The 144179-nt window shown below is 42.0% G+C and overlaps 3 protein-coding genes, 1 long non-coding RNA gene and 1 other non-coding gene across 6 annotated transcripts; 1 reads left to right on the top strand and 4 right to left on the bottom strand.

Moving 5' to 3' along the window:
* Positions 1-7765: 7765 nt before the first annotated feature.
* On the bottom strand, positions 7766-16598 carry LOC148185230 (uncharacterized). The gene is made up of 3 exons (XR_015773474.1): positions 16463-16598; positions 13805-13972; positions 7766-10934 (listed from the first exon to the last, which is right to left on the bottom strand). It is a non-coding gene; the product is annotated as an uncharacterized LOC148185230 (long non-coding RNA).
* Positions 16599-30586: 13988 nt separating this feature from the next.
* On the bottom strand, positions 30587-64456 carry SPAG6 (sperm associated antigen 6). Its single transcript, XM_005518741.3, has 11 exons — positions 64372-64456; positions 64179-64274; positions 54375-54541; positions 50774-50957; positions 44122-44327; positions 43090-43263; positions 40575-40727; positions 38058-38249; positions 36757-36873; positions 33884-34029; positions 30587-31690 (listed from the first exon to the last, which is right to left on the bottom strand). The coding sequence occupies exons 1-11, from the start codon at positions 64394-64396 to the stop codon at positions 31624-31626; spliced, it is 1527 nt and encodes a 508-aa protein (XP_005518798.1). The 5' UTR covers positions 64397-64456; the 3' UTR covers positions 30587-31623.
* Positions 64457-74555: 10099 nt separating this feature from the next.
* BMI1 (BMI1 proto-oncogene, polycomb ring finger) lies at positions 74556-85191 on the bottom strand. The gene is made up of 10 exons (XM_088058629.1): positions 84732-85191; positions 79597-79730; positions 79087-79183; positions 78316-78371; positions 78143-78193; positions 77779-77887; positions 77643-77688; positions 77004-77102; positions 76582-76662; positions 74556-76497 (listed from the first exon to the last, which is right to left on the bottom strand). Exons 2-10 carry the CDS (start codon positions 79706-79708, stop codon positions 76168-76170), a joined length of 981 nt encoding a protein of 326 aa, XP_087914755.1. The 5' UTR covers positions 79709-79730; positions 84732-85191; the 3' UTR covers positions 74556-76167.
* Positions 85192-86677: 1486 nt separating this feature from the next.
* On the bottom strand, positions 86678-90233 carry COMMD3 (COMM domain containing 3). 2 transcript variants are annotated; one of them, XM_088058635.1, is made up of 8 exons: positions 90082-90233; positions 89044-89155; positions 88876-88939; positions 88752-88786; positions 88393-88471; positions 88251-88307; positions 88091-88150; positions 86678-87042 (listed from the first exon to the last, which is right to left on the bottom strand). In XM_088058635.1, exons 1-8 carry the CDS (start codon positions 90212-90214, stop codon positions 86983-86985), a joined length of 600 nt encoding a protein of 199 aa, XP_087914761.1. In that variant the 5' UTR covers positions 90215-90233; the 3' UTR covers positions 86678-86982. The 2 variants fall into 2 exon arrangements, with proteins under 2 accessions (XP_087914761.1, XP_087914765.1); XM_088058639.1 differs by having other exon boundaries at positions 88393-88453.
* Positions 90234-119186: 28953 nt separating this feature from the next.
* Positions 119187-119260, top strand: TRNAN-GUU (transfer RNA asparagine (anticodon GUU)). Its single transcript has one exon. It is a non-coding gene; the product is annotated as a tRNA-Asn (tRNA).
* Positions 119261-144179: the final 24919 nt, after the last annotated feature.

Below are 144179 nucleotides of genomic sequence, written 5' to 3'. Positions count from 1 at the left end.
TTTCCACATTTTTAAACACTCCAGTCCAAAGGACTAACAAGAAACCTTTGCAGCTTTTAAGCCTGAGATTCTGTGGAATTTAAGTGATTCAGTGACTTTGTACCTGTCTTTCTATACAGAATTTAGGATGAATTTTATCCATGGCTAATCCCATTGACTTCAAAGGGAATGCCTGCATAAGTGAAGTGGTTGATATTTATTTGAGATCTAAATATGTTTTAAAAAATGCAACAGCTTCGCCATTTAGTTTCTGAAGTTACTGCTGCTTTGATTCTCTTTCTCAGAAAGTTCAGTTTTTAATTTCTCTGTAACTGAGTACTTCTCAGCAAGTCCTCAATTTTTTGTGCAAGCAGTAAGGCTTGATATTGCTCAGAATCCAGTAAAAAGTGATATATGGTATAATCTAATCCAAGCCGGACTCAATCAGAGAGACCCATGGACAAAACATATGTTGTTTTGGCTTTTAAAAGCACAAGTTAAATGTGCAAGAAAACAGCATGATGAGGTTTTAATCAGTGCAATAATGTTTGAAATCACAGAAAGAGAAGATGTATAAACCTGTTCTTGTCTGGTTTTCCTTTTCACTTTTAATTTCAGGGAAATCTCTAATTGTAACTTAATCCTCAGCTTATCCAAATGCTCCTCAAGACAATTTCTTTTACAGTAATTCAGATTCCCACTCCTGGTAGCTGGAAAAAAATCAAGTCTTCGATGTCTTTTCTGTTCTGAGAAGTTCAAAGTTTCCTGGTTTTCCAAGATCCTCACATGTTAGTTTATTTGTTTATTATTGGTGTTTCATTGCAGTGTCATTCTCATCACCCCCAGTCAGCACCTTTTTCCAAAATAGCTACGAATTTCAAAATGTTAAACCTGTCACCTTGTTGAAACCAAATAGCAACCAAGTCAGTGACCAAGAGGGCTGTCCACTGAGTAAAATAGTCTCCAGGCTTGCCCATAGGTAAATAGATTGTGAAGGGATGTAACATCCTTTGGAATAACATCCTGGAAACTCTGAAGATTCCTAAGTGCAAGAGACAAAAAGCTGGTGCCATTACTTTAAAATGTAAGTAAAATGCACAGATCTACAGGTTAAAAAAAACCCCAAAAAATCAAAAAACCACTACCAAACCTCTTTTCCTCCAGACAGGAACATCTTTCCCATCTATGGATTGCCACTTTTTTAAGACAAGTGGACAAAAAGATAAATCAAGCTGCAGCATTTATCTGATGAATGCTGTCTTCATATGAGGACCTGTTTGGTCTTTATCTTTTAAGCAGAGAGTGACTTCAATTGCAGTTAATATAAAGATTTATTAACTTGAGAAGTAAATATTGACCAAGGTGAAGCCAAGGTCAATGTTTACCTAGAGGACTAATAAATCTTTGCATTAACTTAAATATGGAAGCTGATGGGCCATACTTTGCTCTCAAATCAGTATCTACCCTAAATTACCCCTACTAAGATACCTTTGTATTTGCACAAAATGTGTTGGGTTTACAAACTGTTGTAAAATACATTGTGTGAACTTATCAGAAATAGGAAAACTAGACTTTTCTTACAGGATAGCTGACTATTTCTTCACATCTGAAAATATGACAAATATGTAACAGTAGACAGCCAGAATTATTTCTTCTTTGAGGGTGAACATTCATTTAAGTGAATATAGAGCAGGTGAGGGTTTTGTTTTATTTTACACTCTGGTAAATATAATAAATTATCATGGAGATAAAAAGACACTGATTTGACATGACCAGCTCCAAGAAATCACACCTTTTAATCTTCTAATTTATATCAATACTAGTGTATTATTTAAGGACCCTTATTTAAGATGCGAGAGGTGCCTGTTCTGGGTAAAATAACTAAAATATTTGTCAAATCTGCCAGCCTGCCTTTCTACAGAGCCTCTTGAAATAACTTCAGTATTACAGAGGTTGAGTGCTTTTGTCTTTATGACATTTAATTTTTAAGCCACACAGCTGTGCTGTTTTATTGACCCTCGCAAATGTATCATTTTAGCTTACTTCATAGGCATTACTGGGCCTTTAACTGGTAAAGAAATCACCTATCCTTTGGAGCTACCACAAATATTCTACTATAGCTGTCTCTATGTGCCTTAGAAAAATATCACCTTTATCAACCTCTCAGGATGCTTCATGAGTTTTGACAGAATTAGTGTAAGTGCTTTTCTCCTTTGTTATCTCTTTAATAGATTTTTTTTTCCTGGGTTCTCTGTCTCAGTTGTCTGGTGGAAATGTCGCTTTCTCTGTTCTCCGGAACAAAGAAATAGCTCCTGTTTAACTTAATCAAATACTCTGGTCTCTTTCTGATAGGAAGAATAGTGGCCAATTTACCTCTAGCACTATTAAGTCCCCAACAGTTTTCCTGTGTTTGATTTCTGTATGTGCCTTCAGTACAGCCTTTTTTTCCCCTACCCATTTTCCTTTGTTTCCCTCTCTTTAGGAAGACTGACACAAAAGAATAGCTTACCATAACATATTCTCTTAGCAAAATCTAGTATTATTTCATTAATTTATTTCTTGACATTTATTTGCAATTAAATTAATTCTACCTTCTGCACACATGAGGTTTTAGTAAATGAAAGTATTACTGCTCCAAGCACCAGATCTTTCTGTCTTTGCATTGCTTAGCCTTTGTGCAGCAGAAATTCTGTTGGCTGTAATGGAAAAGCGAAGTATTACTGACTTTAACAGTCCTGCCTGTGTGAGAAATGAGTCTTGAGTTTTGTCTGTTAGTAAATGTGTTCTGGATCATATTTCACAATCAGACTTTCATACGCTCACTGCTAACATTAGATTTCTAGGCTCAATTTTTTATTTGCACTTCCCATTCATCACACAGAATAACTGATCCTATAAAATGAATCTGTGTTGGATGAAACAATAAAAGGAGCATCCAGTCTCTGCTGCTCACTTTTCTCATGCAAGTGGACCCCTTGAAATCAATAGAATCATTCAGGGGAGTCAGACAAGCAAAGAGCTAACTCAAAACAGGTACTCCATGCTGCCCAGAAACAAACTGCTTCTGTCCTCTCTGCCTCTATGAAATAAAGGTGCCTCAGGTTGTACCAAAAATATGAAAGGAAAGTAATTTTTAGAAGAATTGTAAGGGGAAGCCTATTTAAACTCTGATGGCTGGCTTTTGCATGCAAAGGGCACAGTTTAGGAGATGAGTAAAAATGCTATATCAGGAAATGTTAAATTACTATATTTTTAAAGGAATTGTACAACTGTAAGTAATGCACAGTCAAAGCTTTTCTCACCTGTTTGGAACAGCAAATGCAACCTCTAAATTGTTCTTTTGTTAAATGGTGAGTGGTAAGGCAGAAGGCTGAGAATGCCTTAGAATGTAACTACAAAACAGTTCTGCTGTTTAATTAATTTGTTTTCAGTTTGTTTACATTCCTTTTGTATCCAGTGTTTTCAAATGTGCTTCACAGGGACAAAATACTGTCCAGTTTTGGTGAGACTGTCACTGATACAGTAATTTTTAACCAAAAGTGAGAAAATCTTCACAGAAAGGGAATCTGGAATTTACTGTGGCACATAGTGGAAATACAGATTTCCAGGGCTGTGTTTCATGGCAAGAAACATTCCTCAAGGTTCAGTCAAAATACCTCAGATGTCTACATGCTTCTCAAAAACTCATGAAGATTTACACTAAGATTTACTTGCTTATATATTTTAAGATAACAAATATAATCAGATATCTCAATATGCATTAGTGCTTGAAATTCAAACAGCAGAAGACATAAATTTTGTTTATATAATTGATGGAATACAAATTATATTAGTGGGATTGGTGGAATACAAGTTGTACTACACACCAGATTTCTGTGGAAATGAAAATCTGGTCAGACTGTTGGTGTTTTATCTCTTAAGACCTGAATCTGCATTTATTTGTTGGTATATTTTTAAGCACAGACTGCTCCCCTAAGTAAAGCTATATACATGTTCAGCGGCTCTAGTTTTACTGTATTAATCACGTTGATCTAAACATTTACAAATTACCTTCTAATTTCTACTACATCATGATAATTAGAATCTTTACAAATACTACTCTAAAGTCAAAAGCCTGGCTAAAACATCAATTAAAACCTTAAGTTATGTTACTGCCAATAAGTGGTCATTAAGGGCATGTGAGGGCAACCAGCGTTGTTGTAGAATCACATTCTTAGGGGTTGGTCTCTAAAGCAGATATTTTTCATTTTTATTTCTTTTTTTAATTACTTATGAAATTGTAAGACAACTGTAAGGATAGTGAAGTCTGTTTGTTTGCTTTTTTCATCAATGATTTATTATAAATGCAGAAATAAGATTTTAAATATGGAACTTTATTACAGATGAGAGAGAAATAGTCCCTGATCTGTGGAGAGAGAAGCACTGCAATAATATTGATGGTTTAGGAGAATGCTCACTACATTTTAATGGAGAGAAGAGGAATTAGTGGCTTTCTCTAGTGTGACAATTTTCTAGCAACCTGAGAAAGGAATTTCTTCAAATATAATAAAAGAGCAGAATACCATTTCTTCATACATTACAATTCTTCCTACACACTGGGAGGATACTACTAACTTTCAGTACATGCTATGAAAAGGTAGATTTAAAATCTGTTCAACAGGATTTTTTTCTTTTAGTATGTCATGCATAGTCAAAATGGAAGTACTGATCAGCTTCTGATGAGCCTGTGTTTTCCTGCATGACCTGTGAAGCGTACTATTTGCCCAAAAAGAAGTATTACTGCTAAAATATAGTCCCAGACCACCACTTCCAAATTAAAATAGTTAATTAAATAAATCTCAGAGTAGGTGAAAACTGTTAATTTCACTCACCTCCTTATTCCCATATCACATTGCCATCCTAATCAATTTAATCTTCACAGAAAATGAAGTATAAACTCTTGTTTGGGAAGTAATAATCACAGCATGTAACAGGCTGAAATACCGTTCTTAGTCAACACCAGCTGTTTGGCTTGAGGTAGTTTGTGGTGTTGAAAAAGCATTTAAATTATACAGCAGCAGTGGACTTTTAATGGAATATCTGTTTCCACTAAGTAGAAACCTCTCTGTTGAATCTAAACACGAAACAGAAAAAGACTCATTGTCACCTCTTTTTAATTTTTTTTGGTCAAATTTCATCATGAAGTAGATCAAAGTATAGGGGATAAATCCCAATAATGTAAGGAAAAAAATAATGCCCCTCTTGCACATGCGATAAACAGGATTCTGAACACAATTACTTTGTAAGGTAAGCCACATAATAAAAAGAAGTTAGCAGCAGGCTAGTGCCCAACAAAGTAACAGGGCAATTTAACATGCCTTGTGATATCCTCAGTGTACAGCAGAGAATATTTCCTTTCTCCAGCTATTTTCATCTCAACTCAAAAAGTGCGGAGTTAATGGAACGGAAAATTCAGGCAACCTCACGCTCCTGATTTATGCATGACGAGAGAAACACTTCCCGTACGTTTCTATGATAAAACACTCCTTTTATTACAACCAAGTTCTTTGCAGTCTGTTTGCTTTTCTTGGGCACGGATGTTACCCGTCACAAGTTAGACGGGACACAAGTACTTTTGAGATACTCCAGAGTTCTGCTGGCATAGGCATGTAGGTCATGGTGGCTAATCCCCTAACATAAATGCAGTTTTTCTAGCCTAATTTTGCTTTTTTTTTTGGTCACAGTACCTAATCCCCTAACATAGATTCAATTTTACTAATTTTGGGGGGGTTTAACCTCTAAATTCTGTGGAATGCAATGCTGTGGTTGTATGGTGGGCATTCACAGCTGTAGGACTGTATGGGTACGGCACACCACTCTCCCTTTTTTGGTAGCATCTTCCTAGTATAGTCATGACAAAAATATCTACCCTAGCACTGCCCACGCAAGTGCAAGCAGCTCAAGTATAAGTCAGGTATCATGTGGAACTATTTGTACATGCAAACCCTGACCCACAGTATTATTTGCAGCCCTCCACCAGATATCTACATTTGACCCCTCAATGTCAACAGAAATGTCTGACTAACAGAACCTGGTTGTCATCTCCTTTCATTATCACAGGATTTTCTTGGGCCTTTTTTCTTTTCTTCATATTCACAAGGCTAAGCTTCCATATTAATTAAATGTCAACATTCACTAGTCTGAGACTATGTTATCCAATAAATACCTGCCTGAAGCCAACTACAGGAAGGGTGGAACTCGCACGATTTTTAATACAAATTATTTGTTCACAATGTTTGATCAAATTAATCAGTAGCAGAATAAATGGGGGCTGCAACCATGTCTGAAAAGGATGTCCGAAACAGTATTAATGCTGCTGTTGTAGCTCATCTCTCCACTTTACCTCCATTAGCTCCCATTTTGGGGACCTTCACCTTCCTCTGGGCCAGAGCTGCATTGTTGTCGGTATGCACAACAGAATAGTTAGAGATAGGAAGCCTCACACAAACTGAGCCTTATTTAGATTCCATATGGTTCTTTTTTTTTTTCCAGGTGTCTTATTTTAAATTCACGTAGGCTTTTTACAAATAAAAGGGGGGGTGGGGGAAATCTAGATGAGAAGCCTTACAAGGCGCAGCCCTTTCCTCTCAGTTGGTTTGACAATTTTAGCCACTGGCTGTAAGAAGCTCCCACGGGCAGATATTACTACCCAGATTCCCGAGGTGAGGAAGCTGAGCCAGGGGAGGGGAGGGGCTGCAGGGGAGCGCCGCGCTGGGGCTGCCCTTAATCTGCAGAGATAAGCAGCGCTTTGGGGCAGGGCAGAAATAGGGCCTGGTGACCCAGGGCTGCCCGGAGCCCCGGGCCGCTCTCCGCAGCATCTCTTCCAGGCAAAGGCTTGGACTGTGCCCCATGCCGGAGCGCTCTCCCGCTGCTGGGAATTAATGGCTTCCGCGCAGGAGGAATGATACTTTCCTCATCAGTGCTGCAGATGGAGCTCCAAGCAACAGCCAAGGCAGGGGACTTCCACCTCCTCTAACCGGAGGCAGATGAAGCGGGTGCCCTGCGCACAGAGGGTTCGGCAGCGATTTCCCCAGCCCCTGCGCCATCCGGCCGTGCCGCCAGCTCCCGGCAATGTCAGCAGCCATCCAGCTGGTGAGAGCAATGGTGAGCCCAGGCTGTGCTGCAGGGCTGGAGGTCCTTGTCAGGCTCTTTGGGAATTCCCGCCCTCCACACGCTGGATACCTTCCTTTGGATGGGCTTTGCTGGGATTCCTGGGAGAAGCAGCCTCAAGGAGCGCCTGCTGCCCCTGCAGCCCCCCAAAGCACGAGGTGAGCGGCTTCTGCCACGGCGGGACCTTGCAGCCCTGAGCCTCCGCCGCATCCCAGCTGGGAGAAACTCATCTAATTGTTTGTTGTTGCCTTTCCTTCAGGGGAAGACAAGGCAGCTCCGAGGCAGAGTCGTGTGTGTGAACGCAGTGCTGTCCGTGAGTCTGGCTGGCACCTCCCTTGTCCCCTGCACCATCCCCACCCTGCCTCAGCTGTGGCAGAGCTGAAAGCAGGGGGTGGCAGCGTCTCACACACGGTGCTCCAAAAACCCTCGGAAAGGACCCGGCATTTCAAAACAAAATGCTACCACATCATTCTCATTACGGTTCCACGATATCTGTATCACAAAACCTGGCAATTTTAATGACAAAGTACTTCGATGCCACCAAGTATTTTTTTAGAACTATTAAAACCTCTGCAGAATATTTCCCTGAAATGTATTAGGATCCAATTTCTGCATTCATTAGTAATATCAACTAGAATGTGGTGAATGGTTATTTGGAAAAAATGCATTCGATGTAAATTGATTTTGTATTATCAGGAATAATGTGGAGAGAGGCTTTTCCAGCTTCTTGAAGCTTCAGCCATTCCACTGCTTGCTGCAGTTTATGCCCTAATCTTGTGCGATTTACATAGCATTTTAATTTTCAGTCTTGCCTGCATTTTTCAGCTGAGGGATTTTTATTATACTTTAAATTAATTCCAAATTCACACCGCAACAATAGCACAAAAATTGAGCTCTGGCAAAGCAAGAGGCCAAACATGACTCAATTAAAATAATATGTATCACTATTAATCACCTCTGCCTGTCCGTCTACATTCCCGTGGTGGTGCCTCCCTCTGCAGCAGCAGCATCTGCGAGTAAAGCCAGCTCTCATCCATCCCTCTGCTCCTCCCTCCTCCCGCCGCCTTCCTGAGGGATGACGAGAGCCCGGGAGAGTGGGAAGGAGCACAGGGGGCAGTGCTGGGAGAAGCCCGGGCTGAAGAGCAGCCAGGCCAGTGCTGAGCCCTGTGCCGAGCCCCGTGCCGGGCTGCCCTCCCCGCCTTCCCTGCTGCCTTGGCAGGACCTTGTCCGGTGCTGCCGGTGGCCAAACCGAGCGCTCCGTGTGTCCGGCCGGCCGCCGTGGCAGCCAGCAGCCTTGTGCCAGGGCCGCGTTGTCCTCGGATTTGTGCAGAGCTCAGCTGGTTGCCAAAGCTTAACGCTTCACATTATTATTAACAGTTAATGCACATAAAAATAAGGCAGTACTGATGACAAAGAACAAAAGCAGAGCAGTAATAACCACGCTCTGCAAAACAAACCCTCCCGGCTAAGCAAGCCCAGGAGGGCAGGGCTCCTGCACAATTTGCCACCAGCCAGCCATCAGGTTAATCTGAGACCAGGCAGGGCCTGGCAGTGACAAAGGGGACACTGGAGACTGAGGCGGGAGGCCTGACCCTGGCTGCCACCTCCTCAGTCAGTCCCTGCCATGGTCCACGGTACAGCAAGTGAGCTGGGGTGCAGGAACAGGGTGAGCTCTGGGGTAAGGGGCCCCCAGAGCCTCGGCCCAGGGCAGCTGCTAGCAGCTGGAAAACAGGGTGATGAGCTGGGGGTGTTCCCCTTGGAAGCAGCCAACAGACTGTTGAGCCCCAAATCTGCTCAGTGCAAAGCACCACCCCACCTGGCTGTGATGGTCTTGGAGGCCAGCTTTCACACAGACCACTTGGACCAGGCTCTCCCTTTTCTGTGCTTTATGCAGTCACTGGCATTTGCTCCAGATGGGAACATACTCTGCTGGCTCCAGCCAACAGAGCCCTGTGCCTACACGGGCGGTGGGAGCCCTGCTGCAAGGGACAGCCCAAGCACAGCAATGGAGAGCAGGGCCAGGGTGTCTCTATGTGACAGAAAAACAGAGCCCCACACACTGCAGACTTGCACTAATGTGATTTTGAAAGGCATGATATGAGGCTGGTATTGGAATGCCTGTCCATGAAATTATGGGATTTTAGAAGAATAATCTTATTGCTCTCCTGTATCTGTCTAGCCAACAGCTAGACAGGTTCTCTTTTGGTTCTCTTGCCCCCAAAATCATTTAAATGTGACCCAGGAAGCTTCTGTTGAGAAGAGCTTTGGTGAGGTCTCAACCTTTGATAGAAATGGCCAGGACTGTGGGCACAGGAAGTTCTCCCCTGTCTTGTTCTCCCCCCTCTTTTTTCCAGAAAAGTCCTCTGTGTGTCAGCATTAGCCAGAGCCTATAGCACAGAGACAGCAGCCACCAGAAACCACAGCCAGCTTGGTTCAAAGGACAGCAAGGAAAACCACGCACCAGTTTTACAGCAAGCATACGTGTTTGATCTGGCTGTGCTAGCTGCTCACAAAGCGCCCAGCCCAGTGCGTATGGGCTTCATTTCATTTGAATAAAAACACTTTGGGTAGCCATGGAGGAAAAGAAACAACTTGCAAGAAGCGCTTGCTAGTTTCACAAGAGTAATCACTCATCTGAAACTGGTAACAAAAAAATGGCCCTGTAGCCAAGCACATCAAACTTCAGCTTGACTAATTTGTGACTGGTTATCTCTTTGTGAACGGTATGTTGAATCTAATCTGGGGAAAAGTGGGTAATTAATGAATCAGTCAATGACACCAGCTCAGTTAGGGACAAAGCTCAGTATCTCTTCTAGCTTGGGACTGTCATTTGTTGCAAATGATCGAACACCTAAAGAAAGAACATATTTGCTGAAAAATGTACTGAGCCAGGCAGATCCAGAAGCATTTGCAACACAGCTGGGCTTGGCTGCTTCCCTGGGTTACTGCTATACCACAGCTTTCCTCTACTGAAACAGCAACACAAGATGATGCATCAGGCAGGTTAGTACTAAAAGAAATTATTTTTCTCTCCATTCTCATTGCTGAAACTGCTGGGAGAGGCATTTCCGATTTCCTTCTGCAGTAGCAACTCTGGCCATCATGTAGTTTATCTGACCTTTGGCTACGCCACACCATGAAATCAGACACCACTAGGAGGGGGGCCAGAACAAAGCCTGGAGAGATTAATAAGAGCGTTATTTGCAATGTGGCACAGGGCCATGAGTCACCGTGCAGCCAGGCTGCTGCACCTTCTGGCTACAGGAACAGCCCAAGATCTGCATCAAGCTTTCTGCTTACAAAAAAAACAAACAAAAAAACCCCAACCCCAACCCCCCACCAAAACAACCTCACAACAAACAAACAAACAAAAAAACCCCCACCAACTTTACTTCAGTTCTTTTACACAAAAAACCCGGTCAAATGAATTAATGGGAAAAGGAAAAAAAAAAACAAACAACAACAAACCTTCAGCTGGTGTGGGAGAAAACATAAAACGTAAAGTTAATGTGTGACTTTCATTCAAAAGAGTCTATTCTTTTAGTGATTGTTTGGGGCTTTGGGGTATTAACTAATAAAGAAAAAAATTCTGCTTGTTCAGCCTGATGTTAATGTTGGTGCAGTACTTTGATTAGCACAAAGATTTGCTCACATGGTGCTCTAATACCTTCCACCTTCACAGCTGTAGCATTCTAGGGTGCAAATGCAGCTCTCTGTGGCAAACAGAACTTCATCTTCTGATGTCATCATGTGCAGATGGCTTGACTTGGAGAACACTAAATTCTGTGCAGGTCAGGTTCAAAGAGCTTGAGGATAAAGAAATATATGTAATTATTATTATTACAGTTATATACCAAGCCCAGATAATAAGAAAAGGAATTAGATTTCTTATCTTTGACTGCATTTGACTGTAAGGTTAGAGATCAATGACATCTTGATTAGGAAACAAAAATTATATTAATCAAGAGATTCAAAATTAATCAAGAAGATGTGAATCACAGTGAATCAAAAATGAACAAAATGAGTTGTGCTCTGTGTTAAGGAGCTCCCTGACTGTACCAAGCTCCAGCAGGAAAGCTGAGACTGGAAGGAACCTCTGGGTGAAGTGCAGAGGGGACAGACCTGCTGGAAACAGGGCAGCTTCTCACAGTGTGTCAAACCAGCCTCTGAACAGGGCTTCCTACTGAAAACCAGCAAAAGTGTCCTAGTCTCTGATTCTACAGAGCATTTCAAACCAGGCATCTGCTGGAAGGGTAACACAGCAATGACCAGGCAATCAGAAGCTCCTTATATGGCACAAGTGATAATTCCATCATGTGAATGCTGGAGGGGACAGCTAGGGATTACACTCGACTTCCAGTGGTGAACATGGTCACAGTATCAGCCTGGATTTATCTTCTGTAACTGTTATTAAATTCAGGATCCAGAAAAAGGCTGGGAAGGTAAGCTACAGAATAATTACTCTGGATTTCAGAATAAGAAACTTCAATTTACTCACAGAGTTGCTAAATAAAATCCCTTGAGACGCAACCATGGAGTGAAAATTTGCCCAGAAGTTCTGAATGATTTTTAAAGACAACTTACTGAGTAGCTCAGCAAAAAATTATCCAGTTGTTCAGAAAGAAGCAATTTCAGCAGAATATTTAATTGTCTACAGAAGCATCTTCTTGATGAAACCAGATGCAAAAAGGGAACATACAAGAGATGGACATGAGGTACAGTACCCATTTCTTGAAAGAACTGGTCAGTGGGATTGTAACACAGCTGTTTGTGACAGCTGTCTAGACTGGGGAAGTCCCCAATGTCTGGAAAAAGTCTAACACCTCATCTACCTTTAGAAAGGCAAGAAAGGAAACTGGGAACTGATCTGCTGATCACCATCATCTTGCTCACTATAAGATGAGGGAGTGTGTCCCTCTTGGGATCTACTTCTAAGGCCACAAAGGACAAAAACTTATTTGGGAACAAATAGCATGGACTTACTGATGGCAAACCAAATTTGACTGACCATCCTGCTTTCTAAGATGAAATTACTGAATGTGTGAAGATGAAAGTGCTGGCTGTAATGTGCTCTGTAAGGTTTTGACACCATTCCACACAGTATCATTTGGAAGCTTAGAGAACATGGGCTTAAAAACAGGTGGAAAGAGGGACTGAAAACTGTCTGGTCGTGTCTGACAGGTCACCAGCAAACAGAGGTGCACCCAAGGGGTCAGTACCAAAATCCACACTGGTCAGTACCTTCATCAGATACATTGATGGTAACACAGTCAGATTTGTTGATGACAAGCTGTCTGCACTGACAAAGAGCAAAGCTTCCATGCAGAGGCTCCTTTATACACTTGAGATCCAGGCCAATAGCCACCTCATGATGTTCAACAAGGAAATGTGATCTGTTCCAGGCTGGGAAGCACCTCGCTGAGGAGCCATCCTGGTTAAAAGGAGTTGGGGATTTTAGAGGGCATGAGGCCAAATGTGTCAATTTGGAAAGGGTCCAGTAAAGCGCTGCTGAGATCATCAGAGGCCTGGAGAAACATGAGAGGGGCTGAGGGAACTGAGCCTGTTTAATCTGATCAGGGGAAGACTAAGGGCTGCTGGAACAGGGTGGCTATACAGAAGAAATTCAAACTTGTCTTCTTAGTGCTAAAGACTGTAGGAGTGGGCATGTGCTGAGGTCTGGACAGGACATGTTCTCTGGGAGGGCAGGGTAACCCTGAAACAGATGGCCCAGAGAGGCTGTGGAACTTTTGCTCCTGAAGGTGTTTCAAGATTTAGTTGTAGCGTGGCTGACCTCATCCACTATTGGTCACAGCCCCACTTCAAGCAGGATGCTGACCTGGATGAACTCATTGATTCTAGAAGTAACTAAATAAAATCATAATGGTATGAAATGATAGAAAAATATTATTATTAAACAAGATTAAGTGAATTCATTTTTAATTTGCAAGAAGGTTGCTGAATATGCATGATTTTATATTTTTGCATTGCACAAAATATGTGATCCCTGAGTAATGTTTTTAAAAACTCCAAAATCTGTGCAAAAGGATGCAACAAGGAGGAAAGATTGTAACCCAAGAAGTCAACTTGATCGTTTGCATGGGCACACTGAAACCATAAACTTTCCAATGCAGCCAAAAGAGACCTCAGACATGGAAGGATGAAAGACACACAGCAGAAGAGAGCCCATGCTGATGAGCAGAGGTTAGGGAAAAGACATGGATATAGGCCAAGTATGATGCAGCAAGTTATGTCACCTCCAGCATCGGCCTTCATGGGCTGTTCTGTTCAAGTCACACCCTGAGTGGGACACAAATGAACAGGAGAGAGTCCTAGAGGCTACAAAACATCTTACAGTGAGAGATGGAAACATTTCAGTATGGTATCTTCACAAAGGTGAACACAGAGGAGATTGCTGCACTGGTCTGAAGAGACAATCCCACATTTCTCAACAACACAGGGGCAAAACTGAGTTTTGCTGCTTCTAAGTTGAAAAGAGCTTTTATGGGCACTTTGATGTGTTTTCCTCCATCTCCTACACAAAGGCAGAGCCCTGCAGGCCCATGTCAAGCCCACCAAGCCTGTGCCAAGCCCTGCAAACCCCTCCTCATGCCTCTGCCCCAGCACTGGGTAGCAAACTCAGTGACTGTGGGCACAAGCAGCAGGGACATAGTTTTACCTCTGCAGAACTCTTTTCCTTCCATTCCTTCCAGGAATTTGCTTCCCTGGGGCATCTGCCTGTTCTACCCTCATCCAACACAGTTTGGTCTCCACATATTTAGACAAGGAACACAGACTCAGTATCTCTTAAAGCTTCCCCAAAGGCTGGAAGTTGAAACTAGATCAGCTGGAAGAGGAAACAAGCCACAGTTATGTACACAACATATATACCAAATAAATAATGGTAGTTAACTATTGAATCAGTGGTGATTGGTGACTAAATGCTATTAAACTGAGTGTGTTTGTCCCAAAAGCTGATGTTTTCTGCAGCTATTAGGCTTGAAACATGACTTAACCTCTGGGTTGGCTAGGTGGGAGGTTAGCTGCATGAGCACTCTGGGTCTTTCCAGCCTCATATTCTGTGGCTCTGTGGAAATTCTGTGTCAGAGGGTTTTTCGCATCGTAGCCAGACTGAGAGCTTGAAATCCACATGGTTACTGACAACTCCCAACTGTCAGTAAAGCTGTTTTACAGAAAGTGTTACATGACTGATGTCTCTACAACTGCACTTTTCCAAACAGATGGGGGGGAAAAAAAAGGCACCGGTCTCAAATCAAATTAGTCTTGATGCATTACGCAAAAAAAACTTAACACATGCTCCACATTTTGAGAAACTTCTAAATATAACATCTCCATTGAAAACACAGTATATGACAGTGCTAAAAATACATAAATACACATCTATAAAACTATTTTCACATTACAGAATGAGGACCACTACAAGGGGCTAGAAAAATTACATTTTCTTGATGCAGGAGCCCCATGTCAGGGTTGCCACACCTTGTTTAACCTCACAGATAAGCTCATTTTTGAAAGCTTACTGTTTGACTTCTCAAGGTTTGTGTCTATGGGACACAGGGCAAAGATAAAACATTGTAACTAATGTTGTAATTGCATTCAGAAATAATAAAACCGTGACATTATGGAAAAAAAAAATTAAATAACCCACATGAGAAAATATGGTATTTAAATTCTGTTGCAGCTGGAAATGTACTGTAATGAAGAATTAACAGGTGAGTCTTGGGTATTTTCATTATAATTAGACTGGATATAATTTTATTTTACCAAAGTAGTTATACTTTAGTATAACATTTACAATTTTACTCATATAGAGGTATGATGCATCACCATTTCAGGAAAGAGATACAGCAATGTAAGGATAACACATCAGTAGACCTATGTGCCTCCAAGTAATTGTACTGGTTTAAATGGAGACATGCAGTCAAGGGAGCACACTGTACATTCAAATAGATTGTTGGAAAGTTAGAGTTTGCAATTACTTGTAGACATTAATAAAAAAGCAGTCTCAGAGACAGGATTAGCAGAATAAAAAATACAGAATCGATACTTGCACAAACAAAAAAGTCAGGAATTTCTTCTGAATAATTTCAAATTATACAGGTAAAACAGGCCCTGAAACGTGTAGCAAAAAGGACTTATATAACAGAGGAATTCTTTTCCCAGGAAAATTACATTTGGATTCATTTATAGCCATTTTGGTACTCCAAGTGATAAAAAGTAAATCACATCTCTAGGTTCTTTACCCCACGTAGAACCTGCTTTGAAAAAATGAACAATGACAGCTTCCTAATTACTATTTTGAAAGCAATTTTTAAAATAAGAAAAAGAGTCCCCCATGTAACGATCAAAAAGAATTCATATTGTTTCAGGAACAACAGCAAAAAGATTTGACTGTAGCCTCCTACCTGGTACAGGGCCAGGGAGATTTCTTTGGTAAGACTGTGGCAGCCAGAAGAGGCATAAAAGCCACTGAGCAGTAGATGTTAAGAACGCTAGCACGAGGGACAATTTTGTTCCTCTTGTCAGTGAACACGTGCCAGGCCATCTCACTTGGCTCAGTAAAGACCAGTGCAGCTCGGTGAGAGTGGCAGAAGAATGCTCATTTCTCCACTGGGAACACCCAGAGTTGCCACTGCGAGGAAAGGCACCTGAGGTTCTTCCCACAGCAGAATTGCAACTGAGGGCACTGAAATAATATTAACTGGTGCCTGAACAGTGCTTTTTTTGTCTTCAGTATGTTTTACAAACATTAATTTGATTCAGCACTGTCTCATGGCAGCTTGCAGCAGCAGCCAGATGGGGCTGGCTGCCCCACCAGGCACCCACACAATTTTGCAGGGACGTTTGTACGGTGGGAGGTGCTGCCTGGGAGAGGACCTTGTTCAGGCATGTGCTGAGTCAATGTATTTCTCTAGCAGCCTGTACTGGCAGAATTATAGTGACCAAAATGTTATTTATAACTGTCCTCCTGCAAGAGGATTCTTGAGGGAGGATGTTGGTACGAGTGCTGCTATTCCATGTGCACGCACAGCTACACACACCGCAGCCATGTCACTATTCAGTGCATGCAGAATACTCCTCTGACGTAAGTCCTGGGGTTTATTTTCCAAGGAGGTCACTTATACAGGGGGAAGAAAGAATGCAACTCCAACCACAGCCAGTCCACACCTCATGCAAAAGCCTGGAGGCCTCCCCACAAATTGCCACAACTTCTTTATGAACTCATCGGGACTGACAGCATGGTTAAGCCTCAGACCATACAAACAAACCCTAATGCTAATGTGGCTTCACTTGCTTTGGCCTGCTTTAGACTCACCTCCTCTCAAAAAACAGCCACCACATACTTTCTGAAGTCCATATAGGAATGGTGAGAAGGAAATTTATTCTTGAAAAACTCAGGGCTCAGACTTGTCACCCTGCAGGAAAGCCCCCACCACCACATGCAGCCAAGCCTCGCTCCCTGCTGGCTGCAGCCCCTCCACTTGCTCATGTGGAACAACTTACAAAATCAGACCAGTGCTTAACCAGTTTAACTAGCAATCTACCACAGGTGAAGATTTACTTCCCTAGTATTCTTACTTTCTTGTACTCTAGAACATGGATGAACCAGGCAGAAAAATGAGAGGATATGAAACTGGATGGCAAATGCCCCATCTGCAAAACGCGGTGGCATGTATGGGACCTCCCACAGCAGCATGCCTTCGTTATTGTGCCGGCTGGGAGCAGGTTGGCAGGAACAGAAATAGTCCTTAGGCACTCCAGAATGTGTGCCTGTGAGTTTCTCTTCTTTGTTTTGCAGTTTCCAATGTGAGCCTGCAGCCTGCCTGTCTGCAGAGAGAAGACTGTGCAGCGGAGGAGACGCTGCTTCTTGCACTCTTTTGTACATTTTCTTTTCCTAGCATTTCCCTGTGCAGGGGGAAAGTGTTCATTTTGCTCTTTGTGCACAGAAAATGCAAAGAAACCGGGAAAGTATTATGGGATTTTTTACTAACTCTCTCAACAAGCCAACATAATGGTAAAGAAAGACCAAAAGCAAAATCTCCATGAGAGAGAAAACAAAGCCTGTCTCTCTTTCATCTTGAATCTCAGGGTCCTGCCAGGCAGGCATGATGCTTCACACATTTAAAGATGCAAAGCACACAACAGGAGCTATATCATAGGGGAAATAAATATGTCTGCATGCATTTCATAGAGGCTAGGCCAAGCACAAACCTTTCTCTGCTGTTTTCCTTCGATACACAGATCTGGTTTTTTATGAACTACCACAATGGTCGAAGGAGGAGCTGAAAAGGGAGACAGGTGACTGATTCAAAAATTGGGATTCAAAACCTCTTGCACACAGACTAGAGATGTAATCTTTTGTATTGATGGCACTGAATTCAGAAGGTTTCATTCATGGTGATTCTCTGTTTATTTCAGCTACACAAACACTGGTTTACTTTGGGGGTTCAGAGAAGCTGGAAATATTTCATAACTCCTCTGTGTCAGAGTTTGATGGCTGGTTTTCATTCCAGACATCATAAGGGATGTGCTGCAGCTACCAAGGTGCCAGTATCAAGGAACCAGGAGAGATGTTGCCCTTCAAAATTATTTTTATTCTAAGATATATGTGCTTTGTTGTATTTTCTTTTTAAAAAAAGGAAAAAAGAGGAGGGGAAAAAATCCCTATCCTTAGTGGCACTAAAATAGGAATGCCTAGAATAGATCCCAGAATTATCTTCTTCCCCATTTATTTTGCTCAGATGTGAATGACGCTGTATCAAGCACTGAAAAGGAGCACATTAGTCTCATTCTACTGGAAAAACAAGCAAATTACATTGCTGAAATGTCAAGTTTCCACCATGCATTTGATAATAGACTGTGTGCTCAGTTTCTTGCATCCATTGTAGCAGCTCACTGAAGATATGCTCTGCCCCTGGCAGCAGTAGCTGCCCTTTGGACTAAACCACTTTGGCAAACCAGGGTTTTCCCAGTTGCCCTTTCAGGTGTGGCCTGGCCTGTCAGATGGTGGGGTATTTCAAAAATAGTTAATATTTTTTTTAACAACAGAATTCTACACCTGACTGATCTTTTTTTTTTTTATTATCCTACAATTTTCCATCATGCACTCCTCCCACAAAGATTTTTGACTACCGTAACAGGTGAAAGGTCACACCTGGACATCATCCATCACTGCAGCATTTTCTCTGCACTGAGATTGCATGGGTGGATGTTTGTTTTGCAGGCTGTGGTAAGCAGGTAGGAACACCACCAGTGAGAAGGGCTGTACACTGCCAATGCAGGTCCCCAGATGACTTCCATAATAATTTTAAGGCCCTGCATGCCATTAAATGCCCTGACATTAAGTTTCAGTCTGTTTCAAATTATGCCAAATGCACATAAATCTCATTCAAAGTGGTCCTTCTCAGACACAGGCTGTGACAAGCTCAGGGTAAGGAGAACTACATAACTAGGAAGGATTGTTATATCCTAGTTATCATTTGGGAAAAACAAAAACAAAACAAAAAACATACCTAGAGTATTCTAGAGTATTTCTTCAGCTTGCTTACCTAAAAAATAAGACTGGAAAGTATCAGTGATCATACACATCTCTGAAAACTCTGGAGAGGAACTGGCTTCTAGAAATACTCTCCCCTAAGCTGCAGCCTTGTGAAACCTGCTTCTCTTCAAAATCTTACAGCAGTAGTTGAACTCTCAAGCTGTGCTGTCAGCTGCCTAGGTTTAGACACACTGCTGCTGCAAAGCTAGAAAATAATTGTGGGGTAGTACCCGAGGGACGAGTGTGTAAGAGAGGAAGGAACCTGTATCTATGAGAAGTGACCCACTTAGAACCCCAGTCACTGTCTGTTCCTCTTCTCCCACCTTGCCTCCTCCTCAAGCAGAATGGTATGCCACATGGTGCAGAAAAATCAGTGAAGGAGGAAGACTAACACACCTCCAGGCACTGGAAAGTACTTGGCATCTCCAGAAACAGGAAGGGCTTTAAGCAGCAGTGAGCACAGAGAAGATGTTATCAGCACGATGGAGGAAAGAAGCACTGTAAGAAAACAAGAAAGGGAAGTGGACAAATTAGCTGAATAAATTTTCTGGTGAAAACAGCTGGATAAGCATCTCTGGAGACTAAGAAAAACTAGAAACAGAATGGAGAGATCATCATCATCTGTCCATGTTTATAATGATGACAGATATGACAACCCATCCAATGCAAGCATCCCCATCCTGCTGCGGCACTTTCTCTTTCCAGAACAAAGCTCCTTGGCAGTTGCATCGAGGACAACAAAAAAAAAGACATTTTACTTCTGCCTCCTGTATTTTTTACTGTTTGCTATTTCTTTTTTGCTTCTGTTTTTTCATTTCTTTCTGTTTTGGTGATGATCATTAAAGAGCAAAACTGCTTTGCTGCCTTACAGTCTCTTTCACAAGCTGGATCCTCTCAGAGGCTCTATAGCAGAATCTGTCCCTCATTAAGTGTCATATAAGACACCCGCTTTAATACTTGAGCCAAAAACTTTTCATTTTGGTGTTTCTGTAGCCCAAAGAGTTTGTATTTAGCTATGTTATTCAGTTTTGTGCTCATGACTTCTGTTAAATCCCGATCTAGATGATTTGAAAATGTAGTATCTCCCTTCCCCTTCACTCCAATACACTGCCAATATAGATATTTCCATCACACTGTAGGGAATATCCCACCAAGTACCAATTATATATCAGTAGCAGGTATGAAACCCATGACAGAAGTTGCATTCCACCTAATCTCTACACATCTCTGTATTTTGCTGACCATTCTATGCAGAGCCACGTAAAATGTCTTGTCCTTCTGAGGGAAGAGGGGGAGAAATAACTGGCACTTAAGTACTCCCTTCAGAAGTTCAGCAAAAGTGTTTTGAAGTTAAAATAAATTAGTTACTGACACTTCTCTGGATGGTGGTTTCCACTTCTGAGTAGAGCTCCACTTTGTCCCTGACTACCATTCATCCACACCCCTCGGTCTCGGGCTGCATGGGATGGGGAGGGTAGCCCAGGCTGTCAGTGCCCTGGCAGCCTGCCATTGCAGCTCACAGCCCATAAAGGGACTTCAGAAGGGGCCCTGGGAATTGCAGACCAGGAAGTTTGCTATCCATCCTTACTAATGGCAGTAGAGTCTGAAAAAATAAAGTCACTGTAGACAAGGATAAACATGGTCTCTTGGAAACAAGGCAGTGTGGCTTCTGCAGAGAGAAACCCTGATTCACCAACCCACCACAGCCCTCAGAGTGCACTAGAAACGACAGAGAATGGGTGCAACAGACACAGAACTGTCCAATTCTGAAAAAAACCTTTTGATTAGGTTCTATACCAAAGTTTATCAGAGAAACTAATTCATCACATGATGAGAAGACTCTTTACAGATAGAAAATTGGAGGCAGGATATGAAGCAAAAGATGCGACGTAAAAGCCACTTTTCAGGGTGGAAAACAGGCATCAAAAAGACCTCCACACTGTGGGATTGATGGTGGGACTGGCTTTACTCAAAATTTTCAGTGAGTACCTGAACAGGGAGTGTCCAGAGAAGTCCTTAAATTTCTATGTCACAAAGTTCTTTCAAGCAAGTAACTCTAGAAGGACTTCATAAAATTGAGTGAGTTGGCAATGGCTCTATAAGCAGACACTAGAAGGCTTAGGCAGTGATGAGCCTCTAACATCCAAACCCAGCCACTGGGGATTCTGGGGGAGTGCAGAGAGGACAGGCTCACCTGCTCTCTGTAGGCAGCACTGTCACACTCAGGGCAGAATGGACCACTGATCTGATGCAGCATTAACATTCTTAAATGTGCTTCTGCACACCATTCCCAGACACTTCCCAGTTTCCTGTGATGGAGCAGATTCCCAGCCTTCCACTAAGGTTGAGATGTAAAAACCCAAAGCCAGTACTGCCTATTCCGCCCATGTCTTCCTCGTAGCTGCCCAGCTGGCAGGCTGACCTGCCAGGCACACTAAATATAAAGCCCTTCAAGGACCACAGAACAGTTAGAGAAGAAAACAAATTTTGCAGATGTGCTTTCACACACGTGCATTCTCTCACTTCCTCTTTCCCCATTACCAGACCTTGCAGAGTAAAGTCTGCTCAAAACCGGCAAACACTTGATCGGAGATCCCAGCTTTCACCTCCTCACCGTTCTCTGGGGTTTGGTGAGCATCCTTTTAAGGTCCAGGATCACTCAGCGCCCCATTTCTGCTCTTCAGCCGGTCGGTGCGGGAATGCCCGTCCCTGGGCCGGGGAAGGGCGGTGCTTCCCCTGCTCCTCCACAGCCCGGCCGCGGAGCTGGTAGGAGTCAGCGGCTCCACCAGTGCCATAACCACACTTTCGGCAGCCAAACTCGGCCTGATTCAGCTCCAAAGCCCAGTCTGCCCTCTCGCACGGCAGCGATCTCTGACCCCACGCAGCAGGTGCCTGTCCGAAACACCTCCAAGGAAAGGGGCCGGGCCACGGGGCAGGGAAAGCGAGATCAGGGCAGCAAGATGTAGCAGCCTGTGTACTCCGCCAGCCCTCCGTGCTGCGTGCCTCCTGCACGGGGAGGTAAAGGGTGAATTCTCTGTCCCTCCCAGTTCCTCCCGCTTCCCCGGTTGTTTGGGCAGTACTCTGAAGCCTTCCCTGCATTGCGTCCCCTTTTCCAATGCCCAGTTCCATGATCTCGCGGATTCTTGAGCTCACTTTACAGAGGGAGGACTGATGAGCCCAGCCCGAAGAGAGACCTCTGCTACCACTTAGAGGAGCTGCATCTGAGCTCCCCTCCCCCAGCCCCTTCAACACCACCCACACAGCAATCCATCAGCATCACCCTCGGAGCATCTGGGGGCAACATGTAATTAGGAATGATGCTGTCTGCCATTTATAGACATACTACTGCAAGGAAAGGCTGGTGAAAGTAATACCCACCGACAGACATACCTTAGAGCGTGCATCGAACATTAATGGGGAAAAATAATGGAAAGGTGGAGGGAAGATACAGAGAGGAGAGAGAAGGATGAAAGCAGCAGTGTACTTCCCACAGCTTTAAACCAAAGCAGGCATTAAAATATCCTCTTGGTGTGACTGTGACGTAGTTGTCTGATAAAAGTTTATTTGAAGAAATAAATCAATTCTGTACAATCAGAACATTCTCTCTTGCTGGGTAAGTAGAGCTGCATTTGTTCTGTGACCCCTTTACTCAGATACAATCCAGCAGAAATTGTGCAGGCATCCACACACTGCATTGTCAATGCACAGGACATCATGGGCCCCACCGTGTCTTTCTCTCAAAGTCTTTTACTGCAAGAGATCTTATTTGAGATTTACCTGACAACTGATTCTGTGTGTCTCATCTCAATCTTGCTCCTCAGGTTTGGGATTACTTCTTTTCAATTATTTATTTTGAATTTCCATTTTCATTTTTTTTAAAGTATTTAAAAACTTAGTTGTGCTTGTCACAACACTGTATTTCATATGCAGGCTGTGTGTTCGCTCTGGAGCATACATCAGCCTATTGTCACAGCAAAATACAGCTGTTTGTGAGATGCTGTAACAATTCTGCCAACACTCAGCAACTAGTTTTGGATAAAGCAAAGTCAAACAAAAGGAGTGTGAACTATGACAAGCAATGTGTGGAGTGGTAACTCAGAAGAGCTGAAGGAGATGTGAAGAGTAATTAGCCAAAGAAACAAAAACAGGGACAAATTATTAAAGTGCATCATGACTTGTAATCAAGGAACAGAGGGAGCATGTGAGGACTGGGAAAACATTGGAGGGAGCTGAAGCTGAGATTCCTGCATTTGTGCCACAGAAAAAAAAATAACGTAGAAGATGTGTGCATCAGTGAATTTCAATTAAAGAAATGAAAGGGAAAGAAGATAAAGACAGAGAAGAGGTGAAGGAAATCCAGAAGACAGTGACTGAACCACTCTTCTGCTCAGTAGGAGAAAGGGAGGAAGCAAATGGACCAGCTTCCCACAGGGCACAGCAACATGGCAACAGATGACAGCAAAGACCTGAGTTTTGTGCTTCTGGGGCTATGGCAAATGCTCTTCTAATGGAGACTTTTTCAATTGCAGTATGAAGCCAGATCAATTCCCTCTACTGCTTTGTTCTTGCACTTGGTTTGCTCATTTGCAGCAGTAGAACTGGTGGCAGTTAAACAGGATGGAATTTATATCAGGCTTAGAAATTGTACTCACTGCCTACGGTTTCCCTGCAGAAGAGCTTCAAATTACACCGCACTTGTGTGAAGTTGCGGAGTTTTGTCATCTAACCATCCCACCAGTCCAGAGCACATCACGGGAGCTGCACCGTTGTCATCTGACTGCCATATGCCCCAGCCTGGAACGTTCCCTCAGTGCACAGTCACCCTCAGATCAACAAAAGCTTTTGCCTGGCTGAGGGTTTTCAGGACCAGCTCCCCAGACAAGTAGGATGGCCTGTCTGCACCATTAGCTAACTAACAACCATCTTTTATCTATTCTTCATGTGTCTATCACCACAGGATTCCAACACCACTAGCACCACATTTCATTCATCTGCTAGAGATGGGAATGAGCATTCAGCTGAAGTTTTATTAACTTACTTGTGGATTTCCACAAATTACCTTTTAGTTTTGTGGATTTTTGCAGTTCCTTCAATAGCTATTGCTTAAGGGTTTTCACACTATGATCCTGACAGGTGACTTGACTCTGTATAAAATATGTCTAGCTCTGTTCATTTGGACTGCTCACATTGAGGAGCAGGAAGAGGTATATGCTTCTTTCAAGATTCAAATAATATTCATTGAGATTACAGAAAATTACTTGTGACCTCAGAGAAGAAGAAAAAATCCAGATTTTAGATTGCTTTTATAGTTCTGTGTGCTTCCTTTAGGTGTGCAATGATGTAGCTCCATCTATTTTCACACAGAAGGAATCCAGCTGAGAGCATGTTTTATTATAACTCCAGATGATGTTCAAGGGGATGAAAAACTCATTTTTCTCAGGTGGTCAGAGAACAATTCCCAGTAAACTGACATTCTTTCCTCTCCAATCTGAATTCTGCAGAGGAATTCAAGTTGTTTATAAGCCATTTGAAAGATGTTTAAAAAAAAAAAAAGGACGGTCCTGGACTTTTTTACATTTTCAATTACTTTTCAATCTCTTAAGAACAGTCATTTAGGTCAGAGTAGTTAAACTGCTATAAAACAGCTGCTAAAGCAGTCTTCTATTGTAAATTAAATGGCAATTTTACCAAACATTCGCATTGCATGACTACATTAGAATAAACACATATCTGGATTTTAGAAAACATTTAGGAGGGGAAGGGCTAGGCCTAAAGCAGTGATTCATGACCCTGTGATAATTTGAGTCCAAGGCAAAAATTTTAACAGATTTTGTTACTAGTACATGTCTGATACTAAAAAAAAAAAAAAACCCAACCAAAAACAAACAAAAAGAAAAGGGGGTGGTGGTCCAAACTGGAGCTCCACACTTCAGAGGGAAAGCCAAGTTTCTGCTTCTGCTGTCGGTCAGGATGATACATCACAGGCATAGCTACAGCTTCTGAAATGGCAGCTTCTTAAAACACTGTCATCAAAACAGTTCATTTTCTTCAGTTTAACCAAGGGAATTATTGCAGGAAAACGTGTTATGGTCAGCTACACATTGATGGCACTGATGAACAGTAACAGCATGTAGCACTCATAGCAGTTTTCAACTTCAAAATATTGTGAACATCAGCCCTGGGACACCCTGAGGAGGTGGAAGTCCTCACTGTGCCAGAGCCAGCTAGGTAAGGTTGGTACACTGATGCCTAGTGGGATGCAGGCAGGGAGAGGAATCTCTAGTCTCTCAGACCCGTAGGCATATGCTCTGGGGTGTGGGTACACTGTGTCCAAGGTAGGGTGGGGTCTTGACCCATGTAATTAAGGACAGACCAATTTCAGTTCCACCTGCTAGCTGTGACAGCATACAAGCAGCACCGGCACAACCCACTCTCCTTGAACCCTCTTCAGCCTCCCACTGCCAAATTTCCCTATCTCTTGTGTGCTCCAAGACCTTGTAGCCTTCCTAGACAAGCTGGTATAGGATTTGCTCTGGAGTGACTGAAAGCAAGAAAGTTTCACATTGTTAAATTGCTTATAAATAGCTGAAATTATCCTCCTTTCCATTTCCATAAAATAAAAACGTCTGTAGGAATCACGATCCAATTTTTTGGCTGACATGAGCAGCACTGCCACGGTGTCACTGTCCCCAGAGCAGGAGGCAGAGCCCCATGATCAAACTCAGAAACAGCTAACAGCAAGATGGTACCCATGAATGGAGATGGGAAATTTGAAGCATCCTCAACATCCATTTCCCAAAGGAGGTAAGAGCTGCAACACCAGCACGTTACTTATTCTTCAAACTTCCCTTTCTATCTCACGCTCTGCATAGCTGCAGGTTGTTTCCAACACAGAGCACGAGCCATTCCCCAATTCTAGAAAGATTTTCCTACCATTCCCTCTTTTGAAACACTGTTGGAAAAAAAAGCAGGGAAGTGATTTTCTTGCTTCTGCTTTGCTTCCAGTAAAAAGCAGAGCTGTTCAGAGCACAGGTGATGCAGATCTAGTGTCTGATTCTCACTGCAATGGAAATCAGATGTGTGCTGCTGCCTGGCCTTGATGGAAATTAGTACCATAAAGCTGGCATTAGTGAGCAGAGGAGTTGCCCACAACCTGCTCTCCACCAGCCCCTACAAATGCTTTACAGAGGCAAATCTTGTGGAAGCAGACAGATATAATTTTGATTACATTTTGGTTGACATTGCTTGCAAGAGTGTATGTATGTGCATACAGGGAGGAGTTACATAAAGACCAGGGCAGACTACAAATGGGAGCTGTTCTTTCCGAATTTTACACATTACTTGAGTCACAAAATATTAACTGCACCCAACCCAGTGAACTCACTTCCCTCTTTGTTCATATTCACTCTAGTATATCCATAATTTTTGATTCTTTGCTGATTTCTATTGTTGGGGCTTATTTCCTGTGACTTGAGAACCTGAAATTACGCTATAGATCTTTGTAGTTCATTGAACTAACCAGCATTTATTTTAATTTAGTAAGGAAACATTTGGCTGGGTGTGACCAAATAAATACTGTGTCTAAACCAACACAAATATAGTTTGCACAAGGCTATAAACCTGTCTCAGAGCTCTAATGATATTGCAAGTCAATGAAGCTTCAGTGTTCTCATTAACATGATTCCATCAGACCTCTGTGTTGCATATTATTAATTTTTAACAATAGATTGTAATATAATTTATAGCACTGTGGGGCAACAAAGGCTGGATCCTGATAGTAATCCAACCTTTTAGGTTGAAAATTACTTTAACACTGACCTAATATTGAAAGGTGAATGTGTTCAGAGGGCATCAGACCTAAATATAAATAGGACAAGGATAAAACACATCATTAGTCTGCATCAGTGAAGACAAAACTTTCCTTGAGAGCAAAGGGAACAGATCTTGTCATAAGATTATGAAGATTTTTGCTGCTAAATTTGACATAAAAAAGTAATCAAAAGCTTTGTTTTAAAGAAATATATTAACATACCTTTCTCACCTCTTGAAGTGTAATTTTTCTTACAAAAGGAATAGAACACAGAACAGCTAATGTTAATTTGGGTACCTATAATTTAACTCAGTTTGGAAGTCGGAACAAGCATATATTTATGAAGAAAAAGCAAGCCTTCAAAATCTCTGTGGAAATATGCTAAATGGATGCCATTAGTAGCCCTGCATTGTTCCTTTCCATGGCTTGCTGATGCATGAGAGTGAACACAACTGGTTTCTGCTACAGACAGCAGCTCCCAGTCCCTCAGCACCTCAGAGCCTCGTGATCCAATTGCCGGGCAGGAGGGACACAGCCATGAAATGTGTTTAACACAAGCAGGAGTAACTTCTTGTGAAAGGCAGCACAAAAACATTTCCTGGTTTAAAAGGCATTCTCATCATCAAAATATGCATTAGTATTGCTTATACATATTTTCTAACTCAGTCTTTTGTGCCGTATCTAGAAATACAGTACAGCGGTAATTAGTATTTTCACTAGCTAAATTACAGAGCTGGCTGTAGAATAAAGCACAGTAGCATCAATATTATCAGTTAAATATTATACAAAAATAACATCAATAGTTTTAGTATAGTCACAAGATATAATAATTTTCCTCTGTGATCCTTTTAAATTGTGTCAGATGAGGAAAATCACAAAACCCACTGACTCTTAATTCAACTCTGATTCTAAAAATCAGCATCTCCAAGATTTCCTAGGTAAATTTTTGTAGGTTCTTGAACAATATTTATTTCTGAATATGGTATTAGTTATAAAGAACTTAAGTTCTGCTGCATCAATTCTCATATGAATTTAATTTTCCCAGCACTTCTCTAAGTTAACAAAGGAGTAGAACAGATACTTGACAGATGAAGATGATGAATCATAGGGATTTGTAATAATTATCCAAGACCATAAAAGCAATCCTATGTCAGTGTGAGAAGTGGAACCACTGGCTTTGCAATCCAGCCTACTCCATATTTCCTTCCCTGCCAGTCACAAAGGGAGATCTAAAATTCCAACAGCCAAGATACTGGAAACCAAACAGCCATTAAAGAAGAAATTGAGGCAAGCATGCTTTCACAGATTCCTCACATGGTGAGACAATTGTCTGCCACCCCTACAATACCCAGAAATCTGAGGACTCCAATTCATACCAAAGCTGAAAGCATCCCATGGCATTTTCCATGCCTAAAACTCCCCTTCGTCCAGGCTAATTCACAACCCCCCAGACCAAATCAAGAACACTTGAAGATCTACTCACACTTCATCCACTTCCTAATTACAGTAACTTTATGCTTTACTTCACTAAATGAGATTCATTTCCTCCACCAGTTCCATTCAACTCCTTCAACATTTTGTTCATTTGTTTGTTAAGATGCAGATCTCCAGCAGCTTGATCACTTCAGATGAGACAAAGCAATCCCTTGGTAAATCCCTCTGGACATGCAGAACATATTATATGCACAAGGGTTGAACTCCTTGAATTTCCCCTTTTCAGATCCTCTAGGTTTCCAGTCATTCAGATAAAGAAAGGAGCTTTTGTAGGCCAGTTAATCCATCCGCTGAATGAAATATGGTAAAAGTTTTACACATCCACATGTTCTGTCAAGGCCCTGGTTTACATCTGTAGATGTAATAATAACTGTAGTAATGCAGACAAAAATCATGGCTCAGGCCTCCAGAGAAGATCTTTAGAGATTTGAGTTGAAAAGTCCCCATGCTGCAGTCAAAAGAACAGACAAAATGATTTAAGGGCTTACATTTATTTCTGCCAAAGTACTGGCTTAATTTTCTTTGTGTGTCTTAATAAGCCACCTCTGTGAGAGGGACTCTTACTTGAAATGCCTGTATGTCCTAAGCACCAAAGCAGGCACCATTGAGTGGTAAGCTGAGACAAACATCCAAAGGCAGTGTAAGGGCCAAGCTGCAAAATGAGCCTTTTGTTCATCTTCTGTAGCACCACAGTCATACACTCACATGAAAACAGCATTCGAACAAATTAAAATGCAAATCTACATTTTATTATATGAAATTGAGACAAATGATACACACTTGAAGTCTGCCAGAATAGCTATTACAAACATTAATATAGTTTTGGATGATGACTTAAACCAAATGAGATGGAATAGAAACACTGAAGAAACACCTTGTGAAACACTACAGGGAAAAACAACTCTTGCCACAGTTACATTAGTAAAATACAAATTAGCAATAATTCTGCTGTAAAGGGCTAGATCTGTCTTATGCAGACATGTACCTCCAGGGAAGCCTCCAGCCACAAGGTGTATGTGCAAGGCAAAAGAAGAGGGAAGTGGCCTGCCAGTAAAGAACAACGGCGGGGGTATCAAACCAGGTGGGAGAGGACTTTGCACTGCCACAGCCTAATGGGATGTGGCATCGTCCAGGAATCCTGCAACAAGAAGCCAAACAGCCACTGGCCTAGGCCAGAGCTGCCCAGCGGATGTAAAGATGTATTTATGCTGGGTCTGATTCAGATTGTGCTCTACACAATCAGATCGCTTTGAAGGTTTGCCTTGTGCAATCATTTCCTTTGTCAGGAATCAGAAAAAGACTGTGAAAAGACTGTGAACAAATTGTTTAGGCATTGAAATTTAACCCTGTGGAATCCTTACAGTGTAGCACAGTGTGACACAGCAGGAGCACATTTGTCAGGGGACTGAAGCCTCTTTGCTCTCTCTGCACAAAACATATACATTAGCATTGTGTGGGGTGGGGGTGCTCCCGAGCACACGAGGTAGCTATGGGGACACACAGCTCCATGCCTCTGCTGCCTCCCATCTGCACACAGCCCTCTGTGCCACTTCTGCTCTGCTAAGGAAAACAGAGGCTTCACATCCTTCAAGGCTGTCTTGAAGCCCTTCCATTGCATTTTGTTTCAGAGATTGTACAAGATTTGATTCTTAAATATCCAAAGTGCACGTGAAAAAATTATTGAGTATTACTCCTAACAACAATCTTGTTAAGAGTCTAGAAGTTTTTCCACTGGCATTAATAGTGCCAGAGTACCATAGTATTAATGTCAGATCATATAAACACTAAAACAAAAAAGGCATTTGGAAGAAGCTAGTCAATTCCATGGCTTTTCACTTAGTTGTGGGCTAAGGAAAGAACCCATCTGGTGTGGATTTTATACCAACTTTCATGACACCAACAACTTCTGTCTCAGTCTCCATACAGTAAGGTACTGTGCATCCCCTGCTCCTCCTGAAAAGCAGTCTGAGAGCACCAAGTACCTCACAGCAGGTACTGTGTTGTACAACAATCCTCTTTAGAAATAAATTTTAACACAGGATAGCCCACCAATGTTTCTGTGAAGTGTTGCAAAATATGCTGACAAGAATAAAAGAACAATCATTTGGAATTTGGCAAAGAAAAGCCACTCTAAATAATTTCCAATTGCAATCAGTCTTTGCTCCTGCTGTATATGTAATAGATGAGACTATCTTCTCATAGATAAGATCCTTTCATTATAATTATTCATTATATTCATTCATAACCCATTCAGTTATATGTTTAAGAAAGTAGGTAAGTTTCTCTGCAGTGGAGGTTTTCAAATATTGTCTTTCCTTGTGGCTGCCAGTATTTAGATATCCCATTCCAGAAACACTGTTTAGTAGTCTCTGGGAGAAATTTAAAAAAAAAAAAAAAAAAAAAAAAATCCCCCCCCCAAACTGCTGCAAATGAGATAAAGGAAAACAGAACAAAAAATGGTAAATTACAGTTACATATTAGGGAAGACAAGAGGGTTGTTTGCTGTGTGATACACCAGAGGAATGAGCAGAATATAAAAGTCTTTTCACTCTCCAAAAGAAGGTAAAATAGTTTCAGGATGTTCTACAGATGGGAAAGAGCTCATACCTCTATGTCGATGTGATCTGCAGCTTCAAGACTTAAGTTTTAAATGTCTTTTAACTCAACTCTTCATCTATTTCAGCTCTTGAAGGATAAATCCTAAGCCACCTTAGTCCCATCAGTCCAGTGTGACCTAAGTGTCCTCAGATTTCCTCTGAATGTGCTCAGAACTTTTCTGACAGTGTTCCTGCAGCCAAGCAAATCTCTCTTCTGAGCCACACAAATGTGCTGCTGACCCTCACAGAACCAGAGCTCCCAGGGTCCCTCCCTTTGCACTCATGGAAGTTCTGAGTTCATTCTGCCCTTCTCAAGAGGAACAACAATGCACAGGCCAAACAGAGTATTGCGCCTTTCCTCCACAGTGAATCCTGCCTTAATTATGAGGACTTTTGTAAAAGAGGTATTGTCTACCAGGCCAGGATCACCACACTATCATATCATGCAGAATTCAGCCCTTGTATCATCTTCAGATCTGATTATTTCTTTGTTTAGCTGTTACTAACATGCTTAGAGATGTAAAATCACACTTTGCTTCCTCAAAGGTAGCAGTAGGAGGTATCTCAGTGCAGAAAGAACTCCATAATTAAAAAAAAGCACAGGGGCCAGCTTTTTTCCCCTCATCAAGCTTGGGAAGCTTTAAACAATATGCAAAGGCAAAAGGGGAAAATGGTAATAGTACTGAGAAGGCTAAAATTTGAATGAGATAACAAACCTTTCTTGTGGAAGGAAAAGGAAATGACTGATTCTAAAAAAGCTTCTGTGATAAATCATCACCCCTGCATGAAATTCCATTCATATATGTGGCAATATCTGGTAGTAATTTAAAGAAAAACAAAAAGGAATAAAAAGGAAAAACTTAGCAACAAAAAAGTTTATAAAGAACAAAATATAGCTTGCTGGAATTGCTGAGCTTTTTCAGTAGTTCAAACAGTAGAAGAAGATTTGAGAATCAAGCAAGGCTTTCAACAGCTGTATTTGTATTACAGTCATAAAGGCATAAATGTGAAATGCAGCTCTAATAAAACACTGAAGTTTATAAAACTGGTTGGTAATTTTCCACCCTTTCAAGAAGCATCTCAGAATATCCAGGGGAATAATACCTGAAAGAGAAATATTTTGTTTGTGTGTTAGACTACAAGGCATGTTCTGTGCAAAGTAATGGAACACTGTGCATATTTCTACTGATCAGGAAAAAATCCTAGCATTAAACACTGGACTAGAAATTCTACAGTTACTCCCCTACAATGTTTTAACAACCTGCTTTTCAACTTACATTATCATTTATACTTGGAAGTCAGGATTTTAAATATACATTTAGCCTCTTTTAGGGCATGTAGGTAAGCAGTTACATTTTAGGTAGGTTCAGCTACAGCTGCCATAAGCATTGTCTACTGAGAAATGTAGGTATTGGCTTCTTTTGAAATTATGGCCTTTAATAAAAAAGAATGAGTTTACACAGAACTGTCAGCTGCAAATGACAACAGTCTGCTGCTGTTTGTCAGACATAAGCACACACCCCCAAAATTCACATGAAGTCTACATCCATGAGAGGGACACTGGTTCTGGAATGAAAATAAAATAAACCTTCTCTCTCTAATGCCACACGAGGATGGACATTATCCAGTAGGTTTTCATTAGAGTAGGACTCTGGTGCCATTATTGTCCTGCTGTCATTTAACTGGCTTTCCACAATGGACCAACTACATGCACCCAATATGCAAACATCTAATCTGCATTCAGTTCTTGTTTTCCAGGTTAAGACTATCTGAAGTTTAATACTGTACTATTCTAAAATCATACATCTCAGTGTATTTCTAGTTTTGCAGGCATGTGAATTGCCACCTCTGAGCCCTGAAAGCTTCAACTATAAAGAGAGAAGAGCACACCTCCATGTAATGAAGGCCTAAAATATACTCCAAAAAAATCCCCAGAGGAAAATTTCCCTTAAAGGAAAATCTATTTGCCTTCTTAATTTTCATTTTCTAGATAATTTCTGGATAATTCAACTCTTTTTAAACCTCACATTACTTCTGTGATTGTAAAGCTAACTTTCAAGTGCATTACTGTATTCAGTCTGCAAACAGCCTAAAATAACAGGTCTCCAGGACAAACCCAGAGCTGGATTCTATCACAGCTGCTGTGCCTCAGGCAGCACAACCAACATCAGGCAGTAGCACAGACAGGCAAGCAGGAGATGCTCAAAGGGGCCTTTTTCTTTATTACATCCCAGGCTAGATGAGTAGTTTCTTTTTTTCATTTACAGGGGGAAAAATAGCTATAACAAAGAAACATTATTAATATCCAGAATAGCATAAACAAATTCCTCTTTCCCTCTGAAGTACTAGCTGCAGAATAAAATTTCTTTATGACTTTGCTTTTTCCCATTTGACAGCCACTGGCTTTTCTTTGTGGAGACAAACAGGACTTCGTATTGTGAGACTTAGTTTCTAGCTACTATTAGCTGAAGAACTCTGCTGCTATAATTAAAATTGATGATGCAGATCTTCAGAGCCTGTAGAGGGAGTCCATGAGTACAACATCCTTCTGATGTGTTGATGGAGTGAAGGACTAGTAAATGGATATCTAGAATCTAGGAGGGCATTTCTCTCATTATTACAATTTAGGATGGTGACATTTTGACTGTAAGCTATTTAATAGTGTTTCTGTATTCATTAAGGGCAAAGTTCAACTTGGTGCAGACAGCTGGTGTATGGTCCTTTTATATAACACTTAAGCCTCGTGATGAGGCTCAGGGAGGAAGGGCAGCTGTGGGCAGACCAACTGTGCAGGAGAGCCTCTGGACCCTCTATACATCAGAGGAAGTTTCAAAGGAGCCTCTGAATACACTAGTTCAGACACACTATTACAAAAGTCAAGGATATAACCAGAGATTCACCCATACCTGTATTTTGGAGCCTAAGTAAGCCACAAGTAAGTTACCAAAATAAATTTTGCACAGACTTATAAATATGAGTGGTTGTACTGAAGACTCAATCTGTGCAGTGCAGGACTGACTTTTTGTCACACTTTCCTGCAAAAGCCTGATTATTTGGGCTTGGTTGACAGACAAAGAAATTTGATTCCAAATACAAAAAGAGAAAGCGTTCTAATGTATGTGTCCAGAGGTTGTGTTACCACTGGGGCAATTAACCAAATGTTACACTTTGGTTTTATTAAAACTAAAATTCACGAAGGAGTTAAATTGCCATTTTAAATACTTCCTTTGTGTTGTTCCTGTGAAAAACATCTAACAATGTTACAAGTATGAATTCTTTACATTTCATTTTCCATACCTTACTATTTCCTCTGGATAGCAATTGTTAATAGTGTTGATATATTCCTGAAGAAGTGACCCAGGTTCTGCTTTTATTTCTTGAACCTTTTTAAGTCCACCAGTTGTTACAAAGAGACGACGTGCTTTACTGTCATGTGGTAACACCTACACACAGAATAGTATATAAAAAAAAAATTCTTTGGAATTAATCTGTATGCCACTAGGCTCAAATATTGCTTATTTATTTTTAATTCAGAGGACAGATAAAATGGAAAATCAGAGAAACAACATCTGTAATGACTACTGTATTATAACAGCCAGTTGTATAGGGAAAAAAAAACCATAAACCAGCATAATTTATCATGTACTTTAATACATAACATATATAAAATAATTAATTTACTATTTATCCTTACATAAATAATATTTCTTGAATTATTCTTACAGAGACAATAAGATTGTGGAGAATAAATAGATAATAAAAACAGAACACTAACATGGAATAACAACAGCATCTGTTCCACTTAAACCAAGTTATTGAGGTCTTTTATGTCAATTCCCACAGTTTAATTGTAGAGCTGAATTTTATATCATTATAATGATCTAGTATAGATTAGTGCATGAAAACAATACTGAGAATTGTTGCAAGTGAACAATATAGCCTTGAAGCATTACATGCTACTATTAAATTCCTAGATATTAAAATCCTTTAACACACTATGTAGCCATGGAAGCCTTTTACAAACACACACACAAAGCAAAAATGTGAAGTTTCTGCAGCCAAAGGGGATGAGAAGCAGAAATGATCAGACAATAACATTCTGTGCTCCCTGAGTGATGCCAATACGCAGCTCTGTCCAGAGGATGGCAGGGAGGGAGGGAGGGAGGGAGGAATGAAGGAAGGGAGGTGGGGGCTGGGCCAGGCAAGGGAGAATGACAGCGTGTAGTCCATAGGCCCATAGGGCTGCAATATTATTAAAAAAATAATAATAAAAATAGAGAGAGAAAAAGACAAAGATAATGCAAGATGTCAGCTGCACCTACAGCAAAACCAGATGCATTTAAAACCAGCTCTGAAACTTACAGATTATGATGGTAAAATCATTTTTTAAGCTTCCACACTGGTCAGACATTGTCATAAATTTGACTGTATTTCAGTGTAAAACAAGAGCCTCCAATGAGAAAGGGAATGCATAAAAGGATGAAGAAAAAGAATAAGATTTCTTCCATGTGTACAGGCAAACACCCTTCATTTCTGTGGTTCCTCTAGGCTGTACAAAAATAACAGACAGGTAAAGAAAAAGCAGGAGAGCACAGAGACTTCTCGCTATTATACGCTCCACAGAAGTGTCAGGAAGAACTGTGATTTTTTTTTTGTTGTGGGAACTGAACAGACGTCTGTTTTCACATATCTCCCACAACAAGAATTGCCAAGGAGGAACTAGCAAGGAGACAGGATATGGCCCTTTCCCTGCCTTCCTCCTCCACACTGTGACTTCCAGGCTGGATAAGACAGCAGAAAACTCTCTTGGAAGGGGCCCTAAAGAGAGGGAGAGCACCTCTGAAACACAGTTCCTTCCCCCAGTCCAACCTGAGACAGCACAGAATTGCACAAACCCTGAAAATGCTAACGCTAAAATGCACAGTCCAGCATGAAAAACAAATAGCACCCCATTTTGAAGCACAGCTTGGAAATAAGGCTTTTACTGTACCATAAATAAGCAAACAGAAGTAACAGACCACAGCTCTGAGGAAATGCCCAAGCTATGCTACAGGAGAGAAAAATGCTTTTACTACAGAGAACTTAATTTTAAGAGTATACTTCAGAAGGGCAAATGCCAGACAAGTACAGTTTAATAATGTACATGCAAAGGAGAAAAATGAAACAAAACAAAATATCAGCTGATATGAAGGGCACAAAACCATTTCAATAGCAAGCAACGTCCAAATACACACTGGATAACTAATTGTTATGCACTTGGCTCATTAATAGCTCCAGTCAGAACAGAGAAGCAAAAGGGACTGGATTCTGTGCAAATCTCCAGTCTTTGAACAGCCTTAGAAAGAAGACAGGAGAAATTAAACTGTGGCAATGTAATCAGGAGTCTGCATTACCAACAGCAGTGCTTCCAGATCTGTCATAAGAGCTGAGTATCAAGACTGTTTTACTTGGCCATTTCCAGAAAGAACATCTCACCAACAGAGCTTGGTACATCCTGCTAACAGGTTACACCGCAGAGTATTGCACAAAACACAGTCTAGAGTTGAACCGGATTCCCACCACGAACATGACAGACGCTGCAAGTCTCCCAATTAGTTAGCAATTACTTACAAACTTTAAATATTTTGAATAAATTGTATCAATTTTACATGCTGCATTCAAATAAACAATGTATTTAACAACTTCAAAATTTTGAGAGGGATGAGAAAAAATTTGGAATTTTTACACTCATTTGAGACTGAAAATTCATCAGGACAAAAGGAGTGAAGCCTTTATATTATTGTAAAATATCTGACTTAAGTCACTCCTGTACAGACAACTTGTAGTTTATCTAAAACAGATGTGACTGGGATTTATGTGATACATTGGCTCAGCAAAAATATTTGCACGTGAGTTAATATTCCACTTAATCTCAAGGGACACGGAAGAAAAAAACACCTTGCTTATAAGAAACTGTTTTCCCAGTTTTAGGATGAATTATGGCAGATTCCAAATGAAACAGTATCCAGCTGTATCAGACAAAAGAACTGCTTTGAAGGGGATGCTTGAGGATCCTGAGAAAACAATGACACACCTTTAGAGTGACTTCTTCTTTGGAAAGATAGCTTCCTTGCTGTATGGGAAACAATCAGCAATTAACATATTACTCACCAAGCAGAGCTTTTTCTTACCTTACTAAACTGCCCAATAATATACTTCATAATACTGGGAGGGGCGTCATGAAGCAGTGGTTCAAGTGCTGGAAAATGCGTGCATTTCTGAAGAATGTTCTTTAAAGCTTTCTTAGTCTATTGAAATGAAAAATAAACTTTCACTAGTAAGATATCAATGAAAACAACAAGAATTCATATATATCACTGAAGTCTGATCAAAAAAGCAAATTGATCAGAATTTTCAATGAGCAATTTCTGAATAGAAACCATGATATCTATCAGGTCACTTAATGAAGAATCAATTCTTTACTTAGAATTATTAAATCTCAAAACCTACAGCGCATCATATTATTATGTTATCTACGGTCAAAGTAATGGCAATCTTCCTTTGACTATAATGAAAGCTGGAGTAGACCCTTCAGGTAAATTGAAGTATTCTAATATAATAAGAAAGTTAAATCAAAACACATTTTAAAAGATTGTATTTTAGAAGTGGCTTACTAGGAGAGGCTGCTGGTCTGGGATAGCAAAGTGCAGTACTGTCCAGGCAGGGGGGAAAAGAGAGAGTGAAACAATTTTGCATTGGTGCATATTTCTGAAAACAAACTCAACCTTGACTGATACGTAGTAGTGACCTTCTTGGGCAGGATTACAGGTATAGCTAATTTAGCTTCAACATTTTGGGGAAATTACTATATAAAAGTTACTTTACAGATCTGGAATGTGGTATTTCAGTGGAATGTACAGAAGCATAGTGCAACATGGGAGATCATATCCTGTCCTATTACACTCTTCTGTTGGCTCACTTACTGTTGCTCAGAAATACACTTTACTGAACTACAATTCTGCTAGCTCTCACACAAGGAAAGGCCCTAAACGTGGGCAGTTGCATGTTTTAAAGAGCAGAGCCTTGATTAGCAGTTACAGTTTAATTATAATAAAAATGTAGGCAAAATTATTACAAGGACTGTAACATTTTCTACAAGAGCTTATACTTGCAAAACCAGAAATGGATAATTAGAGATGAGTCACAAGAAATTACAACATTTATGGGTCTATGCAACTCTGATCTAAACTGGAAAAAAGTACGGGATTAGACTGCGGTGGCTACAGCATATGATTTGGTATATACCATATGCACATGTATTAGGACCAGCCAGTCCCCTACTGAATGACACAGCCTTCAGATACTCTGCACCCAGGCAAGCTGTGACTCAGTGAGCATCAATAAAAACACATATCATTTAGTAGTTCTTAAGCACTTAAACCTCCTGATTACAATTAATACACCATACTGAAAATACTACAAATCTACTTGCTTTCATTTTAAGATCTTCTGAGCTGTGTGTGTCCATAAAGACATCGAGCAGCGTGGGCAGCACGTTTGCTACTGCAATATGACGTGCATGCTCAGCACTGTGTCTTCCAATCTGTCCCAAGGCCCAAGCAGCTGCTGCCTTAATATGATCTTCATGTTCTTCTATCAAGCAGACACACAGTGGTGGTATTCCCTGTAGCATTAATCAAAAGCACAGCCTTTACAAATGTAGACCAGGGAATGTGAAACAGATACAGATAGTTAGAAAATGTTTCTCTATTTACACTCTTCTTCTAAAAAAAGCTGTAAGAGAATGCATGCTAGTGATGCCATATTTTTACAGCATCATGATTAGCAAGAATTTTTAATAAATCTTAATAAATATAGTTAAAAAGAAACTGATTCAATGTTCTAAGTCAGAAAGCAGTTTGAACAAGCATGCAAATTTAAGGTCTAAAAAGAATACACAACATAACTCAGGCTGTACTGAGTAAAGATGGCAGTTCTTCTCAAACTGAAAATAAAAGAATTTGAGTGCTTATGATTCTATTAAATCAGTTTAAGACCAGAAGGGCTCAATCACTGAGTCTTTCTTTTTTACTATCCACAGCACTAGATTTCAACTTATCAACCTCTTTTTGAGTCCAGTAGCATGTTTGACTCACCCAATCACTTCAAGAAGGATTTCAACTCTTGATTTGCAGACATCAAGAGATGGAGATCTCACATCCAGCTGTTACTAAAGTTGTTCTGGTTCAGGGTCTTTATACTTTCTCCACAACTACTTAGTAGCTGGTATTTTATGCCAAACACTCCATCAGGAAACATTTCGTGCTACTTTAAGTAAGACAAGGCTACTAAACCTCTCTCCCAAAACCCTTTTCCTCCATCTCATTAATCCTTCTTTACTCTTTTCTGCACAGTTTTCTGCTTCGTTGTTTTGGGTTTTTTCCCCAAGATACTTTTCAAATAAAGGCAGTGGAACTCTATATATTACTACAACAAATAGATTAACTTCTCTTTTCCAGTAATGCTTCATCTTCTATTCTTTCATACCACAAAGGACTAAATTGTGTCAGGTTTTGCCACTGCATTACAGCAAAAAATCACAATGAAGTGTTTGTCCAGTACGATCCCAAAAATCTTGTTCAAAATTCATCTTTTCCAGGTTAGAGTACCATGGAATGGAACTATCACTTTATATCATAATATCATCAGTGTCTAATTGCACATGGTTATGCCACAGTGCATTTCTTTCAAATGGTTCCAGTTTACCAAGTCTCATCTTCAGTATACATACCACTCTACAAGCTTAATTTCCCCTGAAGCAGTTTGGGTTTTTTTAAATGGATTTTGGGTTTATTCAGGTTTATTATTACTTCTTTTGTGGATCATTCACTAATACATTTAATTTCATCAAAGTTTGTCCAGATCCCTACAACAGCTTTCACAGCAGTTCCGTTCAGTTATGATAGGAATTATTATTATTATTCAAAAATCTAACTTAGGGACTTCCTCCAGAACTTAATCCTGGTTTCATCCCACTTAATGTCAAGCACTCAACAGCAGGAGCATATTTGCTCTAGGCATCTGTGAAAGTGGAAAGACACAGATATCCAGAGAAGAAGGGCCTCCAGAGATGGCAAGAAAAAAACATATATTTCTTTAGTTTTAAAATACAGAAGAGCATTTTTTGATCACTCCTCCTTTCCCTGCATACTATATTATGTTGTACCAACTTCCATTTTTCAACTTGCATTTCTACTAGAAGACATTTCTGTTCCTTTGTTTATATTGTTTTGTTTTTCCACTCATATAAATGTTTTAAATGACTGATACAGTGTGAAAATGGGTCAAAAATGTTAGTGAAATTGCTTTCTTCCTTCTATCATTAGTTAGCATTATTCACATCAGACTACTAAACCAGGCACTAATATCACCTATTGCAAACATTGCAAATTATTCCTCTTCTATATCATTGCCCAGCAGAATTTATTTAAACCTGAAAACGTATAACTTTACTTATTTGAAATGTCACTTGCACAACTGAATCAAACCACACTACATTGGAAACTGAGGTCTCTTCAAGCCTGAAGATTGCTGTTACAAGATACTCTAGCAGCACTAGCAGAGTCACGCTAGTACAGTGAAGAGCACGCCATTAAACATAAATGTTTCAAAAAAGCTTTTGGTGCAACCACAAATACACATTTTAAGAGTAATCAGACTACAGAAATTCAGTGATTTATTTTGTGTACCCATGCAATTGCAACACAGAAGAATCATGCACTGTAATACCAACTAATCCAGGATGTTTTGTAAAAGGTTCAACACCATAAAGACACCCTTCTATCAGGTTGCCACATAATTTTGGTCACAGAAAACTAGGAGAAAGTGCATTCATAGAGAGCAAGTATATAATCCTGTCACAAAATACATTCTCTGCCTATGTTAATTTGTATCTGTACCAAAGAATACTGCTGAAGAACTACAGGAAGACAACAAAGTGATAGCTAACCTTGGAGACAATCACTGCCATTGACAGGTTCTCCGAATGAGCTGCCACATAACCAAGTGTCATGATGCCAGGCAGTCTGACAGTCCCTCTGCAGCTGCCAATACAATCAATCACAGCAGCAACTCCACCTGAATTTACTATAAACTGTGAAAGCTGAAAAGATAAACAGAAAAGATTAGATATTGTGAACTATCAACAGGCATAAAGTACCACATCAGAGAAGCCTTTTAATGTATTGCTCCTGTTTAACAAAATAAAGTTGGAATAAGAGTGATGTATCATACAGACTGTTGGGAACTAAGCGCAGCATCAAGTTTTCAGGAATTAAGATAATTTGCTGCTGTGTTTTTGATTGACTTTACTGCAAGGAAAGCAGGACTCTGAATCCTTGATGCCGTATAGCATGGAATGACATATTCTCAACTCCATCATCACACACCAGAGAAATGTGCCAGTGACAGCCTATCACATGACTGAGCTTGAAGATGCACCTACTGAGCCAGATACTGTTTCACTCTAGTGCCCCCTCACTTCCAAACTAACATCCTATGTTCTGTGCAGTGACAGAGGGAAAGGCCCATTCCTCCTCCCATCTGCATTCTAAATTACCTCTGTGGCATAAAATCCTTTGTGGATCCTCATGCTGAGGCATGAAGCCAAGGACAACCGTTCTGGATGTGCAAAACCGACTTGGGCTGGACCATTCTGCCATGTTAGCATGCTCTGAGGGAAGTGTCCAGGGAACAGACTTGATGGGTAATGGAGTCTGCCCAGAATGCCAAATTACATGGCCTTGCTTATAAATGACAATCAAGCTATGCAACTTGGGTTTCTACCAAAAGCAAACTTCTCACATCACTTGAGGGACAGTAGTAGAATATGTATGATATCAATAATGAATAGTATAAACTATTTCATATTATTACTATTATTATTTTCTTCCACATTTTTAGGTATATCCCATTCTCCCTACAGATTCCAAAGCAAAAGGAACATGTTCTTAAAACTCAAAATAAAATGAACAAAACTGAGGCACGTGAATTCCCAGTCCAGTTGACTTCTATAAATACGAAATCCAACTCTGTCTTAAAGCCTTTAAAAGGGGATTGTTTTCTTCACGAAAAAACCAGATGAAATTTTCAGTTAGTACTTAGGAAAATCTATTCATGACTGTGAATTAGAGCCAGTGGAAACCAAGTCCTACATCTGGACACAGCCATGTGCACCTGGATGTGCAGAGCTCCTGCCATGTCCCTCAGCCCTCGCTCTAAGTCCCTCTGCTGCTGACCTTCACATCAATTTTTCTGCATATGCAGATAGAGAGCTGAGATCCAAAAGCCATCAGTCTCAAATGGCACAGCCAAATCCTCTAGAAATACCATTTGCCAGCCTGTCTCTGCTGCAAAGTGTGTTGCTTGAATAGAGTTCCCAGAGCTGGACAGACATCTCTGTCACTCTGAAATCAGACATGGATTGTGACTTCCCATTGGGAGTCACCAAGATACTTCCTACTGCTCCTTTGGAGAGCTGCTAGCATGGCCAGTCCCACTTGCATGGAGGATCTGGTGCCAGCAGCTCTTCTGACTTTACCTGTGATCCTGAGTTTGGTCTCTGGCTTCTGACTCTAGGGTCCCTTTTTGATAATGATAATCTCTTTACCTTTTTGAGGATGTGAAGTTGCATTGCCCATGAGGTACAGAGAGAAACCAGGAAATGAGCCAAGACTGTAAACTTTTACCACCAGCTTAAAGACTGGCAGGCTGAAGAAACTGCACAACATTCATGTTTAAACACTTCTCAGTTGTTAGTATCGTGATTTTGAAATTACTATGCTCAGCATTAGTGTGTTCCACAAATACATGGCTTATATTTAATTCCAAAGTCATATTTAGAGCCTTTTAATTATCTCTGTGGTCTGGCAGATTAACATAGTTGTAATTATATGGTTTTCCTATTATTTTGTATTGACTCTGCCAAACATCCCCACCTTCCTATGGGCAAAAACACTGTAAATGCTCAAACTCAAATTACAAACTCAAGTTACCATCGGGTTAATAATAAATAAGAGAATTTTTGACCTTTGCTGTCATTGGAAAAATAATTAAAATGTGATCCCAGCACCCCTGAAGATTTTTAAAAAGATACACGCTGTCTATTATTGTTAAAGGATGATCTTGCAATTTATTAGCTGGTATCATGACTTCTGTGAGGCTTTTCTCATAATATTTTTAATATCTAGGACTGACAGTACTGTCAGCCAAGACCTCCCTCTCTGTGCTGATATCTCATAGAATGAAGTAGCTAGGTATACATTTTATGATTCCCAGTTTCCTAACCCAATTCATATTCAATACACATCTCATAATATCAGCAAGCATTTCCATATTTTCCAATGAACATGCCAAACAGCCAATTGCCCTCCCTTTCGAAAAGCAAATGACAGAATAATCCTGTATTTTATTTAAAGTGTAAAATCTAATGATATGACCTTGTATTTGCATTTTCAAGGTTTTACCTCAGGCGTATGCTTTGCTATCTCTCTAATTAAAGTTGCACCATTTTTCTTGACATATTCATCTGAGTCCGTCAGGCATGTGAGCACAACTGGGAAAATTTCTGCTTCAACCACCAACTCTGCAAGATCCACTGAATGCTTTGCTATTTGGCTTAGAGCTGACAGCACCTGACGCTAGTAAATAAAAATTGTTATAAAATCAATAGTATACAAACATCCCACAACACACACTCCCCCTGCACACAAAAATCTATTGCATCAAGGAAAACAAAGCAGGATAGGGAAAACAATTACAGCTATTTTACAATTCACTGAGTCAATTCATGCACAAATATAATGGCACAGAACATTCGCTGGTTCCTGAATAAAAGTTTCTCTTTTGTTTTATCCCATTCAAGCTTGTATGTATTAAAAAAGAAAATATATATACACACCATTTAAAACAGTAATTTAAAAATTAGTAAAATCTATAGAAAGTATTTTTATTTACATAAATTGAATCTGTCAGATCTTATATTAAGAAATTTTTGTGGCATTTTTATGTTGTCTTCTGTTTGGTAGAGTAAGACAGAGAATTTATAATAAGAGACAATATTTTTGTCAATTAAACGCTGGTGATTAAACCTTTGACAACAGCTATTCACATCAGATAGCACATTCAAAAATACAATAAGTTCACTATTAACTGGCTTATCGTATAATCTTTAGTATGCAAAATCTTTTTTGTAACTGAAATGTGCAAATTTTATCTATTACAAGTATCTGTTGCATTCTTCATACAGTATATCTTTCTAAAAAAAAACCATACTACTCACTTAAAAGATTAGATTAGCTGTTCTTCACAGAGCTGCAGTTTATATCCAGTGGCTAAATTTGTAAATATGTTCCGAAATCTTTGTCACTAACTACATAGTTACATTTTGTTAACACCCAAACCAAGAGCTTACAAATAAATATGCACATCCATGTCTTTGATACAACCTCAAGTAATGACTGGTATAATGGAGATAAAAAAAAAAAAATTAAATGTACCTTCAGTTTAGCATCAGGGTTCGAGATCATCTGAGCTAAGTGAGCGATAGCTCCTGCATCCACTACTGTCTGTGCTAACTCTGGAGAATGCTTTGAAATATCACTGAGAGTTGAAGCAGCAATCCTTTTCAAAGCAATTTCTGGCTCCTGGATACAGAGCACTAAAAGAGGAACAGCGCCTGCATCCACCACAGCTTGTGACAGTTCTGTAGGTCCAAGGAAAGTAATTAAGTGAGTATGGGTGACTGACCCTTGTGCAAGCCATTTTTCACCCTGACAGATACAGCAAAGGAAAAAGGGGAGGGTGTAGTTCACTGTCTCGACATCTGCATTTCAAATCAGCCCTCCTGGTTTCATAAACCGTGTGGACCAATCCACAACTGAAAAGAATGCAGGTCAATAGATGGACCCCCATTTACATGCACACATTTGAGGTAGATTAGGCTGAAATGGTTTGTTATTCTGTTTTCTTTTTCTTTTTTTAAAGTAAGCAGATGTCAGCTGTTTAAACCCTGGCTATTCTACACTGATCAATAGGAAAGCATTTTATGCATGGCTAACAACAACACAGAAAGCCAAAGTACCAAAATTTTATCAACCAGCTAATTAGAGAGCATTTTACCCTCTTTAAATGATAAGCAGATATTAGCATAGATCAAATGCCAAAAACAAAAATACAAAAAACATACATAAAAGACTTCTCTTACATAAAAGATTGTAAAAATGGAACTTGCTGATCAAAACTAGTCTTTGCTACCGTGCATAGGATGAGACAGAATTTATACTTAAATGACAAGAAAATATTATTATGCACAATCATACAAATGAGAAATATCAGTGGTATTGTGTGTCTGAGATTAGCACAGTATCTTTAACTAACTGCACCTTAAACAAAAAAAAAAAAAAAATCTGAGCATGTGATTAGCTGACATGGACAAAAATTACACTATTAGAAATTCATTAGCTCTCTCTGAGTATGCAGCATTAATCACAGTCCTAAAATGAGAATTACGGGATATCAGAAGCAAAATTTATATTATAACCAAGCTGTGCTATTTTAAAATAGTGTTGAAAAAGTGGTAAAAACCACAGGGGATTCAATAATCTATTACGTTCTTCGTTCAGTTTTGCTACACCTTATTATGCATATCCATTATTATCTTTAACATTTATCTTGACTTACAGTACCATGGCAACATATGGCTGTTGTATTTCAAGACTCTAACTTAGCTTTTGATTTATAGTCCATCCATAAAGAGATTTTCATACTAAGAAAAATACAGCATACTTCATTAAATATACATAGACTAATATAGTTTTTCATAAAATCTGTACATCATGTCATCATTACGTTGTTAATATCCAAATAATGTTCCAAACCAGATTTGTTTTCAATTAGTGAGTTATAGTCACACACTGCAATACATGTGATAAGTAAAATATTTACACTGTATGTTACTTTATGATACCATATTTTAAAGAAAATATAAATATTACATCAAAAAAATAAATCGTGCAGTAATTTTTAAACTAATACAATACCCTGAAATTAGCTTAGTTGGCTAGAGCATAGTGCTAATAACAGCAAAGTTGTGGGTTCAACCCCTGTACAGGCCTTTTACTTAAGAGTTGGATTTGACAATCCTTGTGGGTCCCTTCCAATTCAGAACATTCTGTGAATCTGTAAAATTAACTCTACAAAGTTCATTTTTCAAATAAATATTTGACTGAAGATGTAGTGCATGCATCCTCAAAATACACAAATCATAAAATTTCAGCTAAACTCAAGTGCTCTATCTTCAGTTTTAAAAATCTGAAGTAAAATGTACCTGAAATGTACGTAAAAAATCTGAAAAGGAACTGATCAATGTAAGTGGTATAAGCTACAGTCAGCTTTTCATGGAGAAAGCCATGCTGGGTGTTCCTCAGATTGTGTTTTGCTGCTGTGCACTGACCAAGTGGAATACATGGTGATCTACTGACCAACAGTCCAGATTAACTCCTCCAACTGTGCCTCAGAACTTCAACCAGCTCCTTGCCCCCAGTCTGCTGGGAAATGCTAATATCAAGAAACTGATGTCAAGAGGGACAAGGTGCTAAAGAATGGCCTTCTTTGACGTTTTATGAGCTAAAATCATGAAGTTCAAGCAGGGAGAGAAAGAGCAGTGCTTTCAGGTCACAGCTACACTCAGGCTTCCTAAGTAACCATAAAAGTTATTTCAAAAGAGCAAACTAAATCTGATTCAATTTAGATCAGCTCTTGCTGTTAGAAGTCTGATATCATTTAAATACTGATGGTTACTGTTGGTCATGGGTAATTAAATGGTTTTTCTTCCACTGGTGTTTATAAGGTTCATGGCTAATAACTTACCACATGGAGGGCTGGACCATGTGTCAAGAGAGACAAGTAATAAATGGGCTGTCAGAAAAACAGAAAAGCTGAGGCAGGGAAGAAAGGAAATACAGTATTTCCCATTGTGTTTCTCTGAAAATTCAGCCCAAAATTACAATTCTACGTATTAATGATTCTATTATAAATTGTAGGTTGGTTTTTTTTTTTCCCTCAAAAAAAGACTCAGTTAACCTTCCTACTTGTAGAACATCTTTAATGCAGATTATACACCAAAGGATTCGTGAAACTTTGCCATCCAATTAGAAACACAGACAATGGTGGGGAAAAAAATTAGACTGAGAAGGAGATGGAGGCAAAAACAAACATGGAAATAAGAAATTTTTAAAACCAAATATTCTGTCAGAAAAATTAAAATAACTGAAACAAATTACAAAACTACTCTTCCAAATACTACACCAAGGCTGTATTATAAGAGTAAAGACAAGACCCATACCTGCAGAGGAGAAATTCAGCAGAGAAAAGCTAATGTATGAACTTCATTTGATTCCACGGAAGGTTATGAAAACCACAGGCTTGGAACTCACATTGGGGTACAACGGGAGGAACTTGTCCAAGTACATGATGATAAATTTGAACTTCTGCCTATGTGAATGGAAGTAGGAAATTGAACTCTATGTTCAGACACAAGAGAACTGTGGCTCAAAACTGACCATAAATTAATTGCTTTCACCAGATCTACATGAGGAAGATTTTAGCAAGTGGAGATACTGCAGACAAGACTCAAACGGATGTAGAAGAAAGACTAACAAAGACAGATTTTGGAGTCTGAGATGCCTTCTAGTACAACTTCTACAAGTTGTACTAGAGTTGTGCTGGTTTGTCTCGATAGAAAAGTACTCATCAGGGACGAAAACATTAATTCAAAGTAAGTTGAAGACTCATCACGGGTTTATGTCATCAGAAAGAGGGGAAAGGCAACAAAGTGGATTCAAGATCCTACCTACATATCCACTGAAAACAATGGGAAGTCTTACAGGATTATTCTAAACTATCTTAAGGTGTTAAGAAAAAAAAAAAGCCCTATTAATATTAACACATTGGCAATAATAGTATGGATTAAAAAAAACAGATGAAGACAAAAAAGATGAAGGTGAGAAAGTGAATGTCCAGGTTGTCCCCAGAGAAAGAAAATCAGTTCAATATTATATTGACAATATACAATATTATATCCCCATAGCAGAGCAGCAGTAAAACCCCTGGTTGGAAGGAAATGCAACTTTCAGTTCAGATCAGGGTTCTCAAACAGACCTTGCTGTGGTAGCAGCTGCATCCACGGGAAACAACAGGTTTTGACAAAAACAACCACCAATGCTGTATTTTTCTGAGGACTGTGTGATCACCTTATGGCCACATAGGAAGACTAATTCAAGTAGCTCAAAGGCTGCACTTCAAAATCAGAGGTTTATGCAGGCCACTACAACCACAGCACTAAAGATTCCTAGAACCAGTGGGAAAACCTTGCATCAGGAGGATGGAGGTCAGACTCAGGTATGAGACAATTAATAAATTACACCTTTAATGCAGACAAAGAAAATGGAAAGCCAAATTATCTGTATACTTCAAAGAAAACAATTTTGCACTTTAAATGAATATAAATAAAATGTTACAAAATATTTCTCATGGACCTGATGGCATTTGTGGTATTTGAAACATTTACAGTTCTTTTTAAATGCAAATAGTAGAAATAATGAATGGCAAAATCACAGTACACTGATTTGTACACTTTGGAGTAAAAGTAGTATCCGAAATTCAGCTTAAAGGGAAAAAAAGAACAGAACTGCAAAAGCACTTTCTAAATTTTAGAATCTGACCTGGCAAGATTTCTAGCATCTTGAAACATCATGAGACATTTGTCTTGACCTAAAGTCTCACAGGCCTTCTGGCGACATCTGTTCACAGAAGAACTGCATTTTAAGAGATTTTTGTATGAAGTCAGTATGGAACTTGCTAAGCAGTGTTTTCATCACGAGGAAGGAGGGGGAAAGCTTCAATTTCCCAAAATGGAAGTCTTTTCATGGGAACACACACTGCAGTTCTTAGTAGCTTTACTGGGTCATGGATGCAATTTCTGTTCAAAAGCAGAGACCCTCACCATTGCAGTTATCACTGAATGCCAGGAGACTTAGACTGCACTCATGAAGACAGAGGTTCACATCCTGCCTAAAACAGATCAGGACTTTAATCCCAGAGATATAGCCTAATTATTGAACTTTTCTTGCTGGGGCAAACAAATCTCTCTATCCCCAATCTTTTCAGGAGAAAAAGTCTTGTCTTAATATTGTCCCAGTTCAGAGCTGTAACAATTTTTGAAATTGAAAAACCTTTTGTGGCTGGGGGAAACGATTTCACACCCAGCTCTATTTTTAAAGGTAAAGCTGCATTATGTGTCCACAGAAAGTCAATGACAGAAAATCATAACCAGCAAATTTTGTCAACAGGAGCATGTCAGTCCAATCCAGAGTTTCTTGAACAGTAAACACCAGCTATTGACAAGAAGAAGTCTTCATATCCCATTTTTCTATCTTTGTATCACATCTCCAAAAACATCATGTTGCAAAGGCATGTTTGTACCAGTGTAAGAAACATATGATGCATAGAATGATCTTTTTTCAGTATAACTCCTTTACTTTAAATAATTATTTTAGAGACGTCCTGTGACTGTGTTATAGAGGCAGGTAAATCCCCCTAAATTGGCTGTAGCTGGGCATTTTTTTCAGGGATCTTTTGGTGGGCTTTTGTTGGCATTCAGGGGTTTTTACTGATTACATCTAGTGATCTGTCTATGTCCTGATGCTTGCAGCTTGGTAGCACTCACAATTTCAACCTAATTTCTGAGGCTGCTGTTCTTATTGTCATTTTAAATTGACATAAGGTATGCACCCATTCACCATCAGCAAATAAATTATTCATAACCATGGAATAAAAATTTGTACAAGGAATTTGTTGTCTTCAATAGCCCCACATCATCTCCATCTTTGCAGACAATGCTGTCAGAGAATGAACTGGATCACCCTAAAGCTCAGTCAGCATTCATGCAGTGAATAGCATGAAGGGCAATTGAAGCGACTCAATATTGATTTAATGACATAACAAAACTGCAGAAATGTTTATGTTAAGAGTAACACAGACACACACACTACACACATTTATACAAATGAACGTTTTTGATATTTAAATAAATACCCTTCAGATGGAAGGAACAATTATTTTTCACCAAGAGTGGAATTCAATCCTGATGACCATATGATGTAAGATCATTACCACAGAGGTGTCCCAAGAATTAATTTGCTCCCCAGAAAATGCAGCCTGTTAAAAAGGTGCTAACAAGTTTGGAGACTCTCCCAGTAAGCTAACCCTCCAAGTGGGAAAGGGGAATCCCCCATGCCTTCTGCAGTCCAACATTCCATATTGATTAAAAAACAAAGAAAATCATTTCCAGAATCAGTCTATGTACATTTTAGAGCCAAAACCATAAGTTAATGTTATGATAGTAAAATTAGTTTAACTTTGAACAATACGAACACTAACCATTTCTCCAAACCCTTCAAGCTAGCACTTTCTTCCCTCAGTTCTTTCATTCACAGTCTAAACTTTTACTTGAACTATATAAATAGCTGGTAAAAGAACTATCAACCACGTGGATCAGCTTTTAAATAGGAACATGACACCACCAGTGAGTTATACAACTGCCTGTGAGACAGCAGTGAACTACTCAATATTGGATTCCTAGGATCTATTCCTGACTCTCAGAGAGTAGTGTGGTCCACTGGCTAATGATAACATAGTGCAATAAATTTGGCCTATTTATCCTGCAAACACTACTGTAAGCTGCATGAAACTTGCTTCTCCCTAGGCTTCTCCATTCAACTGTGTATATAAAAGAACTAATGCCGAGCAAAAGAAACCTGCTTCTGCAGTAACACCTACACAATATATAAAGATTCAGAAATCTCTTCATCAAGAGGAATAAAGTAGAGTGTCCTTTTCTGGCAACGGGCCAAACACATCTCTTAAATCACCCTTCATACCTGGGCACTGCTGGTGTCAGGTATGCCAGTTTCCCACAAAAAGGTACAGCATTGTTGGAATGGTACAGTTACGCTAGGGTTTTATCCAAAATTAAAAATTTTGTAACAGTAGAGAATAAAAAGCATCTTGTTCTATTTACCAAAATAACACCATTTATTATTATTATCACAAGACATTAAGCTAAAAGATTATACACATGAAACTTGTTACCTGGATTGTGTCGGGCAATATACCCCAATGCCCAAGATGCACTTTCTTTGACTCCAGGGTCAAAATCTTCCAAGCAAATCACCAGCATTTCCAGTGCTCCACACTGAACTATTGCCTGAGCTAGTTGTGGAGAATGTTTAGCAATTGCTCTTAGCACAAATGCAGCTGTTTTCTTGTAGTAACGCTAGACAAATCAGAAACAAACAAACTTTCACTAACATTAAGAAGTTCAAAGCATAATATAATACAGACATGCCTAAATTAGACTTTTTTAGTAGCAGCAATATCTCAATACAGATCCAAATCAGGACCACTAGGCACCACACAAACAATGAAATTACAGTTCTTTGGGACAGCTCATCATATGAAATCTACAGCAAGTGCATAAACAAACAGAAAAAATGAGAGAACTAAGAGGATATGGGAAAAAGACAGTAGTCTAGGTAAGTCTGTTTAAGTGAATAGTGAACAACAAGAGCTGCAAAAATTAACTCTTAACATATTTAACCAGATTACACATGTTATGCAGGGCAAGCTCCTAAAATAATTTTATCCATCTGTAACACTATGAGAAAACACTACTTACATTAGCAAACAGGAAACTGAGACAGAGAGAATTAGATCCAATAAAAGAGTTTAGGATCTGAATCCTGAAATGCCTAAATACTGCCTAAAACCCACAGCTAGGATACTGAAAACCCATCACACCAACACCTGATACTGAATAACTCACCATTTTGACCAAGCAGCCTCCAATTTTACTCCTGCCTGTGTCCAGAAAAAGCTCACTCTGAATAGGACTAAGCACCCTGGCCCTTTTGTCATAAGAGCACATGAAGTCTTACCTCCCGTCTCAGTTCTGCCCATCTCCCTCAGTGCTGGACCAAATATTGTTTTCAGTACGTATATATAATACATGACACTGCACACAGCGTGGGGTTCCCACATAAACTGCAGCAGTGATTTCTTCTAAAAGCAGAGTTAAGTTCTCCCTCAAAAAGTCACATTTCAGCCTCCTCCTGCAGTTTTATAACTGCCACTAGTATATGGAAGCTGACCATTAAGTTTCTTCTACTGCCTTACGTTTTCAAAATCCAGAGCCCACTTAAAGTACTCTGGCCAGAGAAAACCATGTTGTGCTAAAGACAGTCCCCCTCCCTCATGAAGGGCAAGATTCATGGGGGCACAAGTAACCTGCTGATATGCCTATGTGCCTGGAGTATGCCCTCCAGCCTGGGCACTGACAGATGACCCCTATGGACAAGCTCTAGAGGGCTCTCTCCGTATGCCAGCTGGCTTTGATCTCATCCCAAGATGCTTGATTCTGCCCTGCTCTGAACAGGGAGCCTAGGCACTCTACAGTGCTAGACTTACTCTCAAGGTACCCAATATTTAAACAATGCAAAGCCCACATCCCTTCTGGATCAAGTCCAGAAAAACAAAGAACCACGTGAGTGCTTTTGTGCATCCTGTAAGGTACCCAAACACCTTCAAAACCCTCATCTAAAGTACTAAGATATGGCAAGAGAACAGTATCTGCAATGGCCCCCAGGAATTAAAATGTACCCAGGCCCATTCCCTGGCTCTAAAGGAAGGTGACACAGCATAACACATCCATCCACCTAAACTACTCTTTCCTCAAAGCACAATGGCCTTATCTATGCTACTGGAACCTGTTCCTGACTTGTGCTACCCCTTAAGCAATGTCCAAGCATTGTTGAGTAGTTTGATGCTGGCATTGGCTAAAACCACATCAGAGAGCATGCTACTGATTAACAAGCACAGTCATCTTTCAGTGCTCCAACACATACCCTTACCTTCCTTAGTTTACCAGTACTGATAAAATTCCTTTATGTCAAAAATCCAGTATTCTAAGTTAAGGTCTACAAGCAGGTACATTAAACATCATTTACAAGCAAAGCATTAGACTTCATTTAGGGGGAACAGAATTTAAGGGAAACAGTACAGACAAATGCTTAGGTCAGGTCAAATCCTTAGATAATGTAAGTTACTGTAAGTTTTGCTGAACTCAATGGAGCCATATATGTTTACATAAGTCTATGTCTGTACAAATATGGGTATGTTGTTTCTATTAATTAATTATGCCCCTGGCAAAGAAAAACACTTCTTTGTTTTCATTATTCAAAACACATTCTTTTCAAACAAATCACATTCACAGGCATAGTCAGAATATGCTGTAAAACTGAATTTTGCTCCATTTAATTGATAAAACATTGATCTGGGATGTTACCCTGTGACAATTCCCATAAATTAGTAGAAATAGTATTCACTGTGTGCTCAAAGAATCTCATCCTTAAATACAGATGTTGATACACTAAAAGTGAGTGGAATGGAAAAGGCTTTTTTCCCTGTGGGAAGTGACAAACTGTCTGCTTGCTAAACTCTGCATGAACTGCATGAGTTTCCTTCACTTGCCCTCAGTCACCAAGGCATTTCCATGACCTCACACAAGTCCTGCATTTGCTTCCCCTAATTACTCTATCTCAGGGTACTTGAGCTAATTTAGTGAGTGGGTGCTAATGTAGCAGGGGGGTAGTTTCCAAACCAACAGTGGGTAGAGTTTTGTCCCACATCTTCCCTTAAAATAGAAATAAAATAACCAAAAAGTTTATAACCTTGTCTAATTAAAATCTTTATGTTCTTTTCATACTATACCAGTATCTTGCCATCAAAGTTTTTCTTGAATGTTTTCTTTTTCAATTTTAATTGTATAGCCAATGATTCTACAGGCACAAAAAAATATGCAATGAGTACATTTACATCTTTGTTTTCCTCAAAAGGTTGAAAATGAAAATATATGGTTTTCCAAATTATATTTCCATTGAAAATCTACTTTTCTTAAGTCAAAGCTGCAACATAAGTATGGTTGTGATATCAGTGCACTAAACTCTTCAGCTGTCAGTTTTTAGCTATTAGGAACTTTACATGAAGGTATTTTTGTTAATCTAGGCTAGCATCATTTGAAAAATCAAAGCTGAAAGAGACAGAGATCTTGAAGAAAAATGTGAGGAAGGGAGTGAAAGAGACCAACAGATTTATTTGCATTGCAGTTGTGACTGTACTTTGCTTGGTTTTGACAAATATGAAGATGAAAACCTTTCCATATATTTTCCTGTGTCAGAGGTTTGTTTTTTCTCATGCTACAGATTTTCATAGGCCTGTGTTTGGAGATACTAAGTATTTCTGTACAGAATTCAGGGGTTTTATATGTATTTTACTAGTGCCTGGTATTACAGACAAAACCTAGTCCATTATCACTACAGCCTCCAAACTGTCTCCTTTTTGAAGGGGGACGTTTTACAAAGTATCACTGAACATTTTAAAAATGTTACAGTGCAATGAACGTATTTCCTATAGTGCATTAAAGGATAATACAGTATTTTAAAGTCAAGCTTATTTGAAGTCAAACTTAGGCATACAGTACACAGTGATCTCTCAGGGATTCAAACCTACATGAAGCTCTGACTTCAATACATTTAATGTCCTATTAGAATAACAGCAGATGCTGATACATAAAGAATTCCCTTTCCCTGTATAACAGTTTTTAAAAATGTTACTTAAGAGAACAATCATGCCTTACATTTTCCTCAGGCAATGAACATATGAGCTGTGGAAGAATGCCTGCCTTCACAATTGCCTCTGCCAGCTTCACATCATAATCACCAAGTCTCCCAAGAGCCAAGGCACTGGTCTGTCGAATACTTGGGATGACATCCATCAAAAGAGGTCTCAGCAAACACACTACACCTGAGTTGCAGCAAGAAGACAAAAGCCGATTTGATAAGCAGAAGTTTTTCTAAACATTTGCCTTTAGTCATAAAAACCTATTAAATTACTCTTCCAGGGAATAAGAACATGTAGGAAATCCAGGTGTTCTGCTGAAATTAAGCTGGCACTTGGATAGCACTGCTGATGTATAGCAATATTTCTGCCCACTTCTCACAGGTACAAAACAACTCTGAAATATAAAAAAAAGTCACATGTAGAAATAAGGTGTATTCAAATGTCTACAAAATACATCTTAAAGTTTACACAAGAAACTAAATTATATTCAAACATACATAAAATGCATACGTTACCATGTGCACAGGAAACTCCACCTGGAGATCCTGGTGAGAAGACATTGGCATGTCCCTCATTCATCATGCTAGCAGAACCTCTAGGTTGAATTACACCAAATTACATTTCATCTGTTATAAGCAATGACTGAAGACCAATATCCATAATACATTACACTCCAGATAGAAGAGCTGTAGATTTTCTTATCATGTTATTATTTATGATCTGTTTTCACTGATGACTTCACAGTGTATCACCTAAGCATAAAAAATATGAAAGTAGCAGCAAGGGAAACACTAATAAACTACAAACTGAACGACTGGATAACAAAATGGCAAGTGAAATGGACCTCATGAAGAAAACCCAACTCCAGCTTCACATATGCAGTGATGGACTCCAAACAGATTATTACCAACTAGAAGAAAAATCTCAATGTTAGAACAGACAGTTCAGTAGAGATCCCAGCTCTTGCTCGGTAGTAGAGAAGAAACTTTACCTGCAGAAGTACACAGAGTGCTCAGGATTATTTGGAAAGGGGTAGAGGCTAAAGCATCACGATACTACATTGAATACCCTCCACTAGAATAGAACTGAAAAAGATTCAGTGAAAGGGAACAAAGATGATCAAAGATGACCAATCTATGTGTGGAAGTTCTTCCTGTCAAACTACGACTCTTCAGTAGGGATAGAAATGAGAACCAAATGGTTATATAAAGAATGTGATTCATAAGGTCTGGGAAGGGAAAATTACTTGTATTGTAATTCTTTAAATGTGCTGTCCCTGTAGCAGCCAGCTCCATGAATTGACATTTTGGAGCTTTAAACCTTAGCCAGAAAGCAGAAGTCTCTGAAAACGGAGATGTGTCAGAGCTACAGGTATCTTCATATCAGCTCTCTCAGTGCTTTCCACTAAATTTTTCTACAAATATAAAGATCTAGTTGAACAACAGTGAAAGAAAGCAAGACTTGCCTTCTCAAAGGCTTGTATGTTATTAGCACTGAACAAAGGCCTTCTGGTGTGACAGTGCCCAAACAGGCAAGTACAGATATTACTTGACTTGAGATAATAAGAAAACAAGATTATTAAATAAATAGAAAATTTAAAAAGAAAGGGGGAAAAATAATTTTACTGATGTAAAAGAGCCTGTCAGAAGTAGCTGGGGGAGAAGGAAAGGAGCACTTCAGCATGCAGTGTCCTGACCCTGAAAAAGCCAAGTCTGAAGGCTGGGACATTAAACCAGGATGTGTCAGACATCTGTTAAATTCTGATGATCTCAAATCAAGTGAAATTTAAAGAGACTAGAATCACTTTACCCAGGAGCTAGGTCCAGACCTTGTGACACATTTCTGACCTTTATGACATACCTACCCACTGCAAAAAATGTAAAACCACATTTAACAAGGTTTTACGTACATATATATGCTTTGAGTTGTTCCAAAAGTGAGATTTTGTATTTTCAAGATAGCCGATACAGCTTTCACTTTTGGAACAGCCTAAAACCTCCAATCTGAAAATGCTTCCAAGCAACATGCCTCCCCATGACCAATGCCTTTCATTTCATGAAAGTATAAACCATGTAAAGTTTGATGATGATATTCAAGCATCAGCACAAAATATTCTAATGTGAATTACTTTAGGTGATACAACTTATAGTGAGGAAAGAGATGAAAAATTAAATAGGAGTTACTGTTTGAAGAAAGAACACAAAATATTACAACAGGGTTAGAAAAAAGCCCCAGGTTTAGAAATAACAGCAACTGTGCTGGTCCTCTGTAGGACTGGATTTTCTTAAAGTCATGTTTGAATGTAAGAAGAGACAGTGACAAATAATTATACTGGAACGAATTAAAGTGGACAAGTAATTATAATGGAATGGGGTTTGGAGAAACAAGACAAAGAATAAACAATTCCTGGTATGACACAAGCTTTATATTCACATCAAATTAACTGAGAATTGAGAGAAGTATATATAGGACTAGACTATGCCTGTGCATTGAACATAATTAAAAGCTTTTACCTCTACTTTCCACCTTCTCTTAAAACTTTCTTTCTCAGTGTTAATATGCTTTCCCTCACCTCCAATTACTCTGCAAGACCAACTCCTTGAGGAGGTTACCATTGTCATCATTTCCATATCTTCAGCAAACCTAGTATTTCCTTCTTTACAGCATTTAGGAAAAAAAATAATTAATTCAGAGAGTGTGAAAACAGCTACATAGAAATTCTACAGTCTCCACTAAAACACCTATAGGAAAGCCAAGATATCCAACTTTTTCTTCTATGACTTTTGAACATAGTGCTGTAAAGGACAGGATGAGGCTTTCCTGCACTGGGCCCAACCCAGCTCTTTGTTCCAGACACAGCTGTATTTGGTGACCTCCTCTATTTGATCTCTTCCTTTCATCTATCCTGTTTACAGCAGTCTACTCCTCCAAAGAGGTCCAAGCCAGGATTCCTATCAGCATTTTTAATTAAATTCAAATGCATTTAACATTACTTAGAGCAGTAAAATAGGCAAGAACCTTCCAACAACTTCCTTTTATCTTGATCATTCACTCAAGTGAACAGGGCCATGCAGATCATAGAGTAGCAGTGTCTTGTTGCTGAAAACTTTAGAACTCTTTGGTCTTCTTCTAAATAAGTCTGTTGTGACAGAAGTAGGAAATTCATTAACTCTAATTCAAAAGCAACCACACAGAAAGTAAACTACAAAATAAGGCGCTTAGACTATTGGACTAGATTTATTTTGGAAGAGTTCCCACTAGCACTCAGAAACTGAGTAACAGAGAATTACTGCCAAATATTCTCTCTTGCATCACAGAACCTTGACTGACATTGAGCAAGGAATGATTCCCCTTTCTATCCTCAGTTTCCCACTCTAATTTGTTCAAAAGAGTGACACACTTTAGAAGCTGAATCACTCTTAACACACACTTCTCAAGTGGAGCTGTTACACACAGGCCTGATGTACTTTCCTTTGCAAGCAAAAGTGCTGGCTGCTGCCTATCTGGAAAACAGACCAAAAAAAAATCACTCAGGGCAGCAGCAGGTTCCAATTTTTTTTCATTCTAAGTTTCTGTAGCAAAGAACCAGCTGCTGTTCTGGAGATAGGAATCTTTGCTTGGCCATTTTGATTTTTTGGGGAAAACAACATGGAATTCATGCAAAATACTGCTACCCTCCTCCCATGCCCATCAAATCCTTGTCAAACTTGACTAGTCACAAATCAGAGTAACATCACTATACTGGAAATTCTTTCCATTTCTGCATCTGAATATGACTGCTCCTACCTTATCTTCCTTCCTTAAAGAAAAAATAATTTCTGTATTAAAATGTGGAAAAAATTCTACACTACTGTTGTCTCTGGACACACTCTTGTCTTGAAGATGCTGTCCTTCTAATTTATGCTTTGAACCAAGATAACGTCTTCTCACTTTTGTGCACTACGTGATACATTTAGAACATTCACAGAGCTAACATCAGCACTCAAATATTCATCATATCAGCTTGATTTTTCAGAGCTCCTCATGTTGAATTCAGCTGACTTAACAAGGAAATAAAATGAAAATTTATTTCTGCCTCACCCCAACAGCCTATCTCCAACTACCTTTCTCTAGGAGCTGCAGAGCAGTAGGTTTTAAATCTCCTACTTATAACTTATACTTTATACTTATAAATTTTCCAGAGGAGCAGTGAGAGAGAATTTTCACACTCACTTGTCTTGACACAGCCTCTTCCAGAGACAGCAGAGTGTGCAAGTCTCAAGTACATACTCCTCAAGTGTGACTCATCACAAGAAAGGACTCTCCACTGCGACAGTTCCACACCCAGCACAACTACCATCCTTTAGAGATCAGAGGGAATATAGAGTTTGGCTACAGAGACTCTGGCTGATCAAGTAAGTCGTACAGTAACAACCAGATGGTATGGGACATAATGCAGATTCAGTTAGACAGTATCACTGAAGATTCCTGAAGGATTGAGGAACAGTAAGTTTCTCCTCCTTAGATGCCAGGCCCTGTTTCTGCATTAATGAAGCAGAACTAATCCTGTTACAAGAGGACAAATTTCTGAAAATACCCCTTACAAGGCTGTTAGTGGCCCCCATGCAATTGTGCACAAACACACCAAAACCAAGGTAGTCACAAGGAGCTGCTTCTTTTTAATGTCCACTTGTTGAGACTAAAGTTTCTAAAAAATTCTGGTTTTGACATCTTACTTGCAAATCTCCAGACAGGCCAAGAGACTGAGAAGAGGAGGTATCCTGGAACAGCTGAGCTTTCACTTGATTGAGTTACAAAAACAGTCAATCCTCCAGCTTTAGCTGCATTTATTTTTCTCCTTCTCTGTCATCTCTCTTGTACTTTCCTCCAGCCTCCTTCTTCCCTTCATCAGGCACCACAATGTCATCAAGCCTTTGGGAAAGCCACTCTCCGCGCTGGATCCACTACAACTGCAAAGATGGCCTTTTGTCTTTTATGCCACACTCTCCCACTTCTCCTGCTGCTAAAGCTCAGAAAAGCTTTTAACTCAAAATAAAAATAATTTTTAGAAAACACAAAACCAAAACAAAAACAACAAAACAACCAACCAAAAAAGAAACCCAAAGCTGTGTGTATCCTTTACGAAAGGGGGGACATAAACTCCAGTGTTAAAACTGGCAACTTGGGGGCACTGGAGTGTCCATGCATATCCACTTGCAAGATCCAACTGCTTCCAAGCTTTCGACTGAGCACAGTGCTATCAGATCATATTCTTTAATATTATATAAATATGGAATTATATGCTAAAATCCCTTCCTAGGGTCTGGTTCTGACTACACAAGGCCAAGTGTCCAACTGTCACATTCAAAACCAGTACATTTAAAATACATACATCAGAATGAAAAGTTGAGAAAAGCATGGGCAAAAAGATTCAATGTAAATGGAGGAGGGAAATCAATTTGAACAGCATTTTCTTAAAAAAAAAAAGGCTCCTAAAACCAATCCAGAGATTCAGAAATATAGCTTTTAAAACCTGTCACCAGTGGAATAGGCCTGGAGCCAGCAAAGAACCAACACTGATGACATCACCCTTTGCCTACAGAAAAACAGACCACGAAACAGGAGAGGCTGCTGGTGGAGCCCTAGTCTGATTCAGATAAGCACTGCCTCCAGGCTTTAGCATGTGTTGTGTGGAACAGGTACAGAGAAAAAGCCCAGACGTAAAAGCAGAAGAGAGGGCTCAGGACCGGAGTACAAGGCCTGAGAAGCAGCTTGATACCAAGCAGAATGGAAGGGAGACCTGGGCTCAGGGCTGTAGGCTGGAGGAGTTGGAAGAGATTCACTGGGAGAGTATCTTCATTTACAGTGACAGTTTGGAATTTTCCTGGAACCCTGCAGACTGGCCAGCAAGTCCACAAGGCAGAGGAACAGCAGTTGAAGCTATCTTCCTGAGATGATAAAGTACCCCAGCAGCAATGTGAAGGGAAGGCAGGTGTGCAGGGCCCCTGCAGCACACATATCTGTTTTCCCATGTTCCATACTCAGCTTCTCCCATTACTTCCACAGCCATTACACTTAAGAATGTGATTAGCTCCAAGAAAGGGGTTAAAGAGCTGATCCCATAATATCTTTACAGTCAAAGTAGCAAGACTAAACTGTTTCTTAATTATGATAGCATTAAATAACTCACATATTTAAAGCAACATTCTCATCACCACATGTTCTAACACAAGAAAAAGAAATAAAAAATAATCAAATAATCAATCAAAAAACTAATACCCAGAAACAATTATTCTGATACATGTATTAATCCTGAATTGTAAATGCCTCCAAAAAAATCAAAGCAAAATGCAATTTCAAAGGGGTTCTTTATTACAGAGCACTGCACTTCACAAGGAAAAAAATTAAGAATTAGACCTTCAGTGACTACCACTGTTATAAACATACTAGATAGTAGAAGCACTTCAGATTTTCACCTACCTCTTCTAAAAGACTGACAGCTGCCTAAATCTCAGTGTTCTCAGAGAAAAAAAGCTCAAGTTCATCTGCCATTATAACTGAAAATAGCCTGGTTCTGGGATTTTAAATTTTGGAAGGATGGGGGGTGTGGAGCTGAATAATGCAAAACTTCATAAGCAGTAGCTGCCAAATCAATAGATTTATTTTTAAAGAGTATATTTAAAGTCGTTACTACCAAAGTGGCTTCACCCATTAGTCAGCAGCCCTCAAGAAACATTTGATAAAATGTATGTCATTGTTTCACGTGTATATTTGCTAAATGGAAAATGTAGAGGAATTTTGGAGCAGGCTTTTCTCCCAAAGTATCAACTAATTAAACATTCAAATGACAAATCCTGCAATTATTTGTGGTAGTATTTAATCATAAGGAAAACTTCACCAAAGCAAATCAGAGAGTTGGAAAACACACAGGAATGTGTTCCAATAAAAGAATCTCTCTGATCATTCCTTGCACTTCCTTGCCACTAGAAAGCTGTTAATCTCCCAGACACTAACCTCCCAGGACATTTTTGACCGGGAAAGAGCCGGTGCCATGCAAATGTGCCAAAGCCCAGGGCCAGATTCCAGTTCCCTGGTTACAACATCTTTGAGATTTCTGCCCAGTGGGAAAAGCAGCTCCAGAACTTGATGAAATACAGAAGCTTCAGAATTCAGATGCCTTAAGAAAAGGTGGGCTTCCTGTTGGCCCTCTCTGACTTTCTTTCCAGCTTCCCACCAGTTTTCCTTACACAGGAGTCTCCACAACAATAGCACCTTAAGGTTTCTCAACAGTCAAGGCAGTATAAGGAACTTGTGCCTATGATCCTGGCTGCTTGCTCCCTCCAGGCTGCAGGCTCTGAATGTGCAGCAATACCACTGCTTGTACCCCGTTTAACACCTCAGAAGCAGGGCTTAGAGGGTAGTAAAGAATTACATTTTCAGCACCTCCATCTTTCATGGTGTTAGAATGGTATCCAGAGACACCTCCACAAAGAATAAGGTCTCAAACTAGTTTTTTTTAAGTCTCAAACTTTATTTTCCTTATAAGATGTTAAGTATTTATCAAAAAGACTTCTAAAACTGGATCAGATGCTTTATTCCTTGAGCACTCATCTTTCATTCTTATTCCAGGAATATAAACAGACGCCATTAATACAAGAGCACATGACAGTACATGTTAAGGATTTAATTTTGTTCAAATTCAAGTCACTGCAATCTTGCCTTCTGCTTTTGCCAGAAAGATACTAAACCCTGACAACTTTTGAGATCCAACAAAAGAACCCTGCAAGGTGCCCCTGATCCCTACAGCTAATGTAAAATGACAGTGGGCAAAGACTTTTCTCATGTTCTTAAAACAGTGATCGCCATAAGGGATGGCAAGAATTCTTATTCACCAGAATAAGAAACAAGCCCCAAACCCTTTTAAATACAGATTTATACAGAGATATATATAGACAGTCATCTTTCCTAAATCATTGCTCCAGCACTCACTAGATTAAGACCATAAGAGGCACACCAATTATCTGCTAGACAGCAATGTCCCAAAATATTTGTTTTAATAAAAGGACCAATTTTATTTGGTGGGAGGTGTTGAAGAAAAACAATCACACATAATTTAGGAGGAGGTTTTTAAACTTGTATCTAGCACATCCAGAAAAGGCCAAAATGAACAGCTCTCATTGCAATTATACAACTACAAAGTATTTTTAAAGGCACAGGTGGGAAAGATGGTAAAATTTCTATGTGCCATCCAAATAAATTGTAGCAGTCATATCTGCAGGCATTCCTCTCTTGTCCAGCATTTGAAAAACTAAAGCTTGTGGAAAAACAGCTCATGACCAGAAACAGCCAAGTACGATAATCTACACAAATACATGTTTCCACATTACTATCCAGAGCCTGATCCTTGCAAATTTAACCTTCAGACCAGCTGTGTGCAGAAGAAACTTTCAGGCCTCTGAACCTATTATTTGCTCTGCACAAGCAACAAATCAGTTCTGAGGTAAAGTTACCAACCAGATTACATCAAAATAGATATTTTGAAAAGAAATGCAATTCAATTAAAGTTAGCTTGGCACTTTGATTGCTTTCTTAAAATTGAAACTTTCTGCATTTTTAAAATGCTGAGCTATAAGAAGCCTGTCTATCTGGGATCTCTCTCTGGGAGCTGCTAAAACCAGGACTGTAAAAGGACACAGAAGGACCTCTTCATACAAATGAGGCATAAATTATTCCTATAGCCAAGATGTCCCTTTGGCAAACAGAGATCACTTGTATAAACTACCCCAGTGGCATTAACACACTAAAAGATGGAAAACAAAACAAAAAATCAAGAGCTACAGCAAGGTAATACAAAAGACCTGGTGTCAACATGTCATTCCCATAATGAAATGTTTCCTTAGCAAGGATTTAAGTGATAAATTTTTAAAAAAACAATTTTAATTAACTGTTGTAAATACAATAAAAGAAAGTTGTAAATATTTACACCATTTGTTTTCTTTTTCATTTGCTTGTTAGATGTCATTGTATTTAATAAAAGACTGATAGTTCTATTAGATCTGGGAAACAAGTATTAAGAACAAAATCAAGACACACCAAAACATAATCAGTTCATGAATACCACATGGCAAACCAACCACTGATCTACAGCACGTTTTCAAACTGTCATTCAGGTAATCAATTACCAGGCACTTCTTTTTCCTCTTTTAAGCTCAGGAACTTTGGCTGAGCAGAGTGGGTCTGCCAGATGCCAGCAGCACAACAGCTGGTAGAACTGCTCCCGCAGCTCCTCTTTCTAAAAATGTTCAATTTGGTTCATGACATCCCATGACAGCAATATAACAAAAGCAAATCCCTCCTAAACTGAGCCAAACTGCCGGCACAAAGAAGAATTTAGGAACAACTTGTAAAGCCAGTATAATTTTTTTTTTATTTCTAAAATAAAGAAAAATTTCCTTGGCAACTTAATGCTGGCTTCATCGAGAACTCCAATTTCTGTACTTTATATAAAGCTATATCGGAACAGGGAGGAAGTAAGTTTTAAACAGGATTGTACTGAGAATTTTTCCTTGGAATAAACTGGAGGTCTCAGCCAGAGACATCCACCCCAGCACAGGCAGGCGGGGCAGCCGCCCGCAGCCGACCAGCGCAATTTACTTTCCCACCGCAACCAGGGAGACTCGGCATGCAGGGTGGGGGCCAAATCCTACTGGGAAAAGACCTCTGGAAACCGAACGGACAATGGGGGAGAAGTGAGATAAAAAAACACAAACAGGGAAAGGCCGCGGCTGCCCCGCGGTGCTCCCGCCCCGGGACGCGCAAAACCCCGCGGGCTCCCGCGTACCTGCACTTTGGAGAGTGTCGATGCTCTGCGGGCGGGCGGCGAGGTCGGCCACCGCCTGCGCGAACTGCGACCGGGCGCGCTGGTACTGCTCGAACACTGCGGGCGGCAGCGCCGGAGCGCGGGGTCAGTGAGCGGGCGGGCGAGCCCCGCGCCAGCCCCGTTCCCCCGGCCCCGCTCCCCCGGTCCAGCCTACCTTGCAGGACCTGCCTCTGGCTCATGGCGGCGCCGGGCGGGCTCCGCGCTCGCGGAGATTTCCGCGCTGTGGACGCGTCTCCCCGGCAACCGGGCGGAAGCGGAGCCGCGGGGGCGGGGCCTGTGTCGTGACGTCAGCGCGCCCGCCCGCCGCCGCTCCGCCCCGCGGGGCTCCGCGCGCCGCGCTCGGGCCGTGCCCGCGGGGACGGGACGGGACGAGCGGCGGCCCGGTGGGCTGTGCTCGGCTGGCGGCGGGTCGCACACGTGTGTCACATGCTCCCCGCCGGTACAGGTGTGGGTATCGGCACCTACAGAGGTTGAAGGGCTGTCCGGACAGGCAGCTCCGCGGAGAGGGGACCGCCGCTGTATCACGTCTGTAGCACACACACGGCACAGCACCCGTGCGGGTGTATCAACACGACGTGACATGAAAACGTGTACAGCGACTGTGCGCACTCACCTCTCACCGGCAGGCAGCCGGCTCTCTCGGGAGCGCCGGGGAAGGATGGAGACGGGCAGGGAACGCGCAGCGCCCGCGGGACGGTGCCGGGCTCAGTGCATGGAGTCGCCGAGTCCCGCGCAGCGGAGGCTGGCGGGGAAATGTCTGACGGCCGGGCCGGGGCCTGCCCGCCCCCGCTGGCATTTGGGAGCGGCGCCGCGGCCGCCCCGCCGGTGCGCACCGGTGGGATGCGCTGCTCCCCCGAGGGAGCGTCCCTCGTCCCGCTCCGCTGCTGCGCAACTTGCCAAGGGCGACGTGGGCAGATAGGGAGAGCCTCGTCTCTCTAGCGAAATCCAGCGCATCTCCCGGCAGGTCCTCTGGGTTCCACCTGCTGCCTCTTTCCTCCGCTCCCTGGGTACGGGGGGAAAATAAAAATTAAAAAGGAAAAATAAGGCCAGCTCAAAGCTGCTCGCTCCCCGCCGCGCCTTTATTCTTCGGGATGTGGCGTTCTTTGATTTTAGTTTTTTCTTTCCTTTCTCACCACGACTCGATTCCTCCTCGGGGATCTCCACTCTTGCCTTACGCCGCCGCGACGACCCACGCAGGGGGTTTGTGTGCCTCACGGGCAATAAACTTGCCCCGCTCAGGGCCGCGGAGCGCGGCGGCGCCTGGCCGGTGTGGGCAGCGCGGACGCGCAGGGGCGAGCCCGTGGGCTACAGCCACCGCCTCCTCCGGGAGCCACGGGGAAAGTGCTGCAGAAGAAGCGCCGTGCCCCGCTGGAAAGGAAGGCTCTTCTCAGACGATCCACAGCGCAATTAATGATCTGCCCGAGCGCAGCCACCCGCGCAGAAGACTCGAGCAGCGGCAGCTCCCCGCCCTGCTCGGCCGCAGGTGGCCGGGAGCAGCATCCGCTCTCTCGGGGCAGGGGGAGCAGCGCGGGAAGGGGCACGGCGGGAAAGGATGGTCCGGCAGCAGCTCTCTGGCTCTGCCTGGCACAGACACAAGTTATTCCTGTGCACTATAATGGAGGGGGGTGGGATGGTAATTTTTATTTTTTTTTCCAGCAGCGTATCATCCTGTTAGATAAGCTGCGCACTGCCTTCCACTTTCTCCCATCTTGCTGTCCGGCCATAAGGACTAATTACGAATAATTCCCTTCATAACTGCTTGGCAAAGACATGGTTGCATCTACGAGTAAACACAACCTTGGAGGTCTGTACAGCAACTAATGTAACTAATGCGGTGGGACTGGAAAATTATATCAGTGTTATCAGGGTTTGAAGAGAAATAGACTCTACATCTCCCCCAGTATCTTTTGAGAGCGATTCCCAAGACGCAGGATACTTGTGGACGAAGGTAATAGTTAGCTCTGCTATCGATCAGGCTGCTCCAAGTGAAATTGTGATCCACAACAGAAAATCAGAGTTAATAGTCAATAAAGAATGTCACTTTCTGTAGCCACACACTATTGAATAGTGGTTTCAAGATTTCATAGGTTGATAATTTGTCCTGCAAAGCTGTAAATGTACAAAATCAGACGACTGACGCTGTATAAACATATTATCTGATAGGTAATATAAAATAAAATAAAATAAAGTTTTGTCTCATACCTTAAAGTTGGAACGCTGAAGGTACTTCAGCTGCCTTTTAAAAGTTTAGAAAAGTGTAAGAGAGACGTCTAAATTTTTTAAAACTCCTGTCTGTGTTTGCTCAGCTGAAAAGAGTGGGGTTAGCATACACAATATCCTGGTCTAAAATGAGCTACGTGATTCCAATAGTATTTAGTGCGGGAAAAAAATATCTCTTTAAACAAACAAATTAAACAGGCGGTGTGCTATTCTTTACAAATAAAGGAGACAAATAAAATCAGATTGGTGAGAAGGTCGTTTGCCACAGAAAATATTTTGGGAAATTATCACCATGTGTACTTGAGAAGGCAACAGCTGTTAAACACATTTCTTTATACTTATTTCTGTTCCTAAGTTAAATAAAAAATAAACAAATGGTGATTAATTACTTCCAGAGGTTAAAAAAAAAAAAAAAAGGAAAAAAAAAAAGCAGATGTGTCGATTACAGATAAATTGATTTATCTGTCTAATTAAGTCTAATGTTTAGATAAGGAACAACAAAACGCACCCTGAGTACCACCAAGACTTGCTGTTACACTTCGTGCTTGATACTAAGTCTGTTCACATGGTTAATAATAATAATGAGGAATAAACACCATACAAATGCGGTCTACGGAAATGTCACCGGTTCTCGCAAAAGTACTGAAGACGGAAAATCATTTATGGAAATGACGTAGTTGTGAGACTTTATTGCCTGCTGCTGGGGTGCTCATTAGTAGGAAACCTGTATCCTTAAGCGGGTGGTGTTAGTAATGACTGTGTTACCGCACACGTCAGCTTAAAAAATAAACCGGAGACCAGGGGAATAGGCAACAGTTGTCCAAATGAATAATGTGCCTTCTCTTTCTGGTGGGTGTTCTTTAATCTCAGACTTTGATTCAGTCGGAAATGCGCCCGGAACGGGGCGGGGAAGCATCATTTTCCCCAAGACGGGGAAGGGCGAAGCTGCTCCTGGGGTTTTTTGGGGGTGAGGTGTGCCGAGGGCGTGGGTTTTCCCGGCTCGGACTCGTCCCCGCGGGTGCGAGGCAACAGGTGACTCAGCTCCGGGAGCCGCCGGGTCCTCCCCGGCAAGACCCCCCAGCTGGAATGGCACTGGGTGGCCGGTCCAGGACGGGGCTCCCTGCCCCTCGACGGCTCATGCCCCGCTGGTCAAGCCGTGGATGTTCCACTACGGCTTAAAACTGCACGACGGCCATTAAAAGGTGAGGTCTTCCCCTGCCTTGGTGCGGCGGCTTCCCCAGCGGTTCGGGAGGCCCCCGGGACCGCCCGCCGGGGCTGCGGATCAACCGGGTTGGAGCCGAACCTCCCCCGGCCGCCCCCCGCGCCCATCGGCGGGGACCTGGGTAGCCCCATCTGCCTCTGGAGGGTCTGCTCCACCTGCCACACGCCTGGCAAATTGTTCAAGGAGTCGAGGAGATATTCATAGAGTTACAGAAATTAAGGCTTCTAATCCCGTATTTGCACGACTCAGCTCATTTGGTGGGAAAAGCAACGCGCAAACTCTCCCACGGATCGGAGTTGGAAGTGCTGGGTTTTTAAAAGCCAGGAGTTTTAACGTGGAAAGGTTAGTGGGAGTGAATAGGATGCAGGCAACTGAAGAGCTCTCTCGAAAAGAGTACACTGGGTGAAGAATCTCCAACTCCACATATAGCCTCTACTAAAATTAATTTCAAACCTGTAATAGTTTCTTTTTAAAATTTAAATTGGGCTGTGCCATTACCTGATTTTAGCAAAAACTCTTTCAGAGAGACCGTAGGAATGGAGAGTTGTCTCTCTATTCTCCCTGAGCTTTGGTTCGGGGCTGCAGGGACTCACGCCATTCTGGGGTCCCCTCTCCGGATTTTCGGCGGCGAGTTTAGTTTGTAAGACCTTCCTAAAGAGTAAATTATTTCTGTGAGGCGAAGACAGAAACGTCGAGGCACTTCAGAAGCACTAGAAGGAGGACTTCTCCTTTTCTTCACCCAAGAGGACGACGCTGGCACTTGAGCAGATATTTGTAACTGTAAACGTGTAAATGGTAGAGATTTGGCTAATGGAGATTGGTGCATCACCATTACCCTAGGAAAGGCTGAATAAACATTTTAAGGGATAAATAAACCGGAAAAAGGCAAAACATGTCAGGTTGACTTGCAGGATGAGACCAGGAAATATTAGCTGGTAGGGCTGAGCCCTTTTTACCACGTGCATATGGTTACACCTCTGGTTTCCTGCGGAACCGTCAGCGCCTGTGCAGTGCCATTAAAAAAAATATATATTTTTGGGACGTTCCAAAACTGAAAGCCGGAGCTTAATTTATTCTGGGGACTTGAAAGGAACGAGGTCTTCCTTTGTGTCTGATGCTCCGGGGGAGGGTGAGTGTTGGCTTGGCGCTGAACGCTGCCCGCATCTACATATGTAAACCCAGCAGCGCTTCTCCCCCCCCCGCGCCGGTCGAATTGCAGCTCTCAACAATGCTACCACACAATGCGAAATGCGCGGAGCCTGCGCGGCTGCGGCTGAAAGCCAGTATTTAGCTCTTGATGTGGAAGAACCAAATTTGCGCGGTGCCCAGCGGAGCCCGCAGCTCGCCCCGAGGCCGTCCCGTCCTCCTGCACCGTTATTGTCCTTGGCTGCTGCGGTTAGAAGGGTGGGGACAGGCAGCAGCCAGACGACTCTAGCCCGCTTTGCAGAAGAAGGTGTAACGAGAGGCGCTGGCAGCAGCAAAGGCTGCAAATCGCTGTCGTGTGGTTGCTATTAGCAACAAATCAGCTGAACAGCCTGCAAACCCCGAGCACCTAGGGCGGAGGTGGCAGGGAAAGCGCCGGGGCTGGGAAGGCTGGGGTTGATGGGCGCTTTCCCGAGGGGACCTCCCGTGCGCCCCGAGCTGCCTCCCTGCGGGACGGCCGAGGAGGGCAGGGCGAAGGGAGATGCTGCCACCGCCTCACACTGCGCTCCAAGACAGGGGAAAGCCAGCCCTCTTAAAAGAGACAAAATGGCAGCTCATGGCTTGTAGGCATCCTTCCCGGCGCTGAGCCCCTGTCTCCCTTCCACCCGTCCCCCCTGCTGCCAGCTCCTCCGTGCCTGGGGGCTCTCCCCGCCTGCTCGGCAGCGCAGCCCCAGCCCGGGGAGCAGCAGCGCCATGTCCCCCGGGGTTCCAGCCTCAGCCCTTCGCCCTTCGCAGCCAGCCTAGAAACCGAAGTGCCATCCCTTCGGATGGGACATGTCCCGACCGGCTACATCCAAGCACCCGTCGGCCGGGCAGAACTGCGGCTCCGCGCACCGCGCACCCCAGCTCCGCTCCGCGCTGCCGGTGTCGGGAACCTACGGAGGGCGTGCGCAGGTTCCGCACCCCCCGCAGTGAGAGCTGCCTCGCAGGGGCATCCCTCGCTCAGCATCCCCGCACCTTGGCCATGCCAACACCTTCCTTTCAGCACCCTGTTAGCACAGGTTTTTGGGTATATTGATTTCAGGTTTTTGGGCTTTCTTCTGGTTTTTATTTTGTTGTTTGTTTTGTTGGAAATGTTTTCCTTATTTCCCTCTCAAAGTTTTGAGATTGTGTATGTGGAGTTTTTTGGGGGTTCTTTGGTGGAGCGTGGAGGTTTTTGTTATTTTGTTAGGGCTTTTTTCTGATTTTTGTGTTTGAGTTTTGGGGGAATTTTTTTTGTTTGGTTTGCTTAGTTTGTTTTGGGGTTGGTTTTTTTATTAATTTTTTGTAGACTCAGTTCACCTCGGAGGCCTCCATCAGCTGCACGATATTATCTCACAGATCAGAAAGTGCCTCGTTGGGAAGGCAATTCTCGAGCATCCCCAGCACATGGAGAAGGAGGAGTAAAAAATGCCACCGCTGGCAGCAGTGCCTGGAAGCCCTGCGTTCAGCGGGGGCCCCAGCATGCGAGGCGGCTCCTCCCGGCCTCGGCCTCCTCCACCGGGGATGTGGTGGCCGAGAGGCAGCGGGGACGCGGAGCCCGGTGGCGGGTGCTGAGGGGGAAGGGCTGCTGGCTGCTCTGATATTAAAAAGTGCCTCCCTGCCACTGGGGAGTTCTCACCCGGCCGCTCCCGGGAAATGTACCCCCTCCATACCGTTGAGAGCATCGGCGTTCGGAACGGGGAAGGGATCTGCCTGTCCCCGGCGATAGGAACATGCAGCCCTTTGTCTCTCTAGACAAGGTGCGATATTCAGCTGCGGGCCATGAAAATAAATACGCCAAATGGCTACCGCGACCCCCTCCTATCCCTCGGGGAGGTGGGCTCGCCCCGAGGCCCCACCATGCCCGGGAAGGGCTGGTGCCGACCGGGCTCAGCGGGAGGCCGTGTGCTTGCGGCGGGGCGGACGGGGATACAGGACCGCGGCGCCCCGCGGCTGGAAAACCCGGAATGCTCCCGTCCCGCTGCGCACATCCCCAGATGTCCGGGCTGACCGGAGCACCCTAAAGGCCAGGAGTCGGGGAAAGGCAGAGCGGACGCTGGACGGTGCGGAGCCTGAGGCGGCACCGCTACCCCCTCAGCGAAGGGCGGCTGAGGCCGGGGATGCTGCCTGCCAGGCGTGCCCGCCGACCCCCGGCCGGACCCGGCACGGCCCGAGAGCTGCCAAAGGCGTTACGGCGCACCCACCGCGGCCGCCGGCGGAGGCCGCTGGGGCGGCGCTGGCAGGGTCCGGGCGCGGAGCGGAGCTGCCGGCGGTGCCCCCGCGGGTCCCGCTCCCCGCAGCCCCGTTCGAATCTGGCGGCGCGGGGGAAGTTCCGCGGGCGCGAGAGGTGCGCAGGCGCAAGATGGCCTCTGCCCGGGCGCGGGGGGCGCGGAGCGGGGCGGCCCGCCCGTGGAGGGGCAGCCGGCGGGGGCCCGGCCGCGCCCGCGGCACCGGCAGCGCCGAGCGCCACGTTTCCACCCCGGCCCGAGAAGCCGAGTTCCCGCCGGCGGAGGCGACGCGGAGAGAAACGCGGCAGAACCGCAGCTCCCGGCTGGGCTCCCGGGGCGGGCAGCGGCCGCCCGGCCGGCGGCGGGGAGGCCCACGGGCTCCTCGTACCCCTGGGGCAGCGCCTGCCTCCGGCACCGCCACTCGCGGCCATTCCGAGACTGCCGCTGTCTTGCCCGACGCGGCCGCGGCTTCGCGGCAGCGACCGGGGATGGAAGTCCCTCTCCCTGCCCAACCCCGGCAGGAAAACCTCCTTTGCCGTGGGTGTTACGTGTCCTTCATGCTCTACCCGTTACTGACATTGATGGTGTTCTTTTTTTTTTTTTTTTTTTTGTCTTTAACCCACATCATCAGTGTTAAATAAATACAAATATCCCATCCCCAAAGACGGCGAGTCTGAGAATTGCCTGGTCCACACCGTGCTTTACAAGTTTTTCTGTTCTCCTGGCCGGACTCCTCTGCTGGTCGCGGGGAAAGCGAGTGAAGGAGCGAGCTGGAAAAAATCCTCGCTGCCAGAATCCTTGCCATCCTTGAGTTAATAAAACACGAACCAGCCGTGGGTCGGAGTTCCCGGAACGAGGCAACGACACTGAGCTGCGGAAAGCGGAGATCCGCAGCCCTTGGGAAGTGAGGGCAGGTTCTTCTCCAGGCGTCCTCCGGGTAGGAGCCTGGCAGAAAAGATGAAAAATAAACTGTTTATAGTAAAATAAAGGAAATCCGTTTCAAGTACCCAGAGTAGGAGCAAGAACGTTAAAAATTAACAGCGGAAACAGGAAACACTTATCTGAGTAAACATTGTCTCAGAATTTCACCGTTTTAAAATTGGGAGGGTGCGAGGTGCTCGGCGGGGCAGCCGCAAGCCTCCTCCCGCTGCGGTGCCTGCGGTGGGGGCCGCCGCCGACCGCCCCGTTCCGTAGCCAGAAATCGGAGCCCGGCCCGACGAGACAACCCGATCGTCGTCAGCCAGTTTGGTGGCAAAGATCGGAACTGCAGGAGTTCCTGCGTGGTGAGAGATGAACAGTCCAGAAGTGATGTTTGGAAGGCAGGAGCACTCTGCCGCCGGGGCTAAGGAACCGGCGGTTCGGGGCCGCGTCGAAGAAGAAAAGAGGAGCATGGTTGGCGGAGGCGGAAGGAAGAAGAGCTCGCCCCTGTACCGGCCATGGCAAGACTTGCTTTGGCCGCGCTTTGAAAATCCCCAGCGAAATAAGCGACTCCTGGGGCAGCGGTGCGGCGGCGGAGGTGACGGCGGTGGCCCGGCGGCAGCGGCCAGAGGACCAAAGGCATCGCCTCTTCGGGAAGGGCCCCCGCCGCTGCCGCTGCCTCCGCCGTCGGGTTTCTGTGCCCCCCATCATTCAAAAATCGAGTAGCGTCGTTTTCTCACGGCTGGAGCTTTCCTGCAGCTCCCCCGGTGCCGCCCGGGTCCCCGGCGCCGCGGTGGTGCCTCCCGCCGCTTCCCTCTCCTGCCCACGGGACGCTGCCGGTGTCGGAAATTTGCCGGAGGTACCCGCCCGCCGCAGTCGGTTTTCTGGAAGTCAGGGGCGCAGGTTGTTGAGAGAAGTGGTCAGTGCTGGGGGACAGCCATCTCGGTTCAGCAAACTCGTCATGCTCCTTTTTCTCTCCCTTCCTATTTCTGCATTCCGTCTCTCTGTTTCTATCCGTCTTCTCCAGAAGCGTATGGAGCTTTTTTTGCTCCCTCTCTCTTGCTTTCCCCGAGGCTGGGTCCCCATTCTTGCCGGACACAAAAGCGCTGCTTGGAGCCGCAGGCAGCTGAAACAGGGCAGAAAATTTGGTCAGACGAAGGCAGAAAAACATCCTTTTCCAGCCGGCACAGACCACTCCTGCCACTGTCCTTGACCAGATTGCTTGTTGAACAAGCTCAGACTTCGCCTTTATCCTTCCATCTATATAAACGCAACGTCGGATAATGAAAAGGTTCCCCTTACTTGCACCGAGAGGAGATTTCTTTCCTATCAGGGAGAATTTAGGTACATGTGAAAGGAAAACCTGTCACTATGTATATGCAAAGGAAAATATTGTGAAACCGGGAAGGCTGACATAGCAGCTTCACAAGTAGAACACCAAGATGCTATCTTTGATCGTCCTCCCAGTTGTGCTTAGCAGTATATACGCATCGCAGTGCCATCTGCACAGGGCCAGCAACAAACCAAAAGTTTCACATGGCAGCACAAACATCCTCGGCGGCTTTTGCAGCTCGGCAAGAGAGCTACTAGAGCGTTTGTTCTTGTTCACACAGGAGATGTCAAATTGGGAGATGTGGAAAATACTTTAAGAGCTCAGTAAATCTCGAAGGGAAATAACCAACTCATGTTTCACTGCAGAGTGCTTCACGGGCACTCCACAAAGACCGAGAATAGCTCCGTATTGATGCTAGCAGCAGTGATTAACTGCTATTTCGAGTAAAATTAAGCACATTTTGATCAGTGTGCTAACGTACAAGCCTCTGCTGCAGGTTCAGCGCTGGTTTTTGGGATAAATAATTCAACCACTACAGTGTGATTCACTCATGTAGCTGAGGCAATCGTGTCAAGATGGACATTCGGTCACATTGAGAGATATCTTTATATTAAAACGTATTTAGCTCTACTGAAGCTTTAAAAAGTAATCCAGGGTAGCACAGGCAGAACACGGCACTTGCTATCACAAAAAAAATCAAGTTCTTCCCTTCCCAGATAGTGCAGTTTAACAGGGGCTAAGTTTGAGCAGATAGGAGGTAAAACCTGTGGCTGACTGGGATGTGAGGATGCACCATTTGCTTATTTTCAAGAATAAATAGGGGTCAAATAAAGAACAGCGAATGTTTTCAAGACAGGCTACCAAAGCAAATCACTACAAATTCTAGAGGGTTTTTTCCCCCGCTTTGTTATTTTAGCATGCTATACTATGCTGTTCACTAAAATCTTTGGTACACCCAGAAACACTTCCCATGAGAACAGTATGTTTGTGCTTTAACACCACATTATCAACAGAGGTAATTTGCTACTTTTCAATGAATTATCCCTTTTATTTATTTCTTTGATCAGCTATAAATGAAAGTTATTCGTGTATATAAAACTGAAGTTTTTACTGTTGAAATTGAACTGTACATGTTTACTACAGGAAAAAATATCAACTCTTGTTTAACAAGACATTTACATCAATAAGCAATAACCTTGTGGAGGATTTGCAATCACCTGGTCTATAAAAACAAGCAGGACAAGTAACAGCAATTTATATGCAAAAGTAATGATTTAATGACTATAAGCAAGACAAAGCAATAAGAATTGTGCTTCTTTTGCAGACTGGAGACAATGAAATGTTTAACTACAATTTTTCCGTACAAACATGAAACAATATCCATATAGAATAAACACCCTCACAAATGTATAACTGATGGGTGATGAACACACACAAAGTTCGACCAAAGCAAAGCACAAACTGAAAAGTGTTCTGGGCTGTTCATATTTTATGGTGGAAAAGTTCCTCCTACTGAAAAAACCCCACCCTTAGAAGCCTCTAATGAAATGCACCTACTTGCAGGCCATTAAAGAGAAGGCATTCTCCACAATTTATTGGAAATATTAAAGTACCAGTTAAATTTTAATGAAGTTAGTACTGTACCACATACATATATATTAAAACAAATTTAGATAAAATGCCTTCATCCAGCCACTTGCTGGTTCCTTAAAATTTATATCAAATAGTTTATGGCTTCTATAATGATTCCATGTGCTTTTAAAAACACAGTCCCACCACACCAAATAATAAAAAGGTAATCAAACAGGTCTAAAACTTCCATGTCCCTTGATTTATTTTTTTTTTTCACTGTATCACTTCAACATTTGGTAAAGTAAAAATATTCCACTTGGAAGAAAAAAAAAAAAAAAAGACAAAGCAAGTAAAATCCTTTTAAGATTGCCAATTGCCTCCAGGTTATCAGAGATTTGAATGTGCTTTCCCAATACTGTAGCTCTCACACACAACGTGTTTCTTGCAGTATGAGCAAAGCTCAAACAGGCGGCATCTGCAAGGGTCGAACCAGTTTAGAAATTTAACAACCATATCATGAGTGCATGAAACACAATATTTTCTTTATAGTATTTATAAATATATCATACAATACTGTTTCCTGTTATGTCATATACCAATATGGCATTGTACAATAAGCATAATGCCATCTGATTCTTACAAAAGCGAATCATTTAAACAAGTCAGTAAATAAAACGGTAATACCCGCTTTTAGGCATACAGATTGTAAAACTGAAGTTTACTTTTCTTTTGATCGGTTCTGCGCAGCAACAGAGAAGTAAAAGATGCAACATAAGAATCAAAATGGCTAATACGCAAAAATTGTTATTCACAGTGACATGGCTACATATATGCATTTTTCTATGCATATTCTTTCAATTTTGTTGGATTTCAAGATGAAAAGCACTTGCTTTCTACAGGTTCACAAAACAGTATAAGAACAATAACAATCAAAGAGAACGCAATGGAGGAGTTAGTCTGGATTAACAAACTACTTCCCAGGATTTGTATTGACTTCTGGAGTCTCCTGGCTCCAGATGATGGGGACAGAAACAACTCCACATCATTCATAACAGGTGAAGGTGTAACTTTTGTTTGCTTCCCAGTCCTCTGAAAACAATTTACATTTCAAACTTGCGTTTCCATTAACGTCCATCCTGAATGTCACCTAGTCCGCCTTTTATAGCCAAGTTCAGTGTTACTACAAAAGAAAGCAATTTGGATGATAGTCACATGGATTAGCATCTATAAAGCTGTAATGGCATGGAGAGATCTATATAAAGGAGGGGCAAGGGTGGTAGCCTGGTTGGCACATCAACCAGATGAAGTGGCTGAGGAGCCATTTATTGATGTTTTCCGAGCTCTGTTGGTAAAGGAGGACTGGTGGTTACTGCTGGGGCTGCTGCTGGTGCCATTCATGGTGCTGGAGATGTGGGGGAACTGGGGGTGAGGAGACTGGACTGGTGTGCTGGGGCTGGGCAAACAGGAGGAGGTGGAGGGGATGCCTCCTGCTGGGCTGCTCGCCTTGTCGCTCCCAGAGTCACTTTCCAGCTCCCCACTGTTGTTCAACCCTTCCCTCTGGTGACTGATCTTCATCCTCTTGCAAGTAGGTCGGACGCGGTATTTCAAGGGCAGAGGCCCATTCTGCAAAGCAAAAGGGAGACCCTGGTAAGTGCCCTGCCCAGGCCGTGACCTGCACCCTCCTGGGAGCATGCTGGAAATACTCACCCGCCTCCAGGTGTAGATGTAGGCAATATCCATTAGGGTGTAGTAGTCCTTCAGAGGCTCCTCTTCATACATCACATCGATCTGCGCAAGATACAAACCCTTACATTAAGAAGCATCCAGGCATTTACCCCTAGCACATGACTGCTCTGAGGTAAAAATAGCCCCACTGTCACAGATATCACAAATACATCAAGGAGCAATTTTTTAATACTTTGGTATTTACAGCACTAAAAAAATTACAGTGTCACTGAACTCTACAGACAGATATTTTAAAAATAAACCAAGTAACGTATGGCACACACCAGAAATACTTGGCTGCTACCACTTGCTGCGACTGGCTGTAATGAGAAAATGAGTCATACCAAAAGAAACCCCAAAGAATGCAAACAAACAAACAAAAATCACTCTTTCCCCATGGGTACCTGGAAAGTGTTAGGTATATCCATCTTACTCCGCAAGAACTTTCTTAGATGCATCACTGTCATTGCTGCTGGGCAGCGCAAGTATCTTTTGTCATTCACCTAGTGGCATAGTAAAGAAAATCAGTCTACTGAGAATGAGCAATTACTCCCACCAATGATGTATTCTAACGTTTCATGTTGAAAAAAGTGCACCTTACTAAATTATGAACTGTAATACAACAGTGCCTGCTGTCTTTGGAGGGCAAATTGGAAATAAGCGACAATTACCATTCTAGAGAAAGTAATTTAAAATTGTAACTAAATATGTATGCAAATATTTGTATCATATTTAGTATCTTTTAGGGTACCTATGCAATGCATATTATTTTTTAATAAATTATTACATATTTTCCCAGACTTTGACAGAAAATCATATTCTGCTTTAGAAATAATACTGCAGGTATTTTTAATTTTAAAAACTTGGCTGCATATGCAGCTGTATGAAAATGTTTCACCTCTTCTGTACCTAGTACCATAACAGTAGGTGTGCCTCCTTTGTTCTAGATACACATAACTACATATTTTTCTCAGCTACAGACCTGCCCCAAAGTTGTGTGTGTCTGTGATATGTTTCCTCTAGAGTAAAGGAAAGTTATTTACCTCTTCTTTTGATTTTTCTTTCTCCTTATTTCCTTTTCGCTCCAGTCTGTGAGAAGAAATTATACAATTACAACAAATAATAAATACAGGTGCTATCAGATAGGTAAACATAAAATTTTGCCATTCTGGAACTTGCCTATTCTGGTCAAAGAATTCAATGGATAAGCTTATTATCTCGTCGTCTGTTATAATTCTTTTGTCTTCATCAGCCACTTCTCCCCTGTCTTCATTAGAGCCATTGGCAGCTGCACAGAAATTTCCACGATAATTTACATTTTGAAATTCAAATCAGGAAGAATTGCAATTCTCAGTAACAAGAAAAAACATCTTCACAGTAAGATAATGAATGAAAGCTACCTGACTGTTAAAACAATAAACTTTTATTATGCTGACTTTTAAAATTCTGTGACGGTAATACATCACTTGTAAATTAAGAAGGAAACAGTAAAACATCTAGCTCAATGCTACACATATTAAAGTTGCGAACGAGAAGCTTTTACCATCAGCCGACGGATGAGCAGCATAAAAATCCCTTCTTCTTTTCATTTCATCTAGATGGAAAAGCATATATTTTTCTTTTAGTAGTTACTCTGTAACTCACAGTATTGATATAGGATAGCAGCTCTGATTTTGTTTTTCTGCTCTTAATAAAATACCTGATTTAACTACTTACTTTTGAAAAGGCCTGGTACTAGCTTGTATACAATATCTTGGAGAGTTTTATCTGACCTGAAAGAAGAACAACCCCACAACATAAAATTAAGCAGATGAAGCAATATTTTAATCCAAATGGCAGCTCCTCACTTATAAACTTTCACAACAATGAGGCATCTTCTACAAAGTGGGAAGCCAGTCATAAAAAGTTAACTTACAGGACCTTGTAATCAAACTAACTCTGCTCTAAATACCGCCCTGAACCAGAATCCATGTTACCACAATTGAAAAAGTCTCTCAGACTGAAGGAAGGCCTTAAAAACTACATGTCCTCCCTAGAAAGTACAGAGAGCAAAATTCAGTGCTGACAACAAAAAAGTTTCTGAAAGGCAGGTGATATTTTAAAGGCTTTTGCCTCTTAGTTTGGGAAGTTGCAGCAGGAGTATTCATGACTAAGACCTGTGGTTGGAGTGATGCATGTCTTGGAGATACAGAAAACAGAGGCAAGAACTGTCGGGGTGATAAAGGGGAATGGGGGAGAGGGAAGAGGCATCAGTGACTGGTGCATGCTAAAACAGACCAACAAAAACTTTCTGTCTCACATCTAGAGGCATCTTCAGTTTCAGTCAGTGAAGGAACTCCAAAGAGAGCACATAAACACGAGGTAGCTTGTAAATTGACAAGTCCTTTCAGATTTAAATTGCAGACCTAGAGATAACATTGACACCGACTACTGCTGGTCTTCCCATATAAAGCAAAACGAGAGATGCAGCGCGCAACTTTCTCCTACCTTATATTCAAAAGCGGTCGAGTTTTGTGAACTTGGACATCACAGATAGGACAATACTTGCTGGTCTCCAAGTAACGCACGATACAGGTCTTACAGACTGTAAGTCAAACACCACAGGCTTTTAGTGATGCTCCTAGGTGCCGCTCAGATATGCATAGATAAAGGTGCGATTTTCTAAACTATGCAAGCTAGAGCAAATCGTCCATTGTCAGCAACACGCTGCTTAAGCTAAACAACTACCCAAATAAGCTGCAATTACCATGAAAAGGAGACGCTTATAGTACATATATTATTACTTTAACAAAGACCGTAGGGCCGTCCTCAGAAAATCTGCACCGCGGCTGGAACACCTACTTCCCCTCCTGTCGGGGAGGAGGACGGCGTCGGTCCCGAGCCCCTCGGGGGATTTGGGCTTGGGGGATTTTTTTTTTTTGTGTGTGTGTTCCCGGGATGCCGGGAAAGGAGGGAAGCGGCGGGGGGGAAAAGCGCGGAGCGCCCGATCGTACTTACAGGAGTGGAGGCACTCTATGATGGTCGTTGCATCAATGAAGTACCCACCGCAGAGCACGCACATGAGATGGGGGTTTAGCTCGGTTATTTTGATTCTGGTTGTTCGGTGCATTTTGGCGTGGCGAGGAGCGGCTCTGAAATACACACACACACACAGAGGACCGGTCAGCGGGGACGAGCGCGGCGGCGTCCCAGGTGCCGCGGTCCGGCGCATCCCCTTCCCCCGTGCATCGCATCGCATCCCCCGGCGCAGAGGAAGACCAAGCGCGGAAGACGAAGGCGGCGGCGGCGCGGGGCCGGGCGAGGGCCGGTCCCGAGGCCGGCGGGGCGTCCCCGCACCGCACCGCCCCGGGCCGGCCTGGGCGCAGCCCCGCGGAGGGGCGGTCGTTCCGCGGCACCCACCGCGCCGTTCCCCGGCGGGCACGGGCCGCTCCCGCGGCACGGCGGCACCGGCCGGCTCGGGCTGCGCGGGCGGCTCGGCGGCGATGCGGCGGGGAGCTCCGGGGGCGACACGGCGGGCACCGGGCTGCCGGCGAGCAGCACAAAGGGGAACCAGCGCCTCCCGGTGCGGCTGCCCTGGCATTTCCGGAGCGCGGGGAGGGGCGGCGGGGGGAGGGACGGAGCGGGGGGGACACACGCACCTCGGAGCGGGGCCGGGCACCGGGGCGGCGGGGCCGGCCCGCCGGGGGGGTCCGGGCGGCTGCTGCTGCGGCTCGGTGCCGATCCGGATCTGCTCCGCTCTCCGAGGGGGTTGCTATAGCAACTTACACTTACACTTGGCATCCTGCCACCGCTGGGAACACACGAGAGCCGGGCGGGGGGCGGCCGGGGGGGCGGGCCGGGGCGGGCCGGGCCCGGCCAGGGGGTGGGACGCGAGGCCCGGGGGCTGGCGGAGGGGCTGGAGGAGCCAAGGAGCCCGCGGGGGTCTGGGAGCCCGGCTGCGAAGGGAGGGGAGGGGGAGGGCGGGAGCGGCCCGGGCGGGGTCGGGTGCCACAGCCCGGAGGGTGCCCGGGCGCGGTGCGGGGCAGCCCGGGCGGCGGGGGCGGCCCCGGGCTTTGGGGTCTCAGCCTGGCGGAGGCGAGTGCCAGAGGCTCCTCCCGAGCCTCGGCCATTTCGGATCCTCTCAGGGGCCTCTCTCCACGTCGACTCGGTGCGAGGAGCTGGTCTGAGATAGCTCCTCTCCCCCTCCGCGCCCTCCCTCCGGCGAGCAGAACCGCGCCGCGCTCCCGGGGACCGAGCCCCCTGCACCACCAGTGGGGTGCCGAGCCCCAGCTCCCGCTCCACCGCGCCGGCATCCCCTCTTCCTCCTTCTCTGCTTTCCTCACTTTTCTCCTTCCTACCTTTCTCTCACCCCCAACTCATTTTCTTTCTATTTCTTTCCTTCTCCCACCTTTTGACGCTTGTTTGAAAATCATCCCGCGGACGAGGCAAGCGCGGTGCAAAGTTTTGCAAAAGGTGTAAGGAGATTTACATCACCAGAGTAAGGTGCTTGGACGGGAGAAAACAAGTCTCCGGATGCTCAAGTAACCCTCCTTTTCAGCAATAAAGCACACCGAGAAGGGGGAAAAAGCCCAAACCGACTTTAAACGGTACATTAGTGACAACATGCGAAGGACCATGTGACCAGATCATTCCTAAAGCTAAATCAACACCTTGTCAACACAATGCAGAGACAAGAGTGAAAAACAAATGTCATTTTCATAGTCTGAAACCCATGAAACCCCATCGGATGCACTGGCACCAACGCTACATGTATACACGCTGTTTAAAATGAGAGGGAATACCAGATAAAGGGAAAAGCACACACGGGGAAAAAACCCTGTCAGCCACGTCAATTGTAGAGTAAATTATTTTCTGTCAACCAGATCCTGAAAAATGTAAAGTAACAACGTTGCTCCAGTACAAGCTATTAATTTCCCCAGGTCAGTGCTCCCAGCACACCAGCTCCTGTCCTTGGTTCCCTCTCCTCCCGAGGCAGAGCTTGAGAGCCACCTCTCACCGCAGCACCGTATGCTCAAGATGCGAGCAGCCTACTCGCAAACTTCAATGTTAGGCAGAAAAAAAAGAAAAAAAAAAGAAAAAAAAAAAAAGAAAGAAAGGGCTAAGCTAAGCTTTCTAAAAGCTTTGAACGCCAGCCAAACTGACCAGGACAGGGGTACAATATTCGTCAGAAGTGTGCACAGCGCCAACGAGCGACCCCGACCAGGAAACTTCTCTTGTTGCTGCAGGAGAACCCTCGAGTGAACAGCAGATAAAACCCCCCAACATCAAACCATAGCCGACCAGCACAAAGAAAAGCAAAGTTCCAGAAGCACCAAGCCAGACCAGGTCCCCAAAGCTGTTCCCAGCACAGTGCGGGAAAGCAAGACCCCCGCTGCATTGTACTGCGGTTTAAATGTCGCTTCCAGGGTCCCTGACCCTCCGCTTCTTCCTTTTAAACTGATACCGAGGTTTTGCTTTTCCCAGAAAAGGCAGAGACGGAGTTTCTGCATGCCTCTCTGAAGTACCCAGCGCCCTGAAGCCGGCGGCTCTGGACTCCCTTTAGGTACTTACATATGGACAGGCTGCTTTCACGGTTCTGTGTTTTATTTGTTCAAGTCACTACCTTATAATTCATAAATATCTAAACCAAAAAAAATACCCCAGCAGTGACCGAGGTCACACAAGTCGGCTGACCGAGAATTCCTTCCCAGCCCTGACAGACTGGGACAAACCTTTCAAGACATTAACGCGTTTATTTCACGCAGGCGTAGCCCCTTCCTAAATGGAGGGGGATTAAATTCAACCGTGAAACCTGTTTTGTCGAAGCAACCCCTAAATGCGGATTATTTATTGCCCAAAGTTAAAACATTTTCAACGTGCTATGAGCTATCTTGAAAATCAGTGATTTTCCCCAGCGAGCTGAACTAGGAACCTAATTTCTCCCCAAAAGCGACCCGCACAGGCACACGCGTGTCTGTGCCTGCGGGGATGTAACATGAACGCAGCACATTTTACTACGGCAGCCTGGGTTCAATATCTTGGTACGAGGGAAACCCTTTCAGATGTTTTTTCTGCTCCTGCTGATCGCACGGTGAATGCCAACACTTCACAGAAATACAAACAGCCTCTTAGCCGGGACAATATATATTTACACACTGACACATGGAGCAACTAAACATAAAATATATGTGGATAATACCTGCTAGAAGTAAACACTGCCAGCCAACTGATTATACAGAGGCCTCAAACAAGTTATGTCAAAATGAAGAAAAACAGAAGTGCATTCTCCTGCTAAGAATCAGCTACATTATTAAAAATCCCATAAAGGCAATAAGCTATCAAACCTTGCTCGACAGGTCTCTAACAGAAAATACATACATAAAAAATAGAAGCATCGCTCGGGTAGGTTTGTGTACTTTGTACCCATCTCCTCTCAGAAAACTCTCATCAGGAATAAAGCAGCCTTCATTCTACATCTTCACCCATTATCAGCTAGAGCCACTTGTACTATCGAGCCTGTTATTACTCTTTCGCTTAAGAATGGCCGCATATGTTTTAAAGGAGGGGACAGTAGTTCTTTCAGATGAGACACACGAACCTCAAGTATCTCTGCGCAACTCGCAGCAGTGAGAAAAGACCTGAATATTGGCAACAGAGTGCAAAAGGACCCTGGTCTCTTAAATCACCTCCCTGGGACTAGGCGTAAGACAGAATCCATCTACTTTTTAAAATACACTACAATGCTAATTTTGTAATATCTAAGCGATCAGGTAGGTCAAGACTTCACCAGTGTCCCTGGTAAAGTGCAACACAAGTCTCAGTTTCCAGGACGGGCTGCACAGAGTCACTCAAAGTAGTTTTACTGGACTGTACTGGACGTCCCTGGTCTTAGGGACAGTCCCATAACAGAAGCTGCTCTCTCCACTACAGACTACGCAAAAAAATTCTTTTAGCGCCAAGCTTGCAAAGGGGCACACATGCCCGGGTTCTCTTCGAGTTTTCTGGAGAGTGGAGGAGTGAATCAAAGTTTTTGGAGGCTGAAAAGTTACTGCTTCACTTTTATGGAAATGCGATTTTTTTTTCCTGCTTATTTTTACCTGATTATTTACAAATGTTTACATCAAACACCCAGAAACATCCCGCTTTATAAATTGCTAAGGCCATTCAATTATAAAAAGAAAACACCAGCAACTTTCAAGTGCTGCCCATAAGCAGCACGAGGAGCCCACTCCTGACATCTTTAAGATCTGACAAAAGATTTCATGTAAATTTACCCTTCCCGGGCTCAGGGAAAAAAAAAAAATACCAACCAGAGAAAAGAAATTCACACACACCACCCCCCCTCCGCGTCCCGCAGACACATCACCTTTGCTCCAAAGGCTCCAGCAAACCGCCCGCCCCAGCTCCCCAAGAACGCATTAAAAGTGCTATCCTTACCCCCCAAAAAAGTTCTTTCTCGGCGTTGACCACCCCTTGCCTCTCCCAGTAGGCACAAACCCCTAAAGTTCAGCATTTAGAGCAGAAATGTAAGAGGAGACATTGGAAACAACTGGGAACCGCCATCTTACAACCCATCCAATTTCACAGAAGTACTTGTCCAACTTAAGTTAATAACATTTTCTGCTGGGTGCCCCGGCGCCTAACAACCCCCCCAGGAGGATCGCTACCCCCCGCTGGCTCCGTCTCTATAAAATGGGTGCGTTATCTGACATTTTAACCCCCCCCAGACACATTTCTTTCGGGGAGGACTGAAATCACTTGACCCAGGCAGCTCCAGATTTCACGAACGTCCCTGTTTAATCAAAATCTGCCTTTAAACAAAGGGCGCTCGGGCCGGGCTGGCAGCAGGGTCGGGAAATATAAATATTCTCCTCGGGGGCCATGTGCACAGAAAGGTTTTAGGGGGCGTCTGGAGAAAGAAAGGAACTAAAATTTGCAAATGTGGGTGCGTAACGCGAGCGAGTGCACAGGCTGCTGCTGCTGCGTGTCTGTATGTGTGTGTGTGGCTAGAGCAGCCTGTCAGCGCTTTTCCCATACGGAGAGCTCGGGGGACACCTAGGCGCCCCTTTGCAGCCCCCAAACCGGCCGAAAACCGCCGCCGAGCCCCCTTCGCCCCCCGCCCTTGGTAAGGCGACACCTCGCTTCATACGTACCCGGAAAACGGAGCCGGTGGGTGATGATCGGAGCGGCCAAAAAAGACAATGAAAGTTAAAAGTCGTTCAGCAGAAAATGAATGTGAGCCAAGCGGCCATCTTGAAATGAACTGCAGACGCTGTCAATTGCAATAAGCTTATTGCCGCCGCCGCCGCTGCGCTCCGCTCATTTTAGTTACAGAACGCCCGGGTCTCCTCCGCTCCTCGCGGGCCCTTCTCGCTCGCTCCCTCGCTCTCTCGCTCCCTCCGAGTTGGCCGCCCGGGCGGCTCAGGCGCTGGGAGCGCACAGTCTCCCCGGTCCGGATGAGTCCTCTCTCCACCAGCCCATTGTCTCTCCCTCTGCCCCCCGCTCCGCCTCGCGGCCTCTCTCGCGTTCCTTCTTTTATTATTATTGTTATTATTACGAGTATTATTGTTGTTGTTATTTCATAGTTGGTGGCGGGGACCCGGGGAGGGAAGGAGGGCGGGCGGGCGGGCGGGCGGGAGGAGGGCGGAGGAGGGAAGAATGCAACGCTGAAGGCACACAGTGGAAACTGACACCGTCCCCAAAATGGCTCGGAGTTCGCCCGCCCCGCCAGCGTCACGTGGGGCGCCTCATTCCTTAAGGGCGGCCTGGGAATTAGCGGCGCTGCCGCCGGGGCCCGGCAGCCTCCCCGTGACCCAATCCCGCAACCCGGCCGCCTCCTCCCCCTCCGCCTCCCCCCTCGCTCGCTCCCTCCCTCCCCTCCCCCGCCCGCCACCCCCTCCCTCCCTCCCCTCCCCCCGGCCCTGCACGCGCTCGCCCGCGCGCCGCCGATGCCTCCTTTTCCTCCTTTTCCTCACCGCCCGCCCCGACCCCCGGCCCCGCTCCGCGGCTCCCGCCCGCCTCCCCCCGCCCGCCGCAGCCCCAGTGCCTCCCGCCCTCCTTCTCCGCGCTCCCTCCGCCCGCGCCGCGGCTCCCCTTCAGCCGCTGCGCTCCCCGCTCTCGCCCCGCGGCCCCCGCCCTGCTCGGCGCTGCCCTCTCCATCCTCCCCGCGCCGCAGCCCCACAGCCCGCACGCCCGCCGGCCCCACACGCCGCCCGTCACCCTGGCCCCGCGGCCCTCGCCTCCCTCCGCGCACTTGTTGCGCGGTCCCCTCCCCGGCCGCCCCGTCCCGCCGCGGAGGGACCCCCGGGGGGCTCCGCGGCCTCGCGCCTCCGCCACCGCGTGCGCGCTGCCGCGCGCCCCTCGCCCCGCCGCGCCCGCCCGGGGCCGCCGGCGTCGAGGCGACGCGTCCCCTCGAGGGCCGCGCGGAAGCTTTCCCGCCCCGGGCGGCGGCAGGAGCCGGTGGCGCGGGGACCCGCGGTGTCCCCACACCCCGCGGGCGGGACGGACGGCCGCCGGAGCGGGAGGGAGAGAACCGGGGAAACCCTCGCGGTGCTCGCCTCCGGCGAGGATAAGACGCCGCCCGCCGCTGGGGCGCGGAGGAGCGGAGAGGAAAAAGCCCTGCTCCGCGGCGAGAGACCGGCCGCCGCCGCGCATCCTCCGCGGGGCCGCTCTCCCTCGCCGGCAGGTGCGGATGGGCCGCGACTCGGAGCCCCTCCGCACCTGCCGGCGGAGCGAGCGGCCCCACGGAGAACGGCGGAGCCGGGCGCGGCCCGAGGCGAGCGGGAGATGCTGGCAGCAGCCGCGCCGTCGAGCCGGAGCCGCCACCCGGCTCCGCTCCGTGGAACCTGCCGGCTTTTCGTGAGGCGCCCCGGGTCCGCAAGATTAAACCGAATCCTTTCTTGCTCCCCCGCGCCGGGGTCCAACTTTTCATGGTAGGAGAGATGTTAAGATCAGCTGGAAATGACAAAGCGCGGCGGGCGATTTAGCAAACGCGCCGTAGCCGCGGCACGGGAAGAAGGCGCTTTTGCCTCACCGAGCTGATCTAAGGTTTAGCATCTTACTTTTAGGTACAGCTAATTCATCCACAGAAAGAGCACAATAGGCGCGAATAAACTTTTATTAGATCAGAGAGAAAAATTAGCAGTGGCAGTTGTAAAAATATACAAAATAAGATAGAAGGTACACTTTGATGACGTGACAGTTCAACAGATATTTAACGGGACTTAATAAAAAAAAAATTACATGAGCAAGGAATACCCAGTGCAAACGTAAAAAAGTTGCTTTGCTTAATTTACATCCAAGGACTAAAAAAACCCCCAGTTTGCATCAAGAGATGAAAGACATTTGTCATTTAGGAGACACTTAGGAAGGAAAGTGCTTCAGCAGGCTGACACCTTCCTTCAATCACATCTGAGTCGCTCGTTCTAGACTTTTTGCAGCATCTTTTAGCTTTCCCACTAAATCCTATGAGATGAAATAGAGTCTTAGAATAAGCATGTTTTTAAAAGGTCAGCTAGTAGAACAGAGTGATTTTTTTATACAGAGGCGCAAGTGAAACTAGCACCTTGTAGCACAAAGAAGTGTTGCAACTGATGAACAATGCAAGCAAATAATTAAATACCTCTGTATTTTACAATGTAGTCAGAAAACTGGGAACTGAAGGAAAATACTTTTTAAAATGTATTTTCTCCTAAAATAGATCTTTACTGTTAACACGTAGATTTTATTGGTATTGCCACAATGGCTAATGCTGACATTTGCTTCAGGCTTTGAAGTACAAGATGGACTTCTAAAACACTGAAAATATTTTGAGTGCAATTTTGTAGTAGGACCATTCTTCAGCCAAAGCACATCAGATTTCACTATGCCAGCAAACTGACTAGGAACACTCATTACTGACAAAAGGACAACTTTTGAGACACATTTAACAAGAGAAGGTGTAAAACTTCAGTTTTAATATCTTGCTTTTCCTCTCCCACCAAACCCTCTTCCTGATCCTCCACAGTTTGGTCACTTCCAAGCATTACAATACCTCTATTGTTCAGTTACACATTTAAATCGCTAAACAAAGATTAACGTTTGTTTCAGGACATTTCTTACATGTCATTTACACCACTGAAGAGCCTTCAGTTCCTTCTCTATTTTTAATCATGACACATTTAAATCACTGAACCAGCTTCTTTAATCATTTCTCTAAAGCACGGGAAATCAGAGTTTCAGAAAATGAAGAGTTTCCTCCCACATATACATATGGATTACAGTTATGAAAACAGACAAAATATTTATGCACGTATGTAAAACACTCCCCACGAAACTAAATTCAGTTACTTTGCAACTTTATTTGAAAAGACAGTAAAAATACGCTTGGAAAACTTTTATGGAAAATTTTCTTACCCCTCCCCCCAGTACTGGATTTTTTTTTCTTAAGTAACAGTGTATATGATTTCATTTTGTTTGGCAAGATGTTATCCACAACTGGGGCTAAGCATAGAATGATGAAGGAAACAAGTACCTGTAATTGCTCCATCGTACAACTAAAACTAACATCTGGGTGTGATCCTGAATCACTGTTCTGAAGGGGGAAAAAAGCAAAGAAACAGCAATGTCTATTTTATTTTTAAAAATATAATGAAATTGCATTTTTTCCTTTGAGGGTGCTGGGAGTACAGTACCTCTACGTTTAAGGTCACCAAATAGGAAGGCTGATAAGTTTTATGAAGTTGATTGTTCTAAATTAAAAACAAAAAACATATAAAAAAGCCAGGTCTCAGCATTAAAACAGACTACAGAAACACCATGATCTGTTAAAATTACCTTGATCTGATATTCCAAGCGCCAAGACACATCAGTTATATGCAGAGGAGATCTGCCTATGCTGAAAGACACAACTATGCTAAGAGAAAAGGTCATTTTCTCAAGCTGTCCATCAATAAAGAACTTTTTCATGATCTTGGTAATGCTTCTTGGGAAGCTCTAACAGGTTATTTCAAAGTAGAATTCCAAATGAAGAAAAGTTACAACAGCTGTTTTCTAGAGTTTGTTAAAAATGCACTTTATTTTTTAATGGAACAATATGACTTACTTTAATCATCTAAAGTATGCAGAAGTGTTTTTCAGGACACTTTAAAACTAATTGTAAGAGAAATCATGTCTCTGCTGAGTGATTGACCTACCTTCCCAATAGGATTTCCAATGCATCCTTGTTTTTCTGGAGTGACAGAAAGAAATATATTTGCTAGGTTCAATAAATTCCTATGAAATGAGAAAAATTAATATGTTAAAAATTAGTTTAAAAACCTGATATTCGGTGCAAAATTGTTCTATTCTCTCTTTATCCAGTTTGCAGTCTTCCAGGCATGTGCTATGGGAAAAAAGAATTTATTAGTTTTCTGTTAACATTAACTCAGCAGTACACTTTTAAGTAACAGCCGCTAGAAAACTGGTGTAACTTCCAAGTACGAGTACCTTATAGCAGATATGTCAGCTTTCTGCTTCCCTGCCTCCAGAATACACGTTGCAGCCGCAGCATGGCAATGCTTTAATACCGTAGGGTCAATATCTTTCAGGTCTGGATCGTCTAAAATAAATGAATTACTGATGACACTTATTTGCCAAACCCCAGCACACGGTACTAAAGACTGCTGCTCGCCCTTTGAACGCTACCTTTCCCACAAAAACTTTAAAATGAAACACATTTGGTGTTTCAGAGTGAAAGGGCAGAGCAAGTAGGCAAGGTATGAGGAGGCGGAGGAGAAGGCGAGGGGCTGAAGCACTGGCTGGGGCAAGCCGTACCAGGCGGGGCCGTGCGGCGCTGAGCGCCCGCCGCCTTTACATCTCCTTCCCATTAAAAAGAAAAAAAAAGAAAAAAAAAAGAAAAAAAAAAAAAGAAAGAAAGAAAGAAAGGGAAAACAAACAAACAAAAAAGAAGTAAGAAAGAAGGAAAACCTCAATTTCCTCTGCGAGCCCCGTCCGCGATCTTCGGCAGCCTAATGGCGAGAAGCGGGGCTGGGGCCACCGGCCGGGAGGGGCACCGGGACCGCCCGCCGCCCCCGCCCGGCACCGGCGGCTCCCACCGTCCGTGAAGGCGGCGGCGGAGTCATTAACACCACAAAATTAATTGGACGGCCGCGCACCCTCGTGCCGGGGTGGCCGCAGAACGTGCCCACGCGGGAAGGCCCCCGCAGGGTCGCAGCGGAGCGGGCACACCGCCTGCTCAGCGTACCGCACCCCGCGGACACGAACGCGCGGGGGGACCCCTCCCGCCCCCGCTATTCGGGACAGGTCGGAGCTTTAATGAAGCGGTCGCGCATTAGCGATGACACCCGCGCAGCGGCACCCTGGAGCCGCCCGCGGGCAGGAGCCGCCCCGCCCGTATGCGCGGGCAGCGGCCGCCGCAGCGCGGACACGCGGAAACGTACGCGGGGGCGGACGGAGCCCCGCGCCCGCCTGCGCGCTCCGCGGAGCGGCGCGGCCCGCACCTCCCCCCCCAGCGCCACGCCTTACCCAACCCGGCCTGCGGGTGATCCAGGAGGCTGCGGAAGGCGGCGCGGAGGAGGGCGGCGAAGGGGCGGCGGGGGAAGCGGCGGGGGTCGCCCAGCAGCCGCCACCCGCCCTGCGCGTACGGCGACAGCTCCATTGTGGGCGCCGTGACCTTCGACACGCGCCCACGTGACGCGCGCGCAGCTGATCGCGGGCGCGAGGCGGGGCCGGCGGCGCGGGGCGGGCGCGGCGGGCGGGGCAGGAGGCGCCGGAGCGCGGGCGCGGAGCCCCGCGGGGTCCGCGCCTCCCGCCGCTCTCCGCTCTCCGCGCGTGTCCAGGGTGTCGCCCCTCGCTCCTCGGGGTTTGGCCTGGGAGGTGATGCTGTTTTCGTGGGAGAAGAGCCGCAAGGGCATGTTTGAGGGTGTAATTAGCTCTTAATGAATCTTAAAAGTGCTCGTATCTCATGAAATCCCTAAAGCGCTTGTATCTCAATACAACACGTGTTGTAACGTGCGTGTGTTGGTGTGAAGCTTTACAGCCCAAAAATGTGTTGCCGGCCATCCCATCCTCAGGAACAGAGCCTTAGCCCTTAGAAGGAATCGTAGGACCGCTGAGGTTGGACAAGACGTTCAAAGCAATCAGCTCCAACCCTCGTCTGGATACCACCATGCCCACTCAACCATACCACAAAGTGCCACAATCTACTCGGGTTTTTTCACATTACCAGGGATGGTGACTCCGTCACCTCCCTGGGGAGCCTGTTCAAATGCTTAACTACTCTTTCAGTAAAGAATGTTATTTTGCTTCTCGAACGTCTATGTGTATCATCAGATATTCCCCACATCTCCCGATGGTTATAGATTTGTGTATCAAACCACGTTTTTTATCTGTGGTTATGGCCAGCTGAAATGTGAACTTACTACTAAACTAATTTATTTTTTCCTAAAGTAATTGTCTAACCAGGATTGCTGTTGTCTTTTGGCAAAAGGCTTTGTACATTTTGACGTACAAAAAATAGTTACAGATAGACAAAGAAGCCTATAATGATGATTGAGGAGGGGTGTACAACTGATGTCTGAAAACATATCTATGAAAATCTAATAAATCCTTCATGAGGTATTAACCTCTTATGGTAGCATTTTATTCTTTAAGTATTGAAACATTGCCATAATCCTCAAAAATACTAAAGTTTACTTAAGTAACTTAAAAGTAAACAATGAAATATTGTGTGGCTATATCTCAGCGAAGGACCAAATTAGGACTGATGTAATAAAAATAGATAAGGGCCTTAGTGTGTTACATGAGTCATGATGTATGCAACCTTTGGAGTTCATGTACAGAAAATATTTTAGATATATGTTTTTTCTTTGTGTGTGTCTATTCTGAATGGTCAAGAATGTTACTGTGTTACTTGGCATTCTTTATTGAACAAACATTTCTGCTGAACATTTCTTAAAGGGAAATGCAATGCTGAAAGCTACTCAGCCTAAAAAATATGAGTGAAATCTAAAGGCCTTTGCCAGATTCATTATTTTAAAATAATGTCTATACAATGTCAAAAAGAACAAAAAATTTAATTTCTTCTGAACTTTAGTGGTAATTGACTGGAAGCTGATTTAATCAAAAAGCTGTTTGGAATTTTGTATCCATCACTCTCGCTAATTACAATCCACCATCTAAAAGCTTGGCCCAGCTTTGGAAGCCATTCCAGCTTCGTTCTAGTACAGATGGTAAGATTAGACTTTATCATATCTCACCACAACACCTTTTATATTTATTTGAATCATGCTACATTTGAGATCATCCCTCAACTTCTTTTCTTTTTCATTTTTTGTGATTTTAATATTTTTGCGATATTAATTAATTAATATTTTCTGCAAAGCTCAGCCAGTGCATGCATCTCCTTCAGTATGCATGCAGGCTGTCAAAAGATTCTGCCTCCAGTTTCCTGCCTCATGTGGGCTGTCTGGCTACTGTGTTATAAAAAAACACATTTGTATACCTAGGTCTTAATTGTGCCCATATTAAAGTAAAGAGAAAAATCATACTGCCTGCAGGATCAGGCTCTCAGTTCTAACTCTTGTGTACAATATTAGGCCTCATGATACTGTGAAGAACGAACATGAAATGTTTTGGAATATGATTTGAAATACTACCTCTGGTATGATACATAAAAATTAATACCACTGAACTCCAAGCTTCAGAGTCTGGCAGACAGAAATCCCAGGCTGGTTTTGGGGTATTTTTGGTTTTTTGGGTTTTTTGTTTGTTTGTTTGTTTATTATTTTTTTGGCTTTTTTTTCAGAAACAAGAAAAGGGTGGTGACAGGCAGGTGGGCTGACAAAATAAGGCTTTCTCTCTTTTTTTTGGTATGGTTGTCAAATATATATGATAACTAAGAAAAGCCAGCATAAAATGGAGGAGAAGAAAAAACATAACATGGAGGAGAGGACAGAGTTCTGAGCTGTAGAATTACAAAGGTAAAGAGATCAGGACTATTAAAAAAGGTTGTCATCTAAAATATATTAAAATGTACACACAGGGTATGATTGCATATTATAGAAATTTCTTCTTCAACATCCCCTTATCATTTATAGCACATTGAAATCTATAAATTAACATAGCTTTAAAGGCAAAATAACTGCTAAAGATTCATTCCAAGATTATGTAGTACATGTAACTGCCACCACAATTTCATCACAAAATTTATATTATCAAGTCCTCTACTTAGTCTCTCATCTTGACTTTTTTTTCTTTCTTTTTCCCTGTAAGAAGGTAATGAGATAGATTCAGATGGAGAGATTGCTATGAGGTTTTACTGCTTGTTTAGAGCATATACCCATTTTAAAGAGCTGTTCATTAAAATTTCCTAGAGAAATCTAACCTGTATATTGAATAAAGAAATTATGAAGGAAATACATAAATATTTGAATAATAATTAATCAGGGAAACAGACTCCCTCTGCCCATGCCAGATAATAATTGTTACAGCTTGAGCTTTGTTACTGAAAACAAAATAGTTCAACTGTTCAAGATGATGAGAAATCATTAGCATCTCCAGAGGACCAATTCATAAAATTTAAATACTGGCATAAGTGTTTCTGAAAAGTCTCAGATTAACATTTTTTCATCTGTGTATTGCTCTTCATAGAGTTAAGAGACAGTAACATAAGATGATATTCTAACACCAGTTTCCTGCAGAATTATTCCTGAATTCCAAGAGTTTCTTCCACACATTAATGAAATGCCCCTTGAACTTTTCTTTTAAGTCAGTATCAAGCCTTCTTTATTATAAAATATATTTTTCTGAATAAAATATTTTAAGCAGATCAAATCAGTAAAAGTATTTTCTACAAAATTTATTTCTCCCTGCATTAATATCTTTAGAGACAGCATGATATACATATACCAGTAACTGACATGATCATAAAAATAAAGAAAAGGAGTCTGCATATGCCAGAAAGTCCAGGAAAATTTCTCTCATAATCACAGGCACAAAAGTGCAATATATTAAATAAAATACAGCCTTGAACCAGGCAATTATGTGCATTATTTAATTGTTATTATTATTGTAGGCAGTCCTCATATCTGATGAAAGTGCAGTACTTGTCACATATTAAAAAGACAATATTTGCTTTCAGAAATGTTTGGTATATATTAATATCAATAAATTCATTGTTTGTAGATTTAAGGATTATTCAATAAAACATACTTTGTTTTCTTACAGATAGTTCTGATTAACAGTTAAAGAACTTAACTTTTTATTTAAATATGTGAAAGAACTTGATTTATTTCGGTAGGGTAAAACCTATAGTAGTTGAATACATTTTTTACCAGGTATTTAATATTTTTTTTGTCTATTTAACCTGAAAACTGTTTTTTCTACTACATAGTGTTTTTGGAGTTAAATGAGATTAATTTATTAAAAAAGAAGTAGGTCCTATCTTTTTACCTTTTGATTAGCTTTATTCAACTTGCTTTTATCTTCTATTTGTCAGAACTTGAAGTCTTCTGATTTTCCCTTTATACATGAAAAAAGCCAGATATTCCTAAACTGTAAAAAAAAAAAAAAAAAAAAGGAAAAATATAGAGCTTTGACATTTTTATTTTACTTTTAAGCTATTGATATTTCAGTCCTTATTTAAATACTCAGGAACAGAAGCAACCAGAGAAGTACCACTGCTTAAAACATAGTTCCTCTGATTTCAAACAATCCAGGAAAATCTTACATGTTATAAAAGTTCCATTACCCACTTATTTTATGAAAACACAAATAAAAACTGTAAAAAAAATATTTGAATTGGTATTTTATAATTTCTTGCCAAAGAAAAAAATATCACAGGGCTAATTTGCATATTTTATGTCTAAGATCATGCAAAAAACTGAGTCATAAAGGAATGTAAAGATCTGTGGATTTGAGCCAGAGTCACTGTGATGTACTAGACAGTATATCCTCCAGGATAGTGGCTTTGTTGTTTTATATGTTTTGACTTATTTTGAGGTCCTTCTAATTAAATGAAAGTCTTGTATTTACTGATTTTTCTGTCGTTCTCTTTCCTTCTTTTTCGTTCACAGGGAAATAAAGCTATGTAGTTCATAATGTGTTTGCTCTTTTTTTGGAAAAACTCTGGTGTCTTTGATTAAATTCATGGAGGTTTACAAATGAGGCCTACATAAAGCATGCTGCTTTTAATGTCAGATGGAGAAATACAAACATTCCTGCTGCTTTACTGGAATTACTATTGTAATTCCATGTTGAGTCCTGTGTCACAGATGAACAGTTTATTGTATTCACAAAAATACTAGGCACTGCTTTTTAGTTATTACGTTGGTATTCTGTCTTTGTAAGGAACACTTATTGGAAGCAGGTCTTAAATGGAAATTTTTGCTACTTTTCAAATGATCTGATATAATTTACAGATGCTTTGAAATTGAGGCAGCTCTCAGATACAGATGTCACACATTGTACCCAAAGTTCTTTACATTTAGCTTTGTTTTGCAGATTTATTGAGAAAAGTCTAATCTCTATGTGATTTTTAACAGTAAGCCAAATAAATTTGAAATTTGTTAATGTTGAAAGTAAGGCTTTTTACATGTTTATACACGTGATGGTAAGATTGTAGCCTTGCTGGTGGAAAGGTGGAAACCTGTGAGGAGGATATTATGTTCTATTGTCAAGAAGCATTCACAGTCTGTCACATTAGTGCTAGAGATGTGTGTAGAAGAGTAATTATTATAAGCTGACATCCAGGAAATGTAAGTAAAAATAGATAAACCTCAAAGGAAAATTCAGCTGTGTGGCTTAGGTACTATTTGTCTCCAGATGTTTAATGTCATGACACTAAAATGTTATTAGCATAGCACCTGATTTTGTTATGTAAAATAATTTTCTATCTATGTAACAAACAGAAATGTGATTTTCTTAGCTCTGCACTTAGTTTTCTATCAAATTAGATAAAAGCAGAAATACTGACAGTGAATTATCATTAATCCAGTATTTAGAAGTATGTGACATAACATTTTTAATTCTCTTTATACAGTTCCACAGTATCAAGCAGCAAAAGTATCTAATTCTGCTAATGTAATAAGCAGTTTTTATAACAAAACTTGTTGAAATGGATGTTGTTTCAATATTGCAGCAAGAACAAGCACTTTGTGGCATTTTTTGCTAGAATGAGACCTGCATTCTCATGAAAATGTTTGACTCTAGTCATAAAGCGATGCTTGCATGCCAAAATGATAGATGCCTTAAAAGAAGCTTTGATAAATAAAGTCCTGCAGACCTTGGCATTCGCAGTTCCCTTTTGGCAACAGTGAGGAATAGCTGCAGAATAGTTAGGAAATTGATTTAAGATGGTTTATTGCATCTAAATATATTAGGTCTAGATCTGTAGCTAATGTGAATCAGCATATCTGCCTTCAAATTACTTATATTGCATTGTGTCAGCAGAGAATCTGGCCCATATCCATTATCTAGAGGGAATATCAACTACTACAAAGCATACTTATCTAACCAAAAGCAAACGTAGTGTACGTAGTGCATTGATGTTTCTTGTAACACTTATGTTAACCTTTATAGTGTGATAAAAATCTGGCACAGTTATGTATGGTTGCAAAGGATCTTTCTTTGATAATATCAACAATTATAAATTAGCACTTATTGCTTTTAATGCTGCTTCAAATTACATTGATAAAAGCTTAACTTGATATTGATGAGAGGACTAGTAATTTAGGATCTTGCTGTTGCTCTAATTAACTTTACTGGGAGCAGAATGAGGCCTCTCCTCTGAAATAGATCTGCCTATCAAAGTAGTATGATATGGTTTGGTTTTTTTTCCTTTTTAAAATTATTTTTATTTCTGTAGTGTATTTTTTGTATTCTTCTGCTGCACATATCTTATATCTTGTAACAGTCACATTTTACAGAACCACTAAGTAAAAGCTGAGTAAAAAACTCAGTAAAATCACTAAGAGTGAATTCAGATAGAGAGGCATCTGCAGAGTTCCAAGTTAAAAGTTCTAGCTGAAATGACGACCTTGCGAGACCCAGAGTAACATTACAAACCTTGGTTCATTCTTCATTTGTTTGGCTCAATTAATGAAAATTTACTAGTTATCAGAATTTTGAGCAGTAAACACTGGGACTAAGTATCTCAATTAGTAGATGTGATGCTGCAACCATTAAACCTGTTCAGCAGATGCTCCAGCAATAACTTATGGGCAAATCGAAGCACTGAAGTACAAGGAATTTTACACATGCTGAATTGTCTGCATCATTTATGTGACATCAAGTTTACTTCAGGCTGTGGAAATAGTTTTGCTATTAAAAATAAGTTGTGGTTTCTGCTAATTTTAAATAGCAAATGACATTTTGATCACTGAGAAAACGAAGAGGAATGCTTTGGTGACTCTAAATTTGTTATACCGACAACACCACTGAAAACTACGAGTGTCCATGCACTCTGTGTTTCATGCAAGATTTATTTGTTGTGAGAGAAAACCCTGATGGTTGGTTAGTGAATTAGGTCAATAAGCAGTAGGATAGTGATAGGGGAGATTCTATTGCTCTTGGGGATTTAGGCTTCCTAGCACGACATTTAAATCAATAGGAATCATCAGCTACCCTAATCTGCCCATACCAAATAGCACTGGGCCTAAGGTGGTGGAGAAAAATTGGTAGAGATCCTGGGAAATTGCTTTCTTTTCCTTGAAAAAATTAATGAAATGTATTGTATAGGTACTTTAAAAGATTTTTATCATCTTTTCTGTATCTGCAATTTTATTAAAAATACGATGTAATTTCTAAAGATAACACTAATTATAATAATAATCACTTGTTATTTATGCAGTAATAGAATTCAACTATTTTTGCAAATGCATCAGTAACCTGTCAAAATGTAGAGAAGAAAGCAGTACAAGGCAAGAAATTACGATTACAGTATAAATGAAATGTAATGCAGCTGCTGGTATTAGTTAATACAGGGCTGATACAGTTAAAATGACAACAGAAAGACAGGATTAAAATTACATAGCTATGTACAAGCCATCTGAAGAAATATAAGAAGACTCTATTTCATAGGTTAAATAACAATGAGTAATAATTCAAATTGCTGATGATACAAACAAGAACTATATAAGACTACCAGTGAGATCAATGATAAATCTGTATTCAGATTCAGTTTTCATATCCTATGTTTTCACTGAGTACGCAGGAATTTGAGGTGAATGTATACTGCCATAGCAGCTCTTAGAAATCTGGGAAACAATGTTATTCTGAAGGCAAATTTATTTTCTTCATTTATTAGTAACAATCAAATACAATTTAATTCTGGTCAATTTTCTATATAAAATCCTGAATTTCATTTGTTATACAGGTGATAACAATTTTAGGTAGTGTATTATAAACAGTGCATCACTGAAAAAAACTCTTCTTTCCTCTCGCCTTATGCTTATTATAAAACCCAAGTAAACCCTTTCTTTGTTTATATGGCTATATTTATTAAAAGGATCTTTGCAGACAAAAGACTGTATCTTAGACCACCTTTCAAAGTAAGCATTAGAAGCTCCCTTTAACTGCACTCTGTGCTCACCCAGGAGCGTGCTAACCTTCGAGAGCTACGTCAGCTTGCAGCAGATATTCGCTGACAGCGTCGTCCTGACTGTCAGCCAGGAAGTCTGCCCGCAGCACCTACATGGGATGTGTGTTTGTTCAGTCAAACGTTGTAGCCATTATACCGTTTTTACAGCAATAAAGTTCCATTGAGGCCAATTAGGAACTACTAGAGTGGAGACTGAGCAACAAATTTCAAAATTTGATCCATCATTTCTTGGCTGTCAAACCCCGTGCCCATCTGCTCACATGGCAAGCAGCCCACTTGCAAGTGAGCTGGACCTTTCCTCTAAGAAATGAGTGACAGGGAAGAACAGTTTAGTTGGTCTGTAACAATGTGAGCAGTTTTTTTTTCCTGCAGGATGTGTGGTCCAGTATCTAGGAGAGCTGGACAACATTTGCTTTCTTTCATTTAATTACATTTTTTAACATGTACATTGTTAGAAATGGTTAAGCAATAAAGGAAAGAAAATCAGGGGTTTACTGGTACTGGTTGCTGCCAAAAAGACAGGTTGTATTGGAACAGGTGCTTTGAAAATCTGTGAAAGCCAGCTGAAAGGTGTCAAAATGTGCATAACATGAACCAACAGTTCACAGACATTTTGTGTGAATTCGGTGTTGTATCAGGAAAGTTTAGAAGGAGCCCTCAGCAGAGATTATCTGCCTTAGGAAGAGCCAGCCAGTTTAACAGGCAGACCCTTGTCTGCTCAATCACAGCGTGCATGATGCTCTCATGCAGGAGGGAAGACAAAGAAAGGAAAAAGATTTCCTTCTGTTACATCTATATACTTCATTATCTTGGAATCATCAAATCAGGAAAAAAGGCATAATAGTCTCTTCCTAAAATATGTTAAAATGACCATCTAGCCTAAAAATAAAAGTAGATCAGTTGAGACTCCATAAGATGTATTTGAGTGAGTGATAAACTGCAGAGTGTGTGCAGGTAAAAGAAAGTCGAATGTGTGATCCCTTTTTATCATACCGGTCAAACTAATGCCTGTGAGCCACACTTGTCCCTTGACCTTGTTAAATGTGGCCCACGTGTTGGAGGAAGTACAAGAAACTTTTCTGACACATTCCCTTCCCACATGTTTTTCCTGCAGTGTGCTACTGTAGATAATTCTAAAACACATGGGACTACAAGTGGGTTCCCCATGTGCATTTAAAACCTAACAGAGCTACAATAGTCAAAACCACATGGGGATAGAAAAGGAACATCAGGAAAATAAAAGCTTTTCGGCTGTTTGTGCTCATGTTCTTCATGTGCTCAGAGAACACATGGGAGAGCAAGAGCAAGACAAAAAAGACAAGGGAGAGCAAGAGAAGAAAGGAAGAGGAAGAAAGAAGCAGACAGAAGCAAAGAAAAAGGAACAAAGGAAGATGGCATTGAAAAGGAAAAGGAGAAAAGACAAGTGAGAAGGGAGAACGCATTGCAAGGAAATGACAGGAACTGACAGGGAAAAAAAATCATAGAGAAAATCATTTCACTGCTTGAAAGGATTAAACCAAATAAGCTTGCCTGTGCTTTTCATTTCAGCTTTATAGTTCGTGTGTGTGTTTAGATTTAACAAATGTAAGAAGAGGCATCTTGTGCACATTCCCCCATGTCATCCCTCCTTTCATTTTGTCTCCCAATGCTGCATCTTTGTTTCTGCTTCTGCTTTCTGTCTCATTCCGTCTCTTGCTCACCCCTCCCCTTTTTCTCTTTTCTGCCTCTCACAGGCAATGAATGAGATGTAGCATATCATTGTATTAGCAGGGCCAGGTTTTTCCTCAACTTGCCTTAAAAATGGAATGCCAGTATGCTGTTATTCTTTCAGCTTTCCCCCCTGCCAAGACTCAGTGGAGACAGCCTGAAATCCTCTACGGAAACCTAAGTGAGCATATGAGTGAAATGTGACTTTTGCTCCATGTCAGTCATGGGATATGGTCACAGTCTTGATTTTGAGGAGCTTTACAAGAACTCAGTGCTGAGAAATTTTTTACCTTCTTGGTGAAGTCAAAGAGGAACAAATAAACTATCTCCCATCTTGTTCTCTCATGCTCATGGACACACATCTGCATGTGCAGCCTCTCCTCTGGACTTCCTGAGGTGTACTATCCTCTGTGTGCTCCACTTACCCTGTAAGCTGTCATTGGGAAAGACAGTTTTGTGTGCTACATAGCAAATCTAAGTACTCTCACAGAAATATACAAATATTACATTATCTAATATGATACATTTGGTTTCATTTGAATTGGGATAAAAATTAAATAGCTTTGAAACAACTTTTTATGCACATTGGACAGCCTTTTGTGTCATCTCAGAATTTTTTCTTTGATTTGGGGATGAAGATGATGCTGAGATTTGTCATTGCATTTAGATTTATGATTTTTATCTTTAAAAACAAAGGAAGAGTCTTTAAATCTAAAAAACTCTAAACAGAGTTTAAAACTCTGTTTTTTTTCCCCTGCTTTCTTTGGATCTTATGCTCTATTTTTCTTGTTGTTGACCCTTTTTAGCTATATGCCAGGATCTCAAGGTTTCCAAACTAAAGCCAGGAACTCAGGAGGATGAACAGCTTTCAGGAAATGGTCAACAGCTCTCAAGGTGCAATTCTAAAGGTCATTTGTTATCACATCTGTTCCTGTCAAGGCATCCTCTCTGAGGCAAAGCCCATCTGAGAGGCTGGAAACCCTGGGAGGTTCTGTGGTAGGATTTTCTCTCTCATGCTGTATGATGAGACTGAAAAGAGTGCATTCATCTGTGGAGTTCTCCCAGCATCAGGGAAAGCTGTCAGAAACCTTTTCCCCCTGCTTCACTGTGACCTTCATTTCCCAGCCAGTGGCCTGAGTTTAAGTGCAACCCACCCCCCAGTTAATATTAGGATTTGTCTGATTTCCCTGGGTTCTCTTAAGGCAGAGTAAAACTGGAGACCACCATTTGGCAGAAAGTCCAAAATTTTTTGAATGTGGCTGTGACAAATGAGAGTCAGAGGAGAAGGGAAGAATGCTGGGGTTGAATGACTAGCCCAGAATGAATGCTGGAGATAGATTTGCTAGTGTTGGAACTTCTCAGTGCTGAAAGCTGTTCACTCCATGGAAGTTACAGAGCTGCTTAGTCCGGGCAAGTCATGATGCTCAGGCATGGAGGTAAAGTCCTGCTTTGTACTTTCCACCATCCACTCACATCACTAGGATCACTGTGCCACATCGTAGTAGAAAAATGCCATAAGTATTTTTTACACAGAAGTGGGAACAAGAATGCATTTTATGGCAGCAATCTAATTATTTAAGCTGAGATATTATTGTGATACTGTAGTATTAAAAAAAAAATAGAGGCAGAAATTAGAATATCCTGCACTGGGCTGTTATCTAGTCCAGTTTTAAAATAATATGTGAATATAGTAAAATACCTTGTTAACTTAAGAACTGTTCTAATATCAGGTAGATACTATGTGTTTTAAAATGTAAGCACATTCCAGAGCACTTGTTCACTTATTCTGTTATTTACAGGACTGTATTAGATTAATATTATCAGCCAAAGCATCTCCTAGCACAATCTGATAACGCCCTGTTGCGATCTATGTAAGTGTACCATTTATTGGCTAGATTGCTTTAAATAACTAAACTATTATATGTGTCTGTTCATATTTTGGAAAATAATTTGTTTCTGTTATTTAAAGAAGGTAAAGATATAATAGCTTAGAGCATAACCCATTTTTAAGCATAAATAAATTCAGACAGATTCTTTACACATTCAGAAATTTCAGTAAATTTTTTATGTCTCTATTGCTCTATGAAGGTAAAAGGTTAGGTGAAAGTGGTACTTTGTGGAAGAGGCTTCTGTCCTGGTTTACAATGAAGAGGTATTCCAGAACTGTTCCACATTGAATCTGACATAGCAGGCAGAGGGTAAAAAGTGGTGCATTCTGCATCTGTCACTATTCTGGCTCTGTCACTCAAAAAAAATTCCCCTTTCCCCTTTTGGGAAAGTTGCCTAAGGATGATGGGATATGGCTGATAGCAATAATCCATATTTAGGCAACTAGAAGATTGTGACAACTTTAGCTAGAGTAAGGGAATGCAGACAAAGTCAAAACATCTGTTATGGTAACTTTAACTTACCCTATTATTTCTAGTTGTTGCGGTGTCATAACTTACATTCCTACATCATCTTGCCATAAAAATATATATTTAGCTTTGAAATTCAGCTCTAACTTTAAATTATTTGCTTTACACTTCATATAATAAAACTGAAACACATATTCTGAAACACAGCAGATGATCTTTCATCATTGGGTTGCCTGGACAGGTTTTTGTAGTGTAAGGGTTATAGGGGGGTTTATTTGAGAAGATGCCAGAGCTTTTTCCAAGTCCAACAGAACCAATGCCAGCCAGCTCCAAGACAGACGTGCCACTGGCCAGGGCCAAGCCCATCAGTGATGGTGGTAGAGCCTCTGGGATAACATACTTAAGAAGGGGCAAGAAATCCTGTGCAACTTCACTTGGAGAGGGGAGTGGGAATATGTGAGAGAACCAGCTCTGCAGACACCAAGGTCAGCAAAGAAAGAAGGTGGAGAAGGAGCTCCAAATGTGGGAGCAGAGATTCCCTTGGAGTCTGTGGTGAAGGCTACAGTGGTCCAAGGTGGAGCAGAGATCCACCTGCAGCCCACAGAAGACCACACACGAGAGCACACACGGAGTGAGTGTCCAAAGGACACTGTGACAGTATCAGCTGTCCACCCTGGAGCAGGCTCCTGGCAGGACCTGGGACCCTGTGAGAGAGAAGTCTACCCTGGAGCAGGTTTGCTGGCAGGACTTGTGAGCCCATGGGGATCCACACTGAAGCAGCCTGCTCCTGGAGGACTGTGCCCTGTGAAAGGGACCCATGCTGTAGGTGCTTGGGAAGAACTGCAGCCCATGGGGAAGACTCACATTGGAGAAACTGGTAAAGGACTCTCCCACAGGAGGGACCTCATGGTGGAGCAGGGGAAGAGTGTGAGGAGTTCTCCTCCTGAGGAGAAAGGAGCAGCAAGGAAAACACAATGAACTGACCACAGCCTCTATTCTCTATGCCCCTGTGCTGGAGGAGGAGATAGAGAAAATGGGGAATGAAGTTGAACCTGAGAAGAAGGGAAGGGTGGGGAGAAGGTATTCTAAGATTTAGGTTTTATTTTCTCATTACCCTACTCCGCCTTGCTTGGCGATAAATTAAACAAATTCCCCCAAGTCAAGTCTGTTTTGCCTATGATGGTAACTGGTGAGTGGTCTCTCCATGTCCTTATCTCAATCCATGAACCTTTTGCTACATTCCCCCTCCCCTGTCCAGCTGAGGAGGAGAGTGATGGAGTGGGTGGGCACCTGGCATCCAGCCAGGGTCAATCCACTACAATCTTTAGACACTAGTTTACACAAGTAAGAGATCTTCTACTTGATAGATTGCAAAGTGTATTGGATTTTATCCCTGATTATGATAATAATTTGAATTGCCTTAACATAGCTATTAAATGGTTACAGAGAGATTGATTGTAGTGTTATGAAGTATTTCACATTTATTGGTTTTATGAGAGAGATTCAGAATATAAACAGGTTTCATTACTATTCTTAACTGGAATATTTGAATATATACCCTTCCATCTCTGCAACACTCAGCTTGCTGTGGAAATTTTTGGCAGAATAGAGATTTCTTTGATTTTCCAGCCCTCCTTATCACAACACGTTGCTGTATTGCCAGGACTATAACAATGAGGACATGGTTGCATAAACCACAGGAGACAAATGCCTAGAATAAGGCACTATAATAAATGAAAAAAGGTGTAGCGTGTTATGAGCCCGACCTGTTACTGATAGATTTCAGTCAGAAAATTTCACTCTGTAAATTTCAGAGAGGATCAGTCCCATGACATCTAGGATATATGGATATTAGTTCTGATTCTGCCTCTTACCAGTCATCACTCTACTAATTAGCAGCAAGACATGGTGCTGGTAACTTATGGCTGCTGTGTAGCTTGAATATAGGAGTGTCTGCGGTGTCTGTGCCTGGGCTGCCAAATCCCATTGCAAGTCCTCTGTTCATTCACTGTGCCTGCTAGAATAACATGTTATGATACTGGACTTCCAAAGAATATATTAACTTCCTGACTCTCTATAGTAATACCATACAGCTGGTTCAAATAAACATTCCAAGCCAGTGCATTTTTCATCTTGAAAAAAATAGCAATCCCAAAGAAGTTTTGTATTTATTCAATGCTTACTGTCATTGCCTTTGACACCAAGAGCAAAATTAATAGTTAAAAAAAATGGAGTTACTCTCTGGGCCTTTGCATTGATTCTCTTTTGTTGTTCTTCATTTATTTTGTTGACCATTGCCGTCAAATAGAGAAGAAAAACTGCTCATGGCATTAATTTTCTTGAGTTATTGCACTGTTCTGTCTCACTAAAAACTTTATTGTGTTTTTTTAATACTTTGAATAAAATGTAACTATTTTTAACTGAACCAGAATCTGTTTAAAGAATTTAGATTGTTCTTGACTTTACCTATCTATTGTGAAATTTCACTGACATTGATACAGAAACCAGGTAATTGATATATCTACATTAAACTTCTGCATACTATTAAAAATATATTCATCTGTTTCTTTAATGATTCCATTGTCAGTTCATCTATTAAGGCTTTTATCAAAAAAGCTGTTGAAACATGCCTGAGAACCATAGGCAAAGTCATCATGTAAATAATGGATATTTTGGCTAGACAAGGACTGTAGTTTTGGTCATAATAGATGACACAATTTTTGTAGTTATATTGTTGTAGATACACTGGCTTTTGGCTTCTGAAAGTGTACACATGATTAAATAAAGAACGATTTTGCTCCAAATATTGTTCATCCACAACATACTAATTCCCACCAGAGAAAATGAAATATATCACAGCCTACAGAGCTTCTATTTCTATTTCTATTTCATATTGCCATTTATTAAGTAATTTTCTCAAGAAAATGCTTAGATGAGCCAGGTTTCTGAGCTGGTTTATTGTAATCTAAGCTGTAATTATGGAAAAACGTATGGATAGAATTATGGAAAATATTGTGCATGTCCATCCTTTTTTTAATGTTTCTTTTTTAAAGAATTTTTCTGTAATTCTTTTGCTAATTATGAATAAAAAAATATATCTTTTCATTAAGTTGTGGAACTATCAGAGTTATTCAAATACATGTGATGCCCAATCTTAAGGAGTTTTCAAAAGCTGGACATTAGTTTTAATCTCTCATCCAAATGGCAAATATGTAAATGGGAATGTGATCCTGATTTCGATGGGAGCAGGAGTAGGTGTTAGTTTTTCATTATTATACAATACATGAAGAAGGCAATTGTGTATGCAAGACTTACAGTGATGTCAGATCTACATTTTTATATGGTTTGTTACAGTCTGTGACTAACTGGACTCTATGGATATAAATCTGTCTTTGATTAAGATAGATTATTCTGGTGTCCTCTTATAAGATTATTTCACATTAACGGAGTTATCATTGACAAGTGCAGAATCATTCTGATTTATAGTACTATCTGAAAAATGTACACATCTGTGAAAAACGCCAACTTACGTCTGGAATTAAGGGTTAGATGCATGTTCTTTTTATTCTGCCTTTGCATAAAGAAAAACTATTTGCCTGTTACTGGTTCACATAGTCAACGTAAATTTGCTTTTCTCAGACATCTTTACAAAATTTACAGATAAGGTTTTATGACTGGAAGCAAGGGAGCATTGTAAAACTGCAGTATTAGACAAAGTACATAAGAACATTCTGAGCTCCCAAATGCTATATTAAGGTCACACACGTTTTAAATTAGGACCCTCTGTTCTCACTCATAAATGTCTCAAACTTTCAACTTCTGATCTGAAACTTTCGGTGGTTGAATATTGTAACAGTAGCCACTGGAATTAGTAGATACTGACCCTTGTGCCATACGACAGGCTGTATGTAGCTGTTCATGACCCTGGCCAGGTTCATGTGACTGAAGCGAAGAAATTAAGGTTAGCCTGTCACTAGAGCTCCTGCAGGCTGGAACTTTTTAATGCAGGTAAAGGTGACTGTGTTTTGAGTTAGTCTATCAATACAAAATACTCTTACATAAAGAATATTATCAGATTTAAATAAACTTCTTCCCATTCACATGTCATCAATCATATTCATAAGCATGAGGAAAGCAAAACATAGCTCAGTCTCACTGGCTTCAAATGTGTGGTTGCTACCAGTGAGTGCCTGAGCATTTCTCTTTTATGTTTTCGGCTCAGATTTTTAAAATTTTTTTTGGTATTGTTTCTTTGTTGTTTTTCTTTTGTTCTTACTACCTGCAAGACATGTTACATGACAAGCACTGAGCATCTATTTACATGGAGCATTGTAGGAAATGGAGAGTTATAAATATGTATGTCTGATGATAATATGGAATTCTGACAAAGATATTCCTGCCTGGTTTTTTTGGAATTGACAATACAAAGCTATGATTTATTGAAATAATGATAAAAATAACATTCTAAAAATGTACTAGTTACCGAAATATTCAAAAATACAAAAATGTTTTTAGTCTCAAGTAGAAAAGCTCCTCTTTGAAATGTTTGCAGAAAAACAGTCTGCATCTTCCTATCCCTCAAGATCCATTTTCTGCAAAGCTCTTTAAGTGTGAGAGAGGATAGAGTTTCACAACAGTTTATTGCTAGATTTACAGTGCTGGCAACAAAGTCATTCTTAAAAAATGGGATAGACTTTTCCCAGGAATTGATCTCTAGTTAGGATAATGGATTATATGGGCCAGACTATGCCTGTGACTACTCTTTACCCAGTAACACTGCTGAAAATGGGTGTGAGATCCTGTCTGGTAAGAGAGAGCTTCTGGGAACCCAACACCCCGACCCTCTGGATAACCTCTCCAGTGGAGCAAGAACACCCCAGGGTCATGCTTATGCCTCTCCAGTGACACAAAAGCATCAAGAACAGCCTTCCTAAAGGTGTCATAAGCCAACAATGTCCCTACATTGGTCTGGTTATAGAAAGATTGACCCTTTTGAAAGTACTCCTAACTTGTGTAGTTTGAAACAACCATTGTCAAGACTGCTGGTCAGCTCGTGGAAGGCAAATTGTTCAGCTGCATGCTTTGATTTTATTGATTAGATTTTATGAGGTTATACATTGTCCCTTACATGCCACTTTAGCTGAAATTGGCAGGTTGTAAAACAGACATTTTGGAACTTACTTATTACTTTATATAATTTTCAGAAGACAACTGTCATGACAAAAGGTAAAAATAGGCTGAAATGGTTTGGGGCATTAAATTGGGTGGGAATTTTTGTCTCTACTGACTACAATAAGATCATTGTGTCCCAGAGTCTTTATCATACCACATAACTGATTTATGGAATCTTGCTTCTGTGAGCAGCTGGATCTCACTGCCATTGATATCGTCGCAAAATCCCCTTTTTGTTGTCTTTGTCAGAATCAGGATTTGGTTTCCTAATGCCTGCAGCAGAGAAATTGGGTGGCTCCTCCAAGTCACTGTGGGTGTACAGTGGTTTCTCACTCTTCTTTGTCTCAAAGAGCTTCATCGAGGGCTGCACTGCAGCAGTGAAACTAACAGAGCTCAAAGTGTGAGAAGAGCACACCAAAACTGTACAAATTCACTTCTGAAATTTAAATCCCTTATAAAAGGTGGAAAGATTACAGCTCTCATTCTGGCTTGTCTCTTGGGTTGGTCATTGCTTTGAAGTGACCCTGGCCTTAGATGAAGTTTGCATTGCTCAGTGGTGGCCAGGCGAGATGGGTGGTGCCAGATGGGGAAGGATGAGAAGGAGCCCTGGTGCTGTGGCATCCATGGTGGGGGTTGAAGGCCAAGCTCTCAGGATGGCCATCATGGCCTGGTGGGTGGGTGCTGGTGGGCACTGCAGGCTGGCCAGGGTGCAGCTCACCCAGGGAGTCCTGTGCTGGTGGCTGTCAGGGCGTGTTCCCAGCAGGGACCAGTGGCTCTGTGTACGGGGCTCGGCCGTGCAGGCGGCTCATCTGCACCTTCCTTATTAGCAAAGCACAAAATATGTGAAATACAAATCCTTCAGTGTCCCTCCAGCTTAGCGGTTCTGTTTGAAAAACAATTACACAAGATGCCACCTAAGGCAAATCATATAAAATTAAAAGAAAGGGTACAGTGATATATCCACAAATTTCATGTCGGTAGGAAGTTTTAAAATCCTCAGCCTTCCAGAATTCCTGTGGTTCAGTGCTTGGTCACAAAGGGAGAAAGTACAGTAATCCTGCACAGAAATAAATGTGACTGAATCCTGTTTGCTTTCCAATAATTGCATTTATTTACATCAGTTTAACCTCCATTTAAAATGTCATGTATATCTCAGCTAGATTAATGCATGTGAAAAAAATAGCCTCTGTGGGAAGTGTTTTGAGTAAGCAATTTGTTTTGCTTGTAATTAATGGATTCTTACCTAAAGTACAAGTTATAAATAAAAATAAACTAACAGTGAGTGGTAGTTTGCTGCTGTCATTCAAATAGTGGACAGTTGGGTAATTACAGACCATCAAAGAACTGCTGCACTGCTGATTATTATCTTTTAAGAATTTGCCAGCCTTTCATCGTTCAAAAGAAACTTGCATTGAAGTCTTTAAATATATGCTATTAATAAAATAAACCTATTAAGTGGTGTGATGGCTGGTATTTACAGCTCACACAGGGGAACAAGTCACCTTTCCTTTGTTGCTTTGTCTGATACAGAATACCACATTGTGAAATTGGCAGCCAAATCTCATTTAGCCACGTGTATCCGTGTCAATACAGGGGGGCTTCATTCGGCAAACGTGTAAGAAGCTTGGCTCAGATGAGAAGCTTTGGAGCAGAGTTGGACTGCATCTCTGGAGAAAGTTACTCCAGTGTTTGTAAGGCCAGGTCCTGAAAATGTCAGAAAATCCATGTGCATGAAATTCATATGCAAGCCTTTGAACTAAAACAAAAAATCATCAGTGAGGAAGAGGAAGATGTAGCCATAGTTGCATCTGCTCTGAACTAGAAATGCATAGAACTCCTGTCACATTTTATACATACACTTATGCCATGTGTTGCTAAGATTTATTACTTAAAAATCCGTATGACTTAATATGTATTTACGTAATTTAATTTTCAAAACTAAACTAGATGCTAGGCACAGAATTATTTTTCACAGTTGTGACACTCCTTCTATCTAATATCAAAATGACCAAAACATACATTTCCACAGTTAAAAGCTGGACTTAGGTTGGAAATGACGTTACAGATACCCCTTTCCCTCACAGAGATAAACCCATATTTAATACATCCAAGACTGTGATCTTTGTATTGACTAGACGCAGCATTTGAAGCATAATATTGAAAAACGTGTTGATGCACACAGTAGTGCTGGGGACGATGAACTTTCTGTCTTGGGGGAGGAGGGGACCCACAGTGCAGGGCTGGCTGTGATAGGTCTCCGTCACAAGTGCTGCAGAGCTCTCAGAGCATGGCAGCATTCAGCACTGCTGTGCTCATCTGCCTGTGAGCCCCGTACAGGCAGCAGACTTGTTGTCTCCAGCAAGGAGGCATCCCCCACCTAAGCTGATCTATATGGTGCTTCTGCCCGTTCATCTCGTGTTTATATCAGAATAAAAGAGTCACTCCTGCATCTTCCATTCAGAATACTTGAGTGATCATCCTCCATTCAGTAATAGAATCGAGAGATTGGATTACTCATCTCAGTAACATTGCCAGGCTGGGGATTGTAAACATCTGTAAACAGAACACTGAAATTATAAATAATATAAAACAAATGCTTAATATTTTACTCTTTGGTTGCTTTCATTGAGCAGGACTCTAATAATCATTAAGGCATGTAAAAAAATATAGAGATATATGGCTTATATGAAAGGTCAGTTGCAGTCCACAGTTATTTTTAATTCACTGAATTGTTTTTAGCAGGCATATCTCTATGTAGCGTAATCTCTTGCCCATTTTCAGCAAAACATGCCTAAATTCATCATACATGAAAACAGAGCTGAAGGAAGAGGAAATGAACAATTTTCTAATTTATGCAATTTAAGAGAAATGTGGGGGGGGTCTTTAATGACCATTAGCTGATGAAATACAAATTATCTGTACCTACCAAGCTGCAAAAGCTTGTTGAAGATGGCAGAAATACTGCTTTTAAAGGCTTCTGTAGTCTTGTGAGATTAGTTTTGTTATAAATCTGCTTGTGTGTCATTGAACTAGATAGTGTGATCTGTAAAAAAGCATAAATACAATTCTTATCATTAATATCATCACTCTTTTTGATGTGTTTTAGCTTGATGGTTTTGGCATAATATTTTAACGTGCCCTAAAAAATCCTGAGTTAAAAAATGAAAGAATTTCAGAAAATAATCTGTCTTAAGGTTGCTTGAGAATTTAATTGAGAGCGATTTTAACAGTACAATATTTTTTTTGTTATCCTAATTAAAAAAAAAATAAAAAATGGAAAGTTTCCAGGTGCATTGACAGACTCATGCACACCCGTGGGAGTTTTTTGAGGGTGGATGTTGGTTTGGGGTTTTTTATTGCTTTTTTTTTTTTAAATAAACTGCAAGAAAGGAAAAAGGTTAAACCTCTGAGAATCTGGAAATTCCAATCACATGAATACACGAGGAAAACAACTGTTAAAGTGCTCTGAGTGTTCGCAGAATTTTCTAAAGCTAGTTAATGTGGTAATGACAAGAGTCAATGACAAGGAGGGGCTATAAGACTTAGAAATATGCTGTACACAATCAGGTGTTTTGTATTTACACTTAGGTAATTAGTTGTAGAAGCTGAACAAACGTACAGTGTATTAGCAGAGAGTGTGGAAATACAGGAAAAGCTAATGGTCCTACAAGTTACAGCTTGGCTGTGTGGAAAACTGAAAATACTGAGTTGTTTTCTTTTGAAAAACTGTAACAAGTTGTAATGCTGGATCAGTAGCAGTTCAGTAGCAATTGGGATGTGTTGCAGTGGATGTTTATTTATATACCATTTTTTCATGAAGTAGAATTTAAAATATTTGCAATAATAATTTTGAGACAGTAAATAAGTGCAAAATCGGTGGAAATCTAGAAAGGCTTTTATATAAGGAAAGTAAGAAAGGAGAAGGGGAAAGGAATTATTTTACACCTTTCAAGCCTAGAGGGTTCCTGGGCAGGTGAAATGGTGAGATTTAACATGCTGTCTGACTATTCTTGGGCTTATTATTAGGACCTTTCATCACAGCCTTGAGGAGAAGGAGGAGGACTTTGGTACTGTCTGAATGTGCTGCTGTGCACAGCCTGTATTTCCTTTTCCTGGGAGGGTTTGCTGTGTGTGAGGGACTATGCTCTGCATAGCAGTAGAATGTCTGAATGGAAGATCCCTTCCCCCACAGGTGTCACATCTCTCTAAATGTTCTGGTCACTTAAACCAGGGGTATTTTGACCTAAACGTATTAAGCTTTGGAGATGTGGCCTCTACTGTTCTTTTTTTAATAAATAAAGCATGTGATTCTATATCTAGGGGAAATTTTTCATCTTATTCACACTTAGAGAATTGAACGCACAAGAGAGAATTAGCTTATATATGCTTCTGAAATAATTGTTAGTATAGTCTAATACTATTTATATTGAAGTCCTTCTGAAGTTGCTCATGGCAAGGACAATGGCAAAAAAGGAAAGTGGTTCCTCATAACATTCTTGCTCTGTCTTACTTCTATGGACCACCTTAGCTATATTAAATGTCTAAACAACAATCTTTGTGCACTGTATTCATACTTTTAGACATCTATCATGCTTTTATTTTACCTTTCGTTTCCTTGGCAGATGATGCTATAGGGAATTAAGATAAAGTGCAATCATCTGTCCAGTTTCTTTCCTATAGATGTATTGTATATTATACTCTTAGACCCCACAGTGTTCTGCAGGAGATTATCCAAGAGATGATAAATCCTCAGTAGGAGCCATCAAAGCATCATTGCCAGTCTGTAGCCACCAAGAAGACCCTCACATCTCTTTCACTGTCACTGCATTATTGATTAGCCTGTAAAATACTGAAGCTCTATTGATTGCAAATATTTAGGGATGAAAAGGGAAACATTGTCCTAGAATGCATTTGCAGTCTTCTCTCCTCTGTTAGAGATCTTTCTTCCCTTGTATTTCTCTGTCTGTCCTCTTACCTTTATGTCCAGGAGGCTGATGTGTTCATTCGAGGGCGCTGGGAAGGTGGGCAAACAGCTGCCTCACCCTGCTGGGGCCAGCAGCCACCAAAAACCTGAAAGAGGAAAACAAAGGACAGTGCTTACATAAATACTGCTTGATTGCTTTTGCAGACACATACATTTTGACAAAAATTATAGGAAGCAAAACCCGATTCCTGTTTGTCTATCTTTCCATGAATTTGTATTTAAAAATTATCTTGATGTTCAGGCCATGAGGTCTGTAGCAGACCTGCCTAAGACAGCACATAACTGGCTGATATTGTAGTCCCATCAGAGAACAGAGCTGTTGAAATCCCAGCACATTCTGTCTGGACACTCATGGGTTCTCCTAATCCAGTTACAGGAACCCTGTGCAGACAAGCTAAAATAGAAGACCTAAGAAAAAATCTTAGCTTGTTGATCCATTTGGGTGAGAATGGAAAAGCCCTGAAAAAGGGCTTTGCAAAGGCAGAGCAGTAAAAGACATAACAAAACAATTCCCTGCAAATTCAGCAAGTTGGTTCTTGCTGTCCCTTCCCCAGGAAGTCCCTGCTCAGGAGGGACATTGGCACATGCAGGTGGTTTCTGCCTGGTTAGTGTACAGTTAGTTCTCTGCCTGGTACTTAAACTGAAATCATTAACATGTGTCTCGCGTGTTACCTGAATGAAAGGCGAGTTCATGGGTTATTACTGCCCATTTTTTCTCTTTGCTCCTGCACTTCCCTGTTTCGATTACAAATCCCCCTCCAGGCACAAAGCGAGCTGGACACCTACAGTGCAGCTAAAGAGTTATTTGCTCCCTAGGTGGACACTAATGAATGACTGCAGTGCTGCCCTGAGTGAGAGGGTCCCCACTATTAAAGTTTAATAGAAAGATCTGAGAAACTGGGGGCCAAGAAGAGGAGGAGGGGACAGGAGGCTGTGAGTAACTCTCCAAGTGCCTTCTCTCTTCCTTTGCTGTAGTGGAGACTATACCATCCTTTAGGACAGGAGTAACAGGAGAGAGGTCAGTTCCCTCTGTGTTCTCCTTTTGCCTTCAGTCTCACTGCCAGCTATTGAATCTGCAAAAATATGGTGGTTCCCTTCCACTGTAAAATCTCTGAGAACAGCCGGAGTATGTCCTGACTCTAAAATTATCTAACTCAAAGTTACTTTCATTTTTCTGATTTTTTTATCCTTTCATTTCCTTCATGCTCCATGTTGTCCTCTTTTGTTTCTCCCTAATCTGTCTCTTTTTTCTTTACTCTTCCTACTAATCTTACTCTCCTTCATACTTTCCAGGACTTGGGATTAGGATAATCCCAAGGTTAAAGGGCTTAAAGGTGATTGATTTGGGGTTTTAAAAAACGATTCTTTAAATATTCCAGCACCCCTGAATTCCCATCCATCTATGATAAATGATCATACAACAGTAGATGTACATCGTCCATTATTTCAACCAATGCAAATATAAACCTCCTCAGTTTTTCTCTCTCCCACTGAATTGGAGGAGACTAATGTCTAGTTTTAGTTTTGCTTTTGGTTTTTGAGGCCCTATTATCATGAAACTTGTCCATGTCTGAGACCACATAAAGCAAAGGGATTTATTATAATGTATATAGAGAGATGTATCCTTTAATTTCTCTCTGTTGTGAATTACTAAGAATATTCTGAGTATCTTTCATATAGTATTTCTAAGGAACAAGACAAATTTCTTGTATACCATTTGTATTATAACTTCAAGGAGGAGGATTTTTACTGTAGGTTCAGACTACCAACAGGTTTGGTATCCTGAGGTCCTACAGAATGCTGCTCACATTGCAAGGGACAGCTAGGGGACAGCAATGGAAAAAACTTCCTTGCACCAGAGGTGTTTGACAGTTAGAATTCTGCTGGAGATGATGATAACCATAGGAATTCAAGTTTGGTTTCAGGATGGGGTATCATAACCTCTCTCCCATTTGGCAACAGAGTAACAGGATTAGAAACCTTTGTTGATATTTTGCTAGCTGAAAATAAATGTAGCTGGAGAAATGAAAATATATTGGTTTTTCCATGGTTCTTTGCACCCTCTGTGCCATCTGTCACACAGAGCTCTTCTAGAAGTCAATGCAAGAATACTTTCAGCCTGTAAACACATCCTGAAAAGAGCACTGATGCCAGAATTTGATTTATTATTTACTCTTTGAAAAGTGGTGTCGCCAATACAACCTGTCAGCACAGGTTTCTTAAGACTGCAGCCTGGCCAAATGTGTTGGATTCCTGTTTGGAAATATCTGGACTGGATCCACAAAACTTACCCATGTTTTCCTTTCTCACTGCCTTTCCTTCAGACATTCTGACTGAATTATAGCACTTAGGCAGATGTAAACCTGACTAGTGTGATGACCTGCAAAATAACTTAGAACTGGTATTTTCTGTTGAGACTATCAATGAGATCTGTTTTCCTCAGCAAACCAAGGATACAAAATTTCTGCTCTTTTCATTTCTTAATAAACTATGTGTCTGCATCTACTCTAAAATTTGCCCCTTATTTTTTTCCCTGAAATTTTACCTGTTTAGGTAAGCACTTTTATACCATGCTGGTAATCTTATTTACTTGAAGGTAGCACATGTTTTCATATTACTCTGAATACAGCTGCTTTCCTGTGCTGAGGACTATGCTGAGAACTTAAATGTGAATTCTGGACTTCAGAAAATGGTAAAACAGGTTGGTGCTTCTGAAAACACTGGCTGGAAATTCCTGTGCTTTCATGTGTGTTATGCAGAGACAACATTAAAGTTCAGTTGCATAAGACTCATTCTTATTTTCATAATATTCACTATTATTTTAAGAACTCTTAGGAATTCCTAGTATGTGTAGCTCAAAAAGCCTGTAAGGACAGGAAAGTTCTTCCTTTCTTACCATGACAATAAGAAGGGCTTGAGATAAATAAGTGCTATGTGGGAAGCATCATTATTACTCTTCCAATTTCTTATGCCAGTAAAATTTTCTTTTTTTCACTTCAGATTGTATATGGGGGGTTTGTTTGTTTTTATATATATATTTTTTTTGTTATGTCTGTGTGTGTGTATGTAAACTATTGAACTGCCTGCCACAATGATTGCACTCTTTTCAGTAGTCACTCAGAACAGATAGATTGCAGGGAATGGCAAAATAAAATTCCCCTTACAGTATGTCAGTTGCTATCTGTATATCAATTCTGAATGCAGCCCTCTCTATTTGGTTTGGGGTTTGTTTTTGTCATTGTTGCGGGGTTTTGGGTTTTGGTTGCTTTTTTCCACAATCGCAGACTGTATTTCAAATTACTGATAATAATAATTTTGTCACAAGTCACACTGAAACAACTTTTTGTCTCTCCTGAACATAAGTGCAACTACATGTGCTGTGATCCAGAACTAGGCAGCCTGTGCCATTTCCTTTTGGTAACCAAGGAGGTTGGGAGTATGGTTGACTTAGTTTACCCAACAGTCTGCAGCTGACAATAACCCAAGATTTCTGCATTTTCTCACCTAGTCATTTTTTTGTGTGACTTGTATCAGAAGAGAAGCCAGGGCTAAGCAAACTATATAGCTCAATAAAATATATTGTTTGATATTGGTCTTTGCTTTTAGGGTACGTTGATCAGATTTGGAGTTGTAACACTTTTCTGATTTTATTAACAGACCCAAGAATAGAAGTGTTTAATTGATAAAGTCCTTTAAGAAATAAATATAAGCTATCTTTGTATCTGGAAAGCAGCAAATTTGTATACAAACAACTGAAAAAACCATACATATGCATTTTATTGGAAGAATAAAGGAACAGAAATCTTGCATTGATCAAGAAAGAACTGTCAATACCTGCTTCTTCCAACCCTTTGAATCCTTCTTTAGGAATAATGTTTTCATGGCTTGATGTTTGCAGTTACATAAAGAAAAATATTTTGTCATGGAAATCTTATTCTCTGACCCTAATAACTCTAATAGCAACATTGAATTGCATTATCTGTCCATTTATCTTACTGTCCCAGTTCTTGTAAGGATTAGAATCGCATGTTCCTGAGAAAAACACAAAAAAAACTTTGGATGGTATCCTAGAGACTTCTGTTACTAAGTAAGGAATCAGAAATCCATTTGGGCAGAAACTGAGTAGCTGTTACACAATTTTTTTGTAACTATGATTTTTTTTTGTAGTTTGGGCTGAGGTGTAACTTGAGAGTTGACAAATAGCTGACCAAAAATTACACAGGATAATAAATAAAGTAGGTGCATGTGCTTGTTGAGGAAAAATGGTCCTTTCCCATGTAGAAATTTTAGAAACAGAGCAATTCTGTGATATAAGTGGAAAGATTCTTTTGTTTCTGCTATATGTAGTTGAATTGATTTTAGAACTTGTTCTAGGTTAAAAACTAGATTTGTTTTTTCTGAACAGCAGATGAATATATGGTGCGTTTATAAATCTTGTAAACAATATCAGTTTCACCCTCTGTCCTGTATAACTCTCTCTGACATTTAAGAACCAAAGACTGTATCTGAAAAAGGCCACAGATGTCATAGCAATAAACATGTAAGATTTAAGAAGTTTTAAAAAAATTATTATATAAAATCTAAATTACTTCAAATTATATAGTATTATATTTTAATATATTAACATCCAATATATTGTTACACATTTGTTTGTATAAAAGTCTAAACCATAATATGATTCATAATTAGTGAATGCAATAGTAATATTTAAATTATATACACTAGATATTGCAAATAACTAAGCACCTCCAGATAAAATTCACAAGGAGCAGCATATCAAGGAAAAGAAATCAACAGAAGAAAACAGAAATAAAGAACAAAACCCTGATAGGAAGGGTAATTATTCTGAAGTAACAGCTCTTTCTGCTTTCTGAATGCCTTAAACAGATCTTGGGCTCTTCTTTTCTACTAAAGATCCAGTGAGACACCTTCTCCCAAGAGTAGGTAGCACATCTTCTCCATTTGCAGAGCAGTGATAATGTTGCCCTCTGGTACGATGTCTCACTGGTTAGTGCTTCCACAGTCAGCCAAGCCATCCATGTTCAGATCTTTTATTGATCTGTGGGTTTCAAACTTGAAGGGGTAATATTCACAGCTGTGTATGTTCTTCTTATTTTCTTTTTAACCTTGTAAGACTTTTAGTGACAGCCTCTGAGATTCTGTGAGGAAGACTGCTGAGAAGAAAGGTGCCAAGTGACTGTGTAGCCTCACCCAGAGCACTCTTGTCACTGTCCCAGTGCACTGAGTAGGCAGCCTTGGATGTCCAAAACCAGGTCGAACAGCTCAGAGTTAGAGCTTGTGTTCCATATCAGCATAGCAAAGATCCTTTTAAGATCTGGCCTCTAGACACAGAATTTGAAAATAGCCTGTGTTCATTAAAACTCATGTGAATATCCGTGTGAGTAAAGTAAAACATTTCAGGGCCCAAAATCCACACCCAATCTACAAGTCTGTGGATCTATGGGTTAGGCCTTTAGTCAGACTGAAATCTTGCTCATTCTACTAAATATCCATTGGCTTGTGCATCAAATCACAGGAGTGTTTGCTTGTCCTCCTATACAGAGCAGACAGAAATGGTCCAGCCTGTGAACTGATACTTCTGATGCTGAGAATAGCAGATATCTGGGTAGGAAAATGCGCAGCAGAAGGCATGGTGTCCCAAAAAGCAATCTTTAAATTAATTATTTCAATTACTCTTCAGTAATTGAAATACTATTCAGGCTTGCATACCTTGTCTTTCTCTTCCAGGTTTTAAAATGGGTCAGTCAGTAAGGTACTAAAAATACACAATAAAAGAAAACCATCCTGAGATAATGCTAACATTTACATAGGTCTTTTCAAAGTATTGGAAAAACTGGAAAGGTTGAACTATGATCAGTAAATGATCAGTCTAAAGTTACTCACTGAGATGAGAAATGAAGTCAGTGTTGATGAGCAAGGTATTGTGCAAAATATGAGACTCCCTGGTTTCAGGAGTCAGCTGGAACTTCTTGGTCATGGATGGGTGGATGCCAGGAATAACCAGCGCTGCTTGGAAATCAGTCAGTGCCTGTCCCGGTGTTGTGAGTGCCATGTGCCTGCTCGACTCCAAGGGCTTTTAACGGGCAAATGAGCCATCAGGCAGAGCTTCAGGGAGATGTAGGGACAACGTGAAGCCAACGGTATTGAAAGAGTTCAAAAAGATTCCAACAGTATCAGTCTGTGAAAGCAAAGGGGAAACAGTTGCTCAGGTTCAGATGTGAAACCTTGTACTTGCAGAGCTGTAGGTACAGATTTACTGTAAGGTACTCTGGAAAGAAGATTTTGATAAAATAATAAATAGGAATGTTAGCTTTTCTTCACGGCTGTTTCCAGTACTTAGAACAGTAAATACACTTAACCTACACACACGGCGGACTGCTGCCTGTTTTAGGCAGTCTGTTTCCCGCAGTCACTTAAAATTACCTTCTAAATATGTTAATAGGAAAATTCTGCCATGATATTTGGAAATTAGATTTTGGTTTGCATATGTAGCTCATCAGTGAGCAGCATCCAAGAAGAAGCGGTTTTAAGTCTGATTCATGAATTTATTCCCTAAAATAAAGAGCATTGCCGCGAGCAATGATTTTGAGAATGAGCGTCTATTGGGTAGAAGAAAAGCCGCCGTTTTCGCTGTTTCCTCGGTGTTTTTTTGGCGTGTGGCGAGGCTCGCGGTTTAGGTTCCCGGGCTCGGTGGGTCCGTGGTAGCCGGCGCTGGCGGAGGAGGCGGCGGGGGCGCGGCGGCCGCGGTGCCGCAGCACTTGGGTAGCGGGGCGGCGGCGGGTGCCGCGGAGTCTCTGTGGCGCAATCGGTTAGCGCGTTCGGCTGTTAACCGAAAGGTTGGTGGTTCGAGCCCACCCAGGGACGGGCCCCCCTTTTGGGGTCGGCGCCGCCCCCGCCGCCGGCCGTCGTTTTGTGCGTGTGCGCCGGGGGAGGATGTGAGATTAGCGCCGGCGGCCCTGCAGGCGCCGCGAGGGGCCGGGCAGGGGGGCCCCCGGCGGGGAGCGCGGCGCGGCGGCCCCAGCTGCGGCGGGGCCCGCCCCGAGCGCCGGGCGCCGAGCCCCGCCGCGGGGCCGCGCCCCTGCCCCTGGCGCCCCGGCTCCTGCGGGGCCGCACGGCCGTGCCCCGCCGCTCCCGGGCGAGGCGTGCGGGACACCGAGACCTGCTCCTGCCTGGGTGCGGTTCCTGTGAGCGGCCCCCGAGCGCCGCCGGCTGCAGCGGCCGGCTCTGTCCTGAGGCCGGCGGGGACCCGAGTGCCCGGGAGTTTTTGCATCCCCCGCTCCCGCGGCGGGAGGTGCGAAGGAAAATACGGTCTAGGAGCCGCTCCGGGATAACGGGCGATGTTTCCGAGGGATTGGGGTTTGCTCCGGACGGCGCTCCAGCACTCGAGCGATCGCCGGCGGACAGCCCGGGTGGGAGCCGAGGCTCGGGGACGGCCGCCGCTGGCGAGGAGGATTATTGTGATCACTGCTCCGCGGCGCGGGGCTCCGCGCACAGCCGCGGGCCCGTCTCTCCCAGGCGGACGGAGCCCGCGCAGCCGGGCCAAGCGAGGCGGGGGCACCGGCGGCAGAGCCGGCTGCGGGGCTCCCGGCCGGGACCGGCGGGCAGGACCGGGACACCGCCGTGCCCCGCGGGTCCCTCCCAGCCCGAGGCGGGACGTGTTCCAGGCCCGTTCCCTGCTGGCAGGCGGCGCGGCCGCTCCGGGCTCGCCCTGCCCGCGCGAAGCCGCTTTGCATAAATGAATGTTAAAAGCAATTACTCTGGGAGCTTCGCCTAAACGTGTCAATTAGAAGTTGGCACCTTCGCCGTATCCGAGCCCGGGAGCCGATTCCAACGAGTGCTCTGGTCGCGTGAAATCCGGCTGCCTTCCAGCCCGACCTCTGCCAGCTCTGAGAAGATCTATTTACAGTTTAGAGAAAACAGGATCCGTATTAAAAATGCCCCTTCCCCAGCGAAGCTGTATTTCACAGATCTTTCTGTACAACCCGCCTGGTTTGAATAAGGGATACAACCCTCTTAAAGGTCAGGCTGTGCCATTGATTTACCATCGATGACAAGATACGGCCCTCGCTAGCCAAGATAGCAGAGAAAAGACATGTATTTAGAAACACCGAAAAATCTTTTGAAAGTAGTAAACCTGAAATCGTTGATGTGACGGTATTTTTTTTTTTTTCTCTATCATCCACATATATTTCATTTCTGTAAAACATTTTGAAAAACTGGCAGCCCTGATGCTGAGCATCAGGGGACGTGTAGCTCTCTGCAGGATCCCCCTATCACCGTTAACCACTCTTAACCCGTAAATATTTCCTGCTGATAGGGAGAATTTTATTTTAACTAAAGCGGTCCCCTCCTCGATATTTCCACGCTGTTTGCAGTGCAGGATGGACTCAGTCCGGTAGCACTGCATTCACTGCAGACAGCAAAGCCTCGCAGGGGATGAAATCTAAAAATCTGCATTTGCCAGTGCTTGGACCGTCGCTCAAGCAGGTTGGCATCAAGAGCTTACAGGAACCACTACCAGCAAAAAATTGATCACATCAGTGTGAAGCAGCAGCGTCTGGAAAACCAGTAACAATTTAGAAGGTAGAATTAGGTGATAGTTCATGGGGAAGGACAGGCGTCTCTGCTCGCATAAAGCAAGTCTTGCTCTCCTTAGCAAGTCACAGATGCGTTTTATAGGGGTGGTTATTGCTGACCACGGGGTTTGTTAAGGCTCGTTCCAGTTGCTACACGTCGCTGTGCAAACGTGCGCCATCAAACCTGTTAAAATAGGTGTGGGGTGTGAGCATCCACACGGCGATCCTGCGACATGTGTGCAGGAGGAGGCTCATCATGGGCTCGGTAATACAAAGCGACGTTTAGGCAGTGCTTGATAAACTCATTTTGTAGAAGTGGAAAGCTCGTGCATGGGAAGTGCCTCATCCCATCTGCTCACTAACTAATTACAATTAAGGTTGTGGAGAACGGGAAACCTGATACATTTTTGGGAGTAGACAGGGAATCGAAGCTTTCTTTGTATGAAGTAAAATTTTTTCAGAGGTCAGTGAAGCTTTCAGTTCTTAGCCTGGAAAAAGCTTCTCGTAGCTGTGTAATGTACCCAGACAAACCAGCCGGTTCTTGCCTTAATCCATTTATCTTTATTCAGTCTAGGATAAACGGCGTTCTAAGTGTAATGGGGGACTGCACCGTCTGATGCTTTTAGGAAAAAGACCTGACAAATTCAAAGTGACCTCTTAACCAGCACAGAGATAAATTCCAGAGCAAGTATTTCCAGCAGATATTCCAGGCAATTTCTAAGGCAGCTGGGGATGACTCGTCGTCGAGACGTTCGAAGAACCCAGAACCCGCGGACCGCCGGTTGTTTCAATCTGGCATCACCAGCGCTTGGCTAAACCCCGGCAACCCGCAACGCGCCGCGGCTCTTTGTTCGCTCGGCGATGGGACGGGGACGCGGGGTTCGGGCGGCCGCTGACTCGGGCCGGGGATAGAGAGGACAGCTCTGCCGGGGTCCCCCGCTTCGGGCAGCGCTCAGGGGTTCCGCACTCGGCGGAGGGGGAGCCGCCGCCTGTCGCCTGTGGCCCGGTGCTGCGCGACGGAGCACTCGGGGACCCGGCGCTCCCCGCGGGTGCCGGTCCTGGTCCCCTCCCCGCCGAGTCCAGCGGAGCCCTGGGGGATGGAGAGGACACGGCTGCTGGAGCCCCCGGCCCGAGCCGACCCCCGCCGCCTCTCAGGACACTCGCAAACACGGGGGGACAAAAGAATACTCTTCCCCCGCCACGGGAAGCCCCAGGGGAGGGATGGGCTGTGCGTGGGAGCGGGGGGAAATCCGCGCCTCCCCCGCCCCTCCCCGGGGCTTCCCGCAGCCTCCCGCCGGCGGGCGGGGCCGCGGGGGGCCCGGGCCCCCCCCGGGCCCGCCGCCGGCGGCGGCCCCGCCGTCCCCCGGCCCCCGCGGCCGCCCCGCCCCGCAGCTGCTCGGCCGCCCCCGGAGGGGACGCGGGCCCGCCGAGGTCCAGGTGCGGGGCGCGGGCCCCCCCTCCCCCGCGGAGCCGCCGCGCTCCGGGCGCTGCCCCGGCCCTGCCTCCCGGCGAGGGGGCGAGCGGGGCCCGGCCTGGCCGGGGCTCGGGCGGGGGTGTCCCGGTGCGGGGGCGCATCCGCGGCGGCGAACGGCCGTGCGGGAGCGGCGTCCAGCTGGAGAGGCGGCCGGAGGGCTGCGCGGGGTCCGGGCTGGGAGCGGGGCCGCGGTGAAGCAACTCCCTTTGAACTTTGGCCAATGTTTAATGGCTTGGGAGGCAGATAAGATGGGGAATAAAATATTCATGGTCTCAATAAAGACGGGGACCAGGAGCATTGGAAAGACGAAAAACTGTACAGCTCGCAGAAAGGGTGCAGAAAACAGCCATCTTGAATATTTTAATCTCTGGCAAGTGTTTCTTTGGAACAAAATGGATGTTGGAGGGAAACAGCATAGTTAACATTACTGTAGCCTTCCATTTCTAACACCATCCCTCTCGCAGAATTCAGCTGGCACGGAGCAGGGGAACTGGAAGGAACCCCACAGCCTTTCATCTACCTACAATGGCAATAAATAATCATAATCTGAATACTGCGGTCGGGAAATTTAGTACCTCTCTAAGTGATGGTGCTTTTTTTACCCACGATTTATATCGATTTGTTTTCATCGACATAAGTCACATGTAATGCTGCAAAAACACTCTCAGAGCTCATGCAACATAAAGAAACAATTGTTCTGCGTTCAGCCAGAACACATCGGTAAAGATTTTTAATTTTTTATGATATTGTACGTTGTTACCATCACCAAAATCAAAGGAGGTATTCCTTATTACCTACTTATTACCCTGGAAATTGAATCAGGGCCTTGGTTCAGAGTTTGTTGTGTATTCATGATATGAACCAATTATTTTAAGGATTCATTGTTTGGCCATAAAAATCACTCTAGGCTGAAATTAGGCTTAAAAAGTCCCCAGGATTTTTTCCACTTCCACTAAAATGGGTTAACAGCTGTCTTTATTTTTTCTTTCTTTTTTCCCCACCTCAAACTGATGGTGGAAACAAATACAACATGCTGATTTCAGATGCTTTTTGTTTTCATATAACTTGGAAAAAGCTTTTCCATGTTTATGTTCCTGATTTTTTTTTTTTCCTCCCTAAGAATTGCAAGGCTGCTACTATGGTTAGGCCTTCACAAATTTTTAATTTTTTGTTGTTGGTTTTCTGGTTTGGTTTGGTTTTTTGGGGTGATTTTTTTGGGTTTTTTTTTTTTTTTTTTTTTTTTTAGAGGAACAACCGACTGAAGGGGGTGTGGTGAGAGCAGAGACAATAAGTCAGTGGTTCAGCTACACAGGCTCAGAAAGGCTCCTTCTCCGGGATCATTTATTTATTTATTTTCTCGTAGCTGTTTGCTTACTTTGGACCTACTCCTTCAAAGATAAGCACAGCAGAAACAATGCAGTTAAAAAAAAAAACAAAACAAAAAAATCAAAGACAGCTAAAAAAATATAATGCAGGGATTGTTGGAGAGCATTGTCTGAAGATTAAAGAATAAGATTTTGAGACAGAACCACTAGATTTTATTCACTTGCTGGTTTCTTTAAAGTCTATTTGGGCAGCAGTTCTAATCCTAATTGTTAAGGATAATGTTCCTGTTGAAAACTGTATTGTTCTTATTAAAGTTTTTAATTTTTCAAGGAAATTCTCAGATACTGCATATTCAGTTCCTGGTTATTTCAGCATCGTGCTTCCTGAATCTGAACATTTTTTGCTTTAATTTCTCAGTTCCATACTCTCCCCCATGGACTGATACATAAAAATATATTTAGCACCTCTTTCCTACACATCCTGATGTTGGTACAGCATTTTTTGAGACTATTTGAATAACCAAGCAGCTTCCTTTTTTTTTTTTTTTTTTTTTTTAATAATTGTTACACACAGGAATCTCCAAAGGATAGCATTTGTGAAAAGCAGAGTGAGCAAAATTACTAAAATGCAAATGACAAGCTCCATCAAAGGCTAAAATTACAAACTTGTGCTTGTTAGAAAGAAATGCATAGACTAGAAACAATAACCTAGAAAAGCAGGCACTGGCTTTTTAATGGGCAAGTCTTGCTCTGAAAATGAAAGTGACACTCAGCTCAAGTTTTTAATATTATCTAAGAAACAGGAAGATTACAACCAGATTGAGTAATACTGGGGACTGCTGTAGGGCCCAGAGAGGAAAGCTGTGTCACATTTGCTGAAAGCTTAAGGAGCTGCATTTAAATGTCATGGAAATCCTATTTATGTGTGAAAGGTATGTAGGGTTCCAGGGAGGAAGCAGGATGTGAAGAAGGACCAAGGAGATATAACACTGTATTTTGTCACACAGATATGAAAGACAGAGAAATTCTGTAGAAATAAATAGAAGAAATACATTTATTTCTAAATTACATCTCAATAAAATATAAATTACTGTTAAAATTATTTTTATGATTATTCAAAATATATATTTTGCTCCCATTAAATGCATTCACAAGAAGAGAAATGCCAGTATAATGTCTTTCCTGTAAAGAATATGACTTTGATTCATGAAGTTAATTTGCCCCAATGCACTTAAAACATTGTTGCATGAGATAAGCTTAGATTATTTTTTCTGTTAAGTATTATATTCTTTGGCATCGTCATAGCATTACTGGCAAAACCTGAGAGCTAAATTGTCCTTTCGTAGTTAAACAGACAGAGAAAGTTGTGGGAATACTTCTATCTATACCTTCCAGAAGAGGAAGGAGTATCTGGAAATTTCCAAATATCTGAGGCCAAGGGACTGATGATTTTATATTTTATTCCAAATGGACAGGATATTCTGGTTATTTTATTTTCTTGTTGTGTCATTAGCATATAAGGCTCTGCAAGAACTATTAAGTGCTTGCTAGAGTAGCATATATATTGATAAGGAATAATTGGTTTAACAAGCTGAGAGTTGTTTGTAAATATTCTGCTTAAAAGTTGGTGCTGCTAAATCCCTTGTGCTGTTTAAAAGATGATTGTAAAGCAGTGAAGTAAAATGGCTGGATTAGAGTGATAATTTTGGCCTCCTTTTCACTTCATAGATTCCCTGCAAACATTTCTGGTTTTGTAAGACAAATGTGTTCTTCACATCATGTCTAAATATTTCCTCTTCTATGGTTCGATTGAAAATAGGCAGTGATAGGTGGTTACTACTCAAAATTAAGATCTTCACTTTAATGTGAGGGCATTATCTGATTGTTTTTCTTGGGTGACATAAGTATTCTGAAACTCAAAAATTAGCTTTGCAGATGTTCTCCATAATTTGCTTAGCCTCAGCAGAGTGAAAGCGACACAGCAAAGGTCTGTGCCATGATGGGCACTGTGCTCGGTACTTTTAGGCCTCACCGGGTTGCCAGCGCTGACGTACTTCCAGTATAAATGAGAGATAAAACTTGTAATTAATGATGTGCAAAGTTTTCTGTTTAGACAAATATTTGCAAAAATGTTTTATTCGTTTTCTCTTAATATTTAGGAGTGGATTCTAGGTTTGACAGGGTCTAAATTAAAATGAGAAAAAGAGGAAGGACTTTTCCTCTTTCGTTTTCCTTTGGGCAGCACAGTTCTGGACAAACTGAAGGTGGAGTTTCCCCACAGCTGGCTGGGCCGTGGCTGTCCTTGACTTCTCTTGTATGAATAGTTCACTCCCAGCTTGTAACTTGTTCTGTATATGATGTTGTCCAGATCTTGAAAAACAAGGTTCTTCTGCATGCCTAACCTAACTATTCCCTTTTTTTCAGTCCTAAGATCCAGCACTTTCTTTTACTGCTGTCACATACTTTTAAAATCCCAGATATGCTGGCCGGAAAGGTAATAATTAGGAGTTTATTGTGGAAGGAAGATAAGATTATCTGCAGTAAAGATTTATTATTAGAAAATTAATAGCCTCATTTTCAAGATTTAAGAGACTTGCACAAATTACCATTGCAGGATGTTTTTTTTAGTTTCCAGTTCATATTAATACTGAAAGAACTGTTTGGGGCCTACTACCCAGCTTTTGGAAAATATTCTTGTGGTGGAAAAATTTGTGAGGGATTTGGAAATGAGGACTCATCTGGCTAGTAGATGTTCATAAAAATCTTAATGACTTCAGCAGCCTGAGGCTGTTGAGGCTGGGCTGGGCTTGGCTGGAAACTACGGGGCTTACTGGAGGATCCCCTCCCTACATGTGTGGTGGTGATAAGGGAAGAGCTGAAAAAGGCTTTGAAATCTTTGAGTGTATCTGTGGCTGGACTGACACCACCTCTTTTAAAAATGATTCTGTATTACAAATGGCATTTAAAAAATATAGTAGCTCTAATTTATAGGACAGTTTGGAAACTTGTGCATAAAACTATTCAGGTTTTCCTACAAAGGCACTTTGCAGTTTTATACATGTAATTTTCTTGCTTTACTTTGCAGCTTTATGTAAAGAGTATATTCATTGGAATGGAAAGTGTTTTCAATTTAGTTTGTGTTGCTTTGGAGGGCTTTTTAAGCTAAAATCACAATGTATTTGACTTAAATGGTGACACTGTTATATATGGAAAAGCTGCTTTCCAACATTTCCGAGGCTTTTACATACTTCAGTAATTTTACTGTTACTCAGACATCTGTGTGCTTTTAACTCAGAGGCAATGCTGTTGATCTTGGGGGTAACTTGACATTGGTGTTAATATGCAAGGGAGAAATCTACTTTATGGTCAGTTTGGCAGCTGGCTTGAAAAGTGGAGCAATACAAACCGAGTATTGGTCCATTAAAAAGCAAATCTACCCACCTTCACATTCAGTCCTAGGGTGGTCTGTGTGTACTGAGCACATGATACAGCTGGGCCAATTGATGCTATTGACAGTTGGGGATTGTCTCTGAAATCCATGCTAAATTTTCACTGAACATATTTAAAATGTTTCTCTGTAAGAAAATGTAGGAGATGTTGCCTTGTTCTCACAGGGCTGAGTAGGACGGCCCTCAAGGTGAGGAATACTGTGGTGCTCCTGCTAAGAAAAAAAAAAGGTGTATTTTAGAAAAACTCAGCAGATGGTCGTTCTCCCCAGGAAAAAATTCTGCTGTCGCTCAGCCATGGGGCTGCAGTAGGCTGCAGCAGTCTGCTGCTCTGCCAACCTCTGGGGCATTCCTCTGGCAGCAAACTGAAATCCCAGCTGAGTACCAGCACGAGGCTGTGAGGTGTCCTGGGGACTGCAAGGTGAGTTGCTGCAGCACGATAGCATCAATGAGGCCACCAAAGCAAGACATTTTTTGTTATCCCTACCTTCTGGGAGGTACAGAGCTGAGGAACGTGCCACCAAATAAGACATTTTTCTTCAACTGTTACTGGATATGTTTTAAATCTCTTTCTCTGTCTCTGACTTTGCTAAGACTCCTCTTGGCAGACAAGTATGTTTGCCTGTGACATACTAACCTGCAGAGGAACAAGAGATTTTTGCAACAATACAGTCCACTTATTTATTACAGTGGCCACTGTCATCCCTAAGAGATTATTTCCCAAATTTGGTATTTGGGACACTCTGCTGATTTAGTTACTGATTCCAACTGCTCTTCTCAGCCTTTCTGGAGCAGGGATTTAGCAGGAGGCAGCTGGGAATGTGGAAGCTGCTGTGGTCCTCATGGAGACCCTAGAGTATTTGCTGAAGCTCCAGCCCCACCAGAACAGGCAGTCACAGCTTTCAGAGGCAAAAGCTGTCCTGCCCTGAGCCCAGTGCCCTTCATTGAGGAGTACAAAGAAGAAAGAAACAAACTTGTTTGCTTTTGTGATGCTGGTGCAGTTGGCAGTAGCTTCAGGAAGTTCACATGTGGGCATATAGAAACAAACCCTCCTCTCTCTCTGTTACTCAGTCTCCTTCCTCTGCTCTGTGTCTGGAGCAGTTTTTCTGGTGTGGGTCAGGTGCTGCATCCATCCATCCATCCATCCATCCATCCATCCATCCATCCATCCATCCATCCATCCCTCCCTCCCTCTATCCCTGCTGCTCCTGCATCTGCCCACGCCACTGGCTTAGCTACTCTGGAGCAGCAGTTCCTGTCAAGGCAGCAACATGAGTGTTGTCTGCACAAGATGAATTTTCTCACTCGTGTTTTCTCTCCTTCTCTCTTCATTTTCCCTCAGCCTTTCTGCTGGATTTTTTTCTTCTGAGAACCCTCACTCCCTTTGGTCACCTTCCCATCTCCCCCTTCCCCCTTTTCCGTTCTTTCATTTTTCTCATTTCTTGTATTCTCCCTTCACTTATTTTTCTCTCTATTATCTTTCCTGTCCTCCTCTGCATTCTTTCAATCCCAGCAGGGCTCGCGCATACAAATTGACCCCCTCCCAGCCAGTAATGTGATCGAAGCTCTTTGTGGCTCCTACTATCTCTATGGTAACTATCAGGGGGGTCTCCAGAGTGGTGGTAGACCCAAAGCATCAGCCCACGTACTGTTGTACTGCTGTTCTTACCAGCGTTATGTGCTGACCACATGGGCCTGACTGCTCATTTACAACTACTTCTTGTTTTTTAAAAAATAAATTAAAAAAATTGATACCCTAAAGTGCTTAAATGGGGAAAACAGACCTCATGCTTGAGCACAAATTGTTGTGGGGTTCTCAGGGTTTTGGAATACGGTTTCTGGTTTCACACTCGCTTTACTTGGTGGGTCTGTTGTTTTCTGATGGTTGTGGAGTGGCACACTGGCTATTTGGTGGACTCTGGAAACCGTGGCTGTGCTGCAGAAATGAGTATCTGCATTTCATGGGCGGCCAGTGGTGCTGCAGTGCTGGTGGTTGTAACTGCCAGGGCAGACTGAGAAAATGTTTACAAGGGGTTTGCATGTCATAAATGTGAGCTCTTGCTTTTCCCCATGCCAACCAGCTAACCACATATCCCCAGTTTCTGGGATTTGTGCAAGCATGGAGCAACCATGGGATTTGATGGAAGGAATGACTGAAAAACCTATGATATGACAGAAGAAGTGAATGTGGTCCCTTTTGGTGCTAAGATTTTCTGCAAATAGCCAGGGATGCCAGTGGAGGACCAGGGAGATAATGAAACCTAAGGCTTTGTTAATTATTATTTTTGCACTACATACTATATTAAAAATACAATTCCTGTCATGACTGTACTCCAAATATTGTTCTGTTAAATTCTTCAAAACCACTGTGATTGTGGTGGCCCTTCCAAATGTGTATATATTTTTTCCCAAAAAATTTATTCCATTTGTCATACCTGTTAATTCTGTTAATTGCATCAGCTTTATAGGCAGCAATATATAAAATTTATAGCTTTTTTTTTTTTAAGGTTTTTCTGGCTTTTTAAAATAAATAGTTTCATATCTTATATGGCTTTATAAAAAATTCTGAAATTAAAGAAAAGTCAACTAGCCTTATCACATCCTGGCATGTCATATTGCTGCAGTACTTAGGATGTGCAAAGTCAATCAGTTAACTACATCTTCTGAGCCCTTGGAAATCCACTGCATGAAAATTCACTACAAACCCAACACCATCCTATTTGAAACTCTTCAACCTTCAAACCCTCAATTAGCCGGCAGTGTCATCTCTGGAAGCAGCACCCTGCTCTAATCTTTGACAGGAATAAACTTCAGAAGATGATTATTAGATTTTTCATCTGGCTTCATAATCCATATTCATAACTTTATTAATCGTTTAGTTCACTTGACAGTGCATTGATGGAGAGTTTTACATCTACTTGCTTGTGTATAAATCAACATCTATAAACTGCCTTTTTGGGTGAAATGCAGCCAGCGGTGACAGGGTTAACACTGTGGGCATTTAAGTGGTCATAATTAACAGTCCATTAAGATGAATGGAGCAAGTCCGCACTTATTGATGGTGTTGTTTAATTCTGCCTGTTTACAGACTCAAGAGGACAACAACAAGGGGCTTCAGATTGCCCAGGGTTTGCAGTAGGAAAGCTAGGAATCACATTTTAAAATAAATTATAGCTAGATTAAAAAAAATCATTTGGGAAACAGACTTCCTGGTTTGGGGGATTTCTGTTGTCCCAGTTCACTTTCTCAAGTAAATGAGTCGATACTAACTACAATTTTGTTTTCCACTGAACAAGTCCACCAAAACAAAGCCCTTGCAATGCTTAATCCCCTGCCCGTTTCACAATTATTTATATAAACAATGGATTTTGTAGCTGGTTATTAATAGGGATGCAGGAGGAACTTGGCTCTTCTAACCCATAAATGTCCTTCTGGCTCTGATGGGTGGCTGCTCTTCTGCAGTGTTTAACATTTGATATAAAACCCCACTGTTAATGCTGTCAATCCTGAGCATTAAAAATGTTAAAGAGAACATAAACCCAACATGCCAGCCTAGAAAATACCTACTGTAGAAAAACCCCTTGGCTTTATTTGCCTTCCACATCTCCAAGTTTTAACAAAAAGATTTTTCATCTTATTCTCCAGTGAAGCTTAAAATTAATTTTGTTTAAAGGAAGCTAATTTTTTCGTGTAATCTGTTAATCCCAAAATGTGAAGCTTTTAAAATAAAAAAAAAAAAACCTAAAAAATCACAAGATGGCAAACACTATACTGAGACTTGCAGTAGATTCTTTGGGGTTGCTAACTTTGCTGCTGAAGAATGCAGCTTTTGCTGCCAGTCTGGAGTCAGAGCTCTTGAGAGAGCTGGGCCCGACCCGGGCGAAGAATTCACTCTTTGAACAAGAACAATTTTAGCCAAAAAAGTAGTAGTGAAACTGCTAGAGAAGCCTGTCATTTCGAAGTAATACACAGTTCTTTTTATAAGGTCTCCATTTTATTGGTACAATTTTTTCCTTGTAAAGGATTGAGAGTGTAATTAATTATAGGCAATAAATTGTAAGTGCATTTCATAGCTCCTGTATGTCTGGCTATATGACAGCACCCAGCAATGTGGTTGTTAAACATGCTGAAGAGCAATAGAGTAAGCAGTCATTTTCTCTAGATTTTTGTTGGGTTTTTTTGGGGTATCAGGAAGTCAAAACAGGATGACAAAAATTAAAAAGTAACAATCTCATGAAATGTTTTAACTGCTAATGTCAACATAAATTACTGATACATTTTTCCAGACACAGGTTTGATCTTAAGAGCAGGGATGCCGCTAAAAGATAACCTTAAAATGCAATTATATAAATATCTTACCCATCCTTGTTAGCAATAACATATTCATGGATGAATACAGTTTTGCTTTTGTCTACAGTTTGGATTTCTTGTGCTTTTAAATGCAACTTCAAAATTTAAAATTGCAATGCTTTTTAAAAAATTAATTTTGAAGTTTTGATGACAACTCTCAATGTTAATTTTAGCAAGTATGTGTTTGGTTAAATTAAAATTAGGCCATCGTATCTCAAACTTATTAAAGAGAAAAATGTACCTGAATGAACCAGAGTGATTACAGGCAATCCTTTGGAGAAAATCTCCTTTTATCAGATTTTCCTGGAAAATCATGTTTATAGAAATGTAAATTGATTTGCTTTAAAATAAATTATTTAAAATTAGTTTAGCAACTTGAATTCTGCACATCTCTGATTGACAGGAATTGTTAATATTTCAAAAACAATGTAACTGAAAAAAATAGTCTGAATTAAGAAACAGTACTTCATGAAGTATGCCCCGTAAAATCGTTAGTTATTTTTCAAAATTTAATAGTTTCTTAATTGATTAAAAATAGAGTCCAAAATAGAGGAGAAAGACACATTTGAAGAATGGTAGAATTCTTATTTATTAAGCAGGAATTAAAACAGGTTACAGTAATACATAATCCATTGTATAATCTTGGTCAGCAGCTTGAAGGTAATATGAATACTTTTCTCTTAAAAAAAAAAAAAAAGACATATTTTGCCTCTTCTTTTACCTGATACTGCATTCTTTGGTGGTTCTTGATATGTGTCCCTCCTTTAATTGCAATCAATGACAATTTCAGCAACAATCTCTATATGTTTTTTCCTTCTGATTTGTACAGTAACTAGCCACAAATCCTTTGACTTCCCCAGAGCGTAAACCATTGGTTTCCACAGATTAGGAATAGATTGGTTGCAGGATGTTCAGTAAATGTTCTTCCCAAGAAGTAAAACCACACTGTTTCTTTGTTCCAGCTGTAAAGAACCTGCCATGATAACAACAGCCTTTAAATGATGATGTCAAAATGTCAAAGAGGAAAGTGGCAGTGTGTGAGGTCAGGAGTGTCACTGATGCAGAAAGCAACTGGAAGAAAACCTGGCATGAGTTCTGGTGACTTTTGAAATGGGTTCAAAAAGTGAATATTTATGAGAGTGGCATAATTTTTTTTTTTTTTTTGTTGTTAGCTAAGGTTTAACATCCCTCTAAATTACTCTCTTTCTTCTAGCCCTGCACACTTCTGCAAATAAGAGGAAGAAGGAGTATTTGTGACCTTAATCCTTATGCAGAACTTCAATTTAAACTAGAGTCTTGGATTTTGAGTTGTGGATATTGATCTATATCAAGATTGTGATGATATTTTTGATTGATGTGGATTTTGCATATCCTGCACATTTTACACAAGCTGCTGTGTATGTGGTCAGACTTCACACACACGGTCACAGAATGTTCTGAATTGAGATGGACCCAGAAGGACCCTCGAGTCCAAGTATTAAGGGAATGGCCTGTACTTACACAGATTAATGGTGCCTGACTCATACTGCTGGTCTATTAGAGTGTGGTGCAGGTTTGCCTAAAATACACAGAGTGTTCTTTGCAAAATAAAGACAACTGTCTAAAAATCAAATGGTTGTGAGGATGTGCAATTGAAGACAGGAAGGCGCTAGGATTCAGCAGTGCTTTCAGAGAGTTGGGGTTGTCTCCAATGTGGATGATGACTGACAAGTGATCTCTGATCCCCAATGCTTGAATGTGGTCTGGGAAATCTCACCCTGCTTGTTGTTGCAGGCAGGATTGAAGGGGTGGTGCTCTGTCCTTGAGTCAAACTCTCCCTGGCATCCGTGCTCCCTCCCTGTGGTCCTCTACCAGCAGCAGGAGGTGATGGTAAGTGGCACCAACATAATTTTTAAAGGAATTGCACAGTGATTATATATTTTTAAAGTTTTTTTAAAAATAATTATAATAATACCTAGTATTAATTTGGAGGTACTAGACACCAGAGGGTTTTCGTTTTTTTTAATGTCAGAAATGAAATTTCCAGCAGTTCACATTACTGGCTGCTACATGGGAAAGCTTTTCTGAATGTTTGTTTAAGGCATTGAGATAATTCTAATGCACAAATGGGCTTTGCTTGTAGGAATAAAAAAATTACTTGCTTTCAAAACCAAGCAGATAATTAATCTGGGTTCACATGACGGGTTTTGATTTTACTGAACATCAGTTCACATTTTCCAGGTTGATATAGGAAGCATTTAAGCTCTCATTTTCAGTAAATCAGTCATTATTTTCTGCAAAGGACAGAAAAAAAAAGATTTTATAGCACCTGTTGCCTGTCTCTGGGACATACCAGCATGTCATGTACTTGGTTACCTCAGATTTTGTGGGATGAATTCCTTTGTTCCTTAGCTAAGTATAGGTACCTACAGCTGCCAAGTATGTCTGTAATTCCAGTTGCTCTTCAAGGCACAGGGGTGTTTCTGTGACCTTGTTCAGTGAACATGGATCACTCATTTCTCAAAAAAAAATTGTATCACTAACTAGAAATAGAGGTAAGACATGGGGTTTTTGTTAATATTTACAAACCTCTGCAGATGTTTTTAAATAGGTAATTTTTTTTCCAAAGGTTTTTAAAATCTTTTAAAATTTTGTCTGTTCTATTCATTGAGTAAAGAGAGGAAGAAAATAAAGAAAAACCAAGAAAATTGGTCTCTGGTGCGTAGGAGCTTAATTTTAACTGGTATTTCCTCATTTACATACCCAAGGTAAGAGTCATGAGAGATTCTGTTTTGGAGCTAGAGAAAGGCACATTGCTGGGGAAACTGCCAGTTAGGAGAAGCCTGCCTTTAAACTCAAACCAGTCTTTCTTGCAACAACTTACTTCTCTTTCTTGGTAGAAATATTGATTTTAAAAGAAAAACATGAATAATTATTTTTTGTCTTGTTGAGAAAAAGTAAGTGATTTTGTATCATACAATTTTCCTACACTTGCTCTGAGCAGAGGGGAGCAGAGAGCTTCAAAATTAGTGGCATATCTAGTTTGTGTAAGCTTTTGGACTGCAACCAGATGTGACAAAAAGATCTCTTGAAATACATGGCAACTGCAAAGGCTTTACCTGCTCTGTGAGATTTACTGATGGAATATTTGGATCTTTTCCTAAAACTCTTGCTATGGAAATTTTTGAGGAATTGATGCCATACTATTTACTAGCTGTATGATTTGGCATGGGATTCTCTGCTGGCAGCGCCATGGGGCTGGTCCCACCTTGAAATGCTGTGATCCATGTTAGTCCAGGATGTTTAAAAACTGTTTGTCTTTACTGGCAGATGCTGGAGGAAGATCAGAGCTGCAATTAACCTATTTACAGCAAAAGCTTGCACATGACTTAAAAAAACCCCTAAACTTTAAACCAAAAAAGATTTAAAAGTTAAAGAACAAATGACTGAATAGAGCAAATGTGGGTTTAATTAACTGTAAAATTGGTTACAAATGTTTTCAAAAGCTTCTAGCTCTATGGGCTGGGAAGTTACTATTTTGGAAGCTCTCAGCAAGTGGCACAGCTCTCCAGGGAGTATGTGGGTGGTGGAAATGCCACGCTGGTGTGGGTGATGGAGCCAGGTTCCCCCAAGGAATGATGAAGCCTCTCCCAGGAAGCAGCTGAGCCTGGGTCTGTGCGTTGTGCTTGCTTGCACAGAGGAGTCCAGCCTGATCCTGTGAGTGTGTTTTAGGTCCTATTGCTATTTCTGCTGCTGAGAAAATTCAAATAATTTGGAATTTCTTGTTTAGAAACACTTCCTTGCACAGTTGCCTTGGGGCCCAAAGCAGCATTACTGACCTTGGTGCGGAGCATCACTGAGCAAAGCGCCGTTGATCAGCAACCTATTGGGATTGTCCCAGATGATGAATCAGGTCCCTTCCTGGGGATGCCCAGCGCACATGGAGGCCATGAAAAGGCAGGGAAGGGTGAGGGGTTTAAGGAAAGCTTCTGCTTTAAAGGAAAGTTGCAGAAGTTGGAACTGCAAATGTTTGGCAAAACATTTTTCAAGGGGCTGGAACAAGGGGCTAATTCTAACAACTGATCATTTTATTATTGTGGCTGAGAGGGGTGACATAGCAGAAGAAAAGGTATTCCTAGAGCAGTCAGTATTTGTTTGTTGCAGAGAAGCATCCAAAACTCACAGCCGAACCTCGGTGCCTAAATAGCAGAGATTGGCATAGAATGAATCAAAATACAGTGTGCATTTGTCGATTAAGGTTGCAAATGTAACTTCTGATCATTTCCAAAGTATCAATGGCCGTTATATAAACTGGTTTTGTGGCAGAAGCCTTGCAAACTGGAGTGTTTCTTGTGGAGTGATGGGAGTTGAATCTCAAAAAATTTTGTGTTTACTATCTGAGGACAATTATGAAGAGCTATTTAATTTCTCTAAAAAACTCAGCCTTTGTCTAGAAAAGAGTGAACTCTGAAAAAAACCCAACAAACTTTGGGTTCGCAAAAACCAAAAAACCCTCAAACTTTGAAAAATATCTTAATAATGAAGCTGAGCAAATAATTTAAAATATAATTTATTCATCATATGTAAATAATGTAATAGATCACCAAAGTAATAATTTTTTCAAATTCTTTAACTGACATACCTCTATTTTAATACCTGATGAATTAACGTATTTGATACTTGTCTGGAGTAGCTCTTGGTCAGAGTTTTAGTAGCAATAATAGGCTCTGTTCCAGTTCTGTGGTCAGATTAGCATACAGCTTTATCATGAGAGATTTTTACATGTGTGTATTTAAAATCTTCCTCAGATATGGATGTTTGTACACTACGTGGTTGTGAAAGCAACTGTCACAGTTTGTTTGCTGTTTCTTTCATCAAGCTTTTCTTACCAGCTCTGATCAATGCTTTTCTTCCTTCATTCCCACTGGTGACACCTCACTGAGTTTCTGTGATCTTGACCCTGCAGTGCTGAGGCTGCTGAAGCTCTTTTGCTTGTCCTTAGTCCATGTTGGGAACTCACCTCTTGCAGTCATGAGGGTCTTCAAGCAGTCCCATTCTTGAAGATGACCCTGTATCCCCTTCAAATTACCAGTTTATGCTGAACACTCCAGCTCAGTGTGCAAACTGGGGGATAGTGCTGCTCCCCAGGCCCTGCTGCTGCTCATGGGGCTCTGACATCTGTCTATGGGGCAGGGATGAAACTCCAACAGACACAGCCTGTGACACTCATGGCTGTCATCGTTTTTCACAGCCTTCTGGAGAGGTGGCAAAGTCATTTTGGTTTTACAAGTGACAGCAGAGGCACAGAGCTACAACAGTCCAAATCCTCAAAGATATTTAAACAGCTACTTTCTGTATTGGTGCTGGCCTCAAGCAGGTATCACCTGTCTGATACAGGTTCTACAGGTCCTTCCTGACAGCATGAGCTTCATTTTCTTTCATTTGTGAGAGGAGAATATTTGTTTCAGGGTGGAAGAGTCCAGTCTTAGAGGCTACATGGGTGTTGTTAGGACTTGGTAATTTTATTGTTATGGGGTAAGGGGGAATTTTCCTTGTAAGGCCAGGAGTTGTGGTTCAGAAAACTTTCACTGGCCTAACTAAGTAGAAACATTTACAGACCTCATCAGGAGTAAGTAATAACTTTAATGGAGCAGTTAATTAGTTCTGCTCTTTTCAGACGGGATCATTAGAATTTAATGAGAATTAATAATTTCATAAAGCATGGAAATATATTGCCCCAAGCAAAATATGGTAACACACATTTCACAGATAGCTATTTTAAATGAATACGGTGACATTTTCTCATATTGTTGGATGATCTATAATATTTTTATGTAGTAACTCAAGATAAAGTATTTGGATCACATTATAAAATATGTTACTGTTCGAAAATACCAAGTCCTCATTGTTTGTGAATACGAATATAATACATATGATAATACATACAATAATTAAATACAGCAATGTAAATGAAATTCTTTATCACTGTTGGCTTTTTTCTTGAACATTTAAAGACAAAGATCACCTAGAAGCATCATTGAAGAGCAGCAGAATTCCTTTGCCATGTGCTGCAATCTCTTGTGTCAGCTTTACCACACTACCTATTGATAAAAACGAGCACATTAATAGTTTGAGAATGTCATAAAAGGAGGACAGAAAATATTCATAAAACATCTATTTGGGGGTATTTTAGTTGGACATCATTTTGTAACATGATAAGTAATGTAACAAACAACAAATAAGTATTCCATACAGGGGTATTTTTTAGTCTAGCATTTTATGTAAATTATAATCTATATTTTTTGGGCTTCAACTATTGTTCATGGCATAAAAAGAAGCCATTTCTCATTTCCAGATTCTGGACTAATTTAAATTGGCCTGACTTCCACTGACACTCAGGAGGTTGTACTAATGTCCATGAGTCAAGGATGGGGCTCAAATGCTTTAATGAAGACTTTGGAAGTCCTAGAAAGGAGGGAAGGAAATTCCTTCTATATATGCTATAGCTGCTGATGTGTCTTTTTCACAGAATTTTTCCTTTGCTGCTTGAACATATGGATGACATCCTCTATTGTATTCATTGCAAATTTAAATAGTTGATAGATAAACCCAAATTTGATGGATGTTATGAACTGTTCCTCTGAACATGGCCTGAACTTGCAGGTTAAACAAACATAGCATAAAATGGAGGCAGCCAAAGAAAGTGTTGATCCCGTCCAGCCCCCACCCCTACATTGTGATGTAACAACATCTAAGATCATCATAAGATCTAACACGGTATAATCTGCACAAAGATGGTGCTGTGGGGCAGAGATGCAGACTTGCACAGTTTCTAATCTTATTCCTGAAAGAATTGAATCTTGGACTAAACATGTCAGAGTGAGTAAGGGCCGAAGCAGAGCTCCCCTGCCACTGGGGCCAGGCTGTGGTACCCTATCATTAGAGCACTCTGTGTGGGGAGATCTGAATTCCTCATGCTGTAGCAAAACCCAGCCAAAGCACAGACAGATCAAACTATTCAGCTTTTCATGATGGTCCAACCCATTTAATTTTTCAAAACTGCAGAGCAGTGAAATGAAGCATTCTTTCATTCTTTCTTGCTGGCTTTTCTGAGAAGGGAAAAAAAAAAAAAAAAAAGAAGCAAGAGAAAATGTTGGCTCAAACTTCAAATGCATGATACATCTCCCATCACAGATGTGAAAGAAAATTACCTACCAGATCTTTTTTTCAGTAGGAGTTTCTATTTAAAGCGAAACATGTGATCATTAGAGTTCGATGAAAAACTGCTGCAATATATACAAATATATATATATGTATAAATATATATATAAAATTCTGCAAGAGTACTTGAAATGAGCATTCCAAGTATTGGCCATCCACATATGCAACAAAATATACTCTGGTTCTCTCAGTTTTTCTTATTAACCATTTTAGATTTAAGATGCATTTTTTCTCAGCCTCTTTTTCATCTTCCAAGCTGATATTTTCTGTTCCTATAATGATTGCTGTGTACTGCAGCAGCACTGAGGCTGGAAATTGAGAGCTACTGTTTCTGTATAACAAAAAAGAGAACCTCCTCCAGAAAGCTGGCAAATACAAGAATAGAGAGAGGGGATATGTGGGCACAAGAGAGAAGGGGAGACATTGCGATGGCGCAGCTTGTTGTACATGCAGATGTGGAGGGTGAGATTTGAGCACTGCTCAGTAATCACTGGGTAGGGACTTGAATAGGCACAGTATGTGGCAGCATCTTAAAAGCCCTGGGGTCTGATGCCAGCTGGTACCTATGGGCAGTGCTCGAGGACCCTGCCCACTGCCTCCTTTCCTACTCTGAACCATGTGCTGGAGGGAGCCCAGGTTTGGCAGCAATGGTCTTTTTCCATTCCTGTTCTGCAATAATTTTCCTTTGTTCTCCCTAAGCAAGGGGGAAGGTAAGGGAAGGAAGAAACGTCATGTCTGGTACCTCAGTTACTCCTGAGTTACATTTCTACCTGCTTTGGAGGCATTGGTGCCGTGAAATGACCATGCATTCCCCGTGGGAGGACAAGCAGAGGAAAACTCCCTGTGCTTGCTTGAAGGTAGCCAGCAGCCTTACACTGCTCCTAACTGGCCCTGCTAGAGACATTGCTGGACTTTTCCTTTTGAAGTCTGCCTTACACCTGTCTCCATCTTCACAGAGGTCAGGGCCATGAGGACAATTGCTTTTCACTCACATAGGGGATTTTTCCTCAAAATAATGAGTAAAGAAAATGAATGGCAAGAGCAGCTTTCCTAACCCAGATCTTCTATGTTGTTTGAATGTTGGTTTAGGCATTAATTAGAGAGCAATGAGCATCATCAGTTCTACACTTGATCATATCTCATATGATTTACAAACTAGGTACTTGATCGTGTCAGATGTCAAATTGCTGTATTTTACGAAATATTGATACCAAAGTTTTGTTTTCAGCATTTGCACACCCTTTTAGTCAATTAGCAGTAAAATGAACAGGTTTCAGTTTGGTGAGAGCTATTGTAATTATATTTACAATGCAGTTTATTACCATATGCTGAATATGTTTGTACTTTTGTATTGCACCTACAAACTCCATCAAAAGAACATTAAAGCTGCAAAGTGCTGTATTCTGAAATTGGGAAATGAAGGTGTTTTCCTGTGCAAACTTAAAACTCTTTAGGGAAATCAGACTTGCAGATTAGCTGTCTGGATGCTGTATACAACGTGTGAGGAGAGGCAGCAACCTCCAAGTGGGATTTAAACAAACTCGTGGTCTGTAAGTCACCCACACTCACTAATTGGAAGTGCAAGAGACAGGGCTCCATCTGAAATCTGAACTCTCTCCAGAAGTGAAGTACCTGGCTGTGGTCATTAAGGAGCTTCCTTGGTGTGTGCAGGACCTGCAGCCTGCAACAAGCAGCTCTGCTGGTCTCTGCTCCTTTCCCAGAGGAGAGAGACATCAGGACAATCTCCAAGGGAAAGGCGTGTTGCTGGGGGAAACTCCTGTACTGCAGTGAGATTTCTATTTACTTCAGGGAGAGTGTAACACCCTGGCTGCCACAGGGATGCTTATGCACTGTAAGTGTGACTGTAACTGGATAAATGCAGAAATGTTGCAGGAGTAGCTGATGGACTTGAGGGCTCCCTGACTTAGGCACCACCTGCACTGCCAGGTATGGCAATGTACTCTTGGCCACTTTCTGTGGCTCAGTGGATATTCACTTCTTTGCTGAACTCCAGCATAACTTCAGAATGAAGGGGTTAAATGCACCCCCCACAGATTTGCCCTGTCAATGGGATCTAGGAGTGTTTGAACTCCCTTCAGTCTGTGGAGAAGGAGTCTAAGTCTGCTGTTCCTGTGCAAGTCCTCAGTCAGGAAACGATTTTATAGAAGGGATTACTGCTGCTAACTGCAGGGGCATCATAAAACCGGTGATCCCTGCTCCACCTCTGGAAGGAGAGGCTGGAGGTAGAGGGAGTTTCAGACAGGGCACACCAAAAGGATACAGGTCCTACAGCCCCAAGGGAAGAGAGGAGCTGCCACAGTGAGCGAGAACTGCCCGTGTCCTCAGTGCACTTCTCTAGCAGGGGGCTAAGGACTATTTACTCTTTCATTAAAGCTGAAATTGTTTAATGCATATTAAGAAAGGCTGGGAAGGCAGGCAGAAAGCTCACAAACACACCTTGTCTGCTGTCTCCTTGTTCAGGAGGATCTTCAGATGTGCATATCCTGGAGATTTTGCACAGTTCTCATTCTGGATCTGAGTTTGAACTCTGGGGCTACTGTCCTTGTGAGCAAAGCAAAACTTCACAGTGAGCAAAATTCCTGCTACTTCAACCCTTGGAGCTGCAGTGATGGCCTTCCCCTTGCAATGGATTGGTTGGAAGGCCTTTGCCCAGTGCTACAGCTAGAAACTATAGAACCTGACTAAAGTTTGTGGGCCTGGGAGCCATGCCAAGCACATAAATGCCATTTAGCAGTATTTTTGTCAAATTTCTCCTTTATGTGATGTTCTCTATGTAATGGTATAGGAGCCAAGCCTAAAATTTATTCTTCAATGTGTTTCAACCTTAGCTTCTGTCCACGTTCTTTAGCTGGTGTGAATTCATGTAGCTCCTTTGGCTTTAGAGATGTGATGATTTACACCAGCTGAAGAGAGGTTCCCTCTTTCTAATGTAATATCATTGTGTCTTTTAGTGTGGTATTTTCCTGTCATTTCATTTCTCATTCTTTTCCAAGAATCTTAAATGTTTCACTATAAACATTAAAAATCCACTTGTGTCTTTGGCATCAAATATAACAATAGAACTTGTTTTTACATCTCTCAGTGGTACAATATAGAGGCATTGCCAAAAGCTATCCAGTATCATTACAAACATGGGAATGGAAGACATATATAAACATAGAAGTGTAACCCCTTTCTCGAATAAGAGTTTATAATAGCAACAGTGAACTTGACCCGGTGCATTTCCTGTAGGGATAAGGTGACCTGCAGGGGTTAATGGCCCGTGGCTTTGCCTTGGGCTATCATCTCACCCAGCCAGTGATTAATCCTGGAGAAATGCCCTTTGCTCCCATCATTATCCCTTAAATGGAACCTTTAGAATTCAAAATGATTTTGGAATGGAATTTACCACTGCCCTGCACTCCATTCATTGCAAGGAACTTTACTGTAACTGCATGTCACACTCGCATAAATAACCTTCAGAGGGAAAAAAAAAAAGAAAGATGAAAGGATTGGCCCAGAAAAAAGGAATAAAACTCCAGTGCAGGCTACCACTTCTGGTAATATTCCAACAGCATGGTGATTCTATAACAGGAGGCTAAAGCTGCTGCAGCAAGTGGAGGTAAAAGAGTCTGAAAGCATTTGATGTTTATAAGAATTTTCCTGTCTGAGCATTAACTGTAGCGTATTTTCAGGCAGCAATGTGTTATGTGTTTTATTTTGTTTACTTAGCTGTTTCCCAGGCATATTCTTGACAAACTGGGTTTTCTTAATAAACCTAGGATGGCAAGGTCCCTGAAGTGGCAACACATGGTCTGAAGAGCTGCAGAAGGAACTGGTTATTCCTTCGGACAAGCAAAGTGCAAAAGAAACCGTGAGTGTTAAGGTATTGCTCTGCTTCAAAGCCAGAAAGCTTCATTCAGTTCATCTGCTGACCTCTCTTGCAGGTCTTTTGCTTGCAAATTGTATCTCATACCTAAGCAGCTCAGGTACAGCATATTTCTTACATTTTATTCCTGAGAATGGAGTAAAATCTGTGGTAGTAAAGCAATCAGTGACCTCAATCATGTCTATACTCTCCTCTTTATCCATCTGATGTAGACTTTGTGCCTGGCTATATTAAGGTAAACATGCCTAGTACACAAGGTTGTAGAAACAATTAAATCTACTTACTGATTTTTATCTTTTTAGAGACACAGGTTTCCTCATACACTGTTTTAATCAAGGAATGTTTCAGACAGGAAGATAGCCAGCATCAATGCTGGACAACGAATTTAGCACAACTCTACCATTAATGCACTGGTGATGGAAGTCTGCAATGCTGTTCTTGCAGTTTCCCATGTCATATGTTCTGATCACACTCAAACACATGTGGGAAGCACATTCCTAATGTATTTGGAGTAATTTTATATGTGGTGCCGTGTCACCTATTGCAGAAGTGACTCTGGTGGTAGCGGTCACTCAGTGTATGGCTGTGTTTTGATCCTAGTAAAGGCCATTTTTTATTCAGTCATATCTTGCACACAGTTTTGGTTTGGTTGGTTTTTCTTTTCATTTATTGTGGATCAACCTCAAGCAAGACAACCTATAGTTACTGCAAAGTTGAAATATTCTCCATCTGGTTCAGGGTTAACAGAATTTGTGATGGTCTCCAATAAGCTTCTTACTCTTCCTGTGATGTGTGGCCAGCATGCAGCAGAGTGAAGCAGGGCTATCCCACTCCTGGGCCTGGCTCCTGGACACTGTCCCTGCGTGGTGCTTGTCTGCCAGAAGCTGCTGACTGCACCATAGAGCCACTCAAAAGCAGAGATCTTCTGTGGTCTTCTCTGATGCTCTTTCAATGAGTGAACCCAAATCCAGATTTTGATGGAAAACGGCCATCCACACTGTACCAACATTCCCTGCAGGTGGTATCAGGAATGGTTTCTGATAAGTACAGGAGATGGTGGGGCCCTTCTCTGAACCCTGGCATTGCTGAGCAATGAGCCTGAAATGGACTTTGCCTGGTCTCTGGGCTGAGTGGACCTCTGGTCTCAAACCACGAACAAGAACTCTGTGGATCAGTGGCTGAAGGTACAGTCATAGGTACAAGGTCAGCATTGCAGAAGCATACACACTGAACAGTTCTAGCACTCAAAGCCTAGACTTTCATATTCTTAGGGTTTAGTTTTTAAAATATTCTCCAGCTCCTCTACTTCTGCAGTAGCCAGAAAAGGCCATGTTGTTTTGCCATGGATTTCTGTGGCTGCTGGGCCACCTGCAGTGCCCAGAGAGAAGCTCAGTTCCCAGGTCTGGGACCAGGACTTTGAGATTCTTTGCTGTCTAAGTTCCTGCTGTGCACTGTGCCAGTCAGTTCTAATGTAAAGGCAGACAATACAAATGTGATTCTTTGGCTTGCTGGCCTTGTTTCTT

Source organism: Pseudopodoces humilis, chromosome 1 (genome assembly GCF_049639895.1).
Source record: "Pseudopodoces humilis isolate 2021_Gansu_Grassland_sample_001 chromosome 1, ASM4963989v1, whole genome shotgun sequence".
NCBI lineage: Eukaryota > Metazoa > Chordata > Aves > Passeriformes > Paridae > Pseudopodoces > Pseudopodoces humilis.
Note: the sequence above shows the minus strand (reverse complement) of the source record. Positions and strands in the feature narration are given on the sequence as shown.

Excerpts from the sequence above, each read along its gene's own strand:
- SPAG6 (XM_005518741.3), bottom strand. The coding sequence starts at position 64,396 with ATGAGCCAGAGGCAGGTCCTGCAAG. Across the intron at positions 44,328-50,773 it reads TATTGCCCGACACAATCCAG|AACTGTCACAAGCTGTGGTG; the intron begins GTAACAAGTTTC and ends TTGGACCTACAG. Across the intron at positions 40,728-43,089 it reads TAGCAAAGCATACGCCTGAG|CTTTCACAGTTTATAGTAAA; the intron begins GTAAAACCTTGA and ends TTATCTTTTCAG.
- BMI1 (XM_088058629.1), bottom strand. The coding sequence starts at position 79,708 with ATGCACCGAACAACCAGAATCAAAATAACCGAGCTAAACCCCCATCTC. Across the intron at positions 79,184-79,596 it reads CATAGAGTGCCTCCACTCCT|TCTGTAAGACCTGTATCGTG; the intron begins GTAAGTACGATC and ends TTTGACTTACAG. Across the intron at positions 78,194-78,315 it reads AGTACCAGGCCTTTTCAAAA|ATGAAATGAAAAGAAGAAGG; the intron begins GTAAGTAGTTAA and ends TTTTCCATCTAG.
- COMMD3 (XM_088058635.1), bottom strand. The coding sequence starts at position 90,214 with ATGGAGCTGTCGCCGTACGCGCAGGGCGGGTGGCGGCTGCTGGGCGAC. Across the intron at positions 88,787-88,875 it reads AATTTTGCACCGAATATCAG|AAAAACAAGGATGCATTGGA; the intron begins GTTTTTAAACTA and ends CTGTCACTCCAG. Across the intron at positions 88,308-88,392 it reads GCTTGGAATATCAGATCAAG|AACAATCAACTTCATAAAAC; the intron begins GTAATTTTAACA and ends TTTTTAATTTAG.